The following is a 144,179-nucleotide window of genomic DNA, read 5'->3' as shown; positions in this document are numbered from 1 at the left end:
TACAGAACGAAATAATAAATATTTCCATTTTCAGTATAACCACAAAACAGAATAAATGTATAAAAAGTTATTCACTATCACAATTTAAAAATGTTACTATATATCACTTCTACAACAAACACTCTTCTCTTAAAATTATTTCACTATAATTAGCCTACTTTATAATTAGGGTACAAAAAATGTCAAAAAAGTAACTCTCTAATATAACTTAAAAACTGTATATTACTTTTACAACAGATCCTAGTTCCTAATTTAAGATTATTGTAATAAACTGCATCGGCATTCACAAAAATACTAACGCTTGAAGTAAAGGAAGAACAGGAACTGATTATTATCTGCCTGCAGGCTGCACTTCGCCACTGCATTTCTGCTGGCACTCGTCATGGTGAAACGAGAAAATCCCCTTACACTGGCTTGGTCATGTGACATTGTGCAATATACTGTATGTATTTCACATAGGTACTTCGTTTCTCGTGGCTAAGGTGGTGATAGAATAAGGCGAGACGTACACTGTAATAGGTTTTTTTTTTTTTTCACGGAGTGGAAGACTATTATTACACCTATTATTATTAATTTTCACAAATTCAAATCAGAAAAAAAAATAGCCCAAAAATAGCCCCGAAAATTTTTGAGTAGCACAAAAAGTCGCAGTAGCCCAATTGGCTACTTGTAGCCCAATCTGGCAACCCTTCAAGAATCATTCGCTTTCAGTTATTGTAAGATTTACGGTGTTCAGACAAAGCTACGAAGAAGTTGAGACATATGAAATGAGGAGTGGCAACAACGCACTGCTCGTGTTTACAACAGCAGTGCTGCGACAACATTCCAAGCGTGAGTCACCTCACAACCCTTGACCTGGCTTCCTTCGTCTGTTCAGCATCCTAGGTCAAGAACCTTTTCCAAGTAGAGCTCTGAGCCAGCATGTGAGTGTGAGGCCAGCGGTCGGCTTTGACCTATGCTTTGACCCTTCACGGGCTGTCGCGTCAAGGCATGGCGAAAAACGGTGTCGCGTATGCACATGCAGTCAGGACTATAAGGCAGGTGCTGTCGGGACAAGAATAACCTATTGCAGCCCACACAAAAAACACCAGTAAAGCATGAATACCTACCTCCGTGTTTCTTGGCCTCGGCCCTAGAATGAAGTGATGTGGTGAGCATCGCACTCCGACCGCTTTTACTCCCTTGAAAAAAGACCCGGTACTCAATTTGATATTTTTTTTATTTTATTGGGTTATTTTACGACGCTGTATCAACATCTAGGTTATTTAACGTCTGGATGAAATGAAGGTGATAATGCCGGTGAAATGAGTCCGGGGTCCAGCACCGAAAGTTACCCAGCATTTGCTCGTATTGGGTTGAGGGAAAACCCCGGAAAAAACCTCAACCAGGTAACTTGCCCCGACCGGATTCGAACCCGGGCCACCTGGTTTCGCAGCCAGGCGCGCTGACCGTTACTCCACAGGTGTGGATCAATTTGATAAAAGGCGGAGTGAACTTCGGGGCCTTATCAGCAACAGAATCTGTAGAATTAATGTCCTGCTTCAGATTTTCGATGTATGCCTCATACATACTCCCTTACTTACAACTTACTTATGGCTTTTAAGGAACCCGGAGGTTCATTGCCGCCCTCACATAAGCCCGCCATCGGTCTCTATTCTGTGCAAGATTAATCCAGTCTCTATCATCATATCCCACCTCCCTCAAATCCATTTCAATATTATCCCCCCATCTACATCTCGGCCTCCCCAAAGGTCTTTTTCCCTCCGGCCTGTCAACCACAGTCTACTATATACAGTCACGAAGTTTGAGTTTTGAGGGTGCTAGAAACAATAGACTGTGACGGTACTATTTTGCATTGCCTGTAATGAGGCGATATTAGCGATCCTAGTGGTGAGCAACTATCTAATGTTTGCATATTTACTACGTATTGAGCTTCGCGACTGTATACTGTGCTGTCAACTAACACTATATGCATTTCTGGATTCGCCCATACGTGCTACATGCCCTGCCCATCTCAATGTGGAGCGTGTGGTTCATCTGAGTCAGGCGTTTCCGATATTAGAAACAGTAATAATGACGCTGAATCAATTATTTCAGTTGATCCAAATGACGCATATAAGGCGAAATAAGGGGCGGAAATTTTTTTTTCTGTCTAGAGGCGCCACATAGCTAGATTCGCCCCTGGGTGAGATTAGTTTAGTTTATGCCTTGCATATACTAGTGAAGTGAAATAACCCAAGTGACACCATCAAGGCATCACTCATTAGGCAACTAGGCCAGGAAATAATGGGGGTAGGGTGACCAGTTCCTTTCCCCCTCCATTGCATACATCGCTGACTAGCTACATATTATACTAAATCAGATTTCAGATGCAGTTCTTCCTCTGACACATAGTCAAGTGAGATGTACTGTCTGATAATAGGTTTGCATATCAGCCAGAACCTCAATCAGAGGTGTTTCCGGTATTGAGAGCCATTCATTATAATGAATATTAAAATATAAATCACATAGGTACAAAACAACTGCACTCTCTACCGTTTCAAATTAAACTGAACTACCAAGCGTCCGGCTGATACAATGGCAGACGGTATTTTCTTTGAATGTAAGTCTGAATAGGCATTACCGAGTGTTAATACTGGCTACTCTTATGACAGAGTTAGCGGCGTCTCTCGTCACACAGCTTATGATAGCGAGCAACGAGATTTGCCTTCCTAACGTACCGTAATATAATATCAGTAAGTTCTTTAATGTTATCACGTGAGACTCTCACGGTGAGAGGGCATAACATTGAAAAAAAGTGCTATGATCGCATTGTGACACTATTATTGAAAAACTGTCCTTTTTCCGTTGGTAGATCGTTGATTAAATTTGAACTGATTGTTGTCAATGTTATTCATATCCTTTTCATTGTGCGTTTATGTACTCTTTTAAAGAGTTATGAATAACTTAGAAAAATATATAAAAAAAATATACAGTACTAGCTTAAAAAGCTCCCCCTCAAATCTGCCGCCATAGGCAGTTGCCTAGTCTGCCTAAGCCTAAATACGCCCCTGACTTAACCTGTCACATATTTGTACATGCAAGACATATCAAAAGTCGCAAGTAATTAGATGACACATCCTTCACAATAGCCCAAAATTTTTAAGCCATAAATCACTAGGGTCTGTTAAACACAAATGAACAACTAGGTCAGCAGAATGGTTATGTCGGTCTAAACAACTATGATATACATTTGCAGGAATTAAAGAATAATATTCCAAATGCTGTGCATAGCAACAACTTACTACTCTCTTTTCTGCTTAGACCTACGCATACCAGTTATTTTAAGCCTAAGACTGAAAACATAGGGACAATTGTCATATTATTATGACAGGATGAAAATGAATTGTTTTAAAATTCTGCACCTGTATTCATACAGTCACTGTACCATTTTCCTCTGCCATTTTCAAATTGCACACCACATCAGCGGGCCACGTAATGCAGGATGTATATCTGTGAAGAATTATGTCGTGTGCTAGGGTGACTGTTTTTAAATGTTCGTGGAAGTGTAGTGTAGCGAATGGGTGATGATGGTGAGGAAGGGAGAAGGCGAAACCCGGTGCTGGCACGTATAGCACCAAGGGGACCGCCAGGCTTAACGTCCTCATCCGACGGACGAATCACTATCAACAGCCTTCCCTTCACACAATGCAGAGAGATTTGGGATTTAACCCAGGCATGCCTGTTTTTTTTTTTTTTTTTGTCACCTGTTCGTTGTGTTTATGGAATGAAATTTTGACTGCGGAATCAATTGCGCTGCGATATTTACTGTCCCAAATATTTTAAACTTACAAGCATTTTCTAAATGTATTGCACTTTCATGTTTTTTGGTGCGCTCACTTAAATGTTTTAGATCTTTGAAACCTGTCGACGTCCACAGCCCCTCGCCACCAAACAATAGACAATAAAAACAAAACTGTGTAAAACTGAAGGCATTAGATAGTTGTGTGCCTAGTCGTTTAACTTCAAGCTTATCTTCTAATTTTAACGAAGAAAACTATGTTTTAATAGGTAATCCACTTTATTCATGTTTACACACTTCGCTCGCATGCACTATTCGAAGTTCACACTGACACTTCTAGAATTAACCCACTGCGATTTACAGAACAACAAAACAATAATTTGCGACACTGCGACTGTTGTTTTGCGTCCGGGCTGGTCGGGCCCCAAGCGAAGCATATACTCGTAACGGTAACTTCATGTAACATTTCGTGAAACTCTGTCGTTAGCGAACGCGACAATGCATGCCGCGCACCATGGCAGTTGAGCGCTAAAGTGATTCAAGTTGTGGGGCACTTCGACGCGTGCCCCAAGCTCACAATATTAATTTAGTGTCATACACACGTCGCGTCATGTGACGAAATTTACTGAAACAATTATGAATCCAGTACACTGTCCTGAACAAAATTTACACATTATAAATACGAAAAGAAAATTTCTGGGGACGAAATATTGGTGGGGCACGACTGCGGCTGCCCCTAAGGTCCGGCCGACCCTGGACATTATACGTATATTATAAATTATAACATACGACGATACAATACAAACATATACTCAACAATATACTCTGATTGAGGTTCTGGCTGATACATCTATTATCAGGCAATATATCTCACTTGATGATATGTATCTGAGGAAGAACAATAATTGTTGCATAGTACATCTCAAGTCTGGTTAGTGAAATATTTTACTAGTCAGCGTTGTATGCAATGGAGGGGGAAAAAAAACTTGCCATCCTACCTCATTATCTCTTGGCTAACTAAACATACATACTCAACAATAGTTTTTTATATTTTTATTTGGTTATTTTCCGGTGCTTTATCAACTGCTAAGGTTATCTAGCGTCTGACTGCGATGAAGGTGATAATGCCAGAGAACTAAGTCCAGGGATCCAGCATTTGCTGTTAATGGATTGAGGAAAAATCCCGGAAAATACTAGAAGCATTACTACGGAAAGTTATGTTAATATACAACAAAAATTTGAATAGACTAATAGGCTTGAAGCACAAAATGGCATTATCTCGTAAACGGTTAATATGCGGACCCATGTTTACTGGAACGTTTTTTCTTTCTCTTCGTTTTTACTTCTCATCCCTAAAATTTTTGAAACACTCTAAATGTTGCTTTTTCAAATGATATACAATCTTATGCAGGTGTTATATTTGAACATCCAATTAAAGAAAGTTATGAAAAACAAAACTTGTTTATAAATAATTATGTCTCTCATTTCGCATACGAGCTATTCCTTCTCAAATCGACCGAAATATAGAGAAAATTGACCTTACAATTTCTAAATACAATAAAACTTTTTTTGTACGTAGATAACTGTGATACAATCCTTTTTGCAAAGTTTGAGGCATCAGAACTTCATAGTGTTTAAATTAAAAATATTTAAATTTATCGTATTTTCATAAAATTTGCAACTTTAAACTGTTGTAGCTCCGAAACCCTTTCACCCAATGATCAAAATCATGGTGTATTTTGATGCTGAGAAATTAAAGTTTATATTGACATATAAACAGATTTTCTTACTTTTTATGGAAATGGAGAAATTTAGATTTTTCCTCATTAAGACGCCTTTGCCAAGGAAAAAAATATTTTAAAAATATATAGTTAGATTCCGCATTGAAAGTACAAATAAACACTTTTTTTTTACTGATGGCACATTGATGAGAAAGTATTGAAAATATCAAGTAAAGAAAATAAATAGTACGCGCGTGAACTAACCAGCTGACTGTGAGGCGGGAGCTAGCCGAGATAAGCAAGGCCAGGAGACATAAACACGTGATGTGTCGTCTAGCAGTCATGGCTGTGCTAGCTTTATCACAGGTTTTCATAAACACAGGAGTAAAATGACGCCCAACGCTCGCTTATCTTCAGCTCTCGCCCAGTGCGTGCGGTACTGCGCCGTTCAAGTTTAGGCGTGTGCAAATAATCTATTTAATACCCTCGAAACTTATTGCCGTACCACTAACCAAACAATGCCGAATCCTTCTTAATAATGCAAGGTTTTTTCTCAATATTTTTTTTTTTACATTTTTACAAATGGCCAAAAAGCCTAAAAGTAAGTAAAATCAGATTATCTGTCTCTCTGTATACAATAAAAATAAGGATTACTTCTTAACATAACCTACCAAATTTCAGCTTCAAAATGAGCTCCCGTTCAATGTTCTGCAGTAAATAGTTCCAGAGTTTTGAGCGCTGAAAGAGGCTTGTTTTTATAAAATACGCTAAATTTGTCGCTCAATAATACGAAAACCGTTTGACTTTCGATAGTATATTTTTGAAAATGCACTCTCCTCAGCACCTTGTATAAAAAGGGAAAAAATTAGAGTATAAAAAATGCGAGGTTTTCTACTAATCGATTTCATATGGAATAGCTCATACATTCCCTTCTTCATGCACAACAACAGTGTACGTATAGGCCTATCAATCGAGTCAACATTTTGTCCCGATTTCGCTCTCTGATGTAGGGCCTACTGAATACTGAATGTGGTAGGCAGCCCTAATCGGAAAACATGCCCATGTGTGGTCAGACTTTTAAACTTAATCTCTATTTACTCGGACCAATTGAAAGTTTTCGTTATGATGTGTCGCTGCTAGCAAATGGCAGTTGTTTATACTCATACGTACATACGACGTAAAGCCATTGTTCTTTCTTTTATTGCTACGTGGGTGTGTAACGATAACAGAGACTGGTATCCATTCCTTGGCGACCAAAGCTTGGCCGATCTGCTGTACAATAGCCTGGTTAGAAGTGAAGCACTTCTCAAGGTGAGAAATAACTGCGCAACTGTTCGGATTTCAGGGGTCCCAATTTTGACTGGATTGTACCTATTTTGAGACATTTGTTCCGTATCTCGCATACAGGCCTCGCAGGATCTACGTTTGTTTTGTTCCTTTGTTCATTTATAATTTCATGATCTTGCAACAGCGATAAATTAGAGCCCATGCACTGCCAAAGCTTAAAACATGCATGTATTCATGCACCATCATATGACAAAACATACATAATGAAGCGAAAAAGCATTAAAAATATGCACTATCAAAATTGAGTTCTACACTGTTACGTTTGTACTTAACTTTGAAACAACGTATTACAACCAATTTCTCAGATTTTCTTCACTTAGGCTCACGTGTTTGTCTGAAGAACGTTCTTGAGCACAGACAATTATCTTTCTTCGTTATAAGAAGTGACAGATGCATACATAAGCCGACCTGGTTGGCGAGTTGGTATAGCGCTGGCCTTCTATGCCCAAGGTTGCGGATTCGATCCGGGCCAGGTCGATGGCATTCAAGGATCCTGCGGGACAAAATTCAGGCACATCCGGCGACGCTGATACAACCTCTGCAGTTGCGAGCGTCGTTAAATAAAACATAACATTTAAACATTCATCGGAATCAAACCCGCGACCTTCCGACTTTGCAGCATGCGCCTAACTGCGACGCTATCGCGCACCCCAAAATACGTATGTCTTTATACAATCACAATAAACTACATCACAGTTCGTCATCAGAAATTTCTTTCCCTCAATCCATTTTGATACAAGTTCTCTTTTTGCACTTCTAACAGGAACTACAGCAACACTTCACAATTCGACATTAAAGTATACTAAATTGAAGTTTGGAAGCATGCTGATTTTGCCTTCCTTTCTTTTACTATTTTGACCTTGGTTTTGTAACGAGCGTGAGATGGGGGTTGAAAATTTCAGTTAGTTGTCAGGTTGTTGGGTACAATGCCACGAAACTATATTAAACGGTAGCTACCTTTTACTTTTTTTTCTCAGTAGACAAACAACGTGGAAATACCAGATTGTACGAAGCAACATTCATAAAAGGCACTATTATTCAAGTTAACATATATGCACTGAAGTCAGAAAAAAGGACATAATATGCAATATAAAAGTCTAAGTATGCGCTATTACACATCAAATCTTCAAAATATGCATTATATATGAATTTAGCTCCAAAAAGACCAAAACATGCAAACATTCACGGGAAAAGTACTTTATTTGGAATAGAGAAGTCATAAAATGAATATTTGCAAAGTTTGAGAGATGTAATGAGCTTATATAAAAACATGCATTTACATGGAAATCCGGGCTCTGGTGATAACACAACCTCACAAGAATTGCAAGCAGTGCTTGTTTTTCAAGCGTTTCTCCACGGCTGCCAGTCGTACCATAGTTATGGCACTTGTATCAGGGTTCGAAATGGACCTAAGCGGATTGGAACGGCTTTCAGGTTCGTGAATTTCAGGAAACTTTCCGTTCCATCTCGTAAGAAATAGCTATGTATGTCCGTTCCGGGCCGCTTTAATTTACTACTAACTAGCCGCACCCGTGCGCTCCGCTGCACCCGTTAGAAATAAATATAAAGTAATTAATTACATAATTAAAATAGGACATTTGATCCAGGGTACATTCGTGTTTGATAGAAGGATAAATCGTTTAATATGTTATTTAATTTAAATTGCATCCAAATAATTTAAATGCGATCAGTTTGGTCCAGAGACCATTCATTGGTGCAATGACAATTCCTTTAACATGTTTCTAATTTTTATTACATGCAACCATAGTTTAATGAACATTAACATCATTTAGATTTAATGTGTATACTTTATTTTACTTATAGGTTTCCATTGAATTATGGTAATAACTTAATTTTAACCCTTGTTTTCTACGTATTCAGTAAATGGCGTTTGGCCCACTATGGTTCTGAACCCTTCAAATAACTTAAATTATATTATATAATATTACATTACAAATGTTATATTATATTATATTGTATTATATTATATTATATTATATTATATTATATTATATATATTATATTATATTATATTATATTATATTATATTATATTATATTATATTATATTATATTATATTATATTATATTACATTATATTATATCAGAAGTTACTGTAATAACATTATAGCATTATGTCCATCTAGAGAAACTACACTTTCCAATGGTGAAATAATAATTAATTATACAAATCGGTTAATTTAGCTTCCGATATTACTTCATACAAACACAGAAACATTCTCTGTAGGCTGTCTTTCATAGCTTTCGATTGTTGCTGTCCAAGGCTCCTTATAGACGAAGTCATTTGTTTTTTATTTCATTATACAGCCTTAGATGGCAGTTATTTTAATTTTAAAACTCATTTATCTCATTAAATATCAGTCCTATCAAAATTTTTCAAGGAATAACACTTATCGCAAATTATTTTTAAAGAAACTTTTGTTATGTAACATGTTTCACAAAAATCAATAATAAGCCAGATATTTCGATTTATTTAATTCAGGCCTCCTTATAACCCCCCTTTTAAATAATATATTTTGAATGCCATATAGCCTAAAATCTAAGTTACAACGAACATAATTTATATTCCAATTTTGATCGAAATCCGTTCATCCATTATCGCGTGAAAAGGTAACAAACAGACAGACAGACAGACATACAAACAAAAATTTCAAAAAAGCGATTTTCGGTTTCAGGGTGGTTAATTATATATGTTAGGACCAATTATTTTTGGAAAATCGAAAATTACCAGAAAATTTTCGGCTACAGATTTATTATTAGTATAGATTATAGGCCTATACTATTATATTTAAACACATTTCTTCAGTTAACTGTGAATTGATTCTTAAATATATTAACACTGACACTGTCAGCACAATTGGTGCTGCTTTATTGTATTAGCATTCGTATACCGTAAGCTCTCGCTGATTTATAATTCTTCTGCGGCATACCTGTGATATCTTTGAATTGAGTATTGTTGAGGTTCTGAAAAATAGTGTGGAGTTAATTAAATTTTATGGAAGACTCCGCTGAAAATCATGAAACTTTTTCCAAATTTTTTTTAGCTATTTCACTTATTCAGAATTTATATTTGCATACCCCAAATGGATTCAGCTCAATTCTGATTACAAATACTCATATGTTTACACTTTTTAAATTAAGGCTGGAAGGGGGCGTGGAATTAAAGAGCTGTCAAAATTGTTTTTCATCGAAGAATTCTTTTTTAAAATTTCTGATTACAAATCTAGTAACTTTTTGTTGGCTCCGTGAAGTTACTAGATGAATGTAGCGGAGGAGAATATTAATTTACATAAATATCCATTTTTTTTTTCAAATCTATTTTTCTGTGTTCATTTTTGTTGATTCAACACCAACTTTCTTATGCCAAATATTAATCAATCTAGATGAAATTTTACTGCAAGTATTTATGAGGTAGCTGCATGTTTCTATGCATTTATTTTGTGAGAAATGCTGCTAGTTTATTTTATTAATATTTTTCTTATGAACAATATTAATAAAATAAACTAGCAGCATTTTATTTTTGTTGATTCAACACCAACTTTCTTATGCCAAATATTAATCAATCTGGATGAAATTTTTACTGCAATGTATTTATGAGGTAGCTGTATGTTTCTATGCATTTATTTTGTGAGAAATGCTGCTAGTTTATTTTATTAATATTTTTCTTAATGCTGCTAGTTTATTTTATTATTCTTAAGAAAAATATTAATAAAATAAACTAGCAGCATTTCTCACAAAATAAATGCATAGAAACATGCAGCTACCTCATAAATACTTGCAGTAAAAATTTCATCCAGATTTATTAATATTTGGCATAAGAAAGTTGGTGTCGAATCAACAAAAATGAACACAGAAAAATAGATTTGAAAAAAAAATGGATATTTATGTAAATTAATATTCTCCTCCGCTGTATTCCATCTAGTAACTTCAGGGAGCCAACAAAAAGTTACTAGATTTGTAATCAGAAATTTAAAAAAAAAATTCTTCGATGAAAAACAATTCCACGCCCCTTTCCAGCCTTAATTTAAAAAGTGTAAACATACGAGTATTTTTAATCAGAATTGAGCTGAATCCATTTGGGGTATGAAAATATAAATTCTGAATAAGTGAAATAGCTAAAAAATTTGGAAAAATTTTCATGATTTTCAGTGGAGTCTTCCCTTAAAGGACCACATTCCAGCAAAACTTTGTCACTCCATAGTGACCATAGTCCATATCGAGCTAATGATCAGATGTCATAGGCCACTTCTAGGCAGCGAGTCGAATTTCTTATTGTTTAAATTGCGATCTGAGTGTTCATTTCCAATAATTTGCGATACAAAGATTCCAGTCATAAGTGTGGGGCCGGAAATCATTCTCTTTCGCCATTAATAATTATTATTAATGATGTGTGCATTTTATTCAATATTATATTTTTTCAGCTGAATTAAGTGACTACAGTTCATGGTCTCCGTTTGTGTAAATAGATAAAGGGGGTGAAAATTTCCGAAATTCTTATATAAATTGATGTGTTTAACTATAACTATTTCATAACAATACTCGGCGTCATCTCACTGGTCATTAATTCCGTCGTTGTCGTCAACAGCATCATATCCACGAAAATAACAGAGCGGTCCGGTCCGTGAAAACGTCCGTTTCGAGCACTTTGACTCACTATGTACTCGCTTGCTGTCTCCTGCATATTACCTTCTAGCCGATAATTCGAATCGCCAGTGTCTATTTCACTTATAACTAGGGCTCGAAAGTTGATGAAATATCTTTTTCTGAGACATCACAGACAATGCAGAATACAACTATGAAATCTGCATCGACATGGGGAACTATCAATAATGGAATTCCTCAAGGATCAATATTAGGTCCCGTACTTTTTCTAGTGTTTATAAATGATCTTGCCCTCCTAATAAAAGATGTAGGTCATCCCATATTATTTGCAGATGACACAAGTATAGTAATTACAGCCAATAACTCCAACATATTCCAATCTTCAACAGAGGAAATTCTCTTCAAAATATGTGACTGGTCCTCAGTCAATAAATTGGTATTAAATTGTAACAAAACTAACATAATTCAATTTAAATCCTGTCCAAATTCAACGTCGCAAATTTCTAGCGCAATAATTAATAATAGATCCCTATTAGAAACAACAACAACCAAATTTCTTGGCTTAAAAATCGATAATGTGTTAAGTTGGAAAAATCATATTAAAGAAATTACCCCCAAACTAAATTCAGCTTGTTTTGCTATTAGATCTATGCAAAAGATAGTAAATATCAATACCTTAAAAACAATATACTTTGCATACTTCCATTCGGTAATGAGTTTTGGAATAATATTCTGGGGAAATTCCACAGATAGTAGCAATATATTTTTATTACAAAAAAGAGTAATTAGAATAATAGTAGGTGCCAAATATAGGGAATCGTGTAGGACTATTTTCAATTTTTTCATTAATAGTCTTCCTCGTATGTAATCGTGAAAACTTTGTAACTAATTCAACAGTCCATAGCATTAATAAACGTCAAACAATGACTTTCATACTCCATCGGCAAGTCTATCGTGCTATCAAAAAGGAGTGCGTTATATGGCAGTAAAAATTTTTAATAGCCTCCCTATCGATATAAAAAATGAAACTCAAAACATAAAATTATTTAGGTCCAAATTAAAGAAGTACCTAATTTCTCACGCCTTCTATTCTGTAGGTGAATTCATGACATTCAATAACACTTCATGAAATTGATACTAAAACTTTGTGTTGTACTAGTAGACTATATTGTAAATCTCGTCTGTATATATATTTCATCTAGACTGTGACTATAAATTAAGACTTTATAATAGTATTAAGTTTTTTTACTTGTTCCATATTCTAGCTGTAAAGCAATGTATGAATACCATGGAATGTTAATAAATACAATACAATACAATACAATTGTTCTACTGTGTGATTTACACACTTTGTGTAATTGTTTAAAATTATGTTGGCAAACGCAGAAAAATTCTGTGATTATTACATTAAATTGCTGCCCATGTATACACTGTTCATCTACCAATACAATCATTTTAAACTAAGCTCTGTCATTTGAATAAGAAGCGCATCTTTCAGGTAATTTGAAGGAATTTCACTGTTTTTTAAAATCGACCTTTAAAGTTATGTTATTATAAAATCACAATTCTACTTACTACCTTTTGCCACTATCAACTTACTATTTCACTGACAACATAATTTAACTTGTATAGCCACACAGAATCATCATTTCGTTCGAAGAACCATTTTCATAGATTTAAGTTTGGAGGGAACTCTTCCACAAAGCTATTAGGTCACTCATTTCTTTTTTCTTACTTATTTTTTCTGTGGTCTCTTCTAGAATTCTGGTTAGGCTTATATTTTTCTTTCTGGAATTTCGAGGTACGGCATCGTTCCAAGGTTCAGGATACCTAAGAAGTATTTCTTCATAAGTGTGTCATCAGGTTGTCTGTAGTTGTCATAAAGAATCACATCTTTTTCGTGGTTGATGCACGCAACTGAAGAAGAGGTAAAGTCCAATCTTTCCGAGGTACTGAACGAATCATGCTTCTCTTCTATGTCCATCTTTGGGGAATGAAAACGTTGGTACACGCGTGCCTGATTTTAGTGTACTACAGTATCGTAGTTAGACTTGTATTCGGGAACACAGTATCGACTAGGCATCTAAACTCTGAATAATTAAACTGTAGCGATACAAATATGTACGTCTAAAATGAAATGTCGAAGTTCTTGGGCTGGACAAGTTAAATATAAAAGACGATTACAGTAATTCTTACCGTTATATTATGTTTCCCTAATGCAGTAAAAATCATGCAGCTGTTAAAATCAATATCCACCCTTAAAAACTACTACGCTCATCGAACATTCTCCCGTACTTGACTTTAAACTTCATCTCGGAGCCTGATTCAGTCAGTCCCATGCCAACGTTGCCATTTCTAACAACAGCATAGCGTCCACACCTATGGAGTAACGGTTAGGGCGTCTAGCCGCGAAACCAGGTGGCCCGGGTTCGATTCCCGGTCGGGGCAATTTACCTGGTTGAGGTTTTTTCCGGGGTTTTCCCTCAACCCAATATGAGCAAATGCTGGGTAACTTTCGGTGTTGGTCCCCGGACTCATTTCACCGGCATTATCACCTTCATCTCATTCAGACGCTAAATAACCTAAGATGTTGATAAAGCATCGTAAAATAACCTACTAAAATAAAAAAACGGCATAGCTTGTCAATTTAAGATGGCTGTGTTCCAGGTGTTTTTAAACGCCTGTAAGTTCACCGCTGTGGAGGGTTAGCAGTCTCATTGTGAAAAATTAGGGCCTGGGTTCAAATTCCGATTGGGGTAAGTTACCTATTTGAGGTGTTTTCCGAGGTTTTCCTTCAAGCATTCGAAACAGAATTGCTTGGTAACTTTCGGCGTTGAACCTCGGACTCATTTCGCGATCATAATTACACTTACTCTCCGTCATCATCTCCGTTTCTTACCAAAGTTTCGAGCTTGCTCCGATGTAGAGTCGGCTGCGGGCCGCCGCCGCACTTGGACCCCGTGTATATATGGTCATTCGTTGTTGGTGGTAGCGCTATGCACTGTGGGCTCTCCACTGGGCTCATGGTAACTCGTGGGACGGGGACTGAGGGACCGCGGTGAGGACTACGTGGAAAGGTAAAGGGATCGTGTAGACTGTAGGGAATTTCAGGCGGCGAGCAGGGAGATCTGTAGCGTGTGGGACCTTTAGGGCATGCACACCATTCCATCCCAGGTAAGTGAACCCACCCGAGCGGCCTGCGTGCGAGGACAGTTCCATTCCATGCCATCCCCTGAAGGGGGACTAATAGAAACGACTGTAACTGATGAAGAAATCATCTTTCGATGAACTTCCTGGCGTTTTGACAGTTTTGAGAGAGCAGAAACAGATTACTGACAGACTGCAAAATTAAAGATTTATTAATTTGTCCTACAGAATAATATCTGTAATATTAATTGTCAATTAGCATTGTAGTTCAGTAACAAATGATAGATGATGCTAGTCGACGCTTTTTTAGCAAACATACGTACATGAACTTCAGGCAGGATAGAAAGGTAGGACTATAATATTTCAAACGGCAAGCCAAGACCATATCAACAGTATTCACGTTACAAAAACTAAATAGGCTACTATGTAGTATCGAAAAGACTAGTGAACAATGAAAAATGTATGTGATTGTTGTGACTATGAGCGCGTATGACTCACATAACCACAAACTACAAATAGTGCTCTGAAAATTGTCTTTTACAGCTTGTTAAAGCTCATTTCATTTGGGATATTCGGATTAAATCTCACAGCCTAATAATTCAAACTTGTATGTTCCTCACCTTGTATTGTAGTCTGCAAACCAATGACGACACAACACCGGCACATGACATGGCATGGAGTCGACACAAACACAGAACTCACAATATGGTAATATTGAAAGTACCAATCAGCATGCCGTTCTCGACATATATAGTAAATAATAATGATGTCAAGATTGTTAGAATACTCTGGGATACCATTTTCACCGCACAGCTTACAAGCATTTTTTTTTAATTTCAATATATTTTATTTCTTTATTTTCTACTGAAGGCCCTCGAAAACGCGGGGTCCTGTGAAGCGCGGGATTTGTAGCATATTATGCTGTCTTTGCTACTGATGTTTCCGGCAACGAATACAAAAACATAAAACCATTTTCTCAGCTTTGTTAATAGCTTTTTCTTGACAACAATGAATCTGTCTCGTTATCAGATGACTACCACCTGAAGTTCTCAATTATAACAGGAACTAATTGAAAAAAGACGTAGCAGTACGATGTTTAGGATTCCTTGTTCAATAATAATAACAGTTTTTGCTTTTCCAGAGAGATTCTGCCGAAACGAATGTATTATGTTTTGTGCGAGATCGTGCGTATTTGCTTGTTTTCCGCACAGAACCAATACGCGGTAAGTGTGAAATACCACATTCAGTATTCCCAACGTAACACACATAACAATTTCCCTCTTCTTACCGCTTAAGCGCGACATTCATTTTACTGCTTTAGGATTTTAACATATTATTTTTAGAGACGTTTAACATGGTAATAATTATAAATTGGAAACTTACCACTGCAATTTCACCTAAATTGCAATGTTAATTATTGTTTTTAAATATTTGCAAAAATTAAGTAAAGTCTACTACTCCACGAAACTTATTGCATTCCTGATACAAGTAACATTAAGGAAGCCGTGAAAAAATCAACAAGATTCCAGATGCCGATGTTATTACTGCAATATGTTATATAAATAATATTGTTAAAATATTAAAATGAAAAATAAATCATTACATAACCTTACCGTTTGTTTTAAGTTCGCATTTATAGACTGGGGGAAAAAAAGACAGACGTATATCACGGCCTGCTGGAGTATAGTAAACACAGAAAACATTTTATAGCAACAATGTTGAAGAAAGATATTTTGGTTTTCCGAAGTTGCCGTCATTAAACAGAAACCAACATGGAGATTTCATTGCAAATAATTAGAAATTCGTCTTTCAGGTATGTAATAAACGATCTTCGCACAAAATAATGTACGATACACGAGCGGTATGTTTGTTTTCATGTTCGCTTTTTCTCTTTTTCAATCTTTTCCTCGAACATGAAAACGTCAACATACCGCTCTTGTAACGTATATTACTATTACAATTTTTCAGAGTGCATTTTCTGATGTTTTAAAGAGCGAATTCCCTCTTGTTTACAAAGATGTTATTTTGTCTGCAAATCTACTTTCTCAGTCGTCCATGGCGGTAGAAATGATAATAGAAAAGCGTGTTAATATCAAGAAAGACAAAGAAGCAGGTTCTGCCATTCTATCAAATAAAAACAATTAACTCGCATTGCCCCAACAAATGTGTGGGTGGCAATGATACTATAGTTCTAGAGGTAAAAGAAGAGAAATTTTATTTCCATACAGTGCGTCACAATCAAAGTTCCAAGTCAGTGGACTATAGGCCTACAGTTTCAGAAATACAGAAGTTACTTGAACCTAATTTTGCTTGTGGTCAAATTAAAGGGAAAACAATACTGGTAAATATTCTTGTGTCATTGACATACACTTAAATAGAAGAGGAACTTGCAGAAGCTAAATAAATGAATTATTATAAACAAAATTTGTACAAAAATTTTGAAATCGTTGTACACAATAAGCGGCGTGTCCTTTTTCGTTATTAACGAATCTGAAAACGTACAGTAATAATAATAGTTTTATTTATAATAGTTTTATTTTCCCTGGCAGAGGTAAGGCCTAAGTAGGCCTAAGGACATATTTTCTCGAAGTCGTTTTCCATGTAGAACGTCCATATTCGACATAAACGGAGAGAAAATTTTGACATGAAATGTGCCACGGGAACAGAAGACACAATATGAATTTCTCGCCTCGTAGTTTTCCATGTTGTCCATCTCGCTCCATTCTCTTTTTCTCTCCTCCTGGTTTTTCGTACTGTCCTTTTCTTCATTAGGTTACGCTCATTTTCAACTTTCCCCCTTCGAAACAAATTATCTTAAGGGAACCCGTATGTTAAAATTTTAGATTTTCATGCATTTACGTATTTGTAAGTAACTAGGCTGTTTTTACATATAATGAGATAAAATTTTGAACACTCGTTCTTCAAAGTAGGAGAAAACATAATTTAAAATTGCATATAAAACGACGTAGTAGTTTTATAATAATTCAGATATAAATTATGCTAATTAATTATACATAATCAATTTGATAGGTACACTTTTCAAAGAATATATTAAGGCTAGAGACTTGAAACTTTGGAGGTCTAGTAATAACGCTTTGGGCTATAATTTGCCACCTCTGCTAGACTGCTGACTTATTTCTTACATTATTTAAATCAATTTCATTTTTTATAATTAATTTACATAGAAAAACAATCAATCCTGTGTCACTGATAATGGAACTAACAATGTTAGAACAGTAATTGTGGTAGCAAACAATTACTAATACAATAATAAAGCACTGTTCCAAATTTCAGACTGATAGCTGCAATAGTTTTTTAGAAAAGTGTACCTAAATTATAAAAAATGTAGTTTTGAGAAAACAGTGGATAAAGTTCAAACTTACAGTTACTGTAGTTTCAATGCATCCCTGGATTGTAATCATCTTCCTTTTCCTTTTCTTCTTCTTCTCGTCTTCTTTTCTGGTTCCCCTTTGCAGTCCTATGCTCTTTTGATTGGGTTTGCACCACTTTCTTACCTTCTTTTACTCTTCGGACTTCGATGGCATATAGCTCATGTTCCATACTGAATCCTGGTTTTATGTCCATCAACTCCAGAACTTTCTTTCTGCTGCTACTGCCATCATTGAAAGTGATAACAGCATCCAGGACACCAGTCTTGAGGACATTCAGGCCCACAAACACTGTCTTTGGCAATCTCTCCCATATAGAGTTGTTGAAACTTTCATTGGGGTTTTGGGTGCAGCCGGATGTACATTTCTCTACCAGCTTCTTGTCAGCAAGATCTCTGAATATTGGCTTTACCTTCAACATGACAGCTTCTGGTAGGGAATGTTTGTGATCATATACTACATTTTGAGCTTGTGCCTTATTATAACCGCACCACAAATCCAGACCTTTGGGACAGAGTTGATAGTATGGTTTCTCGTTGGTTGAAATTTTATGGAAGTATGTAACCCATACACTCTTCCTCATTTCTTCCACATTCCCTGTGTTCCTTCTAATGGCTAAGCCATAGTAGGTCTGAAAGAGATCAATTTTTGTATTCGTCAAATGACCCGCTCCAGCGAGTGTCCTGCCATCATCCAGTTTTATCCACTTTAGTTCCTTCTTGAGTCTCCCCAGTCGTGCTCCCATTCTCTTGTGGACGTGGCCTATGCATTCAAGTTTTTCAATTTCTACCCCTTCCCCACAGGGCTTGTCTTCTTGTACCTTTTTGAAACCCTTGCTGTCACTATCACCAAGATATTGCACACACCGAATATTCAGAGAATCCTCAGACTGTCTAAAAATGTTCAATGCACCTTGCACCTCCAGTCCTCCAATATAAACTTTATAGTTTTTTGTACATTTATGTACAGTTCCCTTTCCCTGTCAACATATCTGAGAATATTTTGTCAATATTTCCACTGCCAACTCCTTGCCAGTGAGTAATGATGTTGCAGTGACAACACCATTGAGTGACATATGCTCTCACTTTTGCCAACTGCCATCGAAAGCCCCACATATGTCTCTATTGTCACCATTCAACTCCACAGTTTCCATTGCAGCTTGTCTCATTGAGGCTTCTGCAATTTCAGAGAGGAATTCTTTTATGAAGAAAACTTCTCTGTCAAACCTAGCAGGTGTAGAAGTAAGATTCATAATAGCACAAAAAGTTTGTGCAGCCTGTCTGCCCTTACCAATGCTTCGCATACCATACACAAGTCTTGTACTTACATTGTACAGCCTATTTCTGTTCATTGCAGATGTCATTGTGGCCTTTACACTTTCACAATTACTGCAATGTAAATTTATTTTTGTTGCCAACCCTCTCCTGGAACTAATGTTTTCAAACATTTGCATACAGTCTTCACTATTGCAGAACAGAGTAGCCAACACAATTTTCGTCTTGTACATGTTTTCTTCTTCTTCTTCTTCTTCTTCTTCTTCTTCTTCTTCTTCTTCTTCTTCTTACATGAATTCAAGGAGAAAATAATGATAGAAACAGACTGCAGTCGAACCTGTGGTCGAACGAACTACAGAAGTGCCAGCGTGACGCTAGCGTGCATTTAAATACCCACGCACACTCAGCCATTTAGTCATAAAAAGTCATTGAAAAAGGTCCTACCGCTAATATTGTATATATCAATCTGTTCAGAATTGAATAAGGAATAATATTAAGTAAAAATCTAAAAATCGATGTTTTGGTCAATTTTAACATACGGGTTCCCTTAAGTTCCTCCAACGGAACTTAGGGCTCGTATAGATGTTCTCCACAGCCCCAAATACGCTTACCAAGAACGCACGATCGCTAATTTTTAATTAATCTCCTCCAATATACCTTTCTTTCATTGTGTCATTCCACATCTTGTTTCATTATATAATTACTGGTTAGGGTGTACTCATCCTGTCTGTGGTAGTATTTATTTAACCCTTAAATCCATCCTTATCTAACCTAAAAGCACATACTAAGAATAAAGACGTTTCACGCAATTCAAGAGATTAAAAAATACCGTCACATTATTATTATTATTATTATTATTATTATTATTATTATTATTATTATTATTATTATTATTATTGCATAATCACAATATTGTCTCTTTAGTTTATTGTACAACGAAAAACAAACGCGCAACAATAACAGTTCCTCTATTTTTGAATTCTTCAAATTTTCTGAGTAAATGGCAACATAAAAAAAACTGTGCCTTATGAATACGTAGCTGAAACATCTTTGACCATCTTTTTGGTGATAAGAGACAAAACGAAATAAAGGTTGTTACGTAAACTGTTCTTTAAATGAGAATACTTGCTTAAAATTAAAATAAAATATGTTTAACGTCGTATAGTGATATTATTATTATTATTATTATTATTATTATTATTATTATTATTATTCATGTGAACTTTAGAAATGTTATGAATTTCAATGTTAAGAATGAAGTGACTTATTTTCATTCAAAAATTTCTAACGGACGAAATAATATACAGTATATGCGAAATATTTTTTACACAAAATTCATTTTCATATTTATCCTGAAAATGAAATACCGTTATGTAATTTGCATCAATGATTATGAGAAGTAGTGACGTAGTGTACGTGCAGATCGTATTTTAATTGTTTGTCAGGACCCAGCCCAGCCTACGTGTGAGGGCTGTATCATCTCATGCCTCTACCCTTAAGGGAACTGGTATAGTATAGGGACTTATCTTGCAGTTGGGCTTACTTCGGCCCATTGCGCGCCCTCTATAGATAACTGTCGAAGTCAGACAGGTGGCCTGGGTGACATTCATGAATCCGATGCTGACAGGTGGTCATCCTTCCTTGACAGATCCAAGTCCCATCCTCAGACGAGTACCTGATGAAACCAAGGGCCTGGAGTCGTGAGCTCTTCCTTTGTCAGCATATACGCAAAACTCTTCTTTTAACCGTCTATTATTTTCCCTCTTGCGCAGATCACATACCTGGTCTTGCCTCCCGACTAGTATAGTAAAATCGTTTAATTAATATCCGAGTGGCAGCTTTGTGTTTAATATATTTCTTTTTGCACGTATCAGTACTTGTAATGTCAAGCGGTGTTGTCACATTTTCGTTGCAAAGATTCTTCCTAGAATTTTATTGTTTTTATACCGACATAAATATACTGATTTCTACCATCACCATCCACAGTGAATAATTTTTAAACTGTAAGCCTAGATCATATATGTAACAGGTAGGTCATCGCTATGTTAAAATCGTTTGCACTTTGAAGAGTACAACCGCCAGGATCGCCACTCGTCCGCCGTAAACGATGGCGGTACAGTCGCTAATGCAATTCAAATAGGAATTATGACGTGACTCCTTATGTAACAACTAGATGGCAGCGTAGTAAACCTGACAAAAGTTCTTAACGTCAAAGCCTGTAAGGCCGACCTATCTGGGGTAGGCCTATATATGATCTAGGCTGTAAGATTACTTTTAATTAAAATTGAAAATAAAATTACTAACCTATTTGTCGTCATCACTCAACTCGATACATGATAACCTTGTTATGTATGTAGTTGATGTTTGCTCGTTAATTAAAAATGCTTACGCGTCATTGGTATTATCGCCGCGGCCTCATACTTAACATGCCGGCATCATACAATAACTTGCGGTGTGCTTTTAAAATATAATTTTGCCGACCGATTGTTGCTCTGTAGTTTTCACTCTAAACGTCACGTTGTCACGTCTACTTCCTCGATAAGAATAAGCTCTAGTTTGTTATATTGTTAAATTATTATTATTATTATTATTATTATTATTATTATTATTATTATTATTATTATTATTATTATTATTATTATTATTATTATTATTATTATTATTATTTATGCGAGTATACGTTGACATTCTTAACTCTTAATAATAAATCTTTAATAATAATTTTTAATCACATACCTTATTTTTCGTCCTTAGAACAAGACATTGCAACCTCGGTTTTAGTCCACGTGGATTAGACAAGTAGGTGTCATTTTTATAACGGAAGCAGCTTATTGGTTGCAACATTGAAATTGAGGCGAGCGGCGACACAAGAAATTGGGAACAATAATACAATTAAATTTCAAAGACCTGCCGAATGTAACGCACGAGGCCGCTCAAAAACCTGCCAAATGTTAAGCATGAGACCGCGGCGGTAATAGACATAATGTTACCGCTTCTTGTAATCGGAGCGGCGTCTGAGAAGGCATAATCAATAAACAAATTCTTATCTTATCTCTTCAAAGAAAAGCGTCGTCTTTGACACCGGCTGGGTATTAATTAAAAGCTGTCACGCGGATATTATACCATTTCTCTACCGGAAGTGAAAACGATCCAAGTGTTCTGCCGAGGTCCATAAGACTGACAGTATTAAAAATACCTCCTCTCGCCCATTAGCGGCGGCGGACAAGCAAACCAAGTGAGGCATGACTGATGCAAAAAGGCAGAAAATCATACTCAGAACCAATTACTTTCATGTGAAGCACATCCACTCAGTTTCTCCGAATATCAAGGGGAATAGATTCCAAAAAAGCATGGAAACTTGAAAAATTGTCAAAACCTTTTTAACATTATACAGTACACTATACTCCTCCCATCATAGCCATGTATGCTTGGGCAAAGAATAATACGATACCGAAGAAATGGTACGGTAACTTAATGGCACCATAAAATATCAAGGAAATTTCCTAAAATCCTTTGCCCGTGTTAACGTACGTATACAGTAGAACCTCTATTATCCGTGGTATTATAATGAAGGGGGTGGAGTGAACGGTTAATCGAAAAAATCGGATAATCCGTACTTTAAAATGTGTTCATAACCTAAGTGCAGCATAATACAGTTTCTAATTTCCCCCGTGATCTTTTCTTTTAACACGCTAGGTAGTGGATCATAAGTTCACTAATTTAAGTCTGGTTTTCAACGACGGGTTTTTTTAGTAGGTTATTTTACGACGCTCTATCAACATCTTACGTTATTTAGCATCTGAATCAGATGAAGGTGATAATGCCCGTGAAATGAGTTCGGTTTCCAGCACCGATAGTTACCCAGCATTTGCTCATATTGGGTTGAGGGAAAACCACGGAAAAAACCTCAACCAGGTAACTTGCCCCGACCGGGAATCGAATCCGGGTCACTTAGTTTCGCTGCCAGACGCGCTAGCCGTTACTCCACAAGTGTGGACGACTGTAATGGTCAAGGAAACTCCTTATGACGGCTGTCTGTGGAAAGATAGGAATAGTAGAGGTCTCATGTTGTAGATTTACAAACTTGATGCACTTTATGTTTTGTTTTTCATTAGATTGTGCACAGTTGTAATTCCTATCTCATAATGTGATGCGACAGTTTCTCTTTTCCTAAACCACTCAATTACTTGCACTTTCTTTTCGTAGCAAACACGTTTTCTTTTGACAGTACAACTCGAAAAGTAGATCATACTGCGTAAGGATAGGTTTGTAAAAACCTTCCTGTAGAAAAAAAAATCGTACTAATATAATGTACATTACTTTATTTTTTTTTCTGCAGAACAAAAAGAACGAGAGAGAAAGACAGTCGGATAATCCACCAGTCGGTTAATACGGTGACGGATAATCGGGGTTTTACTGTAGTTCTTTTAATTGGCTTATGAAATTTATTTATTTATTTATTTATTTATCTCGTCATGCATATACCTGGTCGTGGCGGATTAGATACAGTACATTCAATTTCTCAATTAACCATTCTCAGTAAACAATTTACACAGTAATATCACAGTCTAGTATATACAGTCATGAAGCTCAATACGTAGGGAATATGCATTCATAGATAGTTGCTAGGATCGCTACTATCACCTTATAACCAAAGCGCGGAACTTGGGGACTTGTGTCGTGTGCATGAGTAAGATTACAGGTACAACGTACACAAAGCTCACGCTGCAAGTGCTCAGGGACAGTCGTGTGTACTAAGAAAGTGGCCACAACTAATGACAGGAAGACGGACGAAGAAACTGTTATGTCGAACCCAATGACATTCAGAGAATTAAAGGTAAACGGTCTGTTTGAGGAAATAGAAAATACGTGTTATTTCGAAAGGGTATTATAGAAGTTTGAAAATACATTTTGTTTTAAATTTAAGATACAGAATTTCGTGGAGAATTCGGAGGAGATACATTATTTTTTTCGAATGGAGAGTTTATATTTTGTAAGTTGTGCCTTTGAAAATACATTTTGTTTTAAATTTAAGATACAGAATTTCGTGGAGAATTCGGAGGAGATACATTATTTTTTTCGAATGGAGAGTTTGTATTTTGTAAGTTGTGCCACACACAAACTAGAGGCTGGAAACGGAATTCATTGAAAGGCATTGCAGTCCCTCAAATTGGAGAAAAATCTGTTCATAGCTATGGATCTAGACGTAGAGGGACCTGCCCTAGTAGTGACACACTAATTGAAAACTATTTCTCAGATACGAGATCAGCTAGCAACTGCTGAAAATCGAACAGAAATCAGTAACAGTGAAAAAATTCACTATTTTAAGTCTAATACCGAAAAATCTTCGAATGTAGGTAGTCATACACTGTAACAAAATGTACACAGCAGAACAGTAAATTTGATATATTTTTCATGTTTATTTTTATTATATATATACTATGAAATTACGTGTAAATTTGATATATTTTTCATGTTTATTTTTATTATATATGCTATGAAATTACGTGTTTCAGCCTACCATAATATTATCAATATGTTGTCGGAGCCAGAAACCACTTTTGTAGAAGACCTGACAGTACCTCCGTGCTGGAAGCGGGAGTATGTTGACATTGAAGTCCAGTCGCTTAGTCACGTGCAAAGACACAAGTCCCCAAGTTCCGAGCTTTGCTTATAACAGACAATGCGAAATAGTAGCGGCACAGTCTATTGTTCCTAGTACTCTCAACAACTCAAACTTCGTGACTGTATATACTAGACTGTGGTAATATGTTGACACATCTGCTCTTCCAAATATCATCATGGTAGTAGAAATTAGCTACAATAATAAATTTACCCTACCTCTAGCTTTCGTGCAACTATTTCTTCTACAGTTATATTTTCTCTTTGTCCGCCGAGGTAGCTCTGTGGTAGCGCGTCTGCCTCCAGACTAGCCGGCCCGGGTTCGATTCCCGTCTGAGTCAGAAATTTACGTCGGGACTAGGAGAGATGGCGGTGCACAACTTCTACTCACTAAATTGTGCACAATATGCCTGGGTTAAATCCCAAACCTCTCCGCAGTGCATATGAAGAGAAGGCATATGTCACTGTTGATAGTGATTCGTCCGTCGGATGGGGACGTTAAGCCTGGCGGCCCCATTGGTGCTATTCAACAGGAGTAAATTATGTGCCGGCAACGGGTTTCCCCTTCTCCCTTCCTCACCTTCATCATCCTCACCCATTCCGTACACTACACTTACCGGTACACGAACACTTACACATACCCACCCTAGTACACGACATAACTCTTCACAGATACACATCATACATAACCTGGCCCGCCGAAGTGGTGTGCAACTTGAAAATGAGTCACAGTCCTGCCATCTATTCGCATTTAATTTAAATTAACAGATACACATTTCTTAGTAGTAAAATATAGAGAAATATTTTATTGGATTCAGTAATAAGAAATTAAACGTGCCATTTTCTTCTTTCATCTACTTTCTTTCCCGAAAACGAGGTTAGTCACAAATCGGTGTGTCTTTGCGGTTTCTGCACGGCATGTGTCCGCCAGACGATCACCCAGCTGTTTTATTGTTTTATTGCATCCTCTCCTTTCAGTACGTGAATAACACCATTTTCAAGGGTCGTGTCTTATAATTTCATCACAGAATTTAGTTTAGAATATCTCTGAGCCCTGAAGATGTTGCAAAGGCTGTCTGCCTGTTTGATGAGGCCTGGTCCCCGTTGTCTTATTGTTATTGCTGCCAATACTTCCACCATGCACCGCATATCAGGAAGCTGTGAAACTTTCCAGAGAAACCCTTGAGTTTCTGAAAGATATGGTTCGGGCAGAAGGCCCAGAATTTCAGCCCGTAATGACCGATTTCTCCTTCGATTGGGGTCTTCTTAATTCCAGACTTACTTCGTGGCATGATCTTAAAATAAAAGAAAAACAAAAACCGATAGCATTATGTACCTTGGAACATATTCCTTGGTACAAGATGCTTTATGATCCAGGGTACAAGAGGGTGCACGTTTAAATAAATATGGACTGCCTAAACTAGAGATGAGAATAAACCATTGAAATTAACATACCGGTATGTGTTTGCTCACCAGATGATAGGGAACACACCGTACTTGATTGATAGTTACAAATACAATTTGGTTTCCTGTTAGAAAACATATCTACAATGAACGAAATATTTACTTTTGATACCAAAAGTATTGTTTCGTCCACAGAACTCACACTTTTTAATAAATCAAACTGGAACTATGATTAGACCTACGTAGCGGCTTTCTCTACAATCTACTTCAGTTTGAGTCGGCTAGGTAGCAGCAAAAATCAAAAACAAAAAATGATCCACGGTACACTAAGCTCAAGGTAAAACAGTCTCCCCACATTAATATTTTTATAGCAATATTTAATTCATGTAGGCTACTGTCAAGGGCGCCCGCAGGATCCAATCTCAGTGGTAGCAAGATGGTTAGAAAATAAGAGGAAATGGATGGACAAGGAGAAAGAAAATTGAACATGAAAAATAGCCAGTTCTGAAATCTAAATTACCTTGCGCACGCATTCATACAGTAGTTTAAAGGACTCGATTTTGTTTAATTGTTTACTGAGGTTTGAGAAAACATGTATCGAGCACGTAGAGAAAAATAAAAAACGCGTAAAAAATAAAATGTCAATGATAGCAATTGCTACCACCGGTTACCCACTGTGGGCGTCCTTGGCTACTATGCCTATATCGGTGGAAAGTTCAATAGTGTCATATCGGTATTAAGGATACATGCAATTTACTATAAAGGAATATTATTAAGTACTAAATAAATAGGTCTGCCTATTTTTGTTGGTATTTTCAGTTTCGATTTGGACTCTGGTTATTTCAATGATTTGTGTTTTATTCACTTTATAGTGTTTTACCGATATTTTATTAATGCACGTCAATACCGGTAAAACACGTCCTAAACTGGCGTCATACCGGTTTTAAGAATTTCCTATATTCTTTACCTATATTGAAAAATATCGAGAAAAAAAAAACAATAGCGATACGGTCTCTGCTTTTCAGTTGTGCAGTAAATTGTTCTATATTCGAAAACCTGTTCATAAACTCTTATACTGTAGACAGATATAGTTTTCTTCTGTTTGCATTTATAATTAAGAAAATATGAGCATTTGAACTGCACAACTACTTGACTCACTAACACTGCCTTCAAATGAAACTAACGGGACAAAAGTTTAAAATAAAGAAGAGTCTTAAAATCAAATTTTATACGGAACGAGGGCTTTGAAATTGGTATTCTACATTCTAAGAACAACATATCTCCTAATATGAGCTCTTTGCCGATTTCTTATTCAGTATATAGTATCATCACAGTTTAGTAGATAACAGTTGCGAAGCTTGGGATGATTTTTTGCATTTCTCGCGATAGTTGCTAGCCGCTTGGAGCGCTGTGAATACTAGGAACAATTGGGCCGTAGGAATAAAGTTGAGCATATCCTTTTACTCTACTATTTTGAAGGATATGCTTCAGATTTTAATAATAAAAAGCAGAGCACAACCTTCTCCTTCTGATGACGCAATAGGAAAAGAGCACTTGCTTCACAGGAAGAAGCATTTGCTTGGAGCGGAACTTCTTGCTTCAAAATTAGAAAAAATGTATGAATAAAGTGAAGCATATCCTTCGATTCAGAAGCATATCCTTCTAAAAAGTAAAGTCTGGTCAGGAGCAAACTCATCTCTGTGATGATTGAATTAGGCTACCAGTCGCATTACAACGTGAAAAGTACTACAAATTATGATGGTGTGCTGTTAGGGAGCAGTATAAGAGTTTATGTACACTTAATGAAGAAAATGTCCAATGGATTAATCCCATTTTTGGAAGAAACACAGGGGAGAAGAGGAGGGGCATTCTCGGAAATAGCTGCCTCTTTAGCCCAAGTGCTAGCTGCTGTTTTCAATCCAGGAGGCCCGGATTCGATCCTCGTCCAGATCATGATGGAATTTGTGGTTGAAAAATCAGACGTTGCAAAGGATTTTCTCGGGATACTCCCATTCCCTCTATCATTTCATTTCATCTATTATCTGCAATAGTAAAAATAGGTTAGTGTAAAGTCTTGGGAGTTTCCGATGCTGATATAGGAAAGGCTTGGGGCCTGGAGCCCCTGAGGTTTATCAGGCTACTCGTCGTGAAACGAGACCTGGCTGTATCTGGAGCTGAGGTAGGTTGGCCAACTTATCAGCGTCGGATTCATGGATTCCACCGAAGCCACCGTCGGACTTGAACAATTATCGGGTATGGGCTTATAGAGCTCACAATGGACCAAACCGTGCCTAAGTGTGCGGACTCTTAAAGCCAGACATCCACATGCCGAAGCAGAGGTGGACGATCATCCAACCAGAATGGAGATATCGTGTGGTTAGCACTATGATCCCCCCAGCCGATATAGCTGGTTTGCAAAATCGGATTTTCGCTACCTATCGTAGCTCCCCAAGTGAATTACGATGCTGGGTGGGCACCGGTCCCATACACTGGCCGAAATTTCATGAGAAAATTTCTTCCCCCATGAGGACTCAAACCAGCGCGCATTCGGTAACGCGAGTCCTAGGCAGGATGCCTTAGACCACGATGCCATGGTGCGGGACCTGTTATTAGTGTATCTAAGAAAAAACAGAAAAAGCGAACATATGGCTGAAGTTGTCACATCATTACAAGATACGTACAACTGTTGCAATAACTGAATAGTTATAGAAATTTAATTTTCCGAATGCTATTAGTGTATTAGACTGGAGTCGTGTGGTGTATTCCTAAACCTACACAGGGTGCTGGTATGATCATGAAATGATTAGCATGTTGCAGGCTACATGCGCTGCAAAAGAATGCTTTAAGAGTGTTACAGCTAGTTGGCCAGGGTCCGTTCTTGACTGTAGGATAAGGAAAAATTCATCAGTTCGTGATGTGTTAAGTGGATTTAAAAATACTGTCCTATTGGGTGACGGCTTGGAATCATGGCTCGTGGTATCATATCGAAATCGGATTTTAAAATAAAGAGACAGTTATTTTATAATAGAACTTTCATTTGGCCAACTAAAAAGTAGGTTTTCTATTCTACAACAATTGCTGCCTCAAACGTCCCAAAAATCATTGTTTGTTGCTTTGTGTTGCACAATGTAGGCTAGAGAAGTACGTAGATGATCATGATTATGACCTTACAGAAAATATACAGGATTTAAATGAAGATGAAAATACTTTAGAGCCAGAGGAATCTGCCACTGGAAGGACTTCGAATATATTCACATCACTGCAGTGGTATAATTTTTCTACTTGTATTTTATTGATGCACACAGATTAACGCAGAAACTTTAATTAACCATCATTATTTCTCACACTCACAGTAGGCGCAATTATATTTAATAATACTATTATGACCACTGCAAAGACGCATGTTAGGAGGAAGTTATTAGTATGCCGAATTTTCTTCGAAATATTTTATCATTTTTTGAAATGCTGTCTCTTTATTTTTCCTTTGCACTACTGGAACATGTGACTTTTTTTTCTAATATTCCGGGATGTGTAGCTAAAAATATCATTGTACTTTCAAGGGGCTCACAGCTACCTCCGTCTGAATCAGAAGATCCAGTTTTAATCACGCGGAATCTTTACCTAGTTGTGATTGAAATAAGTGTGGTTTATTAGCATCAGAAGGAAAGTTGCTGTGTCATTGGGAGGCCCACAGTTGCCTCTTATCGCGTTCCTTTATGAAACCGAACACCCGCACTCAGTTGATAAAGAGCGCCGACAAATACACAGTATTGCAACATGAAACGTCACAACAACTTTTATGAGCACATGCTTCTGTCTTTAGAAGCAGAAGGTTGAAGGATAAGGTAGAGGTTATTCTTACAATTCGAAGCATATGCTTATACTTCAACCTCTTGCTTCGGAGCATAGCCTTATACTTCAACCTCTTGCTTCGAAGGAAATCCTTCAGTTTTATTCATATGGCGTGTCACTGTCATCGTGATCTAATACAGGCCGTAAGGCAGACCATGTAACTCGCTTAACTTGATCACGAAGGGCGGCGTTTCAGCCATATAAATTAGTTGGAATGTATTAAGAGTAACATATATTTCTCTAAAATGTAGTGTAATTGCAATAATAAAATTTAAAACAATGATTATGAGACACTTCAGACATAAATCACTTGCGAGTTAAGATGAAATATTATTTTTGGTGTGAAAATTACGTTGTTCGTATGTGTAATACTTGCCTTTATTTCGATTAAATATTGCGAAATTCTTGTACATTCATTTATGCACGAGTCAATTTTCAGTTGCACCGCACGGATATTTAGATATGTTGAAATTATAGGTTATGTTTACTGTCCCAGTTGCCCCTTTCTGACTAATTTTAGTGGTCTCCAATACCCTGCCATTCATATGGAAATATTATAGGTTATGTTTACTATATCTTATATTCCTAAAGTCGCAATTATACATTATAATTAAGCATAATGTCATGTATGATACTCCGCACATTCAATTTGTCTGTATTTTAATACTACAATTGAGTATTGAATTATTGTATGTATCTACTACCTAAGAGACGAAGTAACAGTCGCACGTACACTAATTTCATAAGAGTGGTATGATAAATTTTCTGTCTTTATTAAGGAAGGTAGATGTGCTATATTAAAATCACAATATAAATTCTTTTTTATTAAACCTCAAAATAGCTTCCATTCTAAACTTAAAATGTTGATGCGAAAAGATAATGTTAACATGTAAAATTCCCTTCACATTAAAATAACACAGTTTTGTAATTATTTCTGCAACATAGGCTATTATGCAACAAGAAGTAAAGGGAACTTATGGACATATTGCACTAAATAAAACTTAGCTATGATACGCAATAAAGTCACTGAGCTCCATACACTGAAATAGAAAACCCGAACATACATTACGGCCTGGTCTAGATCGAAAAGGCATTGACTGTACCGTATTTCGCATTGTTGTGAAAAGTTGTGTAAACTGTGAAATGTTCGTTATTGGTTGTAATAACTGTAAATGACTAAAATACAATAATTTGAATAATAATATGGGACAAGGAGATGTTTGTAGCACTATAAATTCTAAGAAAAAGAGGTCAGAGTTATCCTTCTTCCGAAAGATCCAGGAAGGTGAGTTTATAAAATATAATATATACTTTATGAATAGTACATTATGCAACGAGCCTATAATGATAGTAATTAAGAAGCGAGTATGGATGTTTATGAAACGAGCGCGAGTTTCATAATTTTCATACGAGCTTCTTAATTACCATTATAGGCGAGTTTCATACGACTTTTTATGCTCGACCATATTTCTAACTTGAAATTATTCAGATGTAGCCTATACATTTTATTTGTATCTGACAAGATCGGAAGTGACCTTGTTCTAGGTCGTGAATTGTGAGATGTGCGCAGACGCGAAAGTATTGATTTTTTCCGAGGAACAATAATGTTATTGACCTTGTGTAATCCCGTTAAACTTGGTATAACCTTGATTATTGAATTCGACATTGAAAAACGAGATGCCAAATTGAATTTATTTGAATATTATTTACAATTAACGCTAATTATTATAGTAACAGAACATAACCTTCTGCGACAGTATTGGATTTCCAGCCTCCGTGACTTTTCGCTAATTCTCTTTCGACTGCATATCCGAGAATAATCGATATTTGCGGTTTTATAACGGTACAAAGCTGACTTGTTATTGGCTGAAAACCTGTAAGCTGAGTTGTCATTGGCTGAAAACACCTGTACTTTAATGAGTAGGTGTACTTTAATGACATGCATTAAAGGACTGCTACCAGGTGTATAATTACTATATTTCGGCATGGTCGAGCATAAAATAATATATAAACCTTATGTATTTCGTATTTCAATAGTGGAAGGAAGGTGTTAATTTTTCAAAAGAGTACGATATCAAAAGTACATTATATTTTATCGTCTGCTAGGGAAAGAGTCTGTGATGAGGCGATAGTAGCGATCCTGGTGGCTAGCAACTATCTATGGATGCATATTTCAACTGTCTATGTTTGCATTTTTAGTAAGTATTGAGCTTCGCAACTGTATATACTAAACTGTGGTATCATATTGGAAATCCAATAAACAAGAGTAAAAAGGTGATTCTCTTAGGAACAAGTAGGCCAGGAGCATTATCTCTGCTATCATATTGATGAAAAAGTACTCAAATCCCATATTCCAGAAGATATTAATTTTAGGACCCATGTTTATTAGCCTTCCTTGTTTTGATGAATACTACGTCTTAAAATACTGAATGCTTTTTAAACCCTCTGTATATACAGTCTGATCCGTTTGGGTATGGATAATATTAATTTATTATTGTAAAGCTATTATGATAGTAGGAAAAATTTCTTGCTGGTTATATTATGACTAAAAGATGGGAGTTTCCATATATGTCAATCGATAATGCACAATCTGAAATTACAAATGAAAATCAAAAATGATTAAAATGGCTACTACAAATCAATAGCGGGCACAATTTGTTCTTTGGTGTGTTAAATTTGAGAGTGTCAAAAGAGTTCAAAGGGAATTTTGACGTGAGTATGGTGTGCGTAATGTACCTAAATACGATTCCATAATGTTGTGGTATCGAGGATTTGTAGAAACAGGTTATGTGTTAAAAAAACATGCAGGAGGTCGTAGGCGAAACCCAGTACGAGAAGCAGCTCTCTCTTAGCTTGGTCCCCAAACTGCCCAGATCTAACCCTTCCTGACTTCTTCGTGTAGGGTTTTGTTAAATACATTGTCTATTCACAGAAACCCAGGGACATTGATGATCTGAGAGTAAAAATTACTCAAGCTTTTCAAATCACCCCTCTTATGTTACAACGGACATGGGCTAAATTGCTTCAGAGTTATGAGTTGTGCAGGCTGCGCAATGGGGGTCACGTTGAGGTCTGAGGAATCTCCTATCTTTCAGTGTTATATGCATAAAGTTTCAACAAATAAAGTTCAGTAGTACATGTTTTGCGATGTTTTTATTTTATCCATACCCAAACGGATCGCCCTGTATAATTCAGTTTTAATGACTTAATAGTTTATCAGAGAACTTTAGTTAGCTAATTTACGGAACACTTCAAATTGAATGTTTTCAGTAAACATATAAATTTGTTCATAATATAGATAGAATCTTAATGGGATTACAGTAAATGGATTTGATTCGAAATTCTTAAGCCAAAAACACTCGAGGTACAAAAGTTGCGAAATTTTAAACAATCTGATCGGCCTGTTAATAAAATTTATACACATTCACAGAAAAGGTGTGACCTAGGTGGGCGCAACAGATGAAAAGAGTATTGCGAGGTCTGCACGCCACTGATCAGTCGACGCGCACCTTGAAGCGGCAACATTGTTGCGAAGACATCACACCTCCACGCGCAACAATGAAACTGGCACCTGTGCAGCGGTCGAGTCGAGCGTAGATTATATTCTTCCAAGCTGAGAACTGTCCCTCCAGTCCTCGGAGCATTGTACTGCCCCGTTTTCGGAGCGGTGGAATCTCTGCTATGCCTAGATTCGTGTAATAGGTAGAGATTTGAAATAAATTTGATACTGAAGTATTGGACAAGTTGGAATTTTATATTTTACAAATAAATAATTTCTCAGAATTTTTAAGACATCAAATTTTCCTCGCGTATATCGATATTGAAAAAACTGGCCACCCTACATTATCTCCTGACCTAGTTATCTCATGAGTGATGCTTTATTGGAATCGCAAATACCTTACTTGGACAGCTACCAGTTCTGCGCGCGAACGACTCTGGTGCTGCTACCTAGGCGGCCGGTGTGGAGATATTCGCGAAACAAGCTGTAATCAACTGCAATGTATATTGTTGCTGGGCTAGTTAATAGTTTTATTAATTATTGTTGTGTTAAAATGTCAGGGTGTATATGTGCTATTTATACTCGTAATTGCTACAATTTTATTACAGTATTGCTCCAGATCGTACTTTCGATCTCCAAGAGTTCATAAAACATGAGTCAACAAAATTCTTTATTAGGCCTAATGCCTTTGTCTCTGTGTTCATAGAACAATAAAAATTAGCTTTTATTATTTAAGCCTAATAAATGAATAGAAGTTAAAATATATTGGAAATTGTAAGGTTTTAGCAAATTAAGTTTTAATGTTGTCCACATGCCTTTACTAATTATTACAAGCATCAGATTACTACCATTTTTATCTTTGCAGTTGTCAGCAATGGGTATATAAAGCGTTATTGTAAATTCATTCTTAATGTCAGAATTAATTTTGTCTCACTAAAGCAAAGAAAAAATACGCAGTGTTTCTCATAATATGCAGCTTTGATATAAAATAATGTTACATTAGATACGGTACTATTCAATTAATATTTATATTTGTGGACGTAATTCCACGCCGCTCCGCTAGATGTCAAGTCCGTGATATTTCGCACTCACGTCAATGCTGTCCGGTATTATTATTATAGTAAGGTATTTGGGAATCGCTTAATGAGATTCCAACTAGTCTTCCGGCACAATTTTGAGAAAATAAGAAAGTAATCTTCATGGACTCGCTACAACCAGAGCGCAGTTTATAGCGGGATCAGAGTGGCACTTAACCCTTAACTTGGCAAAGCTTCATTTCACACACTACTTTATTGAACCTTGTCGGACCGTAAAGAAAACAACTATTGCAATGTCCATATTTTTATATATTGTACAATATTATAGTATTGTGAAATTTTAATTTTCCTAGCAAATTTTTTCCTATTCTATTAAAAATTTTAGCATATAGCCTATTAACCTGTAGGATACATTGTCAATTTAAGGGTTAAGGAAAATCTCCCTACTCTGATTTCAAGGTTAGTTACCCTTATTTCAGTGTTTCGCTTAGAGTATTTTCCTACTCCGTAGCTCCTGTTTTAAACGGAATATGTTGTTACATACCACTTTTTTGCAGTTTGACTACTAAATGTCTTAAGATTTGCATAAATTGGTTAGTTGGTGGAGAGGGGGGCGCAAAAGTTTCTCTTGCCCATAGGAGTAGCACTACTTAATAAGAGGCTGCACGGCTCCCTTCATTATACTCACTTGTAAAGAGTTTACATCCGAGGGGGACACTGGCTGGAACCAGGGTTGCTAGATTGGGCAAAATGTCGCGGATTGGGCTACTCCGAAGGCCTGTTTGCGTCTATTTTTTATTTCAGGCGATTTGCAAATTTTTGGGCTACTGGAAATTTTGGCGAGCGAAATTTGGGCATATGAATACTCCTTGTCATTTTCAAAAATATTAGCTTTTTCTTTGAGTTTATACTTGGCAGGACATAGGTTTTCGATTTAAAAATCAATTATTTCTTCTAATAACTTGTACGATAATTGAAACCCACGTGAATCAATACCTATAGACTATGTTAAACCAGTGTTACGCCCCCACGAAAGGACTTGCCCATCCTCACTCCGTCACTTATCTGAGAAAGCGCCACTGCATAGACTAGATGCAATGCAAGCTACTTTCAATTAATAATATTAGTTCGTAACTTTTGTAAAGAAAAATGTGTTATAGTCGACGATCAACTATTTTATTGTGTTATTCATTATCAGTATTACAGCAATAATAATTATGAGTTACTTATTGCTCGGCGCTGTGGCGCAACGTTTATCATTCTGGCCGTGAAACGATCGGGCCCTGGTTCAAATCGTGGTTGGGACAAGTTAACTTTTTCCGGAGTTTTCCCTCAACCCATTAAGAGCAAATACTGGGTAGCTTTTGGAGATGGATCTTGGACTCATTTCGCTGGCATTATCACCTTCATCTCACTCAGTCGCTAATTAACCACGCCAATTGATAAATCGTCGTAAGGAAGAAATAACAGTTTCATGAATTATTACTAACAAATCAACAGATGTTACTTGTATTATACATCTTCGCAATGTATCTGTTGAAGGTATTATGATAGGATTTTTGTCCCTCATTAGGGTAGAAGATAGAAAGTAAAATATTGGGCGATTTTTTCTTCTGAAAGGCGACTTTCAAAGAAATAATTGCGAATTTCAGTGAAAACAATCTGGCAACCTGGCTGGAACAGTTGTCCCTTGACACGGTATCTTGAGCATTCCAAACAAGGAGGTTGGAAGGTATGTAGCCTACAGTACATTAATGTAGTTTCCCTGTGGAGCCGTCTGCCAGAAATTGACTTCTTTCTGTATTATAATACATTACTTATTTTATAGTTTAGTGAACTTTTTTTTAGAAAAAAAGAAACAGAAGTTGCAAATTAAATTGAAATAAAATGAAAAAACTATTGTAGTGCTCATTGTAGCTTACAATATGCCCTTCGAGTTTTAGTGTTTCTTACGGAGGCGAAAAAACGCTTGAACGTGAACACTGCTTTCTGAAAATGATTAGACATGTGATAAACTCTTCGTAACTGAAGTTTAGCTTCTGATATCCAGATTTCGCTCGGAAAAAATCTGGCAACCCTCTCGGCAACTGAGTCTCTACAAAATCTTCCTTAATGATGTTAATTTAAACATTAGTGCAAAAAATTATATAGTTTATACTGTAGAACAAAAAATGTGTTTTCAAGAACAGTGAGGAACAGAGCTTTCAGTTAACCCAACATTTATTCGTGACAATGAAAATACAGTTACACTGTCGACATGTGCTTGTTTATAATGTCTCCTTAACATGTTTTTAGTTTGGTAGGGAAGTGATGACAAGGCATTTTATTGGACGGACTTGTTGTTTGGAGCCACCCCATAAGTTTGTTCCTCTGTGTACAACAGATTCTCAACGAAGCAGATTGATTAAAAAGAACCAAATTATTTTAAGCTGAGACCAGAGGTGACATTTTGAAAAAAAAAGTAAAATAAAATAAAAAATAATAAACATTTGATTTTTTTCTCAATTATGTAGGATTTTCTACGTAATTTGGAATATAGTTAAATGAAAATTCTGATTGTAACTGCTTTTGATCATGTAATGTTTTTTATTTGTCGAACTACTTTTTCTATATTGCGCACTATTACATAAAAATATAAATATCTCTGAAACTATTTGGTGAAAAAGGTTGTGATTAGACGTGGTTTGTAGCTGAATGTTCGTTTCATAAGCTGGTGGCATTGTTGAAGATTATAGTCGCTGACTTCGTTGTGAATTTTCAAAACTTAATTTAGTATTATGTTTTTTTTTTTTGTTTGTTTGAAAATGTAACATTTTCTAATGTTAATTCGTAAGTTAAAAATGCATAACTTATGTACCTTTTTCTCAGAAAATAAGATAGGAAGAAGCATAAAGTTTTTAGCTTATCTATAGTGTTACATTGCTTGCTGAGCTCTAGTATCAGATCATTTGGATAACAACTTTGTTGTGCATGAATATTAATGTAATTTAATCTTTCTTAAATATGAGTCGGTTACAAAGAAAATAACTATATTTTCATGTAGTACACTTCCTAAACAAGCGCTCAGCATTTTTAAGATAATAGAGAATCAGCAATACAATTTTCATGGATATGTTATAATAGTTTGAAATAAAGGTACTTATAGATGATTAATTCAACAATGGTAATATAGGGCTTCTGATTTCATCTTAAAATAGGCCTATACTATTCAATAACGAGGATTACATTAACGTATAATCAAAACTAATTTGTGAAACAGCTATGTATGATCTTACAGTTTGGTCTTCACCACATGCATACATAGCGAAAGTACATATTTGATTCTTTTTAATCAGCTGGTGCAATAAAGTCGACAGTTACAGAAATTTGCAAACTGGTCTTAACTTATGACTGTGAAACAAACATGAATTAAGTAACATACAGTGTTACCGCTTGGATGGCTACTTTGACTACTGTTTCACGATACATTTGGTCCTAATTTACCAAATATCACCAGTGTTATTCAACACATTGCTCCGATTTATTATGGATTACTTGGTCAAACGCATTCTTAACTCTTATAACCAGTCATGTGAAGTCACGTCTTCTCCAACAATTAGGAACAAACTTAGGCTGATATTTCTTAGCGCTCGTTGGCCTCGGGTATCACCGAATTGTTGACGATAAGGCTGTGGATGATGCCTTCTCGACGCTTTCCACTCGTCACGGCCTTGATATACGCTGGCATGTCCCCCAGAGTGAAGTGGGTCTCTGTGCCATCTTCCACAAATTCACCCTGGAAGCAATGAGTAAGTAATCACAATTGAAGACCACAAGGGAAGAACGTGATAAGTCCAAAATTAAAGATTTTCTGTTTCAGATGTCATGTAATAGCTCAGATAGTGTAGATTTGTGTAGTGTCACTGTACAGAATAACAATCTCATCAGTTCAAAGAAATCTGAAGAATGATAACCCAAAGACAGTAGGATATAATGGGTCTTCAGACTTTTAACTTGCTCCCCTATAGAAACAGTAAAACGTGACTTATCAAGTTTTACCATTGTACTCTTCAATTATGAGTGCAAAACCGGTGTTTGATCAGAATTTCGAGACCTAATGTTTTTGGCACTACAATAAAATTGTAGTTTCAGAGTGAGAGAAATACAAACAAAATATCCGTATTCTCGTTAAAAAGAAAAGAAAAATGAAGGCAAAATGGTGAAACTAACGTGTAACGTGGACAGCTTCAAATACTTGAGGTGTACTGTAATACTTAGTAGTCAAATGAGCTGAAGTCAAAAGGAGGATAGCGAAGGCAAAGAAAGATTTTAACAAGAAAAGGATATTCTCTACGGACCTCTGGAGAAAGAACTAATGAAGAGATTAGTGAAGTGCACTGTGTAGAATGTGGCATTGTATGCGGCACAAATATGGGCATTACGATGGAGTGAAGAGAAACGACTGTAAGCATTTTAAATGTGAATAATATGAAGAATGGAGCGTGTGAAATGGACCAAAAAAAAAGTTGTGTTAGAAAGACTGGGCGGAGAAAGAATGATGCTGAAAATGATCAGGAAGAGAAAAATAAATTGGGTAAGCCACTGACTGAGAAGAAACTGCATGCTGAAGGAATGGTGAATGGGGAAAAAGTTCGCGACAGAAGATAATATCGGACTATAGAAAACATTAAGATACTTGGATCGTACGCAGTGACGAAGAGGGCTATAATTACTAGACCTAACACCATTTTTCGAAAACATGTTTGTGGTGCGAACAGTCAAACTACGTGAATAACATTTTTTTAGAAATTGTTTTATATACCACATTAGTTTCCTCACTCTTTCTTTATCAGTCTTACCTTTACATTCTGATTGCCGTCGTAAAATGACATGATTGTTCGCATATTTCGCGGTAGTGCCTATACTTGTTTTTTTTTTTTAAAGATGGAACATGACAGTTAAGCGGCCGAGCTTGGAACTACAGTGCCATGTTACCAATATGGACTACCACGCTGCCAGCTGATAGAAGCTAGCAATTGTCGTTAAGATGGCTGGCGTTAAAACATTCCTTGACAATTGACGCGAAGGTAAGAAAACAATACAAAAATTGACAGAGAATCAAAGACGAAACGTGCCAATGCTAACATTGTGTGCGCAATAAATGTAGCCAAGAGAGCTATTAAGCACTCGCCACGTAGGATCTGTAAGTTTGGCAACTCAACCGTTGTTACCATAGCAACAGGCCTACCACGCTTCAGTCGTTTTTCCGATCGCAACACTCCTGTCATGTCCCATATTAAAAAAAAAAAACAAGTATAGCTCTCTCAATGTTGTTCAACTGATCAGGCTCGAAACTGCAGAAGATATTATTTTAGTAGATTGTGATTTAACAGGCTAGTAATGGAGAATTATTGAATTATGGTTTATAGCCTGCTCCGGCATTGGTTTTGATACAAATTTCATTGCCCTTTATCATGCAGCATTTTAGTGGTACGTAGTTAAAAATACGGTATATCAGATTATTACAATTTTATGAGTATGATGACGTACTCACCATCGCCTCCAGTTTTTTTCCATTGGCCCACACATCCAAAGTGTCCTTCTCTGCAACACAAACATGAAACAGAAATTAAAGTAACCACTATTAAATTACTCGCGATCATATCCTTTTGGACCCCGTCACAGCATTGTCACTGCAGGAACAATGTATACACTTTTTTTTTCTTTACAAGTCATTTCTGAGAAATATGGGATGGAAATTTCAGTTGATAAGACTGAAGTAATGGGCTCCATCGCAAAAAATCATTTTCGCAGCAAAATTTGCCTTTATAATAAACTTGTAGAACAGGTCTTTTGTTTTAAAAATCTAGGTCATCATATAAACCAGCGATGGCCAACTGGCGCCCCGCATCTGGCCCGCGATTCCGGCCCCGAGGAGTCTGAGGTTTATTTCCAAAAACGTAACTTTTACTATTATACTGACACAGTATTCATTTTTTATTCACAAGTTTACAGTGTTTTTCAGAAGCTAAATAAAAGACCGAAATGGTTAAGAAGGAAGGATTTATAAAGCCCATCAAAATAATAATGATCGCTCCCCGAAAGTTGGCTTGCGGGGGATGAGGTATTTACTGTTTCTCAACATCTTAGCTTTTGTAAAGGATTTTTTATATTGAATAAAGACCATAAATTATAGTGCTTAGTATGTCTTTAAGGGCTGTTTTTTAATTGGATTTTTATGACGTATCTAATACTATGCTATTTAGCGTCGATGGAATTAGTGACAACGAAATTTTATTTGGTGACATGAGACCGAGGATTTGCCGTGTTAAATTGTAAGAATTGTAATTGTATTCTTGTAAAATTTTGACTTGTTCCACATCTTAAAGCTTCCTTGCTAATGTAAGATCTATGGAATACAATAAATAAAATGAAATGAAAAATATCGCATATTCTTCGAGAGCCATCCTCACAAATTATAAGTTGATTTTAAATCATTGGTTTTCCATATATTCAGAAACCACACTGTTACCCCCTAAACAGCTTGTGTACAAGGATTTCAATTGGTTAAGGAAGCACCATAAAAACTACATTCCATAAGATTTTTAAGCTCATTTCTGCTCAAGAAGAAAGAATCTTTCCTATGACAATTCTATAGTGAGTAATGACAAATTTCCAGTCATCTGTCCTTTGTTTATTAAAATATATGCATTATAACTTTCTGCATGGATAGAACTAAACATAAGACATTATCTGGCCCCTGATGAAGTTGCCTAAATTAAATTTGGCCCCCGAGAGGTATTAAGTTGGCCAAGCGTGATATAAACTATGAACTGGGAAAAGATATTTCTACAAAATTGAATTGTTCTAATTATGCAATGAATAAACTTATATTAATAATGTTATCAAACCTTCCCTTGTCCAAAAATATACAAGCATTGACGAAACGTATTCTCATGAATGGAAGTGAAGCTTGGATCATAGGCCCTCTATGTAAATGTTACAAACACCGAACCACTGCCAATACAATTATATTTTTAAAAGAAATTAGACAAAAAATAAATATTTAAAAAGAATTAAAAGATGATCCTATTTCAAAGAAAATTCAAAACTATAAACAGAAATGAAAATACCATGTACTCAAAAGCCCCCTACAAGAATATCACTTCAAATAATAAACTTCAGTCCTTCAGGAAAAAAATCTTTAGGCTGTCCGCTGAAACGATGGAGTGAGCCAGTAATAGATCTAATATATCGCAGGAAGAAGGCGACCATCTAAAAAATGATAATTCGACACATACAATAAAAACGAAAAGAGCCAGTGTCAAAATTGACATAGGTTTGAGCTGTCACAATAAAATTCTTCCACCCACATATTTTCACACTTACAATTACCCTCACAGGCCTCCAGCGTAACTCAGTCGGCTAAGGCTCTTGCCTGCCGATCCGGAGTTGCGCTCGGGTTCGATTCCCGCTTGGGCTGAGTACCTAGTTGAGTTTTTCCGAGGTTTTTCCCAACACTAAGGCAAATGTCAGGTAACCTATGGCGAATCCTGGGCCTCATTTCGTAAAATATCATCTCACTATCACCAATTCCATCGACGCTAAATAACCTCGTAATTGATACAGAGTCGTCAAATAATCAAATAAAAACTACCCTCATGAGTAAAACTTAGCAGATGTATCGGTTCGATAAGTAAATTAGTATGTTACTTATGCCACTTCTTGCTTTATATCTTAAAATGAACGATTTCACATTAATTTTCCTACCAATTTATGCATATATATTTACGCCCTGAAATTTTTTCCCGAAAGGTTCACGATTTGAGACGTAATTGTATGTTAGGAATTATTCTGAACCAAATATTTTTGTGAACATTCATTTGACACCAATTACTTACTTACTTACAAATGGCTTTTAAGGAACACGGAGGTTCATTGTCGCCCTCACATAAGCCCGTCAACGGTCCCTATCCTGTGCAATATTAATCCAGTCTCTATCATATCCCACCTCTCTCAAATTCATTTTAATATTATCCTTCCATCTACTTCTCGGCCTCCCCAAAGGTCTTTTTCCCTCTGGCCTCCCAACTAACACTCTATATGGATGTCTGGATTCACTCATAAGTGCTACATGCCCTGCCCATCTCAAACGTCTGAATTTAATGTTCCTAATTATGTCACGTGAAGAATACAATGCGTGCAGTTCTGCGTTGTGTAACTTTCTCCATTCTCCTGTAACTTCATCCCTCTTAGCCCCAAATATTTTCCTAAGAATCTTATTCTCAAACACCCTTAATCTCTGTTCCTCTCTCAAAGTGAGAGTACAACACTAGCCTATGTAATAAAAATCTATAAGGAAATCGTTAGAACTGATGTGTAGCAGATCACTGTTTTGTGCAATTTTGGACCCAAAATGAAGTTACTGGGAAATTTTGAATGTCGACAATATGAGACAATCCATCCAGTTGTTTAGGATATAAACCGTGGATAAGTGGTCACACAAACTGTAACTTTTCGGTGAATTTTACTGAAAATGTAGAAATGTATTTTTGTAGCGCCATGGTGCTTTTTTCATATAGGCCTAGCCTAATAGTCAGAGAGCAGTAATACCACAGTCTAGTATATACAGTCGCGAAGCTCAATACGTAGTAAATATGCAAACATTAGATAGTTGCTCACCACTAGGATCGCTAATATCGCCTCATTACAGGCAATGCAAAATAGTACCGTCACAGTCTATTGTTTCTAGCACCCTCAAAACTCAAGCTTTGTGACTGTATATAGTAGACTGTGGTAATACCACAGTCTAATAGATACAGTCACGCAACTCATACGTATAAAATATGCCAACATTTGACAGCTGGCGCGACAGTAGCCCTCTAGCGGCAGGCAAGTTAAAAGTGTGCACACTACATATGATAACACATCAGAAAACGGGTTTTGCGTAATTTATTTTATATTTTTATGCTATACAATAAGTATATATGATTCTTATTAATTCTACTTTAGAATCCTGGAAGAATTTCACACGCAGTTAATCTACAAGTTTCAGAAGCTGGGAATAAACGTAATTCTTTCTGTTCCTTACAACTGAATCATGGCCCTGATCACGTATCATGGTTTGAAATAATATAATTGTTTGTACGTAGACGGTTAATTCAATTCATTCCTAAATATATTTATAAACCATTGGAACTCTATATTTCCTGTGAGAAGAGTCAAAATTGTAGGGCATATCTCGTAGGGTACATCGCGTGGTGAACTCCTCTCCCTATTTCCTGAGAAATTAATTACTGTATTTTCCATACCGCAAATTGGGGTAAACTCGGCCGCTGAGGTAAACTTAAAAATAAAAAAGGGGAAGATTTAAACCTTAATTTGACAGACATTGATTTATGAAGTTTATTATTTTTCAAATTTTTTTTATTATTATTTTGAGTCGCTAATAGTGCTGATATTATGGTTTAAATTTTTATGGAAAGTTTGCCACATTTTACATCACATTTCCAGTTTTCACACATAAGCTTAATTTTAACTTATCCTACCTATATAATACGTAATTTACATGCACTTACTGTTGTTATGACGTAGGTAAGAACAAATGAATACACAACTTTGTTGAAAAAATTGTAACTTCAATTAACTCTGAAAATGTAGGCCTAATTTTATTTTCAGATCAGAAGTGGTGTAAGTCAAAAATGGGTAATGAGAGTTAAAGTAAACATTCTGTAAAATACAGCGCAAAGTAGCAGTTAATATTGAATTTATTTAAACTATTAGTAGTCAGTGAATAGCACGAAGGATATATTAATTGCTACTTTGTGCTGTATTTTACAGAATTTTTACTTTAAACCTGATTACCTAATTTTGACTTATACCACTTCTGCTCTGAACGGCTCAAATAATCACTGGTAATGTAAAATCAACACCAATAACAGTCATGCAAATTATTACAGAAAAGATTGCTTTTTATATTAAATTTAAAAAGGCTCTTTTATTTCTTGAGAACTTAATACGTCTGCCACATGAATCTACACCAACACATCAGAAATTTATCGACCAGTCTGGATTTATTCAAGAAGTGAATATTTTGAAAAAGGATTATAATATGCCATGAATTCTTGAAAAAAATTAACACCATAATCCCTACTTGAATGCAATATAACATTCAACTTTTGAAAAATATAAAGAAAAAAAAACACGAAATTATGGAATTACTTGCATTAAAAACTGTAGATACATTATCCAAAATCGGAATGGTTACACATTTACACATGATCTCTGCAAAACAATAATATACTGTAACGGGTATTTACATTGTTTTTATTTAAACTGTCCTTCCTGACATACAAATAGGTAACTGATAACTAATAAATGTTTTATAGAACACAAAACGTAGGCTACCTACAGCGTGGATTATAGGTTATGACTGAGTTATGATTTTCTCTTGGTTTTTAGGGAATCTGAAGAACGACAAATTCGGAGATTTAAACTTGTTGTTACTGTAATTTTCGTCACTGCACACATTGCCTTTATTCCGACGCATGATTAAAACGTTATTATAACATATCGCATCCTTTAAAGCACGTGCTGTATCAACAACCCTATGACCAGTGCCTTGCCTGCCGCTTGAGCGCTAGTGTCGTGAATGTTGGCAAAAAAAGTGTTGAAGTTGCGCGACTGTATATATTAGACTGTGGTAATACTGTCATCACCGGTTTCATACTCACCCAGCACCACTCGAAACGTCTCGCCGCGCACCTGCACCATCCACGTCTTAATGGCCTTGCTCTGGATCTCAGAGAACCTCTGGTAACTCTTGCCATTCACTTCGAGGGAGTAGGAGTAAGAGAAGCCCCCCACAGGCTCCACCTTGACGACGCAGCGGGCGTTGCCCACCATGAACACCTCGTCGCCGACTAGCTTGAACATCCAGTCGCGTCGCATCAGTTCCTGCAACAACAATTGAGTTCCTCTATCTTACCTTAAGTCAGGATTGAGGTAACTTTTTTATTCACAAATGACTATAAGGCCGTTATAGTATCCTATAAAACCATTAAGCACAGGAACGACTCCTTAGGTTGTAGCAAGTTTGTGCTACAATCAAAATATTTTTGAAGTCATAAGCTGTTTAAAATAATAGTCAAAGTAATTTATGTCAGCCCACTTGAGGTGTGTGGATATAAAGGGAAAAATTGAGACGGTGTCGGGTGTAGTTCCTGGGTAGCTCAGTCGGTAGAGCGTTGGTGCGCTCAGCCAAAGGTCTCGCACACAGCGAGAGAGAGTGGCATTTATACAGGGACATCATTTTATTTTTACTTCAATTTTTATTGTACCTGAGTTTTTGAATATACTTCACTCCCACCCCTTCTATTAATGAAGTTCAAACTGTTCTCCAGACAGAATCAAGGCCCCGTATAGTAAACAGCACTGAGTTAGTGAGTATAGTACGTTCCAGAAATATGTTCGCATTTTTTGAAAAAGCTTTCAATATTGAATCATATTTTCGCACAAGTACTGTCCGTTTGCCTACGTCGCATCCCGATTTCCCCCACCTGCTTCTGCACACCCCTCTGTAAAAGCTGGGCTGTCTTAGCTCTTTTCTGAAAACATTAATTTCTGTTGGACGTTTACGTAATATGATACAACTGTTTAAAATAGGCCCTAACTTAAATAAAATGGCCTCGTTAAGTAATTAACTGTCACGTGATTTTCCCCCTTTCTACGATCCTGCGGCATAACCACTTGGACGGACAGTAGATAGCATGTCTGAGTAATTTTATCTTTTCGGATCGGGCAGAAGTGAAGATTGAATTTACAGTACGTAAGGTACTCTTTTATAGAGTAGGTACAGAATTATTTCAACATGAGTTACTAGTACGAAGGACGAAACTGGCAATTGGAATTAGATGCAATAGTCTATAGTGCAATAATATGCACAATAGAACTGAAGCCTGTATCGAAATGAACGGCCACCATTTTTCAAAATATGTTTAAATATCCATATTATGATGTTTTTCATTTTAACTTCATTCTCTACATTGTACGCTAATGTGCTGTAGACAGTGTAATATACACTGCATAATGAATACGTTCGCATAGATAACTCAATTCGTGAGTAAAAACACTTATTCTTAATACAGTAGTGTATTTTGATTAAACAATAGCGAATGCAAATTATCGAACTCAAAATCGCGATATTTCCTAATTTACGTAAATGGATGAACTACTTTTCTTCCCTCCTGTGCCTAGTAAAGTGATTCGTGTTTTACGCCAGTATCATCGAACTCCAGTTGTGGAAGGGGGTAGCGAACGGTGTTTCCGGTTCTCTAAAGGTATAGCCAGGTTAATATTAAAAATGTTAGTAAAAGTAAAATGATGTTCCTGTAGTTTTGTTCATAGCTAATCAGCTATCTCTTCGTCCCATCCCTCAAACGTAGACTGAAGTTTTGCGGGTTGCATTCAGCAGTGATTCAGCATACCTATTGTTTTGGACACGAAAGCCTTATTTCGTATCACTTATGAGACTTAAACGTGCCTTCGGATAGTTGACTAAACAACAATTTATAGCACAGACTGCTTAATGTTAAACTTTCTTCGAGGTGCGAATATTTTACGACTTTGATAGCGAACACTTCTTCATATCTAAACGCATAAGGACAGATTGCTTCATAGAAAGTGACTGCCAGAATGGGTTGCATAACTCGCAGGAACCATTTCGTGATTGCATTCATTACTATCTCACACTACGTACTTTGGAGTACTGTGTAATGTAGAGTTATCCAATGGCGTACAGCGATCATTTTCCTCCCTTGTCTATAGATCAATTTGCATATAAGGATACCTTACTTTTTGGGGGCGTAGCTCCATTGCGTGCAAGGTATAACGAAGTATGGATTTCGAAGAAGCCATTATTAATTCTGGTGTTTATTCAGTATGGCCCTTAGCTGTAACTGAAGGTTCAGTTTGGCACAACCACGGTGGCGTTGAAGTTGCCATGAAGGTTTAAGCCAGCAATATCACGGTGATATAGAAATAGGCCATTTCTTGACATACATGTTTGCTTACAAATTTAATGATGAGCAAAAGTGAAGTATAGAACTGCTTTGGACGTAGCGTAGGGTTTTATGGACTATATGACTGAAAATTACGTCGACTGTGAATCTATGTATATTCTCGCCATACTCTTAGAGACGCTTTTCCACACCAGCTTATACCCCTAAAGTTTTTATGCTTAATTCAAACTATTCATACCTAACTATATCTAAACTAAATTAAACTCAACAATTTATTATTTATTAAATCATCAAGTAGTCAGCTATAAAAAGAGAATATATAAATAATCCGTGGCGCTACAGCCCACGAAGGGCCAAGACCGACCAGCCGGCTGCTGGCCTCACGGCCACATGCCGAAGCAGAGGTGGACGATCATCCAACCAGAATGGAGGTATCGTGTGGTTAGCACGATGAGCCCCCCAGCCGTTATAGCTGGTTTGCGTAACCGGATTTCGCTACCTATCGTAGCTCCCCAAGTGTATCACGATGCTGGGTGGGCACCGGTCCCATACACTGGCCGAAATTTCATGAGAAAATGTCTTCCCCCATGATGACTCGAACCACCGCGCATTCCGTAACGCGGGTCCCAGGCAGGATGCCTTAGACCACGACGCCACGGCGCGGGACAAAAAGAGAATAATGCTATTAAATCACGGCCAAGATTAAATAAATATTAAAGGAACAGCGTTACAGATATCATAGAAAAGAAAAATTATCTTATACCCTATTATTAACTTTAATGGTACTCAGCTGTTAATGAGATGCCTGAGATTGTTTTCTGCGCGCCAGCTCCTCGATTCTTGGCCGAATATTCGTGAATGCGAGTATAAGAGGTGATTTTGGATTCAAGCGCTTTCTGTGTTTCGTTTTTATTTATATCAATGCAGAAAAACTCTGCTCAAATATTATAAGTAGAATGGCAGAAGGTGTGGAATAGTAGTATCAGAAAGTTCCGTATTTTACAAAGTTACAAATTGACTAGTTTTATAATTTTATTTTTAATGAACTATCAACGGACATTTCTAACAGACATTCTTTCGGTTTTAAGGGAAGGAACAGCGTTACAGATATCATAGAAAAGAAAAATTATCTTATACCCTATTATTAACTTTAATGGTACTCAGCTGTTAATGAGATGCCTGAGATTGTTTTCTGCGCGCCAGCTCCTCGATTCTTGGCCGAATATTCGTGAATGCGAGTATAAGAGGTGATTTTGGATTCAAGCGCTTTCTGTGTTTCGTTTTTATTTATATCAATGCAGAAAAACTCTGCTCAAATATTATAAGTAGAATGGCAGAAGGTGTGGAATAGTAGTATCAGAAAGTTCCGTATTTTACAAAGTTACAAATTGACTAGTTTTATAATTTTATTTTTAGTGAACTATCAACGGACATTTCTAACAGACATTCTTTCGGTTTTAAGGGAAGTTCAGAGTTGTGGTGGAAAACGGATCTGTAATACAATCTTGTGTGTTAACTCCTTTCCCAGTTTCTGGAAAGTATTCCAAAACCGTATCCTGAGATTTTCTAGGTGATATTTGATTATTTCCAAAACTTTATCACTAATACTAACTTCATTTTGTCCACTATGTTCAAACAGAGTTGGAAAAAGTGCAGTATTTCCTTTATTAACGCACTCAATACAAAATAAGACTTTCTAATAAAACCCTTTCACTTTGCCATGGGCTTTAATTTTTTTTACGAAACTTTGGAGTTGAAGATTGACAGAATCAAATTTGTTGAAAATATTCGTCAAATAGGCTAGATGACAAATCCAACCTTCATCTTCAAAATACGTCACCAGATCGGATTTCAATTTAAAAACCAGTTGAGTGTGTGTGTATCCCACCTCCTCGCATTTAAAATGAATACAAGTATTTTTTACTTATATTTAAAAATGATTACGTTGTTAAGTAGAAAATAGCCTGCATTGAATCCTATATAAAATTAGAATCACTGACTTTCAGGGCCTTTTTCTAAGATATATACAGAGAGTTCTTATGCAGACCGGTCCCACTCCAATCTATACCTAACAAAATCTATTGTCGGGCGGAGAGCGGTCGTACTACGCCGCGGCGTAAGGACAGGTCCGTGCACACTTCCTTACGCAGACCGAATAAATACACCCGTACAGAGCGTTCCAGCGATAAGTATCGATATAGCCTATTGATATTGCAATATGTTGCACATCTACTGTAATTTCGATAATCGATATACAGTCCAGAAAATATATCGATATGATTACACTGGTCAACAACCATTTTGGTGCCAGTCAGATATGAGTGATTTAAGGTTTACTTTAGGATGCTGATTCAGAATATGGCAACGGTTTTGCTAGATTGGCTCTAGTTGTTTAGATATTGTAAGTCTTAACCGATTCCTGCTTTAAGTTTTTCACAACTTAGTCCAGGGAAGGATCTGCAAATGTACTTGAAGCAATTAGAATTTCTGTCCAAGGCCTTAATAAATTGCTTCATGAGGTCTAGCTTTTTATGGAGTGGAGGGAGAATGATTTTCTCCCTATCAACCAAAGACTCATGCACGATGTTCGCTGCACCAGCTGGCACATGTTTTCTTGAAGGCCATGTCACCTTTTCCCAATGATCTTGCTTAGCCCTACTATCCCACATGCAGATGAAACATGGTGCTTGATGTAGCCACTTTGCTGCCCAAGCAAGATGTTGACCATCTTCAAATCGACACAAATAAGCCATCCGTGCTGATGATAACGAAGTTTCTGTAGAACCATATTGACGTTGCTGTATTCTTCATGAAGTTTTGTGGAGTGGGCAAGTTGAATAGATGCATAGCGATTCCCATTATGTAACAGCACGCATTTCAAGCTTTCACGAATTTGTCGATAAACAGTCACCAGTCTTCTGGCTCAAATCAAGATATTTCCACGTCCGTTTCTTGTATTTATTCAAGTCTTTTACACTCACAACACAAAAATAACAGTCGTCGTGGTGGTTTCATGGTTCTCTCCATACTATTGGCACTCCAATGTTTAAACTTTTCTTTGTTCCTTTTGTCCACTTTCATTGAATCTCCACACTGGTTTTACAAAATTTATGGGGAGCCCTAGACTTATCTTGGTCCCAAGATGAATACCAAAATATGCCAAACATATTTGCTTCACAAAGTCAGTGATGTTCTTACTATTTTTCAGCGTAGTGTACTCACCACACACATATAACAGAGCTCATCAGGGCAGGTGAGGCAACCTCTTCGTAAAGAACTCATATTTCATTGCAACAAAACGTAGAAAATGGGAACTTAATATTTAATTTGACACAATATAATGTTACATGACAATAAAACCGAAATTTAAAAAATTGAAAGATTCTCCCACAAAAGTAAATGAAAACAGGTATAATGTCAGAATACAAGGTTTATTTGATGAACACCCTGTATCTTAAAAACTAGAGCCAATTTGGAAAAACCAATGGGAGATTCGGATTCAGCATCACCAAAATACCCCATATTCATTGCAACTTCCCTGGCACCTCGAAAAAAATCTGTTTTTGTTGACCAGTGTTATCAATAAGTCTGTATCGCTATTCCGTAAGCAATGCAATTATATTTTCAGGTGTAACCTACATTTATTACAATAAACTTGCTTAAATTTTAATATTCCTTAATATAGTCCCGTCGCTCTAATTTCCGGCAGCCAATCATGTTGCAGGTCGGCTAAATTTAAACGTGAATTCTACATGAGTCAGTATTTGATACAGCAACAGGATTCAATGATTCTAATTTTATATAGTATTCAATCTAGGCTATTTTCTACCTAACAACGTAATCATTTTTAATATAAGTAAAAAATACTTGTATTCATTTTTAATGTAGGCCTAAGTAAACAGTACTTACAACGTTACAAGTTTTAACAAACTTCACAATTGATTTGATACAGACCTTCTATAGTAAGTTCCCATTGCAAGTTATTGTTACACTCCAACATTCCAAACATCAATGGTAATGATGATAGGGATAGAATTTTCATGCACTAAAAGATATGATATAATATTTATTTTTAGCTTACATCGGTGGCCCTTCACGCACTAAAAGATATAGGCTAATAAGAAAACAGAATGTCAGTAGATTGTTCATAAAAATCCTAGCCGTAAACAAATCTCATACTGGTATTAAATCCTTGTTTCTCTTTTCATTCCAGAACAGACATAAAAGTTTTGATAGCCGTCCTTTTCAGAGTGGCAGTTGCTGCTGCCTTGGAGAACATTAATACTAAAACAGTAGTAGATAAACCTCCCGTTAACCTAAGATGTTGATAAAGCGTCGTAAAATAACCTACTGAAAAAAATAAACCTCCCGTCTGTCTCACGTATGCACACATTGCATTTTGAATTTGGTACTGCATATTAAACAGTCTGAATTCAAATTCCAGTCCAGCCAAACAGAGCAAGGTATTGATTGGATTGGATATTTCAAGGTTGCGCAACTGTCGACCTTCATTAGCGCCATCTCTCAGGGAATTATCGGAGTTGTCTAGTGTGGATTTTGTTGTTGATAATGGTAATAGTAATTGCACAGAAAACGATAAATATATAGAAAACCGATTCAGTATATGGTAAAATGTGTCTCAATGAAACTTACAGCAGAGTCCGTATAGGCCAGCTTCTGTCTGATGCTTTTCCAATTCACTGCGGGCTAAAGCAAGGAGATGCACTATCACCTTTACTTTTTAACTTCGCTCTAGAATATGTCATTAGGAAAGTTCAGGATAACAGACAGGGTTTGGAATTGAACGGGTTACATCAGCTGCTTGTCTATGCGGATGACGCGAGTGTGTTAGGAGAAAATCCGCAAACGATTAGGGGAAACACGGAAATTTTAGTTGAAGCAAGTAAAGCGATAGGTTTGGAAGTAAATCCCGAAAATACGAAGTATATGATTATGTCTCGTGACCAGAATATTGTACGAAATGGAAATATAAAAATTGGAGATTTATCCTTCGAAGAGGTGGAAAAATTCAAATATCTTGGAGCAACAATAACAAATACAAATGACACTCGGGAGGAAATTAAACGCAGAATAAATATGGGAAATGCGTGTTATTATTCAGTTGAGAAGCTCTTATCATCCAGTCTGCTGTCCAAAAATCTGAAAGTTAGAATTTATAAAACAGTTATATTACCGGTTGTTCTGTATGGTTGTGAAACTTGGACTCTCACTTTGAGAGAGGAACAGAGATTAAGGGTGTTTGAGAATAAGCTTCTTAGGAAATATTTGTGGCTAAAAGGGATGAAGTTACAGGAGAATGGAGAAAATTACACAACGCAGAACTGGACGCATTGTTTTCTTCACCTGACATAATTAGGAACATAAAATCCAGACGTTGAGATGGGCAGGGCATGTAGCACGTATGGGCGAATCCAGAAATGCATGTAGAGTGTTAGTTGGGAGGCTGAAGGGAAAAAGACCTTTGGGGAGGCCGAAACGTAGATGGGAGGATAATATTAAAATGGATTTGAGGGAGGTGGGATATGATGATAGAGACTGGATTAATCTTTTTCGATACCGTACCGATAGTCTACATCGAAAAGAAAATATCAGTATTTTCCAAAATCGATATATCATTCCCACAACGAATTATATACAGGGCTTTCATTTCAAAACTTCCTACTCTAAATAACTAATTATTTAAACTGAATTCAATTTAAACGAAGTGCCATTTGAAATTTCAAAGTGGGAGTGGCTGGGGGTGAAATCTAAAACGCAATTAAGCCCAAGCCTGGTTTCAGACTTCCCCTCAATATCTAAAGTGACGTGTTTTTTGTTTAAATTTAATTTAATTTAAATAATATACAATAAATTAGTTACGGTATTTTAACTGTGAAGTTTTGAAATGAAAGCCCTGTATAACTCGCTGCGTTCTCATCTCCTAATAACTCAATAGCCCGTCTCTAATACCACCACTTCTGAAAAAATTGTTGTAGCACTTTTAAAATCAACAAGGCATTAGGCCTATTGATAATCGGTGAACTTGTAGCCTATAAAAATATGCCTATATTAATGGTAACAATAATTCCGTAATAAACATATAACAAATAAAAATCTCTAGACGCTTTAACAGTAAATGACGTAATACTAATTAGAAATAAGACATAATATTATCACTTTTAAATAAAGTTTAATTTGTACAACTTCAATTGTGTCTTTTTTTTTTTTTTTTTTTTTCCATTTTTGGTATCTATCATTCAACACGATATCTACATTAAAATCAGCTTCGATTCCACTAATTATTATTATTATTATGTTTTGTTCTTATTAGGCCTATTATTTCCAAATACTTTACAGTTATATTTTCTTTTCTAACAAGACACATTTACGAATCTTAGGAAAATTCTCATTTATAGAATTCCTACTGTACTTGGACTACATTTTTATGAGTAGGCTTACCAAATGTATCCAACATCTACTACAATACACTAATCTTGGTTCTGTTATGAAATATATTTTTTTAAATTTGTAACTAAACAGAAATGTATTATTCTACAGCGTTAAAAATGGCATTATAAAATACCTTTCCATCCACTCTGACAACTCTTTTCCCTGATGTGGTTCCATGCTCAAACTCGATGCGATGGATCCCGTCGCTTAGTGGCACATCCCAGAAGGCAACCAAGTCTCCTGTCATTGTAACTTTCTCCATGAGCTTTGTAACATTCAGTTCTCATGAATGTTATCGAAGTCTTTTATGAATGTTTGCAGTTGATAACAATTTCGAAGAGTCAAGATCGGTAAGATGTTTGGTGCTATACATTTGTCGCTTTGACGTAATACCGAGTCTGCTTATCCGTAAAGGTCACAAGTATTAAAATTGCAACAAATTTTACAGGAAAATCTATATAAGGCTACTAGACACATCCCAACCGTCACGCAATTTACTAACTTAACGGTATCTTCCCTATACTCATTACCTCCCCATTGCTAAGAATACTGGCGGAAAATCAATATTGTAGAATGAGAAATGACATAAACAACAAGTTATTGGAGGGGGAATCGTGTTTATTTTCATGAATTATTTAATAATATGTACAGTTATTTTCTATAACGAAAAATAATATTCTTCAAAATAGCCTACGCCTTATATTTCGGGATTTTGTGTGGAATAAACAGTGCATGGCCATGAGAAAAATCGTATTCGTCACCAAACCTCCATTATGCAAACACATCGATTGTTTGCTGCGAGTTGGAAGAAGGGCCAATCAGAATCGAGTTTGTAAATGGCGGTAAACTAGAATCGAGCATATGGACATTATCGATAGTGTAAAATTACGTAGCATTATCCATAGCATAATTATTGAGGACATAGCTGCAATAAGGGCCCATAGCCCCATAGGCCCTTTTTCCGGAGAATGCATAAATAGATTGTCCATAATTTCTTTGTTATACGCAAAAAGTTTCGTTGTGAAATTTTGAACAGTAATGCTGGAAAACCTGTTTATTTTAATATACGGTACAGTATGTTATAGACATTTTATCTATATAACATGTTCATACATGAAAAACTGTCCTCCAAGACTGGATCTTCAATCTGCGTCTCGAGTTCCACTGAAGAAAAGTAAAGTTAAAGATGTCAGAGATTTATTTCCATATGTAAAAGAGGAAAGCCGCTCATTTTATGAGTCTCTTTTCCAAACTTCTGAGACTACGGAAGATGAAGAGAAGAATGAAAGTGATGACAGAGATGAGGAGGAAATTTGTGTGGAAAATATGGAAGTGGAATGAACAAAAATAATGTCCTACCTTACTTACTTACTGGCTTTTAAGGAACCCAGAGGTTCATTGCCGCCCTCACATAAGCCCGCCATTGGTCCCTATCCTGAGCAAGATTAAGCCAGTCTCTTACCATCATATCCCACCTCCCTCAAATCCATTTTAATATTATCTTCCCACCTACGTCTCGGCCTCCCCAAAGGTCTTTTTCCCTCCGGCCTCCCAAATAACACTCTATATACATTTCTGGATTAACCCATACGTGCTACATGTCCTACCCATCTCAAACGTCTGGGTTTTATGTTCCTAATTATGTCAGGTAATAATGTCCTACCTCGTTTGAAAAATATTTTTTTACTACTCTACATGTTCATGATGTGTTACCTTGTTCAATAAACTTCTGTTCCTTATTTTATTTTGAAAACATTTTCAACTTTTCAAAATGTTCGTGATTTGTTATTTTGTGTGGAATAAATGTCATAAGTTCTAAATATTTATGATTCGTTATTTTGTTTTGAAAACATTACTAACTTTTCGAAATGTTCGTTATTTGCTATGTTATGTGGAAAATATCTCAAGTTCTAAAAATGTCAATGTTAATAATATTGCTGTATCTTATATAAAAATATGTAATACATTTTTACAATGACTACATACAGCTTACATTTATTTTTGAATTGAAAATACGTTCTCCAGAAAAGGGGCCCATAACATGTATTAATTTTATACATCATTCTTTAAATATATGACATTGGATTAAAATGCTTTTAGCATTTCTGTTATATTATGTAAAAAACACAATACTTCTTATCCAGCAGTTTCATATTCATTTGTTAGTGCATTTATTGCACTGCTTTAAAAATTTCAACTCTATACAGTACAGTATATTATTAATTGATTAACTAGTGGACTTACTCGTGTTAATTATGTAAGATTTGTCCGGTTTACATAATTAACACGAGTAAGTCCACTAGTTAATCAATTAATTATATTCAAGTGTTAAAAGTAGTGTATGCAAGATACAAAATGGATTATCAATACAGTATATTATCTCAGAACAGCATTTTGGAGTATGGGCCCTCATTGCAGCTACGTCCTCAATTATTATAAAATAATACCGAGTAATTTGGAATGATACAATCTTTTAAAATATAATTTTCATATTTCATTAATGTAATAAATAATGTAAAGCAAAATATAATACAGTACATATGATGCATATTGCTCTTCAAAATTTAGGTACGTTATTGGTACTTCATCCAATCAACACAACACTACACTGCCCACTTTACCATGAAATGATGCCATAGTTCATTGGAGACTCTGCAATTGCTTGGTTTTTTATGATTTGGAATACTGAAGAAAGAGTTAGTAGGATATTTGCATATCTTGATTCTTAGATTCGAATGAAACCAGCTGTATTTAGTGGGTTTTTTCTGTATATATGCACGTATTTTTTATTTAATAAACCCTTTACCATTACTTCTCATATCATCCTTTCAACTACCGTGATAGACCTACCCTGCACCATAGGCGGAGAGAGAACAGTTTCCTTGGGGGGGGGGGGAAGAAAAACCATAGAATCTCGATATAACGGGGTTATGGGGGACATTATTTACCTCCACCCCCCCGTTCCCCGTTATAGCTGGACCGTGGTACAGTATATCGGAAAATGATCATTTAATAAAGGTATTTTCGGAGGCATGTTTCTTACATTGCTACATCCATATCCACAATGTTTCGGGCCGAATTGTGTAGGGCTTGAACTGTAGGTCTACTACAAATTGTAATAGGGGCTTGAACTGTAGGTCTACTACAAATTATAATAGGGGCTTGAACTGTAGGTCTAATACAAATTATAATAGAGTATAACTTAAAACAATCTCCCTATTTTTCTCTCTTGTACACAAACACATATACCAGTATACATCAATAACACTACGTAACAGTGCTAACAGAAACTTTTTTATCTGAAGCTTAACCCCCTGAAGATATATGAAATATAAATTCTAATTATTTTACTTAATCTCTCGTCTTTAAGTTTACACATTGTATGGGGATCACTTTTCTTTTTCTGCATTGTTGTGCAGTATGTTAATCATATTTCTCCAAGTGGCAGCCTGAACACCTGCAGACTTCTAACACATGAGTATAGGCTGTTACAGAAGAAACAGTATAATGCTTCCATTCCTCAAATGAGGTATAGAAATTCTTATACATTCAGAAATTTAAAATAAATATTATAATCCAGACACATGATCTGAAGACACTGATTCGTCAATTTGAGCACAGAAACTTAATTATAAACAGAAGCAAGAAAAATCTTTTGAATTAAATTATTTTCTAATGTTGATAGAAAAAAAAAAGAGTTCAGACAAGTTGGAGGAGGCAATGCCCCCCATAACTACGTCTATGCGATGAATGAGTGGCGAAAAATAAGTTAAGAGTTACATTGCATCAAAAATAATTTTATTTGTTGCCAATATGCTTCTACAAATATATAAAAAAATGAGCAATACAAAAATTAATTCGGATAAGAATTGTCCCAATATTTTCCCACAACCAATAATATGGACGAAGAGCACAAGATGCAGCATCACAGAACTGTTAGCAGACGATGTCTTGATTTCAGAAGAAAACTGTACTGGTATAGATAAGAATACTTTATTTGCAAACACAAGCTTCGAAAATTTTTTTTTTTTTCCTTTTGATAACCTTCCCCTCTTATCCTATTTTTCAGGGTAAGTCAAAGACAAAAATCCAGTGTTTTGAATTACATCTGAGAAATAATTTTATAGAAGTTCCTGTTTTCATAACCTTGGCACTAAGAGGAGGTAGGGAAAGAACCACAATTTTCACATGAATGACAATGGAGTGAACTTCATATCAGTTCTGAAATCATTTGTAAAAATTTGATCCCAAATTCTTTTAATCTTTAGTCTTAAGCTGTACTAACTATATCACTTCCAATACTAAAGATTCGTTATACAAGGTGAGCCAATGAAATGGGCGATTTTCAGATTCGTGTCTTTTCAGCTGATGTCGGGTATTTTAATTGTTACATGCAACAATCTATTCAGCCACTGGCATAGCTCTGTAGATTAAGGCGCTTGCCTTCTGATCCGGAGTTGTGTTCGGGCACAGGTTCGATTCCCGCTTCAGCTGATTACCTAGTTGGGTTTTTCCGAGGTTTTCCCCAACCGTAAGGCAAACTTCAGGTAATCTATGGCGAATACTCGGTCTCATCTCGCGATCATCAATCCCATTGATGCTAAATAACCTAGTTGTTGATACAGCGTCGTTAAATAACCAAGTAAAAAAAACAATCTATTCTTCATTCAATAGCATTTGTTTATAATGGATCGTTTGATGGGTGAACAACATGCTTTTGATATTAAGACATATTACAAAAATAAGATAGTTTCATTGCTTCACAACGGCTATTTCAACGTATTACAATATCCATCGCAATGATCCGATACCATCAGCCATGCAATAAAAATCTGGATTCAGAACTTTGAACTAACTGGTTCTGCGTTAAAGAAGAAGTCTCCAGGTAAGCAAAGATCTGTATATACCCCAGAAAACATCAACACCTTGAGAGTTGCTATAATCTGTAGTCCTAAACGTTCTGCCCATCGTCATGCAATTTCACTTGGCTTGTCAAACACCAGTATACGAAGAATTCTTCATAAGGACTTACACATGCATCCAAACAAAATTCATGTAGTGCAGGCATCAAAAGATGCCGATGAAGTAAACCGTATGACTTTTTGTCAACAATTCTTGGATCTAAATGTTAACGAAAACCTTGTCCACAATATGGTGATGAGTGATGAAGTTCATTTTCATCTCTCTGGATACGTCAATAAACAAAACTTTCGACACTGGTCACCAACTAACCCTTATGAAATGCATGGGGAACCATTACACAGTGTCAAAGTCACAGTTTGGTATGCAATAATGTCATTTGGAATCATCGGTCCTTATTTCTTTGAGGACAATAATGGGACATCTGTTACTGTAACATCACAGCGATATGTCCGAATGATTCAAGAATTTTTGTCTCCACAAATTGCCAATAATCCTCTCATCAATAGAGACACGTGGTTTCAACAGAATGGTGCGACTAGTCACACGGCTAGACTTAGACTTGAATGTGTGCAACGAAATGGGTCCCACCTGCAGGATGGAGTGTTCAGAAAATAAGAATTTCATGAGGTACAGATAAATGCTATAGTATATACTTTAATGTAAAGTGAAAGTTTCGTTTCAAACTAATCAGAGCAATAATTATTAAAGTTTTAAAATCGCCTGTTTCATTGGCTCACCTTGTATAAGTAGACATTCGTCATATAATATTACAAGTACAAATTACTAGTTACTAGTCTATAATATTTCATGCATTGATTACTCTTTCTTATAATTTAATGCATTGTTTACCAGTTACAAGTCAACATTAACTAATAAGTCGAGAACTCATTTATAAATGTGTGTTTTCTTATTACTGATAAATGTTTGACTATACTAATTATATCAAGCAATTTTTACATGTGATATCTTTGTAAAGCTTGTTTGCATCGTGAAGATGTCAAAGAAAATTTTATAGAAAATATCCGAAATGCTTAACACCAAGTTAATCTTTAATTTAAAAATTAATGTCACGCGGTTCCCTTATAATGTGAATATCGGAGTTCGGTGCACGATTAGCATGCACAGAATAATCAGGCTGGTATTCATTGAATAGGCAGTAAATTTTGAAATTACATTATCTTAATGATATATTTGAATGTATTCTTCAGTAAATTTACAAAAGAAAAAAAAAACTTACGAGCACTATGTGTAACAACTGCACCAATTCAAACTTATCATTAACTGAGACAAGATATTTAATGATAAAGTAATTAGTTAAGAATTGTGGATATCTTTCTCGCCATATTTAAATTCTTGTGATTCTTATTTTCAAGTACATGAGCGTCCATTCTCAGTTGGTATAGCAGCTGGCTACGGACTGGAAGGTCCGGGGTTCGATCCCAGGTGGTGACAGGATTTTTTCCCGTTGCCAAACTTTCAGAACGGCCCCGAGGTTCACTCAGCCTCCTATAAAATTGAGTACCAGGTCTTTCCAGGGGCAAAAGGTGATCAGAGCGTGGTGCCGACCACACCACCTCATTCTAGTGCCGAGGTCATGGAAAGCATGGGGCTCTACCTCCATGTCCCCCAAATGCCTTCATGGCAAGTTATGGGGATACCTTTACCTTTACCTTTACATAAGCGTCCATTAAATTTATTTTTCCGAAATTCTGTTCGAGTTTTCATCTGCAAATGGTGAACATGTTTCAGAGTGGTTGTTTCTGATGAAATCAGCAGTGGAAATTGAAATTTGTCATAAATATCTTTTTGGAATGCACTTACCTATCTACCTAAATTTAACCTATACGTAAAAACTAGAATTTTCCTATTATACTAAAAGAGAAGATAAATATCAAAACATCTACTCAACTTACAAAGTAGGTGAAAGTGGAAATTATTTATATAGTCTGGACTACTACAATAATATAAAATGTTTTATTTTATTAATTTCCTTCAATTTTCAACGATTTGGGCGTAATAAATCTCAAGTAGAGACTGTTAGCTGAATAATATTTACGTAAAGATTAATTTTTGGTCCTACAGAATTTATCTGTTACGATAATAATGGTTATTAGAGGAGAAATAATATATCTTAATATCTGTGCATCATCTTGAGCTACTCATAAAGTTAACAGTTGTACCACTGTAATTAGACATCTGCTAAAACAGTTTGAGGGCTGGCAGAATCCTTCCTGTACATGACCCGAATCCCACCCGGAAGTCATCACCCTGGCAGTAACCTGCAACAGAAAACTCATGAACAGACTGAACGCACAGGAAGACTAGACCTACACTCACGGCAACTCTCGTACCTGTGATAATAACTTCGTCTAGATCCTGCAGGAACTTGCGAGTGCTCCCATCCAAGAGGCGAATAGGCTTGGTGCCCTTCCAACTCAGCTCCAGCATGGACCCATATGAGTCAGTGGTCTGTAAGGATCACGGCAATGTACAATACCAGTATCCTTGTTAGTATATAATCAATCAGACTTTAAAATCCTGTGATTTAATACTGTAAGAGCCTATGAGTATAAAACACTGTAATAAAATATATTGGACGGGAACAGTAAGTCTGGCTTGGTACTATTCGACAGGAGTAGGCTATGTGCTGGTACCAGGTTTCCCCTTTTCCCTTCCTCGTCTTTACCATCATCACCCATTCCATACAATACACTTACACATACACTCACCCTAGTACACGACATAAATTTCAACAAATACACATCATGTAGGCTACAGCGTGGTCTGCCAAAGTGGTGTGTAACTAGAAATTGGGGCCACAGTCCTGCCATCTATCCGTAATTTTCGGAACCCGAATCACGTAAAGTGAAGTGGGTAGGCATTGGATACATACATATTTTCAATTAATTGTAAAGATATTGGAGCTCTAAATTTTATTTTTTGTGCTTGATCAAGAATAATCATTAAGAATATTATTTCGCGCTTAAGGGAAATAGTAGGACATACCCAAATAAAAATAAAACGCAGTATAGCCTGTCTTAAGGAATTACAAATTGTAACAAAAGAACTGTCACGTTATTTAAATAAACAACTACTTTACTGTGTTAATGTGAAACTGTGTTGGTATTATACCTTAATTAACTAATTTCGATGTTTCTAGTCTAGAATTCAGATGACAATGTACATCACATCGAAACTAGTCAATTACGGTAAAATAGTTATTTATTTAAATACCGGTAACTTAACAGTTCTTTAGTGATATATAAGTGTTAAAAGGGTGTAATCAAGAATAAAGTTTCATATACTGGTAATGTTTCTAACAGTTAAATTTTTAACTGGCATGGAATCAGAGACAGGAAAATAAGTGAGGAAAAATCCGACAAACAGTCATTCCGAAATTATGATTTTTATTTTGCAACACTGAAAGTGTGAAGGAATAGTAAACAAGAATTATTTAAATATTAGGCCTATACACAACAAAGCGAAAACAAAAGATAGAAATCAATTTTGTAGGACATAACTTTTATACCAAATGAACCAAGAGAAATGGCAATAGTGAAATTTCGACTTTTAAAAGCACATTTTACATTGAGATTATCGTCATAGATTAGGAATTTACACATCCTCAATATGTATTATCAGCTATAAGAGAGTTCTGTCATCAAGAAATGCAACATTCTTCAACTTAAACTACTCCGTCATTCTAAAAGAAAATGCTGTTATACAAAATTGGAGTATAGCTACTATTACTAATACTACTGTACTGCTACTACTACAACTACCATACTTCTACTCCTACTACCATATTACTGCTACTACTATTGTACTACTACAATTTGGTACAGTGTAACTCACCTCGCCACTGATGGTGCCAGATGCCATCATGTCACCAGGATTGATATTGCAGCCGCTGGTGGTGTGGTGTGCCAGCTGCTGTTTGGCTGTCCAGTACAGATATTTGTAGTTGGAACGGCACACTGTGCTAGCCACAGACTTATCCGCTGCAACAAATGTTATACTATTTAGAAGACGAATTTCGATTGCATTATGTAAGTCTGGAAAAGTAACGTTTCAAAGTTGAATCACGTCAAGAGGAGGGAACATTTAAGAACATATTCTCAAGAACTGACTTATCGGAAATTGAGAAAAGCAGAATAAATCAATACATTATGAAATACATTCTGAACAATAACGTTTATGAGTGTGGGAATCAGCATATATGTTAGAGACATTGTGTCGTTGGATGTAGGTACATGGAAGAAGGAGAGTAAACATAGAGCGATGGTGATACTGTATTTTTGAAACCATTAAAACAGGCTAGTTAAAATTACACTGTTATTTAGTGTGTCTTATAACTAATGTAAATTGAAACTGGAAATATTTTTCCAGTCAAACAATCAATCAAAGTACACACTTCTGAATGGTCAATAATTGATAATTATTCTTCTTCTGAAATAACCGCAAGAGAAAAAAAACTCTATGATAGACAGATGTTATTTAGAAACATAATTAACCACAGAATTACTATGTAAAACAGCTATTTCTAACTTCCAACTGTGTAACTATTCACCTTCTTAGAATTAGTTTACTGTCATCACAAAATTATCTAATATGACAGAGGACTAAAAGATCGATATAGAACATCTGAATATATGTCAAGCCAGGAAGAAGTATTCAGATATTATTATTATTATTATTATTATTATTATTATTATTATTATTGTTAAATATTACAGAGAAAGAATGATACTGTAAAATTCTGAGCATTAAATACATCAGTATAAGCATACATATACGTGCTCACATAAATATATCTGTATAGCCTACACACACAGGTACGGTACACCAGAAGCATACTTATGTGTGGGCTAACTGAGGCCATGGCCCAATACAGGAGATTTTGGAGGTCGGCAAAATTGATCCTTTATACCTAATCAGTGGATGTTAAAAATGAGGTACGTACTACATATTACTGTAGAGCATTATTTATCAATTTATTTTAGTTCAATAAGGTTGGTTGTGACCTACATCAGATGCCTTGGTGGTTACAAATGGGTTATAGACAATTATATTATTTCACTTATTCTTAATTTTTTCTCTGTGCACTAAGCAGAGATAATTGTTAGATAATCACTTCTTAACACATTTAGAATGTTCTAGTGATAGTATGGAATCACTTCGTTTCAAATCACTTACTGTAAAGCAGGGTGTCTTTGAACATTTGAAAATGTTTTTGTAAATTAAACCAGAACTTGTTCATAATCACATTTCGAGGAGGATTAGTTTCCTAAATTAATTTTTAGTTCATCGATTGCATAATCGAGAATTCTTTCACGTTCTTAATACCAAACCAGTATAAATAGCCACGTTTTCGTAGTACCCATGCGGCATCCCTTTGTGTAGTTATCTTCCTCAGTTCGCATGATTGACTTAAGAACAGCCACTTGTATCATTGTAGCTACTACCACTCTGTTGCCGCTCTAATAAAGTGAAAATGAAAAATGCACATGGCAATGTATTATTATTATTATTATTATTATTATTATTATTATTATTAGAGGCAGGAAATTTAGGCATTGAAACTTCTTAAAATAGGCAGAAAAAGGCACATTAAAAAGCTAAAATATGCTAGAGCTCCAATTTTTATTAAATTATTTTCTTACAACGTCTAGAAACTAAAAAAGGCGAAATTGACTTCGAGCCATAATGTAAATAGAGGGGGCGTCATTTGAAGATGGTCCAGGGCAGTAAATACCTTAAATACGGCTCTGAAACACGCACGCATACACATTTGTGAATAACCACCATGTAAACTCTATTATCAGGCAGTACATCTCACTTGATGTGTGTCAGAGAAAGAACAATTGTTTGTATACATCTGAATTCTGATTAGTGTAATATGTAGCTAGTTGGCGATGTATGCAATGGAAGAGAAAGGAACTAGCCATCCTACCCCATTATCTGTTGACTTAGTTGCCTTATAAGTGGTGCCTTGTTGGTATCACTTGTGAGGCTCAGACTTGTCTTCGGACAGTTGACTAAACAACAACAACAACCATGTAAACAACCAATATAGAAAGAAAAGACAATATATGAGATATACGAGAAGCAATGATAAAGAAATAATACAGTATTATTGTTACATTGTGTGATGTCGTGCCTACATACATGGTACTCATGCTAACTCCAATGATTCTCATGATTTCTTTCCCCCTCTTGTATGGAAGAGGGACCCGAAGGTTTGCACTGCAGCCTGAGGCTTCCATTCTGTGAGTGATTGGGTAGCTGAACAGCTGCGCTCTTGTACAAGTACAGCATGCCTCATTGTGAGCTTTACCTTGACTATGGTGGATGATGATATGTGAGTTAATTATGGCGAAATGAGTCCGAGTTCCAATGCCGAAAGTTACCCAGCAAATATGCTTCAATTGGTTGACAGAAAACCCCGGAAAATAACTCCAACCAGGTACAATAACTTGTTTCAACCAGAATTTGAACCCAGGCCTACTTGTTACACGGTCAGACGTGCTAATCGTTACTCCACAGCAGTGGACATTCCCTTGGTTACTTGTTTTGTAGAGTGTTTACCACTTGGAGTTCGAGTTAGTCTTCTGAAAAATTGTATGTTTTATTCCTACTGCACCTGTTTAAATATGATTATGAAATATAAAGAAAGGATGAAATAACGTCAGGAATAATCTAAGAAAATTTGTCCCAATAATTTTTCTAGATTACAAATTCCATTTAGACTTGCTTGAATTTGAACTCTGGTTCCAGTGTGGAAATTTAAGATATTAGCCATTCCGTTTATACTGTACTATTTCTTAATAACTGGCGTGTTAGCCATTGAGTTAACAATGCATCTTAATAAAGTTACATGCATTAAAGACAGTGAAATGAAAGTAATTTAAGGATATACGCACGCTTGATGTCGACCTGCAGGTGCATGTCGAAGTTGTATGGGTCGTCATGCTGCAGGTAGGGTAGTGGCTGCACGTCCTGCTTGTAGTTGTCCACAATGAATGGCGTGAGGGCCTCCATTGTCACCACCCACGGCGAGATGGATGTGCCCACATTCTTGGCGAGGAATGGGCCCAGGGGAACGTATTCCCACTTCTGGATATCGCGAGCTGTAACCACATGTGCGTGTCCATCAGAATGATTATGGAGGGTTACAAATGTCATTACAGTTGCGCCACTCACCACTCCAGTCGTTCATGAGCACCATGCCAAATATGTGTTCGTGGGCCTCACTGATGGGCACGGGCTCCCCGAGTTTCGTTGGTGGGCCTCCCACAAAGAAGGCCACCTCTAGCTCGAAATCCATGAGACGGCTTGGACCAAACACGGGATTTGCGCCCTCCACTGGGCATGTCTGTCCATTAGGCCGTCGGATTGGTGTGCCAGATACGACAACAGAGGAAGCACGGCCATGATAGGCAACAGGGAGGTGCTTCCTGCAACATGATATGTTTGACATTAAATACGAAGTATTCGTGTTCAAATTCTGCCAAGGACAACGGATTTTAAGTGACAATAAATGTCTTTGGTATGTTTTCCATGGAAGGAAAGGGAAGCTGGTCTCCATTATCTGCTGGCCTAGTTGCCTCATAAGTGGTGACTTCTTGCTATCACTTGTGGGGTTCAGACCTGTCTTCGGGCAGTTGACTAACAACACAACACAATTTAAATTTGAATTTTGATATTGTCTGACAGTCTCTGACATGGTCAGGGAGAGAACTGCAGAAGCGTGGAATTGATATGCTGAAAGATGATGAGTAGAAGGATATTCTGTGCAGAGGAATAGAGAGGTACATGTTCCGGGTTCAAGGTGAAAGATAAATAAAACGAGAAATTAGGTAATCATATGACGAATTGTCGACCTCATCTCGCCAAATACTATCTTACTATCACCAATTCCATCAATGCTAAATAACCTACATAGTAGCTGATACAGCGTCGTTAAATAACAGACTGAAAAAAGTTAAGATTGAGGTTCTTTACACTTACCAGTTTGGCAGGAGAGCATTGTCCTTATCGCGGAACATGATTCCCACATTGGTGGCATGGTGGATAGACGAGTAGAAATCAGTGTAATCACCCACATGGGCTGGCAGGTGCATCGTGGCCTCTGACTGTGGTACAATTGACCTGCAGATGATAAATGAAGGAGTGAAAATGGTATAACTGTTCCATCAAAAATCGAGGAAATGCCATTTCTGCATGCTGACCTGCCGTGGCATGCATAAGCGTCCCCTAACTGGTGAAGAGGGAATATTACTGGTGGAGTTGTCCGACACTCCAAGCTAGGTCATAATGGTCATGTGGACCTGCTAACCAATGGCAGTGTGGTCCTCTTAAACAGTTTGGGGATTGCGTGTAGGTGATATAACCACCATAACATAAAAATATGGTGCCTACATTAAAATGGTTACGTATATTTTTTGCTACATCACTCTTCTATTTTGGAGAGGAAGGGAGTGAATGGTTTTATTGACGACGACGACAACAACAATAACAACATGTACTTTATAGAGTGCAACTCTGTTAACGGTATATTTGGTGATGAGAAATAAATGTGTTAAACATTACTATGATAGTTTAATATCTAAGTGTTTTCTTGTGTTTCAGTTACTGTTAAAAAATCGACTGGAGATTTTGGATTATTCTGATGGTAAATTTGTGATTCTTAAATGAAGGAAAATAGGTTAGAGTTTTCATACAGTCAATAGACCTATGATATTCTGGAAAGAATGGTTAATATTAAGAGAAAGAGATGTCCACCGCTGTGGTCTTGTGGTAGCATCTTCGCTCACTCACTCCTATGGATGAATATCAGGTAACTTTATCAGGCCCTTGGAACCCCAGTCATTCTCGCCACTTTCTTTCCTCCCTTATCATCACTTCATCTCCATTTCTGGTTGTCCTACTTGGTTTTCAACCCTTCGAAGCTGCTGACTTTCTTGGCTGGCCTCCATGGATATGTCAAGAAGTGATAGTTGGTGGCCAACAGCGGAACCCACTTCCTTCCCCCCAGGAAATGTGGGAGGGCTGTTTGCGTACAATGGTACAAGAGTTAGAATGATGGCGAGGACTGGTTGTAAGGGTATTGGCGGTTTGGCTGGTGTGGTGTAGGTGCACAATAGACCTCAGGTCCTGGTGCATGGGATGTTCCCCTTCCGCCCTCATAGCGAGAGAAAAGAGAGAGATAATTATATTAAAACATCATATATGACCCCAACGTTTATTGCTTTGTTGAGGGGAGTCATAATTATTACGCTTAAAATCACGTTTATCCTCTTGATTCTGATGGAGAATTGCGGAGAAGACAAATTATCTTTGTATAAATGAAGGTTGATTGAGGTTCTGGCTGATATGTGCATCTACAGTATTATCAGGCAGTACATCTCACTTGACAGTGTCAGAGGAAGAACAATTGTTTGTATGCATCTGAAGTCTGACTAGTGTAATATATAGCTAATCGGCGATGTATGCAATGGCGGGGGAAAGGAATTGACCACACTACCCCATTATCTCCTGGCTTAGTTGCCTCATGAGTGATGCCTTATTGGTGTCACTTTTGAAGTTCAGACCTGTCTTCGGACAGTTGACTAAACAACAACAAATGAAAGCTACTGTGCTGTAGAAATTATTTAATCTAATTAACATAGTAATTATATTCATTGACATAAACGTCTAACGAATCTCGCAAAATTGTAGCTTACTCTTTTACCTGGCACGGAGTTGGCTGTCTTCTTGCAGGGTAGGGTCGTCGACAGACAGTAGGGTCTGCAAGCGTGTCCTCGCCTCTTGCCAGGCAGGTCTCCCCAGTGCCATGAAACCATTGAGTGTCTCCTGCAACAAGGCCAGCTGCCCATGAAAGATCTGAACTCCGTATATTGTGAGCTGTTATTGTGACGACTTATACTCACCTGCTGGAACACACGACGCAGCTCAGCATTTTGAAACAAGTGGCTCACAGCTGACAGGTCCAGAATCTGGTCGCCTATTGCCACCCCAATACGATGAGTGGCCTGGAATTAAATACGACACAAAGTATTTTTGAAAAGTGTGTTTGTTCATCTATTGGATATTTTTACTTTCTACGTTAACAATTAGTTTTAGTTTGCAAGTAATTGCATTAAACGTTGCCAAGTTCACAAAAAAAAAATATTAACGGTAGGCCTACAATGTAATGTCATTATGTTAAATTCAAATGACAGTTTATTGGCAAGTGGGCTTAACATTTTCTCTATATACAGGAGCGCCATAGAGGTTTTTCGTCTCAGTAGCGGCAAAACACTTCGTCCACATGGTGTTAATTTTTAAGAGCAACACTGTACTAATATATGTCCCCTGATATGAAACCATCGCACACACATCGTAAACACAGTGTGTTTTAAGAAATGACAGGGATTCATAGTATCCTTATGTTGTAATTGGGTGGAAACATTTGTGTTCTCGGTTGGGTGTTATTGTGATATTTAGATTTTTAACGAATTGGCACCCGACCTCACCCCATTAGATTTTTACCTTTGGGTTGTCTATGCAACACCAGTGAATGATGCAGAGGAGCTATTGCAACGTGTTGAAAATGCATGCCAATGGATCCGTGATGACAACATGGTGTTTGAGAGAACTCGCCAGTCGTGTGTACGTCTTGCTGAAGCAGGTGTAAGCAATGGAGGGGGACAAATTGAGCACCTTTTGTAAAGGTTAAATGACAAGTTATTATATACCAAACATGTACTTGTGACAACAAAAAAAGAACAAAGGCAAAGTATGACCATTTCTCCAATAAATAAGCATTTTCCGACAAATTTTCATATAAGGAATTGTTCTTATTTTTTATCCAGGATCACGCTCATGCGTTTTCCAAACATACTTATGACTCACCCTATATATATATATATATTTATAATTGTCATTATAATAATTACACTAGTCACGGCTCTACTGTCGCACAATGAAAACTTGTAAGCCGCTTGTTACACGACAGCTCATGTTATTTCAAAGAAAAATAACCTGCTGCATGCTAACATTGTCAACTTATTGATTAAATACCTGAAATTTGAAGAGTTCGTTTGGTTAGAAAATAGTAATACTGTACCTATTATTCGACTTTAAAGTTAACGAATTTATGTTCAGTATTTTTCTTTTTCCATCGTTGATATCGTATTCTTTACAGTAATTTAAAAAAAAAGATCCCATTTTTGAATAACTTTACAAATTACCAACAGTTTACAACACTTATTTTATTTAATTTGTTGTGACAGATATAATATATTATTAATCATGGCAGTTGAAATGATCTACCATAGAGTAGAACAAGTAGTAGGCCTACACAAGTTATGATTTTTTTTTTCACTTTATTATGCTTTCCGGCTCTAAAAGCCATACAGCTTATGTTTAAACGAAAGTAATTCTGAGAATCAAGTCCAAGAGACCCCTATCCTACATAAATGGTAATGTTAAATATAGGCATCGCATCAAGTTATGATGTGCTTGAAGATGAGTGTCTGTGATCGTGATCGTTAGATTAGAGAATAAGACTTGTTAATACTAAGTTAGGATGCGAAAAAGATTAGCGATGAATATGGATAGTAATCAAACTTAAATCAGAAAAGAAACAGAAAGTGCTTTTTTTTCCTTATGTACGGAGGAGGATCCGAAGGCTTAAACTGCTTATTGTGCTCACCACTCCTATTCTAATGATTGGATAGCCGAACGCCGTGCTCTTGTAACAACCCGGACTATGGTATGAATGATGATGAATGATGATATATGAATTAATGATGGCAAAATGAGTCCGAAGTCCAACGCCGAAAGTTATCCAGCAATTCTGCTTCATTTGGTTGAAGGAAAACCTCGGAAAAACCTCCACCAGGTAACTTGTTCCAACCAGGATTTGAACCGGATCCGCGCGTTTCATGGCCAGGCATGCTAACCGTTACTCCACAGCGTGGACCCTATTGTACTATATCATTATTGACAAATAATTGAAGTTTTATTTAATTTTATTTTCTGTGTAGGTATCATTTCCTCATTTTGCTACTTACATTTAAATATCGATTATTCAATTCGATTTAATTTTTGTGGGTAGATTTTTATGTTCAATGGTCAGCATTTTTTAATGGCCCGGGAGCGGCAAAAATTGTAAATACAGCTCAGAATTTAATTATTATAATCTGGTTGCTAGGATACGAAGACGTGCTGGTTAAACCGACTTAAGAAAAGATCTAAGTTAATTCTGTATATATGTAGTCTTAGAAAAATGCTTTGTCATACAGATACTTTAGAAGTCCCAGAAAGGAGGCAGTGCGCATGATCAGACATAGGTACAACGAAACAAAACTAATTTTATTACCTCAACTTGTTCTTTCGTGAATCAGATCGCTCGTTCTCTGATCATACGCACCGTCTCCTTTCTGGGAATTATAACGTATCTTTGCGACAAAGTTTTTTCTAAGACTGTATATTGTAGATTAGTACAAAAATGAACCTTAGGCTGTTAAGTCGCAATAGCTATTAGAATACGAAAACCCACTACGAAATATCTATAATTTTATTTTTATATATGTGCATTGTTAATAAAAGCATACGGAAGTGGGGTCACTGTGCCCACTCGTCCACACGTTGTCGGTGGCTTGAGCCGCTGCGTCACGACCTTGTCGCGAAGGTCGAATGACCTTGACAGCGTGTTGCTATGTCGGGATCACGGTGGTCTGGACAAATGAGAACCAGTCTATTTATTTAATTTAAGGAAAACGCTTTATAAACAGCAATAACTGTTTTCCATGTATAAACATTTTCTTCGCAGTTCACCACCTTACTTTCATATGCACTGCAGATGCAGGTTTGATGAGCGATAATTTTTTTTATAATAGTAATCACGATACAATTGATGTTTCTCCAATCACTGAATGATAAGGTGATTTTTTACATTGCTTGTTATAAGTAACAAATTATTTTCGTTCATGCGTTCACACTAAGTTAAATAAACAAATCTGAATAATAGTCTTTAATTATTAAACACGAATGTGTAAAACTTCCCATATTTTTTTATATTTGTTCTGGCCCAAGACCTTGCACGGTGAGAGGTGCTAGTGGAGTTTTGGCGGAATAATGATGAGAGGGAAATAGGAGAAAACACCCCACCCCCCTAAAAAATCCTTCGCCCGATATGTGAAACACAAATTTCTTCATGACAGACGGGTTCAAATTCTGGTCGCCACGATGGAAGGCCGAGAGGCCAACCACACGGACACGGGCGAACTTTACTGGATATTATTTGTGGTATAACAACGGTACTGAAGAGGAAAGGTACGAAAGTGTTAAGTTTTCAACATTTCCTACGCTCCTATATGGTCATAATTTTGAGTACACGTGTTTAAAAGGCAGATATAAAGATGTTAAAAACTGTCACTATATATAGACGTGCAGAAAAACAAAACTCAACGAATCCGTCCGCTAAGAATTGCACGTGTTTAATTTGGCAGAAAAAGCAGTAATTACAAATTAAAAAATTAATCAGATTGAAATGATAAACAAACCTCAAGGTCAACGAAACCAAAATTATCTTTCAACAGAATGATTACTATTACTACTACTACCACCACCACCAATAATAATAATAATAATAATAGTAATAATAATAATAATAATAATAATAATAATATCTTGAGCTTGACAGTTCATGGAGGCCTTACGCCTATATTCTTCAGCGGAGATGATCTTTCAACCAGTACTGGGATAACGTGTGGTTCCCACTAACAGAACGATTACCAAACTATAACCCGAAGATTGTAATTTGCAACCGTGATAAGCTTTTAAGTATAATCAGTGATGATTTCAATGTTCTACCGGTCCAGAAGATATTTTGATGTGGTAATGCTTTGAATAAATATAAATAATAATAATAATAATAATAATAATAATAATAATAATAATAATTATTATTATTATTATTATTATTATTATTATTATTATTATTATGTCCATATATTATCATTATCACCATTTCTGCGGCGTAACTTAAATGTTATAACTCTTAAATATTTTAGCCGCCAATACTAATTACTAACATATACAACGAAGTAATTTTTGTTGTTGTAATGATGCTATGAACTTTTTTAAATCGTACAAATTTCTAATGTAGAGGCTAGTTTAGATCACTGTCACACTTAACTACAGCCTATAACGGCTGTAACGACAATATTTGTTTGAAAATGACATTTCGTTCAACAGGTGCAGCAATGCTGGACACAGTCTTCCCCACCGCAATTCTCATCCTTACGTTATCAGACGTCGAGAAAACTCCATATGGCAGATTTTCCAAGGGAAAGTCCGAGTTTTCCGGATAAGAAATGAAGCTCTTCATGTTTCACGCAGTTCTAACCGGTTTCACTATAATACAATACTCCCCCCTTTTCCCACCTCGTCTTATCAAGTTTTACAATAACAAGTTTTAAATATTGCGCTAATATACATTCAACTGTCTGAATAAAAAATGTATGACACCAGATGTAGACACCTTCTCATTCGTTCAGCCCAGGGACAGTGTTGCCAATATGTTATTTTTACCACCAGTTTCTAGAGCCTCTTTTATGAACTTTCAGTCTTGTGGCATATGTCTACCGGACATGGCAAACATTCATAAATGCCTCTTCTTCACTTGAAGAGAGGGAATCTCGATTGAATAAATGCTTCTCCTACAAAATTCAGTTTTTGTCGTATGGACATCTTTTCACTAAGCCCCTCAATTATCTGGTGCCAATTTTTAAATTCTTGTGACATGTTAAATATTAGACGTTTTTAAAATCAAAGCAATGTTAAATTCTGTACCATCAAGTTATACTTCCCTTAATGCTATGTCTGCATTAGAAAAGACTCATTTTCTTTTCTTTCAACCTTTTTGTACTTGAGCATTTCGTGACGTTACAGCATAAATAAATATATGCATATCTTTTATAACATCCGTTTTAAGAGACTTTCATGTAGAACGTTGGATAGATTTTCAGCATTTAAGTGTTATCAACAATCAATTACTGTTATGTGTATTTTCTATGGAGCTTTCATTTTCTGAATTATTACCGGTACGCCAAAATGGTCACTGATATTCTGTTACCACATTTGTTTTTTTACCCGTCTTCTTCCACCCTTCTGAAGAGTGTGTATTACCATCTTATAGTGTACCAGTATTAATACATTTAAGATAATAATTCTTCATGTATGCGAAAATAATGGCTTTGTAAACTGTACCAAATATCCTAACCGCCTTGACACATTTTCATAAAATATAACTTTGATTGTTCTCTTTCCAAAAATGAAAAACAAATCCTTTGCGCAATAGTCCATGAAGAGTGAAGATCTACCAGTCGAGTGCTGGCTTCATGTCCACATGTCCCAAGAGATGTGAACGGTCATCCAACCAGTGTGGGGTAACATGTGGATAGTATGATGATCACTCCAGCCATTATAGCAGCTTGCAAAATCAGATGTTACTACTTTTTGTAAATACATTGACCGAAATTTCTTCTATGGTGAAAACTCGAATCAGCGCTCATTCTGTATCTCTAGTCCAAGACATGTCGTTTTAAATCACGAAGCTATGGCGTGGGAATTCTATTTCCTACCTAAAAATTTATTAGGGTTTTTACATTCAAAGTAAAGAAACGTTTGTATAAGAATTTTCAAAATAAATGTAACAATCTATATTTTACATACTGTTATTGATTGCTGTTGTTTTCCCTGTTTACTGCTCCTTACCTTCCTCTTCATGTACCTGGTAGAAGCACGCTGGTCACAAGTCAAACTGCCAAGATTGTCATTATAATAAAATATACAATGTTAGAAAGTGATTATTACTATGTTGTAATTATAATTGTTGTCATTACTATTGTATTTGTTTACATTACTATTATACTACTGTATTAACATGTAATTGTTATCTGACGATGCCATGAATCCTTGTATTCTGACGGCTAATAAATACATACATACATACAATTAAGAACCCAAAACAAATTTCGCTTAAGGTTAAGACTGGTTCTGCTGAAAGGAATAAGAAACTTATTTAGTCCACCAATGAAAATGCCATTGAAAGAAAGAATTCCTTTTGGAGAGGGAGATGAATTAACCATGGTCACGATTCAGAACATTCACAGTTGAATAAAGTGTTGGAAGGGAATAGGAGAAATTGAAATTAGGAAAAACTTTTCATATTAAACAAATCTTGACTCATTAGAGTGATAAAGTTTGTAACAGATGTAATTAAAATATGAATTATTATCGTTAGAAGTGTAAACCCAGATTCATAATAGGTTACAATGTCAAGACAGTCACAACTGAGTAAAACTGTCTTCAGTGGCAATATTGCATATTCCTTTTAATGCTGTATAAATGAAGAGAATAAGACAAATTTAATTTAGGACTCTTTTAATATTAACCAAGTCATAAACATGCATTGTAGGATAAAAATGGAAGTGTCAACAGTCAGCAAACTCTGAACAATGTACTTATTATTGTTGAAGGAATAAATCATATTTGCTTGTAATTTGAACTAATTTGCATGATAATATGTATTATCAATTTATGTATATCTCAACTGATTGAACTGCTTTTAAATTGAATTAACTTACTTGCTATGTATTATATTTTTAGTTCAACTGTTAAATAATCGTTTGGATTTGTAAATTTAATAATATGATTGGCTGTATACTGTATATTTTTAGTAGAGCCACCAATGTAGCTCAGTTGGCAGACTCGCTGGCCTGCTGATCCGGAGCTGCGCTCGGGCTTGGGTTGGATCCACCATTTGGTCTGATTGGTTAGTTTCTTCCGAGGTTTTCCCCAGCCGTGGGGCAGATGCCAGGTGGCCTATGGCGAGTCCTCGGCCTCACTTCACTTCATCTCCTTTTGTCTGATTACCTGGTTGGGTTTTTTTCCGAGGGTTTCCCCAACCATAAGGCAAATGTCAGGTAATCTGTTAGCGAACCCTCGGCCTCTTCTCACTACAGCTCGCCAAAAAATTGTAATCTTGTAAAATGTAGACTTGTTCCACATCTTAAAGCTTCATTGCTAATGTAAGATCTATGGAATACAATAAATGAAATGAAATGAAAAAGGTTACCACCGTTACCATGTCCATAGCTGTAATATTTTTTTTTCTTTCGGAGAAGGAAGGCAATCTAACCCTGACCTCAGAAGATTCCACAGCTGAATAAAGTGCTTTAACTTTCATGGGTTCATTCTCAGTGTTTCAGTGATTACTTGATTGCAATGCTGGCGATTGGAACTAAAATGCGCAGACTCAAACCCGGCCGAGTGAGATTTTTGAAGGATTGTATTCCTAATCATTATATTGTGATCAGGGATGATGATGATATAATCCTTAGCATGGTTTGGCGTTTTTCTGGAATTTATTTGTAAGAATCGGTCTAGTGCCATTTATTTTGAGAGTTGGCAACATTGCTGATGACGGCCCCGCGTTTATTTGATCCATTCCATCGTTTGTGGTAGTTTTGTGTACGGTATTTTTGAAGTCAAAATGAATCTCAAATTAAACATTATTGTTGCTGTAAGTGAGAATATGGGCATTGGTCTTAACGGTGATTTGCCATGGAGATTACGGTGTGTAGATATATTGATTTTCATGTTAAATTTGCTCATGTCCCAACCTTATCTAACCACCCTAACCTTGTTACAGTCCTTGGCCTCCTGTTACTTAGCTATCGACGAATGTGCCCATGTCATGTCTGGTATACCGTGGCTAACGAGAAAGACTTCAAATTTAGAGAATGACGTGTTCATGTAGTAATTAGCATGGTACACATTGATGGTTTTGCTAGTTTATACGATATCGATAATTAAGGAATTAAAAAAATACCGATTATCATTATTTTTCTTTATATCCATTTGGTTGCAGTTTTTACAGATGCCGGACCCCAGATGCCTTAATGAAGGATTTAAAGTGTTAGTAAAACAAAATGTAATTAACAAATAAGTGTGTGTGTTAGAAGTTCACAACTTCAAATATTTTACAAGGGGTGTTGCTGAAATTCTATCTTCCAAGAATGAATAGTAGTTTACCAATATAGGATTATCTAACTTACCTCAGCTAAGCCTACATTTACATTTATAAACACAGCCAACAACACTTTGTTTCCTGTTATTTCAAAGTGTATTCAGATAAACAATATGTCAAGAACGATTGAGTAACCTTGACCTCCTTAGTCTGGAGAGCGATCTTGCTAGGTCTTTAAATTTTGGTGATATAATTGATGATTTTGCATCAATGAAATCAAGGAGAGTTGTTTGTTGATGTTAGACTGCAAGTTAGAAATTACAGGTGTTTAGGAATAATGTTTTATGAATATAATATATTGTGCTAATGTGAAGTTTTGCTAAAAGTTTCCAATGTAATAAAAGTGTATATTTTTAAGTTTGTATCTGTGTATGGGGTTACCTTTTATTTATTTTGCAAATAATTATTATGGTTAGAATAACTGGTAACTTGTAATTGCTACTTTTTTCAATGGGGATCCGAGTACAGTATTGCATAGGGGCCCATAAATTCTGTCGGCGGCCGTGTCAGTACCTTAAAAACCATATAACTTACTTTGCATACTTCCACTCGATAATGAGTTTTGGAATAATATTCTGGGGAAATTCTAGAGATTGTAACAGTATATTCCTACTACTACAAAAAAAAAAAAAAGAGTAATTAGAATAATAGTAGATGCCAAATCTAGGGAATCGTATAGATCCATAAAAAAAAAACTACAAATAATTCCCGTGGTTTATCAGTATATTTTTCCATTAATAAACTTCCTCGTATGTAATCTTGAAAACTTTGTAACTAATTCAATAGTTAATGGATAAATACTCATCAAAAAATGACTTTCATACTCCATCGGCAAATCTACCATGCTATCAAAAAGGAGTGCGTTATATGGCAGTAAAAATTTTTAATAGCTCCCTATGTATATAAAAAATGAAACTCAAAACATAAGATTATTTAGGGCCAAATTAAAGAAGTACCCAGGCCTTATATTCTGCAGGTGAATTTATGACATTCAACAATGCTGCATGAATATTTCTGTTTCGTATTAAGTATTGATAATAACCCCTTGTATTGTATTAGTATAAGTATTGTAAAACTCTTCGGTATCTGTAAAACTCTTCTGTTGCCTATCTATTTCAACGAGATTGTGACTATAATTAAGACTTTTTACATATTCCATATTCTAGCTGTGAAGTGATGTGGAATGTAAATAAATACAATACAATAAGGCATCACTCATTACTTAGGCAATTAAGCCAGGAGATAATGGGGTAGGGTGACCACTTTCTTTTTCCCATCCATTGAATTCATCGCTGACTAGTAACATATTACATTAATCATACCTGAGATGTATGCAACAATTATTCTTCCTCTTGACACATATCGTCAAATGAGATAATTATACTGCCTGATAATAAAATGTAGGTATCAGCCAGAACCTCATTCAGAGGTAATACATAATTATAAAACATAAAATTGTGCAAAGTGTTTATGGTTGTAGTACAAGCATATCAATGAAAGCTGAATTTCAATACAGTGGAACTCCATTAATATGCTCGTCAAGAGACTGTGGCCTTAAAGCATTATAAGTGGGACAGCTCTATAGACAGGAAATGATTTATGAAATGGGTAAAACAATTTAGACACCACTTCATAGGAAACATATTTTATTGTGCGTTAGTTGCAGTGCGAAATGCAAATATGACCTTATTTCATATGAAAAAATTCTTTGACTGTTGGTTGCCGTGTGTTTGTACTGCTATATGAATGATAACATTTTCTGTGTGATTCACGTAACTACAGATAACTTCACTTGATACACCACTAGGAGCAACACTAATGTAATTTTTCACTTACAGACAGAGATTTCCGCTTTGCCATTTTTCACTATCATATTTACTGCACATTCATTCATTCATTCATTCATTCATTCATTCATTCATTCATTCATTCATTCATTCATTCATTCATTCGTTTGTTCGTTCATTCATTATATTCCATAGATCTTACATGAGCAATGAAGCTTTAAGATGTGGAACAAGTCAACACTCCACAGAATTCAAAGAATGACTAAATTTTACAGAAATTAAGGAATATATTGATAGGAAGAATTTTGAGTGTTAAAATTCTTTCATACGAAGGAAAGTACGGATAAGTGCAACTTCCGACAATGCAGAGGGTGAAATTTCTTTCTTGCACTTGTGGTGCAATGATCCTCAGTACAGCCACAACAACATATTTCTTTCCCATGCTTTTAAAGCCACCGGTGTAGCTCAGTCGGCTAAGGCGCTTGCCTGCCGATCTGGAGTTGCGTTTGGGCGCGGGTTTGATTCCTGCTTGGGCTGATTACCTGGTTGGGTTTTTTCCGAGGTTTTCTCCAACCGTAAGGCAAATGTCAGGTAATCTATGGCGAATTCTCGGCCTCATCTCGCCAAATATCATCTCGTTATCATCAATCCCATCGACACTAAATAACCTCGTAATTGATACAGCGTCGTTAAATAACCAAGTAAAATAAAAAATAAAATAAATGTTTTTAAAACATTACAAGTTTCGCAAGTTATACAGAATTTTTTAGTAATTTCTCATCCGAAAAAGCGTTACAAATGGGATGGATTTGAAAGCATTACGAGAGGGCAAAATTATGGAGGATTATATATGAAATATCCAGGAATCGTATAAAGAATGGGGTAGCGTTATAAGCAGGAGCATATTAACAAGCTTTTACTGTAGTTGTAACTTTGTCATATTGCCTGTTTGCAGGAAAGAGATGGCCCATTTCGCGAAGCTGACCAAACACACACAAGACCCTCAGAAGAAGAATGCAGTCATTATGGGGAGGAAGACCTGGGAGTCCATTCCAGCCAAAAACCGTCCTCTGGCTGGACGTCTGAATATTGTACTTTCACGACATATACAGTGAGTATTGGCTAATAAATTACTAATTTGGTAATAATATGAATATCGTTTGTTACTTGCTGGTATGGTGTCAGACCAAATATCTTTCTGAGAATTTTCCTTTCCAAGCAATTAATCATAGCATTTAAACCTACTCTCTATGAGAGTGTCCATGTTTCGATTCCATATCGATGGCTTAGAAGAGGACAGATATTGTATATGTCCATTTCTGGTTAAAATTGAGATATGGTGATATACTGATAATATGAAGCTAAATCTTCATTCTGCATAAGTATTGTATTGTGTTATATGGAGCATTATTAGGTAATATAACAGTTATATTTGAATGTATTATTCCTATAAGATGTATGCAACAGAAAACATTTCTTTCAGGGTTTTCCAAATATTAGAGAAAGTGGACATAAGCCATCAATATGTAATAATGTGGGAATAAATACTTTATATAATGTTCTCTGAATTCTCCAACTAATATTGCTGTCTCTGATCAGCAGAGGTGTAAAGAAATAAGCTTAATTAAAAACATATGCCTTAACAGATGTGAAAGATCATCTAACCATATGGGAGTAACATGTTGTCACACAATGATCCTCCCAGCTGTTATAGTTGGCTTACAAACTGGATTTTGCTACTTATCACAATGCTGGGTGGCCGAAATTTCATGAGAAAATTTTTTTCCCCCCCTCAAGGACTTGAATCAACACTCGATCCATATTGCTAACCCAAGGCATGATACCTTAGACCACACAGCTACGTGTGAGACAGTAAGCTTCATCAGAGGCTTGAATTGAATTCTGGATTTTCTCTATAACACCTGCACTTTCCATTATAATGTCTTCTATTATAAAATTCTTTAAATCTAAATTTTAATGAAATCACTAGTTCATGTGAAATTTTATGGTGAGGTGATTGGGTACATTTTGCAATTGATTTAACCTAATACCCATTGGTTTCAGGAGGGATATATATAGACAGAGGTAGACAAATCCTGGGTGCCTGGTTGCTATGGTGCCTAAAAATTTTTATGTGGCATCTGAGTTTATTTTATTAAACGATGAAAGAGTAATGGAACGGAGAAAAATTCTCTCCGGCGCCGGGATTTGAACCCGGGTTTTCAGCTCTACGTGCTGATGCTTTATCCACTAAGCCACACCGGATACAACTCCGACGCCGGTTAGAATCGTCTCAGATTAAGCTCCAGCTCTTGAGTTCCCTCTAGTGGCCACCCTCTGCACTACGTCATAGATGTCTATGAACGCAGGACCGAAGTCCACACATGTGCTGAGGTGGACTCGATATGAGTGACTAGTTGACCGGGATCCGACGGAATAAGCGCCGTCTTAAATCACGAAGTGATCTACGCATATCATATATATTATTATTTTAATGTACCGAAGTACATATGATATTTCCATGCAGATATTCTGCGTCATCATACGATGAAAGAGTAATGGAACGGAGAAAAATTCTCTCCGGCGCCGGGATTTGAACCCGGGTTTTCAGCTCTACGTGCTGATGCTTTATCCACTAAGCCACACCGGATACAACTCCGACGCCGGTTAGAATCGTCTCAGATTAAGCTCCAGCTCTTGAGTTCTCTCTAGTGGCCACCCTCTGCACTACGTCATAGATGTCTATGAACGCAGGACCGAAGTCCACACATGTGCTGAGGTGCACTCGATATGAGTGACTAGTTGGCCGGGATCCGACGGAATAAGCACCGTCTTAAATCACGAAGTGATCTACGCATATCATATATATTATTATTTTAATGTACCGAAGTACATATGATATTTCCATGCAGATATTCTGCGTCATCATACGATGAAAAAGTAATGGAACGGAGAAAAATTCTCTCCGGCGCCGGGATTTGAACCCGGGTTTTCAGCTCTACGTGCTGATGCTTTATCCACTAAGCCACACCGGATACAACTCCGACGCCGGTTAGAATCGTCTCAGATTAAGCTCCAACTCTTGGGTTCCCTCTAATGGCTACCCTCTGCACTACGTCATAGATGTCTATGAACGCAGGACCGAAGTCCACACATTATTTTATTAAGTTAAAAAATTTGAAGATTTCGATTTCTTTTATTTTGCTGTGACTAATGCATAGTGTTAACAAAAGCGTTCGTAGAAAGAAGTTCGAGTGTGTAAAGTCTTGTATTCTCGTATATTAATTAATATATTGAGTAAATGTAGCTTTAACTTAGCTCGAATGATTTTCTCATTGCATATTTGGATAAAATGTGATGGCTCGTGAAAAAAGAGTTTTATCTGTCCCTGTGTATATATACACATACACACACAACATAATACATAATACAAATAATAGATCCATGATTATAAGAAATATTGGTAGATCTATAGCTCTGTAGTAGCTGAGTTATTCCAGAGCTACCATTGATATTGTCCACGTTTTTTATGGGAATATATTCAGTGAGAATGATATTATTTCCTTTATTCAATTTCTGCTGCGTCTTAACAATTCTTTACTTTTATTTGACACAACTCTTTCATAAATATTTTTTCGTATCTGTGTTCAAAACTATGCTACTTCATGTAAGAGTAGAAATGTTACATTTGTATTGCAGGGAATTGGGAGATGATGTACTGGTCAGAAGGTCACTAGAGGATGCACTCAGTTGTCTGCAGGAGGAGTCCCTTGGAAATCTCACCGAAAATGTGTGGGTGATAGGGGGCAGCTCTGTGTACAAGGTGCGTGAATAAAAGTACATTTCTGTGGTGTGGTAAAGCAAAATCGAATGCTTGACAGAGTTTCTTACTGTGCCCAGGAAGCACTGACTTCGCCCTTCTGCCACCGTGTGTACCTCACCAGAGTGCTCAAGACCTTCGAATGTGATGCATTCTTCCCAGAGATTCCAGAGGACAGTTTCAAGATTGTGCGGTGAGTTGAGACATTACTTGATATTCAGGGAGATCAATTTATAATTTGAGAGTGGGTAAAGCACCCACTGATGCAGTGAGTTATTGGCACTTACATCACACTCTTGCTGTAAAACTGAGTCACTTTCAAAGTAAAGCAACGCATGACTGTATAATAGTACCATTTTAACATAATGATTCGGTTCAGTATTAAGCAGAAAATTTTTCTAGTGGAAACTTATTTGCATAATCAAAATTCTACAAAATGTGTTAAAAAATGGATTCGAAAGTTTCGTCGGAAATATCTGGAATCTTACTCTTAAATTATGAATGGATCTCTTTGCATTATCACAGAGGAGTGAAAGCGGACTATATGATAATAATATTCCTAATAATAGATGTCAGATTTTCACTATCAGGCTGTTTGCACCACAATAGGTCAAAGTTTTTCCCATCTATTACATATTGAGATAATACAAAATAAAGCAGGTAGAAACCTGTGCACTAATCTTCAGTTAACAGAATTTGGTAGAAAAGAGAAATTTGGGCATTAAATGGGCAAGCAACTTGAAATATTAAGTCATCAAACCAATTTTGTCTAGTGTAATATGTATCTAGTCAGCGATGTATGTAATGGAGGAGGAAAGGAACAGCTTTCTACCCCACTATCTCCTGGCTTAGTTGTCTCATAAGTGATGCCTTATTGATGTCACTTGTGAGGTTGTCGGACAGTTGACTAAACAACAGTAATGAATAACTGCATTATATACCAGAAATTTTGAGAAAAAATGCTATTACCCCTTTTGTATTAACAGAACGTGAAGGCTTAGTGACCACCTCTATACAATAGGAATTTTTAAAATAAGCAAATTGCATTCATTATAATAACTCTGTCAAGGATAGAAAACACCTTCACATTTTAGAGCCTTAAATAACAGTGGACCAATCTATGATAATGCTTGGAAGCAAGAAAGCAAATGGACATTCTAGAAAACATATTATTTATAAACATTTACTTTATCTTTTTTCATAGTAGAAAAATGCTCTAATATGAAACACTTACCCTGCCAGAAGAAATAATTTCAGTGATAAGAGTTATGTATTTTGTATTTAACTCCAAACATTGATTGTTGTTATTTTGTCAACTGTCTGAAGACAGGTCTGAACCTCACAAGTGATATCAAGAAGGCACCACTTATGAGGCAACTAGGCCAAAGCTAAGCGGGTAAGGAGGCCAGTTCCTTTCCCCCCACCATTGCATACATTGCCGACATAGGTACATATTACACTAGTCAAACTTCAGAAGCATACAAACAATTGTTCTTCCTCTGACACATATTGTCAAGTGAGATGTACTGCCTGATAATAGATGTAGGCCTACATATCAGCCAGAACCTCAACCAGAGGTTAAAGATTGATTAATAATTGTAATTGATTAGGTACTTGCATGTGACATAAGTACATGTAATTAAATGTAAAATTAGTCACTAATATATCTTGCGTGATATTTATTTCACAGGGACTCTGCAGTGAGTGAAGATATACAAGAGGAGGATGGTATCACGTACAAGTATCAGGTATACCAGAGAGTGATAGATAAATAGCAAAGGTTATGAGATTTGTATGGACTAATCCCTGCCAAACTCATACTTCCATTACTCCTTTATTGAAAAATGTTCTTAAATAAAAAAACTAACTTTTGTGACATACCTTTTAACAATACCAGAACAATTTTTCCTTGAAATTATTCAAACCTGCTTTACAGGGAGCTACTACCTGAAAGCCAGATTTGTATAATACATTCGTTACTGGAGGTACGTTAACAGAAAGCCACAATTTAAGTCACACAGCATTTGTGTGCACTCATAGTTGAGTTCTGGCGTCTTGTCAGCTCATGTGAATTGTGTGGATATAAAGGAAAAATTGTGATGGTGTCGTGTATAGTTCCTGGGGTAGCTCAGTCGGTAGAGCATTTGCGCGCTAAGCGAAGGGTCCCGGGATCGATACCCGGCCCCAGAACAATTTTTCCTTGAAATTATTCAAACCTGCTTTACAAGGAGCTACTACCTGAAAGCCAGATTTGTATAATACATTCATTACTGGAGGTACGTTAACAGAAAGCCACAATTTAAGTTACACAGCATTTGTGTGCACTCATAGTTGAGTTCTGGCGTCTTGTCAGCTCATGTGAGTTGTGTGGATATAAAGGAAAAATTGTGACGGTGTCGTGTATAGTTTCTGGGGTAGCTCAGTCGGTAGAGCATTCGCACGCTAAGCGAAGGGTCCTGGGATCGATACCCGGCCCCGGAACAATTTTTCCTTGAAATTATTCATACCTTTTAACTGTTTACTAAATCCTATTTTATTTCATGAAGTTTGAAGACAGGTAATTGAACATTAATCCTCAATCCATACAAGAAGACTCCGCATGTCAACAAACATAGGTAATGCAAAAGCCTTCCATGCCCCAGCCATTGATTGGTCCTATGTTTGCGATGGAAAATGAGACATGTGGAGCAATGACAGATGATGTGACATAATAAAAAATTAGTTTAAAGTAACAACCTAACATAACACTTAAATACATTTTTATAAGAATGTACTTATATTCATTATGAAGCTTCCAGTAAGGTAATTGTACTTATGTTCATTATGAAGCTTCCAGTAAGGTAATTGTACTTATATTCATTATGAAGCTTCCAGTAAGGCAATTGTACTTATGTTCATTATGAAGCTTTCAGTCGGGTAATGGACTACCTCTAAAGAGTTTTCCCTTATAATGTTTGAGTTATGAATTACCAGCAACTGGCTCAGCCATTATAGCCTACACTAATACACATATGTAGCAAGATGTTAACAACATGCAATTTAACATGGCATAGCAACGACACAGTGTTCTAATACCATACAAGGAGCAAACAGTAGCAGAAACTCATTGACCGACCACTTTTTTTCATTTCCATGTTTGGGTCAGAGTTTCGAGTGATGACGTAGCCATAAATAAATTACACAACCTTCTTGTTATTACATCTTATTGCCAGTGGTCTGTGCTCAACTCCACCCACAAATCACATTCTTTCTTGACTGCCTTTATTAGTTTTTCAACTACTTCATGTATCGTATTTCCTTCTCATGTTTAGAAGAACAGCAAATTTCCTATTATTATTTCGCAAATATGTAACAAGTTGTGCCTTCAGACAGGGAATTAATCAACATCGCGTTCTAGGTGCTATAAAAGGTTCTTTGCTCTGCAGCCAATAGTAAGGGCTTTAGACACGTGTATTTGTTTATATGCTGAGTCGTCTTGTATGGGATGATTAGTAGCACATTTGTATCTGTAATTGATCTCAAGTAAGTGAGAGCAATAACGGAGATGTTTATGGTGTCAGCGAGAGAAATAAAAGCAATGTGAGTCAACAGCTCGTAAAGGTTAAGGAGCACAAGAAAGAGGATGAGGTGAAAAAAGGAGGATTAGGGGTAAGAATAGGAAGTACAGATAAGGTAAGTAAATCAGATAGTGAAAATCGAGTGGGGAGTAGGAAGGATAAACCATCTTATAATCTAAGAAAATGGTGTGTTAGTGGATTAAATGATTAGTTAAGAAGTATGCAGTGAAATATGGGTGAATAGTGATTAAGTCTTAGGAGTAGGTCATGATGATTTTATTTAAATAGTGGGAAAAGAGTAGTACAGATATAAATATGGTAAGAGTAGATGACCTAAAAGTAGGATTTGCCTAGATAGATATCAGTAGGGACAAAGAGGTCATATAGACAGATGTAAAGTAAGAAATAGAGTAACCAAGATTATTATGTTTTATATAGTACAGTAACATGATTGTAGTGTAATTGTAAATAAATAGGGACTGTAGGAATATGGAGTAGTAAAGAACTGAGGAGTAATTGCGAAGCTAACTTGTAGATCATGAAGATGTGAGGATGCTGTAGGACTGCTATGTGGCTGACTAATAAGCCTTGTCATTTTCAATTAAATTGAAGTGGAGTGGAAGAACATGAGGGTACATAGCTATACCAAGAAGACGATAATATGACATACTTACCTACCATGCTGCAGACAGGACTTAAGAGACTTCGGTGATGCTCAGTGGGAGACTGGCTGTTACAGGTCGTCCATCAGTCCATTGGACTTACAGCATTCCTTTTCTTTCTTTATAACAGGGTTGAAACACTTTTGCCACTCAGTTTATAATGTTACGCAACATTTGAAAAACATGAAAAAGAAAAAAACTTGAACTGTTGCATAATGTTACTGATTTGACTAGCATGGTTGTTAGTGTGTCGAAGAGTTTGGTTACAAAAATAATAAAAGAAAGCAAGACTGCTGTGTATGCTGAAGGATATTTAGATTTTTCTAAAAGTAAATTGGATGAAAGAAAGAAAAGAATAGAAGTTCATGATTATATACTGTACAGTGATTCACGAGGAAAGGTCAAAACTTTAGGATGCGATATCTTAGGCCATTTTGAGTGAAAAAGTTCATATGAACATAGGTCCGTTTTCGAATGATGGCGGAGCTAGATGCGTTTTTTTGGTAAAACGTCTCGCCCCAATGTGACTCAGACGTTACCATATGCTGCTGACATGGGAACATGAGACTGGGTCACCTGTCGCATTGAATGACATAACATTGGAATCTGCATTGTGAGCGATGTAGATAAGAGAAAGAAACCGGGTGGTGGGACATTACAAATATCCAATCGCCTGCCCTTGTCTGATGTAATGACACAGAACCCGCAGATAACACAAATAGCCTACACTATCACTTACCAATTCACAGCAGTCCAGTCAGCTACCTACAGTACAGTAGTTATACAGGTACAGTTATCAGAAATGTTAAGTTGTGTTTTTCAAAATGCCTTATAAATTTTCGACTACAGAATACACCGATATTGTGTATGTTTATGGTTTGTGCGATGGAAGTTCCTTGCATGCCATCCCTGAATATGAACGACGCTTTCCGAACAGAAGGATACCATATCGAAGAGTACTTACTGTCTATGGGGTTGGATGAAAGAGTTGGTATAGCAAAGGAAGGGGGAAACGAGAGAGGCACTAATGAACCGTATTTTGGATGCGGCATAAAGAACAGCCACAAGGAACTCTCCCGAGCGATGAGTGCGATTCATGCCTGAGCGCAACAGTGCATTGAAGCAGAAGAGGTACCTTTGAAAATGTCCGAAAACATCGACCCCGATGTCTAGATTATTAGGTATGTATGCATACGTGAATATAAACTTTAAATTTGACCGTTATCTGTCTCTAAATGCGAGTTAGTACAATGGAATCTCAGAAGATTTTGTGAAATCTAAGAGCCATATCTCCATAACTGTTCGAAAACGGACCCTTATTCATATGAACATTTTGACTCAGAATGACTTCAGAATTCACATCCAAAATTTTTTACCTTTCCTCGTGAATCACCCTCTATAAAGCCAAATAGGATGTTCATTTATGAATTTTACACTGTTAGCAAGACTGTCGCTATGATAAGTATCAGAAAGAAGCAGGTCAGCAATTGCGTCATCACAAGTGAAGCTCAAAATAAGATTAAGAAACAACTACAATCATATGTTGTGTCACTCACAGGACTGAATTAATGAACAAGACATCATATTCATTACTAACGTGAAATTGACATGTAAATATATTTATAATGTAATATGAATAAACCCCATAATAAATTCCATATGAATTATAAGGGCTGAAATAATAAACATTTACAGTATTCCTTTTACAGGAATTTAGGGCATCTGATTATTTCAAGACATGCTTTCTGCATTTCATGCATGCTGATTTTCTGTAAGTGTAAGTATAAGTTATGTGTCAATTGTTTGAAAGCGAACAGTAGGCTGTTTGCAGCCAAAAATAATCCTCTTGATTTTAAAATGCAAATACTAGAAAAGAGAGACAGTTTTTTTTTCTCCTCACTTGTTCAACTGATCACTGTAAGTTGATGGAATGATTAATGTGTTGTGGAAAGAAAAGCTATTTAATAGCCTTGTTTTCTGCTTTCTTCAGAAAAGGATGTTTGGACTGAAACTACATGTGTTATGCAGTTGTATTTTATTTAAAAATATGTTGTTTCGTTTTTAAAACCAATTAGTACCTCAATATTAAATGAGAAGAATTTATTAAAAACATCTTATTTTTTTATTTTGTTACTTGAATATGGTGGGATCTTTCTCTCGCTTTTTTTTTTTTTTTAATCTCAGAACCAGGATGAAATACTGGTACTTTTTGAATAGCATTTTCGAATGATCTTCTAGAGTGATATTTGTACTTATCCACAAAGTTCCTTACTTCGTCAATTTACTCTTTATAGGTCAACATTCATCGAAGGCAGTAATTGTCACTGTAGTGTAGTACGCTAGGTAGTAAGCTGCAGTGACGAATGTTACATTGGTAAAAAAATTCGTCATGATAATAACATATTCTCATTGTACATTATGTAACTTTCGTAACAGTTCAGTTATTATGATGATTACAATGAAATTTCTGTGTATATGTTATCAGGTAGTACATCTCACTTGATGATGTGTATCAGAGGAATAACAATATAGATCTTAAGTCTGATTATTGAAATATGTTGCTAGTCAGCAATGTATGCAATAGAGGGGGGAAAAACCTGGTCAACCTACCCTGTTATCTCCTGGCTTCGTTGCTTCATGAGAAGAACCTCGTTGGTTTCACTTATAAGGTCACAACCTGTCTTCGAACAGCTGACTAAACAATGACAACAACAATTTTTATTTTCTTGAACTATCATTCAAAAGACATATATTGACTCATATCAGGACATAAACTTAAAACATTCGTTTTGTACAGTACATTGAATACAAAAGGCATTTTTTATAATCGCGAAAAGTAAGTTGTAACTAACTTAAATATAAATTACTCGGTTTAAATGTGTATAGTGTATGTAGTTAATTTTGCACAAATTTAAATCAAGTAGGTATTCATGCATTGTAGTCACTTTTAATATTATTATGGTATTCAGCTATTAAAAATCAGCACTTCTTTAAAATCTATAGAAACACATTGGTGGTTCATAACAAGAAGTTGTTTACTTTGCAAGGCTATCAAATAAGCAACAAATTATTCTGAATAAGAATCGTTCAAGAGGAACTTGTAGAATAGATACTGGTACTACTTTCTGTGAACATTTCTCTGCTGTACAAAGGTCACATCTTAATCTATTTACCTAGTTAAGTGATGGCATGTGATAAGTGGTTAATCATTTTATTCGTACAAATGAACTCCTACCTGGTTTTTAAATTATTTGCGACGAAAAACGAAAATGGACTGTGAATACAAGATTGTGACTTCGTTACAGAAAAGTGAAATATTTATAGAAGAATGGTTTTTTATTTTTCTCTGTTTCCAAATCGGCTAGGTTTACAGTGATTTTACAAACTAATAATGTGAATATCTTTAAGTGCTACAGTTTTTATTTGAATAAATATCCCTTGCGGAAAATGATCTATCTATTTGTAATTAGGGTTCCCCCCCCAAAAAAATCTTTAAGCCATAAAATTTTTGTTTGTGAAGATTTTCGATAGATGGCAAAATAAAATTCTGTTGCCATAATTTCCCGAAAATCATACTATAAGATCTGCACGGTTTTAGTGACTTTATTTCATGTAAGAAGAAAATAATTAGATTTGAGTATAGATAACGCATTTTTTCAAATGAAGACCCACTCCATTTTTTTAATATAAAATGATTCTATTTCAAATGTTTTATACCCAAATAAACTGGCCTGTAGGTACTGAATATAAACAAAATTCGTTCAATAATAATTATTGAAATTATTATTTGTGAAAAAGCGCTACAGGTAAAGCAAACAGCATATCAAAAAGTACGTTTTCTTTGTCAGCGTTTTAAAAAAAAGTTGTATTTCCGTGAAAAGCTCCAGATTGATTATTATTTTTTTCTTACGGCATAATTTCTTGTCTGCATTCCTTGTACTAGTATAATAAGAAAATAACTCAGATAGGAACAAACTCTCAAACATAGTTTATTAGGAAGTGGGTAAAGTTTGTTATTAGGGTACAGCGTCGCAGTTGCATGCGGCGCCGCCCTCTCCCTTGCTGCACAGGTAGGCGCATAGTTCTTCCCAGTCGATTCCGTCCTTCTTGTTCAACAGTTTGGCTTTGGCCGCAGGTCTTACGGCCACCACTGTACAGCGCTCGCAGCCGAATACTGTGTAGCCCTCAAGCTTGCAGAACGCTTCACAGATGGCAGACCAATCTACGGGCTGGTGAATTAGGGCACTGCGGACAGAGACATCTATTAACGCCCACAGTGGTTTAGAAAACCGCACATATAGTTGGAATGATACATTCGCGGTATGGCATGGATATATGTTATAACTAGGCAGGGCCGGATTTAGGTTTAGTGCCGCCCCTAGGCAGTGCTAAAATTTTCCGCTCCCCAACTCCCACAATAGTACGTTATGCAACGAGCCTATAATGATAGTAATTAAGACGCGAGTATGTTTGTTTATGAAACGAGCGCAAGCGAGTTTCATAATTTTCATACGAGCGTCTTAATTACCATTATAGGCAAGTTTCATACGACTTTTTATGCTCGACCATATTTCTAACTTGAAAATATTCAGAAGTATTCATTTTATTCGTATCTAACTGAAGAGTGGAAGTGACCTTGTGCATCGCTCGTAAATTGTGAGATGTACGCAGACTCGAAAGTATTGATTTTTTCCGAGGAACAATAATGTCATTGACCTTGTTATAATCTACAGAATAACATGAACTAATTTTGGTATAACCTGGAAATTGATTTAGAATTGAAAAACGAAATGACAAATTGAATTTATTTGAATATTATTTACAATTAACGCTAATTATTATAGTAACAGAACATAACCTTCTGCGACAGTATTGGATTTCCAGCCTCCGTGACGTTTCCCTCGTCTTTCGATTGCATATCCGAGAATAATCGAAAACCTGAACTTTAATGAATAGGTGTACTTTAATGACATGCATTAAAGGACTGCTACCAGGTGTATAATTACTACATTTCGGCATGGTCGAGCATAAACAATTTATGAGCAGCTATTATATTTAGTCATATTTAATTTAAACTAGTTTTAAATGAAATGTTACAATTCAGAAAACAATAAATTACTGCAATCAAAATACATACATCTTACTTATGAATTATAAAGATTTCCTTCGTATTTTCTTCACAGAGAAAGTATTGTATTTCTTACTTCGATAGGAAGTATAAAGTAAATTGAAAAATAATCTCCAACTTTTCATTATCGAATAATGAATAACTTAATTTTCTTTAATATAGACCCTAAAGAATTTTATGTGCGCAATAAAATGCAAATACGACGATTTAGTAAGAGCGAGCGAGACTTGAATTAAACATCATCCCAGACAAGAAAAAAATCTGATTTAAATAAGAGCTTGTAACTAATACATTGCTAAATCACAGTCTAGTATATACAGTCGCGAAGCTCAATACGTAGTAAATATGCAAACATTAGATAGTTGCTCACCACTAGGATCGCTAATATCGCCTCATTACAGGCAATGCAAAATAGTACCGTCACAGTCTATTGTTTCCAGCACCCTCAAAACTCAAGCGTCGTGACTGTATATAGTAGACTGTGGCTAAATCCACTTGACTAATTTAGTTTCGAATGGCTAAATCCATTTTACTGATCTCTAGCCATTTGTAGCGATTAGAACAAGCAGAAACCCTTCCAGTCCCTTCTGTTTTGTTTACCTGATTACAAGGTAGATTGAACCTTCGAAACCTTGTGAAATAATTTTATCGCCAGCAGTGGAAAATGCCCAACTTACATTTCTTCTGGATAATACATTACTTAGAACATTTCAATCTGAATTGTAGCTAATAATTCTCTATATTAGTGTGAAACTTGACCTGATTCCTGAGTTGAATCAGACATCCTGTCATGACTGAATAATAATAAATATATGGTGAAAGTTGAAATTTCGAAAGTAGTTAATAGAGTAAAAGTCAATTTGGAGAACTATGTCAGGAACAAACTTGTAGGAAGTTTCTGACACACTGTATTGAAACTTTTCTACACTTTCTTAATCCGTCTGGGTTGGTATAAACTGATCCGTGCCATGTTTACAAAACTGAAGGACACGAGAAGTAGCGAAACTATTCGACCTGTGATTCGAGAAGTGTAGAAAATATGGAAGTTGGGTGGAATAAAGCTGTCAGGGGCGGTTTGGCCTCATCAAATTTTTGGGTACAAGAATTTAGAATTTTCACATTATATTTTAGATAATTAACTTAAGGATGCCAAATTTTGAGTACAATTATCCTCCAGCGGCGAAGCTCTTAAGAGGCTTTTGAGGCTTAGCCTACCCTAAAAATTTGATTTATTATTCCTAGTAACAGTAGATCTATAAGTTTGTAATAATGATGTAACACTTGGCTGCACTCCGATCCTTCCATATATATATATATATATATATATATATATATATATATATATATATATATATATATATATATATATATATATATATATTCCAGTTCGCTGTTGGCAGTCATTCCAGTATGGAGAGAGCAGTGCGAGCAGCGAGGCTTAAGGCAAAAAGCCTCTAAAGACATGGTTACGACCTTGACTCGCAAGCTTTAGGGGGGACCGGGAAGGAGGTATCGATTAGCTACATCTCCTTACGGGAAGAGGCTAGCCTTATGTTACAATATTACGTTGCGCCATATTGGTGTTCTCTGAAAGCGCTGCCTTGTTGACTTTGTGGAACGCATAAGTTCTGGGTAGCGCTTATTTAATTAGTGATTAATGTCTAGGGTTTAAAATAGTGATGATATTGGTATGTAGTGTTTAAAATAGTGACGATATTGGTACGTAGTGTTTAAAATAATGATAATATTTGTACGTAGTGTTTAAAATAGTGGTGATATTGGTACATAGTGTTTAAAATAGTGGTAATATTGGTATGTAGTGCTTAAATAGCGATAATATTGGTATGTAGTGTTTAAAATAGTGATGATATTGGTACGTAGTGTTTAAAATAGTGATGATATTGGTACGTAGTGTTTAAAATGGTGGTAATATTGGTATGTAGTGTTTAAATAGCGACAATATTAGATTTAGATTAGATTAGATTTATTTATTTAACCTGGTAGAGATAAGGCCGTCAGGCCTTCTCTGCCCCTCTACCAGGGGTATGTAGTGTTTAAAATAGTGATGATATTGGTACGTAGTAATAAATAGTGATAATATTAGTAAGTTACATAGTGTTTAAAATAAGGGTAGGCCCTAATATTGGTATGTAGTGTTTAAATAGCGATAATATTGGTATGTAGTGTTTAAAATAGTGATTAAATTGGTGCATAGTATTTAAAATAATCATAATATTGGTACGTAGCGATAATATTAGTATGTAATGTTTAAAATAGTGATGATATTGGTACGTAGTGTTTAAAATAGTGATGATATTGGTGCGTAGTGTTTAAAATAATGATAATATTGGTACGTAGTGTTTAAAATAGCTATAATATTGGTATGTAGTGTTTAAAATAGTGATGATATTGGTACGTAGTGTTTAAAATAATGGTAATATTGGTACGTAGTGTTCAAAATAGTGATGATATTGGTACGTAGTGTTTAAAATAGTGGTAATATTGGTATGTAGTGTTTAAATAGTGATAATATTGGTATGTAGTGTTTAAAATAGTGATGATATTGGTACGTAGTAATAAATAGTGATAATGAATAATTTCAAGGAAAAATTGTTCCGGGGCCGGGTATCGATTCCGGGACCTTTCGCTTAGCGCTCGAACGCTCTACCGACTGAGCTACCCCAGGAACTATACACGACACCGTCACAATTTTTCCTTTTATATCCACACAACTCACATGAGCTGACAAGACGCCAGAACTCAACTGTGAGTGCACACAAATACTGTGTGACTTTAAATTGTGGCTTTCTGTGTCGTGTATAGTTCCTGGGGTAACTCAGTCGGTAGAGCGTTCGAGCGCTAAGCGAAGGGTCCCGGGATCGATACCCGGCGCCGGAACAATTTTTCCTTGAAATTATTCAAACCTGCTTTACAGGGAGCTACTACCTGAAAGCCAGATTTTTATAATAGTGATAATATTAGTAAGTTACATAGGGTTTAAAATAATGGTAATAGGCCTATTGGTATGTAGTGTTTAAATAGCGATAATATTGGTATGTAGTGTTTAAAATAGTGATTAAATTGGTGCGTAGTGTTTAAAATAGTGATAGTATTAGTAAGTTACATAGTGCTTAAAATAGTGGTAGTATTGATACGTAGTGTTTAAAGTAGTGATAATATTGGTACGTAGTGTTTAAAATAGTGATAATATTGGTACTAGTGTTATAATAGTGATAATAGGCTATTGGTACGTAGTGTTTAAAATAGTGACAGTATTGGTACGTAGTATATCATAATAGTGATAACATTGGTACATAGTGAAATTATTAATATACTATGAATACGGTAAATACTCTTCTGAAATCTTCCATGAAAGTAATTTATTACGCCACGTAGCAAATTCTGTAAAATATAAGTTGTTCTATATAATGTAAATTAGTGTAATTTACGTAAAATATGTATAATATGATTTATGCGCTCAGTCCTGAAGATGCAGTGTTGGGTCGTAGTGCTACCCTCCCGAACATATATTTCATTTAAATCTAGTCACAATCTTACTTAAGGATACTTAACTGAACTTGGTCATAACCATACTCATATACGGGCGCCTCAACCTGGCCGCGAACTTACTCACAAGAGGTGCGTTGTCAGCTGGGATTCAGTTTACGTCTGTCAGTACGGTTATGATTCATTTCAGGCACCATGCGTGGGTACGATTGTTGTCAAGTTCAAGTAGCAACTGTTAGAGCTGTGTGCACCCTGATGGTACAGTTACACTTTTCTGCACAACCACGGCTGGCTCTGTAGGTACGCACCTGTCGGGTTGGCAGTCGCAGAGTGGCATGCCCAAGGCACTGCGGCACAACCGCGGACAGACCGCGCGTCGCGGTCCATATATGTTGTCACTTTGCGACACCGCCATTGTGTAGTTTTGCGGCACCGCCGCCATGCTGTAGTTTTGGATGCCGAAACCCAAGTCATTATCGCAGAGCGCCCCGCAGGGGGCACCGCCCAGACCAGAAGTGCACAGGTCTGAGCACACCTGGCGTCGCAGAGAGAGCAGTGGCTTGCCGGCGCTCAGCGAGCCTAGGAGCATAGCCAGCACGGTGTACACGCAGAGTCCTGTTGGAACGAGTATGGGCTAGTTAACACAACACTTGTAAATACAGGGTGGCGCAGAGAAACAGGAAATTTTGGGAATAGTTTTGACAGGCCTGGGGACGCAGTAAACCTGTGCACAGATGTGAGCTCATTTAGAACGCCTTATCATTTAAGAATCATGGAGCAGTGGAATTGCGCGTAACGTGCTGCTGCCGTGAAAACGTTTTTAAGAACGGCGACAGTGTAACGGCCGCATAAAGGGAATTTCGACTCATTACCAGTTAGGGCGCCATGGACGTGTCCCATCTTGTCATGAAATTAAAACGTATGTTCGTAATTTTGAAGAAACCACCAGGTGCGAACTTCTCATACACCAGAAAATATGCAGACAGTCCGACAAGCTGTCAGCAGAATCCCTCGACACTTACCTGGAGTATTTTCTGACCCCACACCATGTTTCATTGTCAATATCTACATCCATACACTCCGAAACGTTCCAGTAACGTACAAGCGCTATCCTTAGTTGTTTTAGTTTCCTTTACAATTAAAATTATTTATACATCTTGATTACACAACTTTTAACACTGTATCACTTCGGAATATGTATGATAAGAACTTTATTGTGTTAAATATTATTAACGTATCTTGTTAACATGTTTCGACCTATTTTCGGTCATTTTTTCATGTTTATTGCTTGGGTTCTTGGATGGTTCTTCTATAGAATACGTCTTTATTTTCAAGTCAAAATTATTTTGCAGTGGTAGTGTTTTGTTGTAAACAAAGTAAACCTGTACTTTGAAAATGTAATGAACAAATGAAACAAAAAATGTAGCATAAAGTGCCATGTAGGCTATGAGTAAAATGTTGTAGGTTCAAGAAATTAGCTTCATATTCTTTCTACTGCAGCAGGTGATCAGACTAAATTAATTAACACTTGATGCAATAACAATTGCCTTTTTGTGTTATATTTCAATGTGAATGTGTTCTCTGGTAAATGAAAAAATAAAAACACAGATACCGAATAAATGGTCAGCCATTAACTTAATTGAATTAATTAATTAATTCACAATAACAAATAAATGACTCTCGGGAGGAAATTAAACGCAGAATAAATATAGTAAATGCTGTTATTATTCGGTTGAGAAGCTTTTATCATCCAGTCTGCTCTCAAAAATGCTGAAAGTTAGAATTTATAAAACAATTACAGTTGTTCTGTATGGTTGTGAAACTTGGACCCTCACTTTGAGAGAGGAACAGAGATTAAGGGCGTTTGAGAATAAGGAGCTCAGTAAAATATTTGGAGCTAAGAGAGATGAAGTTACAGAAGAATGGAGAAAGTTGCACAACGCAGAACTGCACGCATTGTATTCCTCATCTGACATGATTAGGAATATTGAATCCAGACGTTTGAGGTGGTCAGGGCATGTAGCACGTTTGGACGAATCCAAAAATGCACATAGAGTGTTAGTTAGGAGGCCGGAAGGAAAAAGACCTTTGGGGGGGGAGGCCGAGACGTAGATGGGAAGATAATATTAAAATAAATTTGACGGAAATGGGATATGATTGTAGAGACTGGTTTAATCTTGCTCAGGATAGGGACCGAAGGCGGGCTTATGTGAGGGCGGCAATGAACCTCCGGGTCCATAAAAGCCATTTGTTAGTAAATTATATTGTTATGTGGTCACATAGGAAGAATATGGGGTTTCGGGTAGCTAGGGCTTATCAGGATACTCGTCCGCGAATTGGGACCTAGCTCTATCAGGGGCTGAGGCAGGATGGCCCACCTGCCAGCGTCGGATTGACGAATGGCACCCAGGCCACCTGTCGGAATTGGACAATCATCACATATAAGGCCGCACAATGGACCCGTCCCTCGCCCAGCCCTCGTACTTATTATCAAATCTGAGTTTAGAATTCTTGGAAATGAATTTGCCTTTATAAAGCACTATGTTGCCGTAGAATGCGACAAAGACTATGGAGTGTGTAGAGACTGTGAACTTGAGTGCGGCATGCTGGAGAAACGGAGTGGTTACGCCTTCCCTTCTTAATGTCACTTGCAGCTGAAGAGAGCACTTCGAAGGAAGTGTCGAGGCCTATTTGAAGAGCTGGACAAACAGCGCATTAAGCAGCCACCTGGCGGCGTGGTCAGATAACAGACCGCAGCGAGGCTTCGTCGGCAGTCGCCGCTCAGCAAACAAATTATGCAGGGGGGGGGGGTGCCGACATTAACACCCCGGCCCCAAGCACCCCCGAGGGAGAGAGGCTTCCCCTCCGAATTAACATAAAGATTAGGGCTGGAAATCGAGTCCCTGATCAATTGATTGCGCGCCCTTGAGCCACTCTTGCTGCTGCGGACGTATCCTCGAGATTATTTATGTTGTCTGGAAAAGATAGCGCAGTCCATCACATCATTGTGCGCCCTCAACAAAGGCACTCATCTTCGATCCCGGCAGAGGCTGTGAGACGGATTTCCTCGGAGTATTCATGTTTCTTCGCCATTATGATTCCAAAATAGTTACAATTTTTCTAGATTCGGTATAATAAAGAACAAATGCTCCTGAAATTGAGTTAAACCTGCAGTGGCGTAGCATGAAATTTTGAGCAGGGGAAGCTAACTCAAGTTGTCTTTCATGCAATATGAGAAAACGTATTACAAAAATATAGTCTTGAAATAAATAGTAGTCAATTTCAAGTCAGCAGTCGAAGATTGGTTGGAACATCGTAAGTAACACCAATAAGGCATGACCTCAAATGAGACGTAATAAAATATGATTTCACGGTTTACACATATCTCTTAACAAATAGACACGTATACGTATAACATTAGCTCACTCCCTGTCATACTTAGAGAAATCACAATATTAGTATCATTACGTAAGTATGCGTCTGTCTTTTGGTTGTGTCCTTCATTGACAGCAAGGGAGTCGGTCATTTGTTTTTTAAATCACACTTTTGTTCGTAAGTCAGTCTTGATAATACAATTGTCCTAAAAAATTCAAGTAAATTAGTGTCAGGAACTGTTATTTCGCTCATTATTTATTATATCAGCCACAGTGCACACTAACACTTCAACTGAACACAATTGACGAAAAGGATAACTCGGAAACTACTTATTTTAAATGTTAAAGCTAGCTTCTTGCGAGCCTTGCGACTAGGGTAGTTTAGTTAGAAAGGGATGGAAAATCTGAGGGGTGGATTACACAGAAGAAACCGGTCTGCTTGGAAGCTGGTGTGTGCAGGCTTCTTGTTTACTGCTGCATCACAAATCATCCTGAGCTGCCGCATCACAATATTTAACGCGTAAATATAAATTCTATTAAAATTAATCAATCATTTTCTCCATAAACTGCAGGTTTATTATGAAATTATTATTAACTGGGGAAACTAAGCTTTTTAGCTTACATTGACGCTACGCCACTGTAAACCTGGCTGTGAATTGACGTGTTACATATTGGTCACTGAGACGTATTTGTCCATCGTGGCTTCTTGTGAGTTTGGTTTACGAGGGCTGGAACCGGGACTAGTGTTGGGGTGTGGGAATATTCCCGCGGGAAGAAATTTATTTGGAGGATTTTTGGGAATATTGGGATTTTTTTACTGGACTATTCTTAATTTTCTTTACTTTGGCAAATGTTACAAGTTACAACTTAAGGGAAACATTGAATGTAGTGAGTATTGACGATAATTTAATCACATGATTATTTGCGCATTTCGACGGGACATTATTGAACTGCTGAATGTTCATTAATATTATAACACATTTTTTCGCTGTCAGCAAACCTTGGTTTACTACAAACAATCAACTGCAGAAAGAGTTAGGAGTTGAGCCAGTTTCTGAATACATATCATGCATAGTGAAACAATTCTAGGGGTCTCTTCATAAAGTTACTGGTGATCAACATTTAAAATTTTTTTTAGTAAGTTATTTTACGACGCTTTATCAACATATTAGGTTATTTAGCGTCTGAATGAGATGAAGATGATAATGCCGGTGAAATGAGTCTGGGGTCCAGCACCGGAAGTTACCCCGCATTTGCTCATATTGGGTTGAGGGAAAACCCCGGAAAAAATCTCAACCAGGTAACTTGCCCTGACCGGGACTCGAACCTGGGCCACCTAGTTTCGCGGCCAGACGCGCTAACCGTTACTCCACAGGTGTGAACCCCTGCATATAACTTTCAAATGACGACTTACATAAATATGAAATATTATTAGAAATGACTATAATATAAGCGTAGCTATTTCATGTAGGCCTATATTTATGAAAAAGTGTTGTTACTAAGTATACATTTATTTAAAGCATACAATTATTTATATGTGAAGTAAAATTTCTTAATTGAGATTACAGAATGCCTGAACGCAGAAAACGAAAGTTCGTCATTATTTGGGAGCATATTAAACGATTTCATTTAGGTATTTTTTTTTTTTTTAGAATAATGGTTCAACAAAATAAACTATAAAAGGGAGTATCATTCGGAACATTCTTAAGTTATTTTGATAACGTTATCATTTATACTCAGTACCGGTATCTAATGTAGTTGTTTAAAAATACTCAGGAGAAACGCAACGGAACGATTCGAAGGGCGCATTCTCTTGAAGATAGACTTCGATGAAGCAGAATTTTCTTAAGTACAGACCGATTATTTAGTCCTGACAGCTCAGCGATGCGAAAGAGGGGAAGTAATAGGAGGAGTGGGGAGAGTTCCGGAGTAGAGATAGGGCGAGCGGTCGGTAAAGGCAAGCGAGTGAATAACCCAAACATCCCTTGGCGTAACTAAATGGACTCTCCTGTTTCTCGCGCACATCTCCGGCGACTGTCAGGACTAAGTAATCGTACTGTAACTCTTCAGTGTGCCGTACATGATGTCTAGACCTCGGATTTTAGGCACTTAGGGCCATATTCATAGACATTCTTAGCGCGGGCTTCCGTTGGATGATCAGCGAACTAACGTTTTTCGTATTCATAAACCAGTGTTAGCGATATATGATATGATATGAATCCCGTAAAAGTAATCAGTCGATAGCCGGGGTTAGTTTAGCACGCTCGTAGCGCGGGCTAGCGAAATGTCTATGAATAACACCCTTAGGGCCGTATTCATAGACATTTTTAGCGCGGGCTTTCGGTGGATTATCAGGGTTTTTCGTATTCATAAACCAGTGTTAGCGATAAGATATGATTTGAATTCTGTACTAGTAACCAGTGGATAGCCGGGGCTAGCTTAGTACGCTCGTAGCGCGTGCTGCGAAATATCTATGAATACCACCCTTAAAAACTAACTTTTAGCCACCTAAAATAGGTCCTAAATTTATCAAAATAGGCACTAAAACATAGATTAGGGACCTAAAATACAATTTCAAGCAGCTAAGAATACTATTTTATGCTGCTGAAATGTAATTTCTATCCACACAAACTACAGTAACTATAAAAATGCAATTAATTAGTAAGTATTAAGCATTATGGTATACAGTGACAAAAACAGTAAAAAAGTATTGTGATTAGAAACTTTATTTTTGTTAATTCTTAAATTATAAATTACGTAATTTTTAATGAATTCATCGGCCTCATTGCTTTAAGGCTGCTAATACGTAAGTGGTCATATAACAATTAAATTAATTAATTTACCAATGAATTTACAATTAACATATTACTCATAATTGACATTGCAATACATAAGAACGTTTTTCTCTAATTATTTATCTATTGTGAAACTTTGCCTTTTCTTAGACAGAACCATTTTATAAGCGAAAAAAATTCTTCCCAGTGATACCGAAGTGATATTCAAATTTATCAATATTTGCCATGCTGTTTTCTTTAGGAAGAACTACGTCCTCCCAATTCATCACATTCCTACTGTCTGCTAAAAAGTGCTCAACAAAACCAAACACCTTCCAGGAATTTATTTATTACTACAACCTATTAAAGCATATTTGAATCAAACCCACTCCATGACATTCAAAACTTTCTCTTTCACTTCTACACGAAAATTAAAAAAAAAATATACCAGTATACGTAACAAATAGAAATAGGCCATTTTAGGCTCTAAACCCTTAAAAATAAGTCCCAGTGGGCAAAATAGGCATTTTAGGCACCATAAACCGCTTTCAAACGTTCATATTTAACTAATTTTAGTTTATGTCTACAGAAAAATAGGCATTTAACCTAAAATTCGAGGTCTAATGATGTGTCAGGCAAGTGGTATGCCACGTTGGTTGTTTATAATTCTGAGGTGCAATAAATGGTGTACCTATTGTAACGGGCTGACTAAATTTCAACCTTTTTGTACCCATCTTCGCTACGTTACATAGTGACATGACTCATGTTACGTTACAGCAGCAGTTATGTCAGCATCGTCAGTAAACCATGAGACACAGTCGTTCAGTATGCTGCCGGAAGTTAGTGGATTAAGTTTGCTGTCTAGCTCAGTGATTTCCCGCTACATGACATGGGCCTGTATGGATAGGCTGAATTTTCTTATTTAACGAGAACTTCCAACGGATGTGAATGTTTTCATAGGAAAACTGACAGTCTAGTTAACAACATCTGATTCAGGTAATTCAAGAGATATTATCACTTACATTATTATTCATGTATTATATATATATATATATATATATATATATATATATATATCAAGGTGTTTCGGGAACGGAAGGAAAAAGGATTATCGTACAGAAAAGTTTCTGCGAAAGCAAATGGTCCAATTCGTAAAAGCAGCTGCATGTAAATATCGCCCAAAGTAGCCCAAGTCTAATGTCTACTGCAGTTCAAATATCCTAGAAGACACAGTTATCTAGAATTGGGTTGTACCTATATTTTAACTTAATGAAGCGGCTTAAATTAAACATTTTCAAATACACCGTAACATGAATAGATGGGACTCAACAATATGTCTAAGTTATATCTGTGTTGATGTCAGTCCTGAGTGTGTAAATGGGAAGATGCATGTTTGTAATTCAATAACGTACGTGGATACCGCTTAATGAAATTGTAGGTGAACAACGGGCTGCGACTAACATACGTACCTCAAGAAGTAAACATTGGACGTAGCTTGCCATTGATTTCTAACTGGGAACGCAACTTACTGTCCACGGCCGTAAGATTCCATGGAGTTCATTTCATGAGAAAATTAAATTGTATATTAGTCCCTCATGCTTTCTACACATGTGATAGAATGCGTGTAAATTTCGGAGAAATTATGAAACGTAAATATACTGAAGAAAGTTCCTTCAACACCAGCTTTTGCTACTAAAATTGTAATCGTATTCTGCTCAGGGTTGCGAGATTCTTTCATCAGGAATCCAAGACAGATGATGATACCACAGTCTAGTATATACAGTCACGAAGCTCAATACGTAGTAAATATACATCCATAGATAGTTGCTAACCACTAGGATCGCTAATATCGCCTCATTACAGACAATGCGAAATAGTACCGGCACAGTCTATTGTTCCTAGCACCCTCACAACTCAAGCTTCGTGACTGTATATACTAGACTGTGATGATACTGCGTACTTTAACTTGACTCCCCATTTGAATTAATTCAATTTGCAACATAGGTGATTGTATTCGTTATATATGTATTTCAAGTAATTATACAGCGCCTAAACTTTTAATTTTGTTAAATTTTTGCTAGATTATAACATTTCCTTTAAATATTATTGATGAGGTATTGAAAAATAAAGCTATATTATAGCCTGATCTATACAGAAAAAATGTACGATACAGTAGGGTATATAAATCCTATCAATAATAAATTCACTTACAAAGAGAGTAAAGAATAAAGATACTGTGTAATACTGTAGTAATACCTAATTCATTTGTTTTTATTTCAATACAACCCTATAGGAGGCGTCAGACGGCGTTGACGACGACATTGAACATGGGATGGACAGTCTTGTAAAAATGAATAAAGAATTGTAAAAATAGTTTTATAGACATGAGCAAAAAATGCATTTTTTTTTTTCAATTTGTATAACTTCCGAGACAAATATAACTCAGTCCAGTACACAGAACACACTATTAAAATCCAGAACAATCCTGGGAAATCTAGGACGTCTGGCAACCCTGATTCTGCGCGTGGAAAGCCACGTTATAATCATAAAGTCGTTTGACTAGTATTGCATCTACTGAGCGTCCGATTGGTTATGTCGCATTCTGGTTCCTCCCTCCCCCCCCTCACCGTTTCTGCTGGCCTCTCTGTAAAGGCCAGGTGCCTGGGCTGTTGGGCTCTTTCCTGAAAATATTTTCTGTACGGAATTGAAAGTCTACGTGATATTATACAAATGTTTAAAATAATTTAAAGAAAAAGGTCCTGTTAAGTAACTGTCACGTGATATCCACCGTTTCGACGACTCTGCAACATACGTAACTACTCGGACGGACAGCAATATGTGACCTACATATAAAAAAGTAAATTGAAACCTAGGTTGACATACTTCATAGATTTAAAAGTGAGTTGATGGATGAATGATTGATTGATTGTACTGAGAGAGGAAGAATTATCAATTAAATGGTAGGTCTACATGATGATAAACGCGTCCTTGCAAGAGCTCTTGTAACGCCTGCATGATTCAATGTGGTCTGCCTTTGCCGTCCACCCACAAAGTATGAGAAACCACTGGAATATTCGATAAACCGACTCTGAGACACTCCGCGAGATGGGAGAGCTTTGCATACTGACTACAGCGCCAGGCGTTCAATAGCAATAGGCCGAAGCCTATATAATTTCTATTTTTCGTAAATGGTTGTACACGACTCTAGTTCAAACCCGGATTTTTAAGAGCAATAAAAATTCTTAGCATGTCTACTTTCGAAAGACAATTAAAGTTGACAGTCCCGTGTCGAATTTGCATTCACTTTCAAGAACTCAATCTCTGAATCAGAGGATTTCAGGCAAAGTGTGCCGTCATTTCTCGCTGATCTCAAAATTAAATTCCGGAGATAGCACAATGGGCCTGTTTGAGTGATGTATGTACTCATGGTCTCTTTCCATCCAGCACTTGCATTTATATCTAAGAGGAGGCGTGGTCATGTTTCTATAAACATTTTAGTTATGTCACTTCCCTATCTTCTAAAGTTTTTGAACGCGGTAGGTTTATCATATGCAGTGGCGGCATTTTCATACGATTTATCTATCTCAGATCTCGAGAGCACTAAATATGCAGGAATTTAACCATATGCACATCTAATAGCTGCACATTACTTCACAACTGCATTAGTGTTGTTTGCTGAGCGCTTGTGCTTGCAGCGTTATCTGATGAGCCATGTTGCCCTATTGGATGGATTGTGCTGGAAATCTAGTTCAGTAATAACTAGGGAAAGGAAGTTCATGCATTTCCATATTTGTTCTCTATCGTTGTGTGAATATGCTGAAAGATTATCTACATTAATCATAAATTTTTGAATACAATGATATTACTTTTATTGTGCATAAAAGTGCATATTTTGCCTTTATTTATAAAAGCATCATATTTTAACATTTATGCAGGGAAACTGCATGTTATGTATGTTTATTTGTCTTTCCCTCATTTTTAAAAGTGTGTAACCTCGTAAACACGACTAATTTATGTTTATGAATTTTGAACGTAACGATGACGCCCTCATAAGAAGCTTCTCAAGTTAGCAATTGGTATTCCTTTACTGCAGTCTATAGCAGATTTCGATAGAACAACATCCAGTTTAACATCAGTTCCAGGAAATGTAGGAGATAAAGTGAACGAGAAAACAGCAAATATTCTTTCCAAAAACCCTGTTTATTATCAACTTTAAGATATTCAAGATATTCTCGAAGGAAAAACAACCCAAAAACCAACAAAATTTTGTATAGAACAGCTCACAGCTTTTGTGCAAACTCCTCTTACTTCTTGTGACGTAGAACGAAGTTTTTTTGCGCTACAAAGCTATGTTGAGAGACAACAGGCGAAGAATGACAATAGAAAACATACGTCACTGCTTAGTTGTGAACTGTAACAGCATAAATGGAGCATTCAGCAATGAGGCAAGCACTTCAAAATCCATAGACTAAACGTAAGCTACCTGTATCTTATTATTGTTAAAATAATCTCAGACTGATGATGCATATTTTGTAGCATATTTATTTATTTTTACAGCATAAATGCATACATATTCTTCACGTTTTTAGGACATGAACTTCCTTTCCCTGGTAAAAACGGCTTGCTGCTTGTCCATAGCGGATGATAAGATGGAACGAGAACGGCATTGAAGCTGAAGTGCTGTGAGAGCAACGCTATCCTGAACGTTGTTTTGCTCACGTAACACAGATCGGAGTTCAGTTTTTATTTCGTTTATATACAGAATGTTTCCGAACTGATGTTACAAACTTTCAGGGATGATGGCGAAGGGCACATGTATCAATCTGAGATAAGGAACCCTGGTCCGGAAATGGCCGAGTCGAAAGTTACAAGTAAAAGTAGTTGTGTGGAAATGAAATAATTTTATTCCTCTGTACACCTTATTTATGTGTATTTATCTGTACATTTTACACATACTGTATTCATCTGACATTGTTTACGTTGTCTACTTACAGTATTCCATTCAGTGCGCTGTCTGAGGGATGGGACAGGAAACTACACTAAAGCAATGCAGATAGCGTAATGTGTAACGGACATGGTCGGTCCTGATATGCACGCCTGTAGACAGCAGTGTATGTGTACAAGTTGCAGTGTCTAGTCTATCAGTCCTAGTGAAATGGAGGAGTACACTAGAGCGGAATAAACAGACCTGATTTTCGAATACGGATGAGCCAATGGGAACAGTAGACAAGCTCACAGATTGTATCGGGCCAAGTACCCACATAGGAGACATCCGGCCCATACCATTTTTCCACGACTGTTCCAAAAGTTAAGGGAAGGAGGGCACGTGGTGCGAAATTACAATTCCATTTCCACACAACTATTTTTGCTCATAACTTTCGACTCTGTCATTTCCGGACCATCGTTCCTTATCTCAAATTGATACATGTGCCCATCGCCATCATCCCTGAAAGTTAGTAACACCACCTCGGAAACACTCTGTATAGGCCTACCTCTGATTGAGGTTCTGGCTGTTATGTACATCTGTTATCAGGCAGTACGTCTCACTTGACGATATGTGTCAGAGAAAGAACAATTGTTTGTATGCATCTGAATTCTGATTAGTGTAATATGTTACTAGTCGACGATGTATGCAGTGGAGGTGGAAAGGAACTGGCCGCTCTACCCCATTATCTCCTGACTTAGTTGTCACATAAGTGGTGCCTTGTTGGTATCACTTATGAGTTTCAAACCTGTTTTCGGACAGTTGGCTAAACAACATCCATACAGATAAAATTGTTATTGTGACTGAAATTCTGAACAGGAAAATCTCAACATATATTGGAAATCCAAAATCCCGTGAACACAATCACCCTGAAATCCAACAATTTTATAGCTCCTTCTCTTCTTTACCTCTGCGATGGCTGAGTGGTCAGACCTTCAGTCTGTTACGAAGGCGGTCCGGGTTCGAGTCCCGGTCATGTCTGGAATTTTTCATTAAATTACATTTGTGGCGGACAAGGTCACAGTTGGACTTTTTCTCGGGATTCTCCCTTTTCCTATTTCCTTCAAACACAATTACTTGGATTTACTGGTAATTTCAGATTTTATTCTTCAGATATTTTGTGCATTTGATATAATAATATCTTAAATTCTTTTTTTTCTTCTTCTTGACTTTACCGATTACAAACTGTTTCCACCTCCTGCCATCTTTTTCAATGTTGACTTTGTTATTTTCTTCTTCTTCTTGGTTTATAACATATAATTTGTGTAGGTAGTGTATTATTTTATATTCTCTGAATATCAATTTGTTTTCTATTCATATATTTTTAAATAAGGGGCTAACGTTTAGTTCGTCTCTCATATCTTCATTTCTAAATGGTTTGGCCTGGTGTATCCTTTAATGAACTTGCTGTAATCGTCGATCTTAGAACAGTCCGGCTTCGTTTGAGGCCTGCAAGTAAGAGAAAATTCTCCTGATCGCACTACTCTATGCAGGATAGACCATTAGCGAAGCTTCACCTTAAAGCTTTAGTTCCAGCTTCTTGCTTTATTATCCCCTTCAAGAGGACTGCCACTTCCGCCAACATGTTTTAAAATAGAGACGCTGTTATGTACTTTACTCCCGTAACCCGGAGCATGGGCCTCCTATCATCTCAGAGGAGAGACCTTCTTTATCCATCAGCTCGCCGAAGGGATTCATTACCATAACCTTGTACTGAATTATTTAGATTAGCATGTCCATGATTAGCAGGACGGGAGAAGGAGTTAGTATGCAGATGCGAAGTATTCACAAGAACAACTATATTGCCGATGTATACAAACTTAGTACCTATCTCAAATTAAGTTTCAGAATTTTTCTTGATATAAATAAGCTTGGTATTTTGGAAGTTAAATCTGACTTGATTCACAGGCGTTAAGGGGAAAACAATTCTTGGGATTTACTCCTTTAAGTTGGTCAAATAGTATTTTTTACTTGGTTATTTAACAAACGCAGTATCGACTACTGGGTTATTTAGCGTTGATGGAACTGGTGATAGCGAGAAGGTATTTGGCGAGATGAGACCGAGGATTCACCATAGATTACCTGATATTCGTTTTACGGTTGAGGAAAATCTCGAAAAAACAATCAGATAATCAGCCCACGCCCGAGCGCAACTCTGAATCAGCAAGCAAACGCGCTACCACTTGAGCTACGCCGGTGGCTACCAAATAGTAAATTATGTCGACCTTGTCTCACTTGATATCAATAGTAAATCTAATCCAATTTGCAGCAACTGAAATTGTACAAAAAAAAGTTTTTTTTTTTTTTTTTAATTCCAATGAATGCATATTTTCGCATTTGATTCTCTTCTTCTGCTCTATATTCGCCGTTTTAAGAAAAGACAAAGTTGCGTACCTGGGGAAAGAAAATTTTGCTCCAAAACTCAAGTCAAAATGTGAAATGTCTGCTTTTCCTCAGTTCTGCCACATTTTCATTGACTTTATATATGCCACAATCGAATACTCAGCAGTCGACATCAGCTTCACGGATTCACACGAATACTTGTTACGTAGACCGCGCGTTGTGGAAACTTGTGGCTGGTCTGTGCTACTGCGCCGCGGATAAGCAAGGTTAAGAGTTATGACGAAACGAGGATAGGATTGTAGTACCCAGAAAAAAAAAAACCTATCTCATCACCGTCTTTTCCAGTACCAATACTGATTCCACCTAAGATCACTGGGATTAGATTATACGGTATTTATTAAATACTTACTTACTTATTGGCTTTTAAGGAACCCGGAGGTTCATTGCCGCCCTCACATAAGCCTGCCATTGATCCCTATCCTGAGCAAGATTAATCCAGTCTCTACCATCATATCCCACCTCCCTCAAATCCATTTTAATATTATCTTCCCATCTACGTCTCGGCCTCCTCAAAGGTCTTTTTCCCGCCGGTCTCCCAACTAACACTATATATGCATTTCTGGATTCGCCCATACGTGCTACATGCCCTGCCCATCTCAAGCTTCTGGATTTAATGTTCCTAATTATGTCAGGTGAAGATTACAACGCGTGCAGCTCTGCGTTGTGTAACTTTCTCCATTCTCCTGTAATTTCATCCCTCTTAGCCCCCAATATTTTCCTAAGAACCTTATTCTCAAACAACCTTAATCTCTGTTCCTCTCTCAAAGTGAGAGTCCAAGCTTCACAACCATATAGAACAACCGGTAATATAACTGTTTTATAAATTCTAACTTTCAGATTTTTTGACAGCAGGCTAGATGACAAAAGCTTCTCAACTGAATAATAACAGGCATTTCCCATATTTATTCTGCGTTTAATTTCCTCCTGAGTGTCATTTATATTTGTTACTGTTGCTCCAAGATACTTGAATTTTTCCATCTCTTCGAAGGATAAACCTCCAATTTGTATATTTCCATTTCGTACAATACTCTGGTCACGAGATATAATTATATACTTACTCTTTTCGGGATTTACTTCCAACCCTATCGCTTTACTTGCTTCAAGTAGAATTTCCGTTTTTTCCTTAATCATTTGTGGATTTTCTCCTAACATATTCACGTCATCCGCATAGACAAGAAGCTGATGTAACCCGTTCAATTCCAGACCCTCTGTGTTATACTGAACTTTCCTAATGGCATATTCTAGAGCAAAGTTAAAAAGTAGAGGTGACAGTGCACCTCCCTGCTTTAGCCCGCAGTGAATTGGAGAAGCATCAGATAGAAACTGGGCTATACGGACTCTGCTGTAAGTTTAACTAAGACACATTTTAATTAATCGAACTAGTTTCTTGGGAATACCAAATCCAATAAGAATATCATATAAAACTTCTCACTTAACCGAGTCATACGCCTTTTTGAAATCTACGAATAACTGATGTACTGTACCCTTATACTCCCATTTTTTCTCCAATCATTAATAATTAATTTCTTAAGTCTGATTAGTGAAATATGTTACAATACTTCGTTTCATAATGTCTGACAGGAGATGTAAACATTGCCAGCAGAGGAAGAGAGAAGTATAATTGCTATTGAACCAATGGCATAGAAGTTGGGTCTGAAGCGTCCTACTCCAGCCCAACTTCAAGACAAACGTGGAATGATACCTCTGCCATTGGTTGAATAGCAATTATACTTTTCTCCTCCTCTGACGGCAATGTTCATTTCTTCTGTCAGACATTATGGATGTAGTCAGCGATGTATGCAGGAGGACGAAAGGAACTGATCACCCTACCAAGCTATCTCCTCTTTGGCGTCACTTATGAGGTTCCAATCTGCCTTCTAACAGTTGACTAAACAACAACAATAATGAATTAGTAAGAAAAAGAAAAAAATATGATTTATTTGACGACGCTCGCAACTGCCGAGGTTATATCAGCGTCGCCGGATGTGCCGGAATTTTGTCCCGCAGGAGTTCTTTTACATGCCAGTAAATCTACTGACATAAGCCTGTCGCATTTAAGCACACTTAAATGCCATCGACCTGGGTCGGGATCGAACTCGCAACCTCGATCACAGAAGGCCAGCTTTATACCGACTGCGCTACCCACGCCGACAGGAGAAGAATGGAGGGTGTGAAAGGAACAGAGAAAATAAGAAATGAAGCTGTACTTGTAAGGGTGGGTCAAGAAGGAAAATACTGAAACTGACCAAGAAGAGAAAGAAATTGGTTGGGTCGCTAGCTGAAAAGAAACTGCATGGATGCATGGGAAGGAAAGGTGAACGGGAGAAAAGTTCAGGGAAGAAGAGGATATCAGGTGATAGGCAACAGTAAGATAAATAGATCGTATGCAAAGACTAAGAGGAAGGCGGAAAGGAGGGAAGATTGACAAATGCTGGGTTTGCAGTGAATGACTTGGCCTTGAGCAGAAAACTATGAATGTATATACAGGGTGTTTCAAAAATACGGGGCATAATTTCAGGTATGTATTTCCCACATGTAGACAATCAAAATAGTTCATTACAACATGTGTCCAGAAATGCTTCATTTCCGAGTTATGGCCTTCACAACATTGAAATTCACCGGAACGTTTTTCTTTCCGCAGGTCGTTGTCATTACAGAAGATGTTCAAAATGTCCACCTCCTGCTTGAATACAGACCTCACATCGATGTCTCATTGACCTGCGAACACGATCCCAAACTCCACGAGTATTGCGTATGTCCTCAGAACATGCCACAATTCGATTCCGAAGGGATTCCAAATCAGGCACCGGAGACGAATAAACCAATGATTTTAAATGGCCCCACAAGTAGAAATCGAGAGGGTTGAGATCAGGTGAGCGTGGAGGCCAAGCAATTGGGCCACCTCTACCTATCCATCGATCAGGAAACCTTCGATCCAAGTACCGGCGAGCCGTACGACTGAAGTGTGCAGGAGCGCCATCATGCAAGAAGTGAATGTGTTGACGATTGATCAGTGGAGTGTCTTCTAAAACATGAGGTATGGTGTTTTCCCGGAAGTTTGTGTACGCCTGCCCCGTAAGCCTGTTTACAAGTACATGGGGTCCAACTAATCGATCACCAATGATACCGGCCCACATTTTGAGGGAGAACCGCACCTGGTGATGAGATGGAACAGTTGCACGTGGGTTTTCATATGCCCATACATGCTGATTGTGGAAATTTGTTATGCCATCTCGTGTGAACTGTGCTTCATCTGTAAATAAAACTAAGGCAGGAAAGTTCGGATTTACACCACACTGCTGCAAGAACCACTGACAGAACCTAACTCGTGCAGGGTAATCTGCTGGTGACAGGGCCTGTACACGTTGCAAATGATAAGGATACAATTGATACTCTTTTAACAGTCTCCAGACAGTCGTATGAGGAACATTGACTTGCAACGCTACCCTTCGTGTGCTGATAGAAGGAGTCATTTTCACAGCCACCAGAATCTCCTCCTGTACTTCTGGAGTTGTAGATCTTGGTCGTCCCCTTCCCAAACCAGGAGAGTTAAATTTTCCATACTCACACAGACGGTAATGGAGACGTACAAATGTCTTCCGATCTGGACATTGTCGCTGTGGGTACAAACGACGAGCCAGCGCAGCATTGCCGTCCGCCTTACCGTACATGAAGTGTATCTCTACCAGCTCTTGATTTGAATACATGTCGCACAGTCTAACGCCTACACAATACTGAATGTAACCTTCGCCTCGGAATGAACTGTCAGAGTGCCCTCTTAATGTCTCCTTTGACGGCAACGACCTGCGGAAAGAAAAACGTTCCGGTGAATTTCAATGTTGTGAAGGCCATAACTCGGAAATAAAGCATTTCCGGACACATGTTGTAATGAACTATTTTGATTGCCTACATGTGGGAAATACATACCTGAAATTATGCCCCGTATTTTTGAAACACCCTGTATATTGGAGCTCTTATTTCTTCATGCCATCTAATGACACTCATTGTTAGACGTGGTTTGGTCCCGTTCAGTAGTTTTTTTTTTTCGAAAGTTTGGACTGAAAATATAAGCGAAGAAAACAGAGAAATTAACATATATAGGACAAGCTTTAATACGAAACAAAATTACAGTAAATGTTAGGAATAAGAATCAAGTTTTAATTACCTGAACTGTAATATGTCACTCCAAAATTAAACGATTCTAATAAAAATGGTAAAAGATTTACTGTGGTTAGGGATAGTGAACAACATTCTAAGAAGTAAGTACAAAATTAGGTAAAGGTAACTCATTAGACGCCTTGTAGGCGTGTGGGGGACATATGCTTTCATCGCATCGACACTGGAATGAGGTGGTGTGGTCAGCACCACGTTGCGATAATTTTTTTTACTCTTGAGTAAGTCCCAGTACTCTTTGGCAGGAGGATGAGTGGAAACAGATGCATTACTGCAAGTTGCGATAATGAAAAAATCCCGCTACCGCTCTGCACATTCTAGTCTTTAAGTAGTTGTTTTACTTACTGAGCTACCCGGCCGTAAAGATGTAAATTGTTTAACAAAGGCATGTAGAATAAGAGTATATAGCTTATTACATTAGCTCTTCTCGATCTGTTGTATGATAGCATGTATTATTTATATACAGTATTAATAATTTTTTCCCTATCCGCGGGGAATTCACTCTCCCGTCTAACGGTCGAGAACTCTGCGATTTCCTTCAAACGGAACCAGTAGGCGGGCGTACGGACAGCATGGAAGCAATACGAGGTTGTATGGAGGGCAAACAGCTGTTTTGAACGTGTCACAGCATAGCTCACTTTAAAGGTAAGCGTTCACTACATCGTATCGCACTCCTCGTACGAATCGCACGCAACGGATATTTTAAGTGCAGTGCGTTCACTGTAACGGCTTCACCTCATCGGATTCCCCTATCAGCTGTTTAAGACATGACGTCTTACGATATTGACATTACTGAAAGCAGAGGAGTTAAGGTTAGGTCTATTAATTACGTCTGTTAGCGAATAAGAATTTCTAATTGCTTCATGCGTCTTAATTGAAGAGGAAGAAACGAAAAAAAATATTGGTTACATAATATATTTGCAAGAAACGACTTGATTACTGTAATGGGAACGCCTCAAATTATATAATTCTTCGCAATTTTCTACACGCGAAATAAGTTTTCCGTCTGCCAGTTTGGCGCGACACTGGACATGGCACAACATAATAGTAACAGTTGACCAATTAAAATTGATTTATTAAAGAAGGCCATGATCGCACGCATCGGAAAAGTTGCCCATCCGAGAAACGTGGACGGATTTGCCGAGAGACGTTGCGTCCGATACGATGTAGTGAACGCGGTTACATAACAATTACAGCAAAGATAGTCTTTTTCCTATCCGTGCGATTTGTCCGATGCGTGCGATACGATGAGTGAACGCTTACCTTAATAGAATGCCTTGTCCATCTAAAAGTGGCAACTCTGAGCATTCACCATGCAGTCACGCAGGTTATCAGTGGGTTCAAATGGCGCGATGCTTGTCTCCTCAATTAAGATGGTTAATGGTGGCATAAGACATTAATAATGTATTGGTATTCTTATTAGTATATAATAATAAACGTTGCAATACATTCAGACATTTCTTTCACCGGTATTAGGCGAGATGAAGCCCGATTTTCACAATGTGATAATTTACCTTACAGTTTAAAAACGGGGGAAAAAAATCCTAGCAGATAATCAGCTCAAACGATAGTTGAGATTTGTCTCGGATCATTTGTCAAGCACGCCTATCGGCTGAGTTAACGTCGGTGGCCTCTAGCTTAGTTACAGAAAAGCTTGGAACTGTTCTTTGAGGCCATTTAAAGTCCAATGGAAATGGGATTTGGAATCTGATTTGATGACAGGGAAATGACATGAGAATGGAAGAGAAGTAGGCTAAATCTGTCCTCTTGCGGATTTGTTCACCTCAAATCTCACAAAATCTGTCAGGGTCGACTGGTTGGGCTTCATATTGCTTTAGCATAACTTGGGGAGCTTGTTGGCTTCGTGCCTGTAGCCCCGTGCATCTTATTCTCTACCAGGCTGTACTGACGTCACTGGCAGCATCTGGTGCGCGAGTAACAATGGAATCTCGCCGCGCCGCACCCTACCTCCAACCCCGCCGAAAAACTTTTTTTGATTAAAAGCAACCCCTAGCATCACCACTACCCCGCTACGCTGGGGGTGGGTGCAGTGTATATATATACACGCAAACTGGCTCGAGATTGATTTTACGTCATGTGGAGCGGGCGGTGTGGGGGCGAGATGGGGGCTGCAGCATGCTCCAGGACTCTGCGCCGAGTGCTACATGACCCACCCATCACTACCTGTTTGATTCACAGTCAGCGATTTTTAACCAAGGAAATATTTTATGTCGAGGAGAGCTGTATGTTGCAGTCTTATGTTATACTTAGGGTCCGCTTGGCATAAAAGATATCCGGAGTGCAATGTAGGTCCTGCGGCCAGGTCGAGCATGCGCTGTGAACATAAGGAGGCCAATTGATTCCTCCGCAAATAAACCACAGAGACTAACCTAACTGGGGAATTATTCTTTTTCTTTGTGCGCCACTCGAGGAAAGAATGAGTATCACTAAAACGACACATTACTTTGTTATATGTTTTGCGCATTTCAAAGCAATTCAATTTTTTATGTTGGCAATGCAATTACTGTTTATAGATTATACCGGTATTCTTGAAGTATGTATGTATGCATGTATGTATGTATGTATGTATGTATGTAAGCACCCTGCGGTGGCTTAGTGGTCAGACCTCCAGCCTGTCACGCAGGCGGTCCAGGTTTGAGTCCCGGTCAGGTCTGGGATATTTCATTGAAAAATCCATAGTGACACTTGTGACGGATAAGGTTGCAGTTGATGTTTTTCTCGGGGTTCTCCCGTTTTCCTCATATTAAGTATCTACATCATTCCGCCACCATTTCTACATTTCTTCATCATTCCATAGCATTCCCCGATCACCAGCTGGCGCATGGAGGGGGCTGGCCTAGGGACGTTCGAAACCTGGGTACGCAGCGAACCTTAGTGTAGTCATCCGGTGTGGGTTTGGAAATGCGTCTAGCTGCTTGAGGGGTAGCGCAATAGATTGTAATAGATCGCAGTACTGGGCCATAGTGCCTCCTTCCGTAAATCTCAATTCCAATTATGTATGTATGTAAAAAATTAAATTATGGTTTATTTAACGATGCTCGCAACTGCAGAAGTTATATCAGCGTCGACGGTGTGCCGGAATTTTGTCCTGCAGGAGTTCTTTTACATGCCAGTAAATCTACTGACATGAGCTTGTCGCATTTAAACACACTTAAATGCCATCGACCTAGGCCGGGATCGAACCCGCAACATCGAGCACAGAAGGCCAGCGCTATACCGACTGCGCTACCGAGGCCGACTATGTATGTATGTATGTATGTATGTATGTATGTATGTATGTATGTATGTACTTGGTGGATCGCACATGCGCTTCCCAACGAAGCGGTCCATGGTTTCAATCCCGGCGTGGGAGACGATTTATCTCCATTTCATGGGTTCCTGTTAAGTATCCACGATGACACCGCAGCGTGTTAACCACGTGGTCAGGAAAGCCCACACTGTAAGAGAATTTAGTGTTGGTACAAATATAATAACCTCCCCTGCATTATATTGGACTGTAAGTTGGTAAAAATAAGAATGTTAAATTTTGCGCCCCCCATAACACTTATGAGGTTCCAACCAGTCTTCGGACTGCTGACCAAAGATACATACAGTATGTGGAATGGAATGGAATGGAATGGAATGGGAGGGGCTGGCCTAGGAACGAGGGGAAGGTTGCCTGGTCGAAACTTACTTAGCCTGTGCAAATTTTAGAAATGCGTATAGCAGTCACACTGTAAAAAAGTTGCATGTGAGAACAATATCGCATATGCTACTATCTAAAGCAGGCATATGCGAAGTAGGAAAATAAAGGAAATTAATTTTCAACTCAATTTTTTTTTTTTTTCAAAATTTTGCTGCCCTGGGCCTGAGCCCATGTGGCCCATGCTTAAATATGGACCTGATTGTTGAAATTAAAGCAACATCACACGTTATAAGACTGTTACATAAATTTATATAACTTAAATAAAGTTTTAGGTGCACGCGTCGGCACATTTTCGAAAGTTTGCATGTTGAACTGGCAGCTGAAATCAATATGAAAAGTGGGAGGTGTTGAAAATATGACTTGTGTGTTCAGAGTCAACATTTCTCATTTCGAATACGGATTACAAATCCACTTACATTTTATAAACTTAGGTTAGATAGTTTATGTCAATATTATGTAGGGTGCAATAATATGTTTCAAACAGAACTCATAGCACTATGAAGCCACAAATTTTACTCTCAAGCCATGCATATTGTTCATTCCAACATGTGACGTCACACAGTCTCTTAGCACTTCTCCCCTCCTCGTATCAAAGTTCCAGCTCATAACTCGTTTGTCAAACTGTTGCTTCGGAACTGTTGTTTGGAACCTGACTTTGCAGGTGAGCTTGAGCAGGTGGAACGAAAAGAATGATCTTTCCCGTCCTATATTTGATGATTTTGTAGTGAAAGTTATCCGGTAAGATTGATTTCTTGAAAATACATTTTTTTGTCTTTTACATATAACTGACATGACTTACAATTATTGCTGCTTCTTCCTAACTTTCACTTTAAAAACGTTGTCATTGTATTATATTTTTACGAACATCTGTAGAGTCCAGCACAGAGCATTTCCCATACATGTGACTCGACGCGTCATAGAATCAGGAGATTAGGAGAGATGAGGAGATAGACATGAGGCCGCCTACGGCTCATAAGTAAAGTATTCAAAATATTCGCTTTAAGAACATTGTATAGAAGGCCGCTACTTTTCACACACTTCAATTCCACAGCCGTGATTGAAGGAGCAATACTGATGTAAGTTTTGGGCCAGGCCTACCACAAAAATCTCTTAAAATCGCTACTGCCTCATTATCTTAGTGGAAGTGAAATAAGCCTTTAGCTTTGCAGAGCGAATTGTTCATATTGAGTATAACAAAAATGCCTAATACCATATCGATGGGAAGTTTTATAGTTTTCGAGATAAAAAATGTTTTTCTTAAAACTTTAACGTCGTCGTTGTGGATAATTACTATGCATAGAATCTTGATTTCTCTCAATACCAATAGAGAATGTAATGAAGAATATTTTTTTTCCTTTGTCGTATTTCGATAGAATGACGGTCTTCGTGTAAATTAAATAAAAATATTGCAATTTTTTTTTACTGATTAACAAAACTAGACGCGGCAACCTGATCAGCTGTTTTGCTCCATATGAGTTGGTAGTCAAGGTCGTCTTGTCCCAGTGCCGTTCTACGCTTGGTTTCCGGCAGGATATTAAATATTATAGATAGTAAATTCAGTAATTTTGAAAGTGTTAGTTGAAAATAGCAGACATATGTGTCAAAGTATTGTAAATATTAAAGTAATTTTTTGTGAATATGCCAATTAAGATATTGTAAATAGTAAAGTCAATGTTTGTGAAAGTGATAGTTAAAATATTGTAAATAGTAAAGTTAGTGTTCATGGAAATGCTAATTAAAATTACTACGTTTTCATGGCGTATTCAGATCGATTTTAATACAGTTTCCGTATTGAATACGATGTCCCCGATTCCTTCTTTCATGCAATTTTCAATACATATTGAAAACGATCGGAATACAGAGGTTAACGAATACGGACGCTAAAGTTTCGAAAGTAGTTATGTTGTCATCGACATGTTAGCATGTTGGTCACTCTGTAGGCTTTATCTATAAACATTAATGTGTTTTCTTAATAAGGCGCAATAAAACTTAATATTCTGGCTGTTAATGAAGAATGGTAATAATGGCTTTCAGGAACATACAAAATATTATTTGTTACAACACGCCTTTTCAACATACGTAATTGAGCTCGCTGTTTATAAAACAGCTGACACATCAAACAAATGACGATCGATCACGCGTTTAGCGTATTGAGATCGTTTTGAATACGATACGCGTTTTCATGCAAATTTGAATATGATTCAATCTATCCGATCCCACTTTTCAGGTGTATCGACCTTGAGACTCAGATCGTTTTGAATCCCCGTTTTCATGGAATTTTCAATACGGCAATCATAGCCGTCTGCCAGCTGATCCGTGACACGGGCAGCGTAATTTCAACATTTCGCAAACGGGGTCGATAACGACTGGTAAAATTGTTGACAGGGAAGAGGAGATTTTAAATTTATAAAGTCTAAAAAACGCTTACCGGTCAGGATGATCGCTAAGGTATTTTTAATGTTAAAAATAGTAGGACTTTTTTATGAAAAAATGTATAACAATTAACCACATTATGTCTCAGTGAAATATAGTGTTTTAAGTTTAATTTTATAGATGTTTCATAGAAACTCCGCTGCAAACCCTGCTTAATGTAGGTATAATTAAAACGCCATTATCTGTTGAACTAATTGAACGAATCTATTGCCAATATGGTTCCTAATAGAAGAGAATATATGCTTGCAAACTTACTGTATTAAAATAATTGCAGTATTCATTGTTACCGAGATAGGCTACATAATTTTCTCATTTTTCTTAACAGGCTATCTAAAATTATGCATTCAGCGGCTTTTGAACGGGACCCCCTCAATTTAAGTTCATGGCTAAACGGTTTAATTTGCAATAATAATAATAATAATAATAATAATAATAATAATAATAATAATAATAATAATAATAATAATAATAATAATAATAATAATAACAATAATAAAGACTCAAGACACTAACTATTCAGATTATTTATACCTATCTGCTTGTATAGCAATCAGTCATTTCTCCCGGATCGTTACCGCAATAGAGCGCTGCAAACATTGGGCAAAGACTATTTTTTCCTGCTTAACGGTGCTTCATCGAAGGAAAAGTGAATAAAAGTTTTGTTATAAGTAGAATCATCTCTTAAATTCTGAAGCATCAGTCCCCTTTCATCCTGTATAAGAATTATTAATTTACAGTCTATTTTAAGAAAACCTGAGGTCATGCCGTTTAGACCAAGTCGAATTTGTGTTGGATAAAAAAATATGTTGGGACAGGTTTTACCTGCCATTTATTCCACGAACTCTCGCTAATTATTGCCTCATGTGGTTAATTGTAACTATTTAAACAATATACATTTTAGAATTTTAGTTTTTTGGCGCAGCACTAGACCAGCAGTTATAGATCTGCTTTCCATGCTAATAACCCGAATTCAAATCCTATAGAATTCGAGTTAAATTTGTAATGTACAAAGACAGTGTTGGAGTAGTTGTTTCTGAAGTATTCACATATCCTCTGCCACCATTCCGTAATGTATCCTTGAAAATAGGAAAGATTGAAGAATGATGGGTTTGTAGTGAAGGACTTGCCCTTTGCAGAACACTACGAATGAATGAATAAATGAATCCTTGATTCATAAATATCTTGATTATTCTGCCATAGCTACAAAAATATTGTACGTATTCTTTTCATTATTTTGCGCCGTAGCATCGTGGTCATGCCTGGACTCGCGTTATGAAATGAGCGCTGATTCTAGTCTCATTGGGAAGGAATTTCCTCATAAAATTTCGGTCAGTGTATGGAACCGGTGTCCATTCAGGATCGTGATGAATTTGGGGAGCTATGATAGGTAGCGAAATCTGGTTTCGAAAATCAGCTATAACGTCTGGGGCATCATCTTACTAACCACATGATACCCCCATTCTGGTTGGATGATCGTTCACATCTGCTGAAACATGTGGACGTGAGTCCAGCAGTCGGATGGTCCGTCTTGGGCTTTCGTAGGCCGTCGCACCACGGATTGCTTACTCTTTTCCCCACAACACCAACCATTCGATCCATTTAGCGAATGCTGTATGAAGCATGTAACCACGGGAATTTTTTAATTTACCAGCGATGCGACGCCGTAGTGTTCGGGTATAACGCCATACAGCGAGCAGATTTCTATCTCTTATTAAAAACCAGCCGCAATGATCTTCGTTACGGGAAAAGTAACTTAGTCACGAACCAAACTGCGTATTTAAATTTACCATACATTAGGGCGACCAGACACCATTTTTAACGGCATTGTCCCTTTTTTTCAGCCTCTTGTCCCCTGTCTCGAGAAAAGTATTCTCGGGACGCCAAATGTCCCGTTTTTTTTAAATTGCGTCCCATTTCCCAAATTATTGTTAAAATATTTCTTTTTCTTTTATTATAATTATATAATAATCATGTAAAAATGATTATTCTGTACTGTTTTCATCTATAATGTTTTGTATTGAATTCAATTCGATAATCGATACCTCAGAACTTAGATCGATAATCAAAAGAGTTTGATAATTATACAACCAGGTGGCAATGAGATTATCCTCTGCTTCCGGTTTGCTGGCTTCTTCCTATTTGTAAGTTGTTGTCGATTGTAAAATATTGTTTTTTTGTTGTAAGCGTAAGTGTTGTGTTCGTGATATTTTTATGAGGTTACCGAGTTTCATTTCATTTCAGAATATTCTATAGTAAAGTTATTCACTAAAAGTCAACATTGAACACGTCAAACATTATAATTACGGTAATACAGCATTCGTAAAACTAGATAAGAGTTTAATGTGTTAAGACCACATGCTGGTAATCACGTGTTGGCTAAGATCCCGAAGCAAGTGTAGTTTTACAGATACTTTAAGAAAGAAATATCCGTTTCTTGTTGAAAGTGGTGATAGTGGTAAATAGTTATACACTGACTGCAGAGCTATTTTTTTCTATTGAACATGGTGGTCGTCTGAATATCACACAGCATGTTGCTAAAAATAAACATAAAGAAGCTGCTACCGCAAAAAAGAGAAAGCCATAAACTAACCTCTTGGATGCCGACAAAAGAAACAGAAAAGAGCGGAACATTCTTTCAGCACAAGAAGCGCTGTTGGCTTTTCATACTTTAAAGCACTGGTCGTCACCCCTCGCTGAAATGGGTAAAGTGTAACGAGTGTATCGTAATATGCACCGTCGTGGAGAAGGGAGAGGCAGAAAGCATACCCGCCAGCAGCCATGGATGCAAGCTAGTGCAATGTCTTATCCACGGGTAAAAGACGCTAGTCCGAGGATGCACTGTGCTGATGACCGCTGCTTTAAAGTAAAATCATTCATTTAGATCTATAGACTGCACGTCAAACATTGTAAGGAGCATGTTCTCGAAAAAAAAAAAAAAGAAAACATGTGAAAGAACGAAGTGCGAAAATATAATTGTTAAGGTATTTGCTCCTTTTGCACTTTGTGAAGTATTGAATGATTTGCTCGAAGAAAAATCTGTATCTGTGATGCTACCATTCGTCAAATCCTTCGAGTTTGAAGTTGGTACCAGTTTTTGTGGGGTATTTTGTATCTAAAAAGGGAATTCATGTTAAAGTGTTAGAATTCCAAAATGTATCAGGGGAAAAATCTGAAATTCTAGTGGACCATATCCTGTCTGTTCTTGAATATTTCAAGATAACTGACAAAGTAATTGCATTTAGTGGCAACAATTGCAACATAAACTTTGGAGGCCTTGTAAGAAAAGAAAAAAAAAACAATGTTTTTTTTTACAAGTTAGATAAGTCAGTAAAAATGAATATTTTGGGTGTAGGTTGTGCTGCACATCTAGTTCACAATGCTCTGCAAACAAGTGCAGACATGTTACTAATAGATGTTGAGTCAATAATAAACAAAGTTTTTCAGCATTTCCACAGTTTCACTATAAGAGTTGAAGAACTGAAAAAGTTTTTGCAATTTTGTTGAAGTTGAGTACAAGCCAGTGTTAGAAAGTTTGAAGACAGGTGGCTTTCATTGCTGCCAGCACAGCAGTAGAAAGAATGATGAAGATGTTTGAAGGCCTCAAGTTGTATTTTATTTCACGTGATAATAGTCCCAAAATGTTGAGATACTTTTTCAGTAATCCTCAATCTATTCTCTATTTTCGGTTCATTGAAAGCAAACAAACTCTGCACTAATTACATCTAAAAAGTGGAAGTAGAAGATATTTGTGATAGTGAAGTGGCAGAATAACTGAGAAAACTGAAAGAAGATATTTCCAATAGAAAGGAGCAAGAGTTTTTTTTTACATCTGCTACGTTGGAAATAAAGACGCTGAATTTGCAGAAATAGTTAACAGCTTCTGTGATACTTTCCTGGAGTACTTATATTGACAACTGGGCAAAGCCTTTTGAAGAACTGTGTCACTTTAATCGGCACTGTTAAATGGACCTCCATCTTGGTCTGAAGTTCAAAAATGTCTTCAAGTTATTGCCAAAATTACACTAATATTTTATAAGTGATAGATAAAAATACAGGCCTTAAGTCAGGATTCGAACCTTACTATAATTTCCACGCAATGTTAAAGCTGCATCAGTTTCTTGTGGTGTTATTGGCTGCTGCGTACAATAAGAGAGAGTGCACCTCCACGTCGTACTGTTATTTGGTACGTTCATATATATAAATCCCACAAGGGTAGCTGCCCTTTAGTAAGGGTTGCCAAAAGACACAGCATACTAAACAAATAAAAATAAAAATAAACATTTGTGTCATGATTATTATTTTCAAATAGAAGCTACCCTTGAGAAGTACGTTTTTTCAATAATTATTGGTAATCAGATAGAATATAAAGAAATTTAGGTGTACAGGTGATTACGTAAAATCTGAACAGAATATTTCATTACGTCTACAGCAATAATTTAAAAAAAATTAAAAGAAATTCCAAAAGACTTAAAACATTCAACTGAGAATTTTGGAATTGTTCCAATTGCTCCGAACAATAATCCAAATACTTTAATCAGTCCTTGTATATGATAATAATCCCTAAAGTATTCAATTGTAGGGTCATAGATGGTCTTCTTTTCTTCATGTACTGCTATAGGTTGTTCAACTGCAGTTTCAAAGCGCACGGTGGGATTGATGATAATTTATGTGTCATTTCCTCTATCAATGGCAATGATGTCAGCTCGCCGAGAACTTCCATCTTTTGCAAGGCAGTGGAGTTCTTGGAACCTCGTAGAAGGAAGGAAGACTTTCAGCAATAAGTTCTCGTATTGCATGGTGTCTAGTATTCCGGATGAGAGTTCCTTGTTGGCAGAATCCCAGAATGTGAGGTAAGGTTTCTATCTCAATGCAATGTCTGCACTGGGAGCCATCCTGAGACCGACCTGGCATGGCACGCACGTTTGACACTTGCCCCTATTGTAATCACTAATCGGGTTACAAAATTTTAGAAAGAGAAGAAGATAGTTACTCTCTCAATTGCACAGAGCGTAGTCATGGCTAAGGGATAATGAGGGCGAATCCCAGAAAAGTATATATTTCATGTGCTATGAAGACGAGCTGACAACAAAGTGGAAGTTTTTTTGGAAAAGCATAAAACTTAATAAGAATTTCGCATTGTGTTTCAACTTTCAATAGGGGTAGACGGGTCATTGTCCTCATATCTGCACCTCTTTCTGAAGTATTTGTGCAAAGATTTGCTGTAACGGTACTATTGTGCTTTGAAATAAGCACAAAGATTTGAGAGACGAATGTTGTCGGAGTTTTTAGTCTGAGTTTGCATTAATAAAATAATAATATAAAGTACAACAGATTAATTTTAATCTACTCGATTATTCGATTAAATATTTTTGATCGATTAATCTTACAACAGAAATTGATCGATTAATCGGTTAGATTAATCGATTAAATCCCAAAACACTAATAATAATAATAATATAATACATCGAACTTAGTAAGAAATTCTTAAATTAAGACCTAAACTGATAATAGCCTAATTTATTACCGTTGCATTAGGCCGTTTCAATGCATCTCGAAACCGGCAAAGAGATTTAAAATTTCTGTTGCAGAGGACATTGTGAGTTCACAGATCATATTACCCTACCTTTGAAAACCAATACAGTAATAATAATAATAATAATAATAATAATAATAATAATAATAATAATAATAATAATAATAATAATAAATAGGAAATGTTGTGCAGGGTAGGAATTCGCTTTTATGTTCGCTGAACAGCAAAACAACCCGATTTCCAATTTTATGATACATTTTACGAATAAATTAGGTTGTGAGTGACTACTGATTGGCCAGCACATCAATATAGCTGAAACCCGAAAGACTTTGTTCCTTATGCAGTTATTTACAATTTTGTGTTTTATTCAAAACTGAAGGACTTTGATGGATTGAAATAATCAGTTTAAAATGCAATTTTTGTTGTCGTTGAAGATACATATCTACGGTAAGAGTTTGTATCAGCTGTTAGATAAAATCTTATGTAGTATTTGAATTTGTTTTTCTGAAGCATAGTTTTGTTCCGACTAGGAAAATGACTTTTGCTCCATTCTATACATCGCCGATAACGTTCTTCATTTATTTCTGCTTCCTGTAATGATAACTGAGTATAGCCGATGTAAAAGCTGCTCCTAATTTGGCTCTGAAGCTGCCGGGCGCGCGGTCGTAATGACGGGGGTGGGGCTGCGTGCTGGAAGCCGCGTATTGATTATGTGGCGGGGCTGGGATTCCGTTAATGTGGCGAGAACACCAAAATCTCTGGCATCAGCTGATTGGACTGCAGAGAAAATAGGAAGTCAGAGATGTATGATATGTAGCTCATATAAAACACAGGAAGAAAATTACTTTGTTTCTATCGTTAGGAGTATTTCTCGGAGTAAAATAAGGATCCGTACAGTGACAAAATCTATAAAACTAAATAATAAAATGTTTTAAGTTCAATCAATAAGTTTGATCTATTTTGCAAATGTTTTATTTGCTATAACATTTTAGATGAAATATGAACGTTTTCGCCTTTTTTGGGCATCATCAGATATTGTTAAAAGGAACGAACTCTAAAACTTTAACCATTAGAATGTACATAATAAATAGGGACCGGATTTTTATGTAATATCAAGGTGTGAAATATGTACATATTTATGTAAGAAAAATAAGCTGAATATGCAGCAAAATATGTAAAATCATGAAAATATTTAATATCAATATCTGCACTTGTTTGTATTGTTAAGCCTAGATATTTGTAATCTGGTACAATTTTTAATTTTCTGTTCTTCATGAAGATTTCTACTGTTTCTGGTGCTCTTTCGCCGTTTCTGAGTATCATCATTTCTGTCTTGTCCACATTTATATCAAATTTGTTTTTATTGCAACATTTTACCATGCTGTTTATTGTTTCTTCCAACTTTGTAAGGTCTTTAGACCCTACTACTATGTCGTCCGCTTATGCATATGAAATTATTCCCTTCTTGAGTTTTACAATACAGAGTAGTTGTATGAGAAATGTTGCATTTTGTTCACTCATATTTACAGTGGGCGGTGAGGGGTGAGTGCCTCTATTACTTCCTGGAACTGAAATGTTATGTTTCGTCCCGAAATATATCCATTATCGGTTAGGTAAAAAGGCTTTTTAAATCTTTGTATTTCAAATTGCAAACTTCCCCAGCAGAAGTTTTCTTTTTCCTTTTAAAGAAGTAAAAATGAATAAAATCCCTAAATATGTAGATTTATGTAATACCAAGCCATAATATGTAACGTGAGGTAAATATGTAAAAATATGTAGTATCAAATTTTAATATATTAATGGTAATTACAACATTCGCAAAGATGTGTTATTTATATACGGTTAGGTTAAAAGAAATATAATATGTACTTACATAAAAATCCGGTCCCTAATAATAAATATGCATGACAAGAGTAGTGAAATTTTCACGAGTTCTATGTAACCACATCTTGTTGATGAAAAAGGTATTAATTTTTTAATTGATTTCCGGGAAATATAAATTTAGAAGTTATAGATATGACTTTTGGTATATGTAACTTATGTTACAATACGTTTTGTTGGAGAAAACATTTGTTATAAAATAATTTAAATAATTGACATATTATATCTTGCATTAAATTAATAACAGAATACAATTATCTTTAAAGATTATACTAGAAAAATTCAGTTATTGGATTCGTAATTAATTGGGGGTGATTGTGAATTGTACATATCATCCATATTACACTATCAATAACATCTGTCATAAAACCAATAATTAATAAAATTTGATAAAATCTCCATGTGCCGTCCATGTGCAAATCATAAAAACACAATGTCATGCTATTATGATGTAATCATTAATGGTTGTTTAGCAATTCATTTGGCTCGTCTTCTGTAGTCAAATTCAATAAATTTATAAATTCAATAAATTCAAGATTTGATGTTTGACTACCGAAGAAGAGCCAAAATCAATAAATTCAAGATTTGATGTTTGACTACCGAAGAAGAGCCAAATGAATTGCTAAACAACCATTAATGATTACATCATAATAGCATGACATTGTGTTTTTATGATTTGCACACGGGGACGGCACATGGAGATTTTATCAAATTTTATTAATTATTGGTTTTATGACAGGTGTTATTGATAGTGTAAGATGGATGATATGTACAATTCACAATCACCCCCAATTAATTACGAATCCAATAACTGAATTTTTCTAGTATAATCTTGAAAGATATTTGTATTGTGTTGCAAGATATAATATGTAGCCTACAGCTCTTGTCAATTATTTTAATTATTTTATAACAAATGGTTTCTCCAACAAAAAAATATTGTAACATGAGTTACATGTACCAGAAGTCATATCTATAACTTCTAAATTTATATTTCCCGGAAATCAATTAAAAAATTAATACCTTTTTCATCAACAAGCTGTGGTTACATAGAACTCATGAAAATTTCGCTATTCTTGTCATGCATATTTATTATGTACGTCATTCTAATGGTTAAAGTTTTAGATTTCGTTCCTTTTAACAATATCTGATGATGCCCAAAAAAGGCGAAAACGTTCATATTCCATCTAAAATGTTATAGCAAATAAAACATTTGCAAAATAGATAAATCTTATTGATTGAACTTAAGACATTTTATTACATTGAATTAGATTTATCTGAAAACAAAATGAATTATAAAATTATAAAACTATGTCGATATATATATATATATATATATATATATATATAAATTTATTTATTTATTTTATTTGTTTCTTTATTTATTTCATCATTCTGTGTTCACGTCACGGCGGATTATAAATGTGTTTAAGTTCTTAATCCGTCATCACCCTCTATGTAATTATTAAAGAAATAATACATATGGAACCTATAATTATATACTAAGTATTTGTTTACCGTTTGTTATTATTATTGCTATTATTAAGAATAGGCCTACAGTATAGTGCTAATACATCTACGTTTGCTAATCTATTATATATATGTATATTTGGCCTGGGTAGCGCAGTCGGTATAATGCTGACCTTCTGTGCTCGAGGTTGCGGGTTCGATCCCGGCCGATGGCATTTAAGTGTGCTTAAATGCGACAGGCTTATGTCAATAGATTTATTGGCATGTAAAAGAACTCCTGCGGGACAAAATTCCGGTACACTGGCGACGCTGATATAACCTCGGCAGTTGCGAACGTCGTTAAATAAACCATAATTAGATTAGATGTATTATATATACATATACATAGAGTGAAAGAGAGAGACTGGGTGAAGGCTTCAAGCATAAAATGCGTTCGTTTAGGCCTAGGCTTATGTAGTAACTCGAATTTTCATAAATTGTGATTTCAAGTACATAAATAACTTATCATTAGTATACTTAATTTTGGTTGTAATGAATTTTTTATTCGGCATATTCATAATTACGTAATTTTATTTGAATTGAAAATTTAATTTGTGACGATAGGCTATGTGTCAGAGGAAGAACAAGAATTGTTTGTATACATCTGAAGTCTGACTAGTGTACTATGTTGCAAATTAGCGATGTATGCAATAGAGGAGGAAAGGAACTGGCTACCCTATCCCATTATCTCCTGGCTTAGTTGCCTCATAAATGGTCCTTTGTTGGTATCATTTGTGAGGTTCAGACTTGTCTTCGGACATTTGACTAAAGAACAACAAACAACAACAAAAGTGTGAAGTATATGAAAGCGAAATATGGAGGATACATGAAACATGTAAATCATACTTAGAACTTTTGGAAAAGATGGACTAGTATAGAAAAATTGATGAGAAAATATAATAAATATGTAACTTCGAGATGAATTGAAAATGTACGGATTTAATATTAGTGACATGTTAATGATCATGGCAATAATATAAATTAAATAAAAGGAAATGGAAAATGCTATAATGATGTATAAGGCAGTCTTTACAACTGAAACTGTTGGCGTTATTGTTGAAAGTTTGAAGTATAGAAGTGACGTGAAGACAGTGAATGAAAGAGACAAGATGAGACGTAACAAAATTAAATTAAATTTCTAAGAAAAATTACGAAATGAATAAGAAAAGAGACATAGATATTCGCAAAGCATTAGGCTAAAATAAATGTGCTTGTGGTAATATTAAGTAATAAAAACCGAAAGGATATGGAGACAATGTCAACTTAAAAAATGGAAAAATCATAACCGATAAACTTATTATAGTTAATAATAGGTCTACCTAATGTATGAGAATATAATAATAATAATAATAATAATAATAATAATAATAATAATAATAATAATAATAATAAAAATAATAATAATTGGGCCATTTTATTAATGCGTACTCTATTCACATTCGTACTTGTGTTTTTGCACTTCAAAATGAGAGGCTTGTAAAAAGAGTCTGAGGACAATTTTGTAAGTCTCAGTAAGTGTTAGAAATAACGGATTTATGTTTTTATTTGTAAGCAACATGTATTGTTTAATTTCTTAAAACTATTTGCACAAAATGGCAGAGACTGGAAGCTCAAGTCTTTATTTTGAGATTGTATTCAAGTAACTCAATATAAATTCTAACATTTTATCAAATGCCTGATCATATAAATAAAGATGAAATTTTACAAAAAGGCAAATAATTATTTCAGTTATTAGACCTATCATAGCTATAAATAAGAAGTTGAGGTTTTGTTAATTTTACTTATATTCGCTTCAGGCTAATGAAATTGCCGTAGTATAAGCAGACTGTCAGTTTCAAGTTTCATAACTTATCTCCAGTGTCGATTCCTAGCTTAATGAATAATCCTCTGAACAACTCTTTGCACGCTTGGATGTGCTCTTGGTGTCATATTGTAATTTTGATAATGCCACTTGATACTTGTTGGATACATCCTTTCTTATGTGCTTCTTCGTGTAATAAGAAACTATTGTAGTCCTATAATTCCTAACACTGATTTTGAAATTTTCAGGAAATATACGATACTTTTACAACGTTTCTGATATCGAAAAAAAAAGTTTTTTATATGTTGTCTTATTTTTCCGTTCGTCTATGCATAGCTTATGCTCCAAAGTAGTAGACGTATTTTGCTGATACTCGATATACCAATATACAAGTAGTCGCTCCATTTGGTAGGTGCAAATAAACAAGAAATATAATTGCTGAAATTATTAAGACAAACAAAATGTTTTTCGAAGCCAGTTTTGGAATTCTCCCTTAGTTTTGTCTTATATTTATTTATTATCATTTATTCTCCTAATATCAACTAATAAAAATGCATACATCATTTTCAATTTATAATTTTTATACTAATTATTTTTTTCTGTTAATAATTTAACACTGAATGAAACATCATGAAAAAGGGCTCTTAAATTATTATTTTTTTTCTGGCGTGCTATTAATTGATACTTTTATTGAACCACCAAGGAGAATTGTAGGCAGAGTTTCTTAGCACTAATGCTTTTTAAATATGGCAATTCATATTATATACTTATTGATTGTGATTCGCGTTAGAACACTTTTAATATATACTAAATGTAATTAAATTTATACCTGGGGAAAATTTTAGTATACGGATACCTCACAGACAACAATTATCTTGAAATATTAAAAAGAGCATATTTGTCTGTGTTTGTCGAATGCGCCTCATCATGCTTACGAAAAGACACTTTTAGTGTCAATAATTTATTTTGTGTGCACAAGGTTGAAATTTTGGAGTAAGAGGAAAAGGAAGATATCCGTGTTTTGAAATTTCCGAATATATCGTATATCGATTCAAATACGTAGCTGCATACTTTTAAAAAAAAGTATATAAAAAAATAAAACTAATACCAAACACAAACTGTTCAAAATTTTTATTCTGTTTTTCTAAACATTACTTCTCATTGGAGATCAAAGACTTTTTAAACTATTTAATACCATTAAAAATATTAATTTATGTAATCTGATTTAATGTATTTTTACATGCGATTTTTCTTTTAGAGTGGATAATCAAATTTAGCTAAAAATTCTGAAACTCACCATTCACTCTTACATACCATGCATATGCGCAAAAAATAAACCTTCTGTGTTATATAGTTACTGAGAAAAATGTGCGGGAAGTTGAAAAATCACAAGTTACAGGAGAAGGCAAAAAATAAAAACATGTCAGTGGGTATTGCAGCCAGGGCACCATTTTTAAATTTAATTTTCTATCATATGTCCTAAATCAAGAAAAAACAATAAAGACATGTTAAGCGAAGGATTCTGCATTTTTTAAAGAAAAATGAAACTTAGATTTTTTGGCCCTAATCACTTTACAGTGCCCTTAGAATACGATAGCAGGTGAAGGACGATAGAAATCTATAATTTCTTTAAAAAAGAATTTTTTCAGTAAAAGAACGCTCTAAATGAACGAGAGAATTGCTGGTGAAATTTTACTGATCATTTATCGTCCATGTAAAAATGTAACACTGAAGTAAGTTCCACTCTCCACGTTAAATTCATCCATCTCTATCCCTTTAAAATAAGAAGCCATGCTTACCTCTGAACATGGTGCTGCAGCGACGCGGGAATGGCATCGCGACGCCACGGGTCTTTCTTTTATCGTGTATCGTGCAGATAAGACACAGCTGCTGTGGCAACAATCTGTGTGCGAATACAAGCTCAAGTGTATAAATGCTGGTTATTATCTCCTCCACTAAGCTTCGTAATCAAACGAGCTCCATTGTGCAAGTGAAGGTTTCATACAATTTATCTCTGCTAACGTTCATTCGGAAAAAGGGATGCGTAAACAGCAAAGCTGATATAATTACAAAGATTGAAATGAATTGTGGTGTAAAATAGTCCGATTATTATCCGTTTGCTGTTTTCATTGTGTACCATCTAAAGTCCGGATTTATTTTCAAAATTAAATTGAGGTATTATCATTGTAGAACATATACAAAATTAATTCTCTTTATGTATGCATTTCAATTGTGCATATAAATGCATTTAAAAAGAAACACATCTCGTACACATAGTTTTCAATTTATAAAATGAAATACAGTGGACGCTCTTAAGTTCGACAGAAAACAAGTTCGACATTCTGTAGTTCGACTGTTTACGTAGGGGAATTAGACACGCCCCTATACTGGCACTAAGAAATGGGTTTGCCATTTGAATGGGAATTGGTTGTGTCTTGTAATGATACTTTTGTTCAAGGAAAACAGAATATTTTATTGATTAGAACATCCATATTTAATCATTGATTTTAAATTAATGAACTCTCCTTTTTCTAGTTGAGAATTGTGCCGTTTGTGAGACGGAACTGTTGAAACCCACTGTGGTACTAGAAGCACGTACACAAGTCTCGGGCCAGGCAGGAAGTTCAAGTACAGTACTGTATTCGTTGATGGATAACCAATAAGAATTTGTATTCATTTCACCTGCCACACCCACTAGGAGAGTCCACTGTACATACTTTTGTTTTTATGTGCCAATTGTTATAGATCAGCACGGCGTGCGGTAGCATTATGCTGCAAGCCGGAAAATCACAGATTCCGTTCCCACTCAGGTCATATTACTCGACACTATTAACTTTCAATCGTCAGCCTGGGTAGCGTAGTCAGTATAGCACTGGCCTTCTATGTTCGCGGTTGCGGGTTCGATCCCGGCCCAGGTCGGTGGCATTTAAATGTGTTTATATGCTACAGGCTCATGTCAGTAGATTTACTGGTATGTAAAAGAAATTCTGCGGGACAAAATTCCTGCACACTGGTGACGCTGATATACTGTCTGCAATTGCGAGTGTCGTTAAATAAACTATAATTTTTTTAACTTTCAATCCGGAGAGGGGAAGCAGAGCGCTGCCAGTCGGCTCTCTTCTACTAGTTGCAGAAGCGATAAGAAACGAGGCGAAGTGACCGTACAGTTCTTTAAGAGAAGCTTTCACTCTGCTAACACTAGACAGCAATCCACCATTATAATGAGAAAGTAACAGAGTCCGACAATTAATAGAAAATGTAGTATAAAACAGAATGGTCCTACTTACGTCCATCCTACCGAGCGGAGAGTGCAAGTCTATAGGCCTATAAGTCTGTCTGAAGGCAGTGTTACATGTCGTCAAGATCGGAGTCTGCGTCACTACGACTGTATCATTAGAGTTGCCATCTCAAGTGATAATGCGACCGACCACAATATGATCGAAAACATAAGATTATTTAGGGCCAAATTAAAGAAGTACCTAATTTCTTACGCTTTCTAGTCTGTAGGTGAATTCATAACATTCAACAACGCTTCATGAATATTTCTGTGTTTTATTTTAAAATCTTCATTGAACATCATCAATTACCATCTCTATTCATCTTTATAGTATGCAGTGTATATTATTTATTTTCAATAAATTTTTATCGTTTTGATAGCTACCACACCTTGTCGCAGAATATTATAATTTTTTTTAAATTTCATTATGTATTTTTCTAACATTAATTTACATTCTCCTTTTTTGTTCATTAGAATTGATTAGGATGCCGATATTTTAAATCCAAGATTTGGACGGTTATCATTCGATATACTCCTACTAAAATTTTGTGCTGTACTAGTAGGCTATGTTGTAAAACTCTTCCGTATATATTTCAACTAGACTGGCTATAATTAAGACTTTGTGGTACCTACTATTAATTTTTTTTTTTCGTTTGACATGTTGCATATTCTAGCTGTGAAGCAATGTACGAATACCAAGGAATGTAAATAAATACAATACAATACAATCTATGAGTCTTTAAGTTTAATGGTACTTAGGCCTATTTTAAATTTTAATCACATTGTTATATCATTTTTTTCCTTTGTCATAACGACAGATAAATTAAGACTTTACTACAGTAATTAATTTGACTTGTATTCTTCACCTGACATAATTAGGAACATTAAATCCAGACGCTTGAGATGGGCAGGGCATGTAGCACGTATGGGCGAATCCAGAAATGCATATAGAATGTTAGTTGGGAGGCCGGCGGGAAAAAGACCCTTGGGGAGGCCGAGACGTAGATGGGAAGATAATATTAAAATGTATTTGAGGGAGGTGGGATATGATGGTAGAGACTGGATTAATCTTGCTCAGGATAGGGATCAATGGCAGGCTTATGTGAGGGCGGCAATGAACCTCCGGGTTCCTTAAATGCCAATAAGTAAGTAAGTAATTAATTTGACACTCATAAATTATAATCCGTAGTAAAATCTAAATATTTTTGTGAAGAAGAAGTTTGTTTAAGAGGCTTATGATTAGCTGTTTAAATTGTTCACATGCATAAGAATAACTGAAACACGAGACAACATTCAGTTTACACTCAGCTCAGAGCATACCATGACAGCTGTTCTTGCTCGACTTAGAGACGATGAGGAAGGGGATACATTCGCAACATAAGTTGTAGCTCTCCCTAAGGAGAATGCCTCAAAATGTGTAAGTCAGATGGAGCCCTAGTGAGCGTGGCACGGACAACCTGTCAGTAGCGTTCAAATCAAGTCAAACCAGCGAGCTTAATGCAAATTTGATATTGCCACACACAGTAAAATTTAACATACTGTATACATATGATGATTGCCTTGAAGGCTAATTTGACAAGACGCTGGCTTATGACGACTGAGGACTCGACGATGGTGGAATTATATTTATGATAGACAAAGCCTAGGATGTGAGATGTTTCTTGGTATTCTCTCGTTTTTTCTTTTTCATTTAATCAACACTCTCCACAATATTCTTTTTTTTAATTATTTCCCTTTAGAAAGACATGACACCTACTTGTGCTTGGTCGGTGTTGTATCGGCCGTCCATCGTGCCAGGTTTTCCTCGCGGTTTGCCCAAAGATTGGTAGATGGCAGTGGTGGTGGGCTCTAGACAGTGAGCTCTACATACACTGCCCATCTGAAACGTCTGGATTTAATTTTTGTAATTATGTCAGGTGAAGAATACAATGCGTGCATTTCTGCATTATGTAACTTTCTCCATTCTCCTATAAATACATCCCTTTTAGTCTCAAATATTTTCCTAAGCACCTTATTCTCAAACACACTTAACGATAGTGGTATAATAAATAATAAAATTATTAAAGACTTTCTTATTAAAATTCTCTAAGTTTCCTTCAGTGGAACATGAAATTCGAAATGAGACAAGTGTCCAACAGGCTTGGAGTCCACATATTCGGTTTCTCTTAGTCCCAGATTCCCTTGCAAAGATGCATTTTCGAGTATATTTTAAATGATTCTTCTCTCATTTCTTCATCGACAATGACAATTCAGTATCTAAAGTCACTTATTTTCATTGCTTAGGAACGGCAAGTAAGAAGACATCGCAATATATTGGACGATTCCGCATAGAAGAAAGAGCAATATGGGAATAAACAGAACAATATTCTTTTATGCATTAATAAAGTGAACTAACCTCTAAAATTGATAAAGCCATCATGCATGCAAATGTGACAGTCTTGATGATAGGTACATTACTTACTTACAAATGGGTTTAAGGAACCCGGAGATTCATTGCCGCCCTCACATAAGTTCGCCATCGGTCCCTATCCTGTGCAGGATTAATCCAGTCTCTACAATCATATCCCTCCTCCCTCAAACCCATTTTTATATTATTTTCCCATCTACGTCTCGACCTCCCCAAAGATCTTTTTCCCTCCGGCCTCCCAGCTAACACTCTATATGCATTTGTGGATTCGGCCGCACCTGCTATATGCCCTGCCCAACTCAAACTATTCCTAATTATATCAGGTGAAGAATAAAATGCGTGCAGTTCTGCGTTGTGTAACTTTCTCCATTCTCCTGTAACTTCATCCCTCTTGCCCCAAATATTTTCATAAGCACCTTATTCTCGAACATCCTTTGTCTCTGTTCCTCTCTCAAGGTGAGAGTCCAAGTTTCACAACCATACAGAACAACTGGTAATATAACTGTTTAATAAATCCTAACTTTTAGGTTTTTTGAGAGCAGACTGGATGACAGAAGCTTTTCAACCGAATAGTAAAATGCATTTCCCATATTTATTCTGCGTTTAATTTTCCCCCGAGTGTCATTTATATTTGTTACTGTTGCTCCAAGATATTTGAACTTTTCCACCTTTTCAAAGGATAAATTTCCAGTTTTTAGATTTTCATTTCGTACAATATTCTGGTCACGAGACATAATCATATACTTTGTCTTTTCGGGATTTACTTCCAAACTTGTCACTTTACTTGCTTCAAGTAAAATTCCAGTGTTTTCCATATACTTTGTGGATTTTCTCCTAACATATTCACGTCATCCACATAGACAAGCAACTGATGTAACCCGTTCAATTCCAAACCCTCTCTGTTACCCTGAACTTTCCTAATGCCATATTCTAGAGCAAAGTTAAAAAGTAAAGGTGATAGTGCATCTCTTTGCTTTAGCCCACAGTGAATTGGAAAAGCATCAGAAACTGGCCTATGCGGACTCTGCTGTAGTCTACATTTCACTGAGACACATTTTAATTAATCGGATTAGTTTCTCGGGAATACCAAATTCGATAAGTTTATTATATAAAACTTCTCTCTTAACCGAGTCATATGCCTTTTTGAATTCTATGAATAACTGATGTACTATACGGTACCCTTATACTCCCATTTTTTCTCCAATATCTGTCGAATACAAAAAATCTGACGAATAGTCGATCTATTACGCCTAAAACCGCAATGATGATCCCCAATAATTTCATCTACATATGGAGTTAATCTTCTCAAAAGAATATTGGACGAAATTTTGTACGATGTCAATAAAAGTGATATTCCTGGATCAGGGGCGGACGCAGGATTTTTTTTCGGGGAGGGATTTTAGGAGATAGTAAAAATGGAATAATGAGAAATAAATTTATATACTCACAATTTGTTTCCGAGTCACAAACATTTACAAGTTTGGCCTGAGTAGCGTAGTCAGTATAGCCTTCTGTGCTCGAAGTTGCGGGTTCTACCCCAACCCATCTCGATGGCATTTAAGTGTGTTTAAATGTGACAGGCCTCATATCAGTAGACTTACTGGCATGTAAAAGAAGTCCTGAGGGAAAAAAATTTCGGCACACCGGCGACACTGATATAATCTCGTCAATTGCGAGCGTTGTTGAATAAACCATAATTTTTTAATTTTAACATTTACAATGACTGCAATACAAAAACAATGACAGAATGACATTTACAGAAGAAGGCGAGGGGGCTTTTTAGACATTTCATCCAGTACTTCATGAGCTTTTACTTCTACATTTTTATGTATATACATCAAGGCCAGTCCATTTAATCTGTCTGCTCCCATCGTGTTCCTCAAGTAAGTCTTCAAGTACCGCAAAGTTGAGAACGACCGTTCTGGTGTTGCTGTAGTTACAGGCAATGTGCAGAAAAGTTTCAGCACCTTGTGAGTGCAGGGAAAAATAATTTCATTGCACCTGTTCAAAGATGATATAAAATCAGTAGGTATTAGGTGAAGATTTTTCTGATCAAGGAAATTTCTTCTCCACATCTTCAATTCATTGAAGAAAGACTCTGGTGATGCATCAACATCATTGGGCCACTGATTTACTACAGCCTGAACAGCAGTTTCTAAATCTTCATCTGATGCTCGCACTATGTTTTTAGGCAGCAAAGTTTGTATGGACTTTAGAATTCCCTTATGATTTAAAAACCTGTCCTTGAGCTGACTAATGAAATAGTCCAAGAAGGGAAGGAAAATCGAAAGCCTAAAATACCCTTCAGGACTCTCTATCTTGAAGTTAGAACGCTGTGTTTGTCTTCCTGCATTTCTTGGAATTTTCAGCGTAATTCCAGTAAGTTCAGCAACACTTTCTGCCTCTTTGTACACTGGCTGAAAATGTAAACGAAAATCTTCCAGTGCTCTTCCTAGATTCTCACACAGTTCAACGCATGTCTTAAGGTCCATCTGTTTTGACTGTAGTAGACTGGCTAAACCATGTGACAGGCTAAAAACATGGCTAGCTACAATCATAGACACCAAAAATGTTGGTTTCTGTATGGCTGCCAAAAATGAAAATGCTTGGCTTGACGTTTCAGTATCTGTGAATTCTTGTATTTCTGTCATAGATTCAATGATGAGAGGGAACAGTTCAACAAACAAGGAAATTGCATCTAACCTTTCTACCCAGCGGGTCTCGCAGAACTTCATAAGTCTTGTTCTTTTTACTTGAGCATCAAATTGCAATACTTTAGCCTTTAGAATTTTCTCTCTCTTAGGCGAAGCTCTGAAGAATGTGATGATTTTGTTTATGTTACCTAAACTGTTCTTAATTGCAGAAACATTACATGAATGGCTCAGAGCTAAATTTAATGAATGGTTGGCACAATGAACGTAAATTGCCTGTGGATAAGCATCTTGAAATTTTGCAGCACAACCATTAAATATACCGCTCATATTGGCTGCGCCATCAAAACCCAATCCGCGAACATCATTCAAATGTAATCCCAAATCATGAATATTTTCTTTTAAAACATCAGCTAAAGCAAATCCACGAAGATCGTAAACAGGAACAAATCTGAGGAAATCTTCACGAATTATGAACTCATCATTGTCTTTATCAACATATCGCGCACAAAGTGTAAACTGTTCTGTCCCGGAAATATCAGCAGTTTCGTCAGCCAGCACACTGAAAAACTTAGATTTGTTTATTTTCTCAACAAGTTTTTTACACACTAAATCACCAGCAGTGTCAATAATCTCGTTCTGGATACCTTTGCTCAGATAAGTTGCATTAGCACCTGCACTTTCAAGATGGTTTTTTAAAGTCACATCTCCTGCCTCAATTCTGAATTTTAATAGTGCCCTAAATTTACCGTCATTTCCACTTGCATTTTCGTCAAGTGGCAGTTGTCCATAATCCCTGTGTCGTCTCTGTGGTAAGCCCTCTCGTCCACAGAACAAAACAGTATTAACAATAGGGGCAAGCTTCCCTCTGTTTTCACTTATTGTTTTTTTCAACTGTGTGTTCAGTTGAATGTTAACACCATCTCTGTCTTCTTTTCAAAAACTGAAATAAAATTCTGAGATGAAATACAGGCTTTTATGTGATAACCTTTCTTTTCATGGTCTTTGAAATCTTGTTTTGCATTTTTCCATTTTGTGAATGGTTTCTTTACCAATGAGCTCAACTGAACATGTGCACCTTTCCCTGAATCAAATTCAGCCGCAAAAGTTACACAAAACTTACAGAAAGACCCCTCGTTTGCTTCTGAATAAGCTAACCATTGAAACTCTGCCAACCATTGATGTTGAAATTTCAAATTTCTTTTACCACGAGGAAATTTATAGTTTGGAGTTGGCACCCATGTTTTCGTAATATAATTGTAAATTTCTTGGTCTTTGCCACGGAAATTCTGTGAAGAAAAGATGCCTATGTCATAATGGTTGTAATTCTGGCTATAGTTTCGATGAATGTTTTGAATATTAGATGAAGTACTTGGTTGCGGTGCAACTAGTTGGCAAAGTTGGCCTTGATCTAGTTGTCTTGTTCCAGGATGCTGCACAAAGTCTTCATCGGGTCCTGAAGTGGCTTTCTCTGTTCCTGTAATATCTGTTGATTCTGAACACTTTCTTTTATTTGCAGATGAAAAAAACCAAATAAAGTTGCTTGCTTTCTTTTCTCCATTATTAAATAATTAAACAATGTAACAGTACGAAATATCACTAACCAACAATACACAGTAACTTGCACAGATCACAAACAAAGTAACTTGTAGCACACTTTTAACTCCATGAAAATAACTGTGGCTCGCCCCACCACTGGCTATACTCACTGCCCCTTGGATCTCTTGTAGTAAATGTCAGAGAACAGTGCTGCTCTCCAGCAGGCAGTAGATCAGAGTTGCGAAGTAGAGGCAAGAAAAATCCCAGATGTAGGGATTTCTTTCTATGTAATGATACATTTATTTAACATTTTATCAAAGAGAATTTACGTGGAAAACCCTCTAATTCCTATGTACATTCACGAATTAAAATTAATATTATTTTTGTTTCTTGTTTCGTATTTTTCTCCAAATTTCGGGAGGGGATATATCCCCTTAATCCCCCCCCTTGCGTCCGCCCCTGTCCTGAATGTTACTACAGTTAGTCTTTTACGTAGTACAAACTGATCATCACAATAATATATGATAGCACACCGCGATTAATGTTTGACGCAATTATAGAGATTCTATGAATCCTCTGTCATTTTTATACCATTGTTAGCTTATTACTCTCTTTTATACTAATTAATTAAACTTTTTTATTTCTCTTACTTTCTTTCGCCTTTTTTAAATTTGTTTTTTTTCTCTCATTTATTTCTTCCTTTAGCTTTTTCTTTGGTTGTTTCCTTTTACTTGTCTATCGTTTCCTTCCATTATCTTGTATTAATTCTTTTCACTTGTACCTTTGTTAGTTTCGTTTCTTCTTACAACCCTTATTTTCTTCTTCTCTTTTACCGCCCTTCCTTTTTCTTACTTTCTGTTTCTGCTTTGCTTTATTTTTTCTTCTTTTTCTTCATTTTTCGCTTTTTATTTTGTATTCCTTTCAATTATCCGTTCTTTCTTTCCTTCTCTCCATCATGTAACACGAGATGCGGGTAGCTAGTTGCCCTCATCTTCTGCTCCACTACCCATAATCCCTTGCGACGCTAATCTGCTTCTGTTCAGCCTCCTCGCAGTCGTGGGAATTATGCGTAGGGTTCGCAAGTTAATGTGGAGTGCAAGCTGTGGAACGAGTACCCTATGCATCATTACTTAACACTTAGGAGAAAGAAAATCTCCGGGGTTCAAGCTATGACTGAACCGCAAATTTTATATTGAAAGTCACGCCGATAAGTTCAATGTTGGCAATGTTTTTCTTTTTCGAAAGTTTTTCGGCCTTGTGAACCCTCATCTGCCTCCTTCTTTCGTTTTGTGTGGCAGTTAGCCACACAAGCTGTGAGATGAAATTTTATGAAATATATTTATTTAATTAGAGTTTTTATTTCTTTACAAATCTTATTTTTGCATGTTATTAGATATCATTAGAACTTTCTAAAGAGTGTTTGTTCTTTAGCATTTGTTTATAGTTCCCATTTTATTTTATTTGAAAACCGGGACATTTGAAAAATACCTCACTAAAAACATGGGCCATTTTGTAAAAAAAAAGAGCGGGACACACAAAAAAAAGAAAAAAATCTCAACATTATTAACTAATTAAATTTTAATTATTAAAGTATTAAACTGAAATACCTACTACTGAACTATTTGTATTTTATTTTCATCACAGCATAGTAATTTTTACGCATTTTTTTTCACAGACAATATTATGTTGAATGTTCTGCTGAAGTAGTTGCAAAGTAATTTTTTTCTGCACAAGAAAATGCAGTCTTTTTTTGCTGAAGTAGATTCACAGTGAAATTTATATTTACACGAACTGTGTATTTATTCAAGGCGTTTGGACTCTTTCAACATTACATTGAATAATTCAACACACATTCTCTACGGCTGCATTTGAACCTGATAATGCTAAGAGATAATCGCGATTGGACAGAGTCCTCTATCTCTAGTATTCGGTAGGACACTCACAAATAAAGCCCTTTTTTGAGATCGAGAAAAAGCAGAACATTTTCCCGTCCTGCAAAATGTTTTTGGATGGTGGGACATTTTGTAAAAAACGGGACTGTCCCGGGTAAAACGAGATGAATGGAATCCCTACATTTGTTTAATGATTCACGAGATATCATATGTTTTAGATGGTGAGAGTGTGACAATCATAGGTGATTTTCAGATGGCCGCCGATTTGACAGTCTTAAAGAATTTTCGATGATTCTTTTCTTAGAATATATGCATATTCCTTAATTTTCAAACCATGTATCGTTCACTGCTCTAGGCGCGGAACACCGTGAATAAACGGCGAAATGTAAGACGTTTTACTTAAAAAAAAGTGGTTGAACCTGGTTAAATTGCTACGTTAATACTATGCTTCCGTTAAAACTATGTCAAGAAATGTTTAAAAGATAGCGAAGAATTGAGTGACTTTTGTTCCTTGAACATTAACTTCAAAATATACATTTTATTCAGATCACTAAATTTATAACTCACACAGAAAACATATAATAGTAATTTATAGTGTAATAGTGTAAAATTGGATTTTATGCGTGAGTAGAAAGTTTAGCGCCCGAGACAAAGCCAAAGGTGATAATTTCCACGAGCGCATAAAATCTGTTTATCCTCGTGTGCTATAGGCCTACAGTATAGTTTCACCAATTTAATAACCGGTATAAAGGAAATTTGACGATAGTGAAAAAGGAATTCGTAAGGTCAGAAGGGATTGAGGTTGTTTACTCGTTGGAGTCGTTACAAACAAGTATTCTATTTCATTTGACTAACGATGGTTTGTAGAGAGCGTTTTATCCATTACTGGTATCTAAATTTCATTATTAGTATCTAAATTCAATTTCATATTTTACCCCTTTTCTTTGTAATGTTGTTTTTGAAGAAGTTATAAATGAATGAATGTATGGATTTTATGTTTGCTAATGTGTTGGTTGTCATTGAGATAAAGATTCAATTCACTACTGTGAATAAAACCATTGTTTAGGTTGCTAAGGACGGTGAAATAAAGACCAGTTTAGATACCAGTCATGGATAAAAATTATTTAATTGAACTATTTTTTGTAAGTTTACTGATAACTACTTGAAATCAGTGTAATGTTAGCACAGACAATTTTTAATTACTAAATTAGATTTCAAAGTCTATGCCATAAAATAATAAGAGCATTAAGTACAGAAAATTTTAAACATACAAATTTTTGAAGTATTGAATGAGTATAATTTAAAATTTCAAAAATGGAACTTTATAGGATAGGAGAACATGCAGAATGCTGCATCACGCAGTAGATAAAGAGCTAAGAAACAAATTACCGATTTATTTCCTGAATAGGAACTTGTATTATGCAGTGAGAAACGAAGGTTGTCACGAATATGACTCATGCTTTCTCGTTCCGCTACAAACCAGTTTTATTATCATGTTGGTAATAGTATTACTGTTTATGGTTTATTTTATTAAACTGTTATTCGAATTTCTTATTATTGAATTACTAAATTATTTACAATTTACTGTGCATCCAAATATGAAGAAAAATATATACATATGCATGGAAAAAGTATACTTATTTTCGACTCTTTAAGCCATTTAACGGATATTACAATGTTTGAGAAGTGTAGCAAGCTTATATAAAAACATACATTTGCATTGAAATCCTGTTTTACTAATGAGAAAGTAAAATATTCACATAAAAAGAATGGTAGGTATTTATGTTCAACTAAATGCTTTAATTTAAAAAAAAACTGGGAACAAAGATGATTATGGACAACAGGAAGGAGTAAAATGTGAATTCAGTCCAGGAAATGTTTCCAAGCTGATGATGATGATGATGACGACGACGACGACGACGACGATACTTGTAATAATGCTGACATACAAAGTACTGTGAAGATGAACAATATTTTTGGGCTTTTCAGAAAATGCACGATTTTAAATAACCTCATGTATATGGGAAACTTCTGACAATCATGTTTTGTCCTAATATTGGATGGATTTTATCCGTATTGTGTATCTGAGAACCAATTTATCAGCACATGGTATGCTTGAAATGTCACTCGAAAAGTAAAAGCATCGTTAACACAGCTTTTCACTTCAAAACAATGACCGTTAAATTAAAACAAATTGTGCTCCACTTACAAAGTAAAGAATCTCAATGCTAAA

General features: G+C 36.4%; 4 protein-coding genes and 1 non-coding gene across 6 annotated transcripts; 2 read left to right on the top strand and 3 right to left on the bottom strand.

Moving 5' to 3' along the window:
- Window positions 1-36,888: 36,888 nt before the first annotated feature.
- On the bottom strand, window positions 36,889-54,908 carry LOC138715049 (fas apoptotic inhibitory molecule 1). Its single transcript, XM_069847495.1, has 4 exons — window positions 54,277-54,908; window positions 45,408-45,630; window positions 40,229-40,278; window positions 36,889-38,470 (listed from the first exon to the last, which is right to left on the bottom strand). The coding sequence occupies exons 1-4, from the start codon at window positions 54,403-54,405 to the stop codon at window positions 38,318-38,320; spliced, it is 555 nt and encodes a 184-aa protein (XP_069703596.1). The 5' UTR covers window positions 54,406-54,908; the 3' UTR covers window positions 36,889-38,317.
- Window positions 54,909-57,924: 3,016 nt separating this feature from the next.
- Faa (fumarylacetoacetate hydrolase) lies at window positions 57,925-73,528 on the bottom strand. The gene is made up of 9 exons (XM_069847493.1): window positions 73,363-73,528; window positions 68,999-69,100; window positions 68,800-68,921; window positions 67,077-67,217; window positions 66,270-66,523; window positions 65,990-66,196; window positions 62,922-63,067; window positions 61,418-61,535; window positions 57,925-61,345 (listed from the first exon to the last, which is right to left on the bottom strand). The coding sequence occupies exons 1-9, from the start codon at window positions 73,444-73,446 to the stop codon at window positions 61,266-61,268; spliced, it is 1,254 nt and encodes a 417-aa protein (XP_069703594.1). The 5' UTR covers window positions 73,447-73,528; the 3' UTR covers window positions 57,925-61,265.
- Window positions 73,529-76,539: 3,011 nt separating this feature from the next.
- On the top strand, window positions 76,540-85,499 carry Dhfr (dihydrofolate reductase). Of its 2 annotated transcripts, none has more exons than XM_069847491.1 (5): window positions 76,540-76,697; window positions 79,894-80,049; window positions 82,638-82,761; window positions 82,839-82,951; window positions 84,449-85,491. In XM_069847491.1, the coding sequence occupies exons 1-5, from the start codon at window positions 76,615-76,617 to the stop codon at window positions 84,531-84,533; spliced, it is 561 nt and encodes a 186-aa protein (XP_069703592.1). In that variant the 5' UTR covers window positions 76,540-76,614; the 3' UTR covers window positions 84,534-85,491. The 2 variants fall into 2 exon arrangements, with proteins under 2 accessions (XP_069703592.1, XP_069703591.1); XM_069847490.1 differs by lacking the exon at window positions 76,540-76,697 and adding an exon at window positions 76,830-77,039 and having other exon boundaries at window positions 84,449-85,499.
- TRNAS-GCU (transfer RNA serine (anticodon GCU)) lies at window positions 85,167-85,239 on the top strand. The gene has a single exon. It is a non-coding gene; the product is annotated as a tRNA-Ser (tRNA).
- A 4,795-nt stretch (window positions 85,500-90,294) lies between the features above and the next one.
- LOC138715047 (uncharacterized) lies at window positions 90,295-132,136 on the bottom strand. Its single transcript, XM_069847492.1, has 3 exons — window positions 131,980-132,136; window positions 95,921-96,227; window positions 90,295-91,222 (listed from the first exon to the last, which is right to left on the bottom strand). The coding sequence occupies exons 1-3, from the start codon at window positions 132,014-132,016 to the stop codon at window positions 90,994-90,996; spliced, it is 573 nt and encodes a 190-aa protein (XP_069703593.1). The 5' UTR covers window positions 132,017-132,136; the 3' UTR covers window positions 90,295-90,993.
- Between the last annotated feature and the right edge of the window lie 12,043 nt (window positions 132,137-144,179).

The sequence above is a fragment of the Periplaneta americana genome, chromosome 15 (assembly GCF_040183065.1).
Source record: "Periplaneta americana isolate PAMFEO1 chromosome 15, P.americana_PAMFEO1_priV1, whole genome shotgun sequence".
Classification (NCBI taxonomy): domain Eukaryota; kingdom Metazoa; phylum Arthropoda; class Insecta; order Blattodea; family Blattidae; genus Periplaneta; species Periplaneta americana.
The sequence above is the reverse complement of the archived record's forward strand: the minus strand, read 5'-3'. Positions and strand labels throughout refer to the sequence as shown.

Coding starts and splice junctions, on each gene's coding strand:
- LOC138715047 (XM_069847492.1), bottom strand. CDS start 132,016: ATGCCATTCCCGCGTCGCTGCAGCACCATGTTCAGAG. Junction 96,228..131,979: donor CTGCAGCACCATGTTCAGAG/GTAAGCATGGCT, acceptor TCGTTCCAACAG/GACTCTGCGTGTACACCGTG. Junction 91,223..95,920: donor TGCGACTGCCAACCCGACAG/GTGCGTACCTAC, acceptor CTCTGTCCGCAG/TGCCCTAATTCACCAGCCCG.
- Faa (XM_069847493.1), bottom strand. CDS start 73,446: ATGAAGAGCTTCATTTCTTATCCGGAAAACTCGGACTTTCCCTTGGAA. Junction 69,101..73,362: donor TTTTCTCGACGTCTGATAAC/GTAAGGATGAGA, acceptor ATTTAATTCCAG/GCCACTCATCGTATTGGGGT. Junction 63,068..65,989: donor CCTGCAGGTCGACATCAAGC/GTGCGTATATCC, acceptor CATTTGTTGCAG/CGGATAAGTCTGTGGCTAGC.
- LOC138715049 (XM_069847495.1), bottom strand. CDS start 54,405: ATGGAGAAAGTTACAATGACAGGAGACTTGGTTGCCTTCTGGGATGTG. Junction 45,631..54,276: donor TTGTCAGAGTGGATGGAAAG/GTATTTTATAAT, acceptor TTGTTGTTGCAG/GAACTGATGCGACGCGACTG. Junction 40,279..45,407: donor GACGTTTCGAGTGGTGCTGG/GTGAGTATGAAA, acceptor TTTGTGTTGCAG/AGAAGGACACTTTGGATGTG.
- Dhfr (XM_069847490.1), top strand. CDS start 76,903: ATGGTTTTGCTAGTTTATACGATATCGATAATTAAGGAATTAAAAAAA. Junction 77,040..79,893: donor CTTAATGAAGGATTTAAAGT/GTTAGTAAAACA, acceptor GCCTGTTTGCAG/GAAAGAGATGGCCCATTTCG. Junction 82,952..84,448: donor GACAGTTTCAAGATTGTGCG/GTGAGTTGAGAC, acceptor TTTATTTCACAG/GGACTCTGCAGTGAGTGAAG.